Source organism: Salmo salar, chromosome 06 (assembly GCF_965601325.2).
Source record: "Salmo salar chromosome 06, fSalSal1, whole genome shotgun sequence".
Lineage (NCBI taxonomy): Eukaryota > Metazoa > Chordata > Actinopteri > Salmoniformes > Salmonidae > Salmo > Salmo salar.
Window position 1 is genome coordinate 29,180,953 of NC_138296.1, and position 144,179 is coordinate 29,325,131.

The 144,179-nt window shown below is 43.8% G+C and overlaps 7 protein-coding genes across 9 annotated transcripts; 5 read left to right on the forward strand and 2 right to left on the reverse strand.

The window, feature by feature from the left end:
* Positions 1-14,711: 14,711 nt before the first annotated feature.
* Positions 14,712-22,611, forward strand: LOC106596374 (aldehyde dehydrogenase family 3 member B1). 2 transcript variants are annotated; one of them, XM_045720041.2, is made up of 10 exons: positions 14,712-15,061; positions 15,979-16,142; positions 16,623-16,736; positions 16,889-17,009; positions 17,203-17,288; positions 17,451-17,532; positions 17,719-18,111; positions 18,333-18,499; positions 18,690-18,789; positions 18,893-22,611. In XM_045720041.2, the coding sequence occupies exons 2-10, from the start codon at positions 15,981-15,983 to the stop codon at positions 19,090-19,092; spliced, it is 1,425 nt and encodes a 474-aa protein (XP_045575997.1). In that variant the 5' UTR covers positions 14,712-15,061; positions 15,979-15,980; the 3' UTR covers positions 19,093-22,611. The 2 variants fall into 2 exon arrangements, with proteins under 2 accessions (XP_045575997.1, XP_045575998.1); XM_045720042.2 differs by lacking the exon at positions 14,712-15,061 and adding an exon at positions 15,504-15,639.
* Positions 22,612-22,833: 222 nt separating this feature from the next.
* Positions 22,834-29,750, reverse strand: LOC106606781 (ATP-dependent Clp protease proteolytic subunit, mitochondrial). Its single transcript, XM_014203140.3, has 7 exons — positions 29,627-29,750; positions 28,989-29,090; positions 28,714-28,785; positions 27,884-27,980; positions 27,114-27,301; positions 26,744-26,849; positions 22,834-25,421 (listed from the first exon to the last, which is right to left on the reverse strand). Exons 1-7 carry the CDS (start codon positions 29,708-29,710, stop codon positions 25,204-25,206), a joined length of 867 nt encoding a protein of 288 aa, XP_014058615.1. The 5' UTR covers positions 29,711-29,750; the 3' UTR covers positions 22,834-25,203.
* A 659-nt stretch (positions 29,751-30,409) lies between these two features.
* LOC106606784 (guanine nucleotide-binding protein G(I)/G(S)/G(O) subunit gamma-5) lies at positions 30,410-34,196 on the forward strand. Its single transcript, XM_014203141.3, has 3 exons — positions 30,410-30,619; positions 31,952-32,078; positions 32,402-34,196. The coding sequence occupies exons 1-2, from the start codon at positions 30,527-30,529 to the stop codon at positions 32,075-32,077; spliced, it is 219 nt and encodes a 72-aa protein (XP_014058616.1). The 5' UTR covers positions 30,410-30,526; the 3' UTR covers position 32,078; positions 32,402-34,196.
* A 691-nt stretch (positions 34,197-34,887) lies between these two features.
* LOC106592975 (histone-arginine methyltransferase CARM1) lies at positions 34,888-48,135 on the forward strand. Of its 2 annotated transcripts, none has more exons than XM_045720043.2 (16): positions 34,888-35,094; positions 37,539-37,664; positions 38,024-38,130; positions 38,288-38,392; positions 38,559-38,669; positions 40,332-40,509; positions 40,721-40,811; positions 41,014-41,095; positions 41,913-41,998; positions 42,656-42,745; positions 43,120-43,257; positions 44,931-45,020; positions 45,135-45,247; positions 45,692-45,769; positions 45,895-45,963; positions 46,345-48,135. In XM_045720043.2, the coding sequence occupies exons 1-16, from the start codon at positions 34,953-34,955 to the stop codon at positions 46,500-46,502; spliced, it is 1,764 nt and encodes a 587-aa protein (XP_045575999.1). In that variant the 5' UTR covers positions 34,888-34,952; the 3' UTR covers positions 46,503-48,135. The 2 variants fall into 2 exon arrangements, with proteins under 2 accessions (XP_045575999.1, XP_045576000.1); XM_045720044.2 differs by having other exon boundaries at positions 34,905-35,094; positions 37,542-37,664.
* Positions 48,136-48,825: 690 nt separating this feature from the next.
* Positions 48,826-53,045, reverse strand: LOC106601712 (protein YIPF1). Its single transcript, XM_014194058.3, has 9 exons — positions 52,760-53,045; positions 52,361-52,426; positions 52,043-52,191; positions 51,831-51,911; positions 51,588-51,675; positions 51,271-51,387; positions 50,920-51,086; positions 50,479-50,661; positions 48,826-50,144 (listed from the first exon to the last, which is right to left on the reverse strand). The coding sequence occupies exons 2-9, from the start codon at positions 52,389-52,391 to the stop codon at positions 50,079-50,081; spliced, it is 882 nt and encodes a 293-aa protein (XP_014049533.2). The 5' UTR covers positions 52,392-52,426; positions 52,760-53,045; the 3' UTR covers positions 48,826-50,078.
* Positions 52,988-55,763, forward strand: timm29 (translocase of inner mitochondrial membrane 29). The gene is made up of 3 exons (XM_014203137.3): positions 52,988-53,115; positions 53,355-53,538; positions 54,041-55,763. Exons 2-3 carry the CDS (start codon positions 53,430-53,432, stop codon positions 54,862-54,864), a joined length of 933 nt encoding a protein of 310 aa, XP_014058612.1. The 5' UTR covers positions 52,988-53,115; positions 53,355-53,429; the 3' UTR covers positions 54,865-55,763.
* Positions 55,764-102,624: 46,861 nt separating this feature from the next.
* On the forward strand, positions 102,625-139,823 carry LOC106606774 (mitochondrial adenyl nucleotide antiporter SLC25A23). Its single transcript, XM_014203132.3, has 10 exons — positions 102,625-103,646; positions 124,978-125,101; positions 125,855-125,942; positions 126,150-126,261; positions 126,640-126,798; positions 126,986-127,138; positions 127,607-127,720; positions 127,859-128,026; positions 131,726-131,876; positions 135,138-139,823. Exons 1-10 carry the CDS (start codon positions 103,428-103,430, stop codon positions 135,317-135,319), a joined length of 1,470 nt encoding a protein of 489 aa, XP_014058607.2. The 5' UTR covers positions 102,625-103,427; the 3' UTR covers positions 135,320-139,823.
* Positions 139,824-144,179: the final 4,356 nt, after the last annotated feature.

Genomic DNA, 144,179 nt, shown 5'->3' on the forward strand with positions numbered 1-144,179 from the left:
AAGCAGAGATGTTGTTGAAGTTGAAACTAAAACCTGTTGTCAACTTGTTTATTTAATAAACAGTATAAATAAACATACTGTATCCTCACCTGTTAGACTGTCAGTAAGAATATTACTGTGGTAGGAAACATGGTGATCTGTTTAGTTCTCTAAAGGTAGTTGAGACAGTCCTCAGCAGAATTCTCCTTCAACAGAGACTTAAATAAAGATGAAGGACTGGAGCGTTTTGCATGAGCTTCTCCTCACTGGGAGGACCAATCACAAGAGGCTTTGATATATATCCATATATCACCTGGTAGGCCATATTGGTCCCGTGTGGCTCAGTTGGTAGAGCATAGTGTTTGCTACACCAGGGTTGTGGGTTCGATTCCCACGGGGGACCAGTACGGAAGAAAAAAAATGGATGCAATGTAAGTCGCTCTGGATAAGAGCGTCTGCTAAATGACTAAAATGTAAAAATATTGAGATGTTCTGCTATGATACACAATCCTGCTGTTCTGAGGAAAAGTTGTAAAGACAGTTGAGAATTACTTTACTAATTATTCCTCACGACAATAGATTAATATTGCTACAAGATGTTATCATGTTATTATAGTATGATAATGGGCATTGCACTGGGCAAAAACAGGTTGAATCAATGTTGTTTCTACGTCATTTCAACCTCCAAAATACCCCAAAAATACCAGTACCAACTTAACCCAAACCATCTCAATTGGGTTGAGGTCGGGTGATTGTGGAGGCCAGGTCATCTGATGCAGCACTCCATCACTCTCCTTCTTGGTAAAATAGCCCTTACACAGCCTGGAGGTGTGTTGGTTCATTGTCCTGTTGAAAAAAATTATAGCCCCACTAAGCCTAAACCAGATGGGATGGCGTATCGCTGCAGAATGCTGTGGTGGCCATGTTGGTTAAGTGTGCCTTGAATTCCTAATAAATCACTGACAGTTTCACCAGCAAAGCACCCCCACACTATCACACCTCCTCCTCCATGCTTCACTGTGGGAACCACACATGCAGAGATCATCCGTTCACCTACTCTACATTTCACAAAGACAAGGCAGTTGGAGTCATCAGACCAAAGGACAGATTTCCACCAGTCTAATGTCTATTGCTCATGTTTCTTGGCCCAAGAAAGTATATTTTTCTTATTGGTGTCCTTTAGTAGTTTTTTTTTCTTTCAGCAATTTGACCATGAAGGGTAGACAGGTAGCCTAGTGGTTAGAGCGTTGGGCCAGTATCCGGAAGGTTGCTAGATCGAATTCCCGAGCTGAGGTAAAAAAGGTAAAGGTAAAAATCTGTCGTTCTGCCCCTGAACAAGGCAGTTAAACCACTGTTCCTAGGCCGTCATTGTAAATAAGAGTTTGTTCTTTCCTAGTTAAATAAAGGTTAAATAAAAATATACAAATATAAATGAAGGCCTGATTCATGATTTTGAGATGTGTCTGTTACTTGAACTCTGTGAAGCATTTATTTGGGCTGCAATCTGAGGTGCAGTCTAATGAACTTGTTTATTTTTATTTATTTCACCTTTATTTAACCAGGTAGGCCAGTTGAGAACAAGTTCTCATTTACAACTGCGACCTGGCAAAGATAAAGCAAAGCAGTGCAACAAAAACAACAACCCAGAGTTACACATAAACAAACGTAGTCAATAACACAAAATCCTTTGCAGCAGAGAATAAGTTCCTCACGAAAGTCAGTTCATCATAGTGCTTGATGGTTTCTGCGACTGCACTTGAAGAAAATGTTAAAGTTCTTGAAATTTTCTGCAATGACTGATCTTCATGTCTTAAAGTAATGATGGACTTTCGTTTCTCTTTGCTTATTTGAGCTGTTCTTGCCATAATATGGAATTGGTCTTTACCAAATAGGGCTAACTTCTGTATACCACCCCTACCTTGTCACAACACAACTGATTGGCTCAAACGCATTAAGAAGGAAAGAAACACCTGTTAACCTCTCTGGGCTAGGCGGGACGAATTCGTCCCACAAACGCAACAGCCAGTCTAATCCAGTGGCGCGATTTTCAAATACCTTAAAAATCCTATTACTTCAATTTCTCAAACATATGACTATTTTACAGCTATTTAAAGACAAGACTCTCGTTAATCTAACCACACTGTCCGATTTCAAAAAGGCTTTACAACGAAAGCAAAACATTAGATTATGTCAGCAGAGTACCCAGCCAGAAATAATCAGACACCCATTTTTCAAGCTAGCATATAATGTCACAAAAACCCAGAAGACAGCTAAATGCAGCACTAACCTTTGATGATCTTCATCAGATGACAACCCTAGGACATTATGTTATACAATACATGCATGTTTTGTTCAATCAAGTTCATATTTATATCAAAAAACAGCTTTTTACATTAGCATGTGACGTTCAGAACTAGCATACCCCCCGCAAACTTCCGGGGAATTTACTAACAATTTACTAAATTACTCACGATAAACGTTCTAGATACAGAACTCCTCTATGCACTCGATATGTCCAATTTTAAAATAGCTTTTTGGTGAAAGCACATTTTGCAATATTCTAAGTACATAGCCCAGCCATCACGGGCTAGCTATTTAGACACCCGGCAAGTTTAGCCTTCACCAAAATCAGATTTACTATAACAAAAATGTTATTACCTTTGTTGTCTTCGTCAGAATGCACTCCCAGGACTTCTACTTCAATAACAAATGTTGGTTTGGTCCCAAATAATCCATCGTTATATCCAAATAGCGGCGTTTTGTTCATGCGTTCCAGAAACTATCCGAAATGGTAAATCAGGGTTGCGCGCAAGGCGCAATTCGTGACAAAAAAATTCTAAATATTCCATTACCCTCCTTCAAAGCATGTCAACCGCTGTTTAAAATAAATTTTTATGCAATTTATCTCGTAAAAAAGCGATAATATTCTGACCGGGAATCTCCTTTTCGGTAAACAGAGGAAAAAACACAAAGACGGGGGCGGCCAGTGCACGCGCCTAAGCCCACAGTCCCTTGATCGGCCACTTGAGAAAGGCGATAATGTGTTTCAGCCTGGGGCTGGAATGACGACATTCAGGTTTTTTCCGGGCTCTGAGAGCCTATTGGAGCCGTGGGAAGTGTCACGTTACCGCAGAGATCCTTTGTAATGGAATGAGATGTCAAAGAAAGACATTAAATGGTCAGACAGGCCACTTCCTGTAAAGGAATCTCTCAGGTTTTGACCTGCCATTTGAGTTCTGTTATACTCACAGACACCATTCAAACAGTTTTAGAAACTTTGGAGTGTTTTCTATCCAAAGCCAATAATTATATGCATATTCTAGTTACTGGGCAGGAGTAGTAACCAGATTAAATCGGGTACGTTTTTTATCCAGCCGTGTCAATACTGCCCCCTACCCTCAACAGGTTAATTGAAAGCATTCCAGGTGACTACCTCATGAAGCTGGTTGAGAGAATGCCAAGAAAACTGTCATCAAGGCAAAGGGTGGCTACTTTGAAGAATCTAAAATCTAACATATATTTGGATTTGTCTAACACTTTTTTTGGTTAATACATGATTCCATATGTGTTATGCCATAGTTTTGATGGCTTCAATATTGTTCTACAATGTAGAAAATAGTACAAATAAAGAAAAACCCTTGAGTAGGTGTGTCCAAACTTTTGACTGGTACTGTATCTCTTAATTATTCTATAAATACACAATCATTACACTTTAACATACTTATTAAAAGTCTACTTTAAATTCATAGTTTTTTTCAGACACTATCCCTACACTTAAACACACTCATTGTAATTTAGTATATTCATTCAAATACACTTGGAGATACTTTTATGTTGAAGCATTGTTTTTTAGTTTTTTTGATGAAACGCTCGTTGTTAGTGATCAAGTACACTGTAAGTATAGTTTCAGTGCCAATAATGAGTTTGGCAGCCTTTTAACATTGGCTGAAAAAATTCCTTGGTCAATCAAGATAACCTTCACATGGCTAATTACAGTAGCTAATGTTGTCAGTGAGTAGAAGTCTATTTGTAAAAGTTTGCATGAAACACATTGTAAATACACTTTATTTGTAAAGAAAATACAGGAATTCTAATTCAAATAACCTTTTAGCATACTTCTGATTCATGAGAAATATACATAAAATGTATTTCAGGTGTATTCAAAGTATATTTGTTTTGCTCTTTATTTAATATACTAAGAAGTTACTTAAAACCTGTTGGGGCTAGGGGGCAGTATTTGCACGGCCGGATAAAAAACGTACCCGATTTAAACTGGTTACTACTCTTGCCCAGAAACGAGAATATGCATATAATTAGTCGATTTGGATAGAAAACACTCTAAAGTTTCTAAAACTGTTTGAATGGTGTCTGTGAGTATAACAGAACTCATATGGCAGGCCAAAACCTGAGAAGATTCCATACAGGAAGTGCCCTGCCTGACAATTTGTTGTCCTTCTGTTGCATCTCTATCAAAAATACAGCATCTGTGCTGTAACGTGACACTTTTTAAGGCTCCCATTAGCTCTCTAAAGCCGCCAGAAAGTGGAATGGGGTGTCTGCTGTCTCTGGGCAAAGTACAACAGCTCTGTTTGTGAGTGGTCAGCCTGGGGACAGTGAGACTGAGATGCGCATTCACGAGAATTCTAAATTTTTTGAATGAATACAACGTTGCCCGGTTGGAATATTATCTCTATTTTACGAGAAAAACTGCATAAAAATTGATTTTAAACAGCGTTTGACATGCTTCTAAGTACGGTAATGGAATATTTTGAATTTGTTTGTCACGAAATGCGCTCGTGCATGACCCTTCGGATAGTGACCTGAACGCACGAACAAAACAGAGCTATTTGTATATAACTATGGATTATTTGGAACCAAAACAACATTTGTTGTTGAAGTAGAAGTCCTGGGAGTGCATTCTGACGAAGAACAGCAAAGGTAATCCAATTTTTCTAATAGTAATTCTGAGTTTAGGTTGTCCCAAACTTGGTGGGTGTCAAATTAGCTAGCCTGTGATGGCTGAGCTATGTACTCAGAATATTGCAAAATGTGCTTTCGCCGAAAAGCTATTTTAAAATCTGACACCGCGATTGCATAAAGGAGTTCTGTATCTATAATTCTTAAAATAAGTGTTATGTATTTTGTGAACGTTTATCATGAGTAATTTAGTAAATTCACCGGAAGTTTTTGGTGGGTATGCTAGTTCTGAACATCACATGCTAATGTAAAAAGCTGTTTTTTGATATAAATAAGAACTTGATTGAACAAAACATGCATGTATTGTAGAACATAATGTCCTAGGAGTGTCATCTGATGAAGATCATCAAAGGTTAGTGCTGCATTTAGCTGTGGTTTTGGTTTTTGTGACATATGCTTGCTTTGAAAATGGCTGTGTGATTATTTTTGGCAGGGTACTCTCCTGACATAATCTAATGTTTTGCTTTCGCTGTAAAGCCTTTTTGAAATCGGACAATGTGGTTAGATTAATGAGAGTCTTGTCTTTAAAATTGTGTAAAATTGTCATATGTTTGAGAAATTGAAGTTATAGCATTTTTAAGGTATTTGTATTTCGCGCCACGCGATTCCACTGGCTGTTGACTAGGGTGGGACGCAAGCGTCCCACCTAGCCCAGGGAAGTTAAGTACAAAAAAAGTGAACCAATTTAGATCACTTTAAATGTATTTAATAGTCTTAAATGCTAATAAATGCATTAAATGTAACATATATGACCAAAAGTATGTGGACACATTCTGGGAAGGCTTTCCACTAGATGTTGGAACATTGCTGCAGGGACTTGCTTCCATTCAGCAACAAGAGCATTAGTGGGGTTGAGGTCAGGGCTCTGTGCTGGCCAGTCAAGTTCTTCCACACCAATTGTCACGCGGAATGACGCTGGAGAGACGAAGCAGGTACGGAGAGTAACATTTAATAAATGACGGACATATAACGAGACATGCACAGCGTCAGCAAACAGAAACTAAGACAAGAAACAATCATTGCAGCAGCAGGGAACAGAGCAAGTGACCAGCCAAATATAGGGGAGGAAATGAACATGTGATAAGTGAGTCCAGGTGAGTCCAATAACGCTGATGCGAGTGACGAGGGAAGGCAGGTGTGCGTGATGGATGGCAGGAGTGCGTGATGCAGGGTAATCTGGCGCCCTCAAGCGCCAGGGGAAGGTTAGAGCGGGAGCAGACGTGACAGTACCCCTCCCTCTTGGGACGCCACCCGGCCGAGATATGGGAGCTGGGCAAGCTGGTTGGGGCGTGAAAGCCCGACGAACCGGCAGGAGCGTGAGAGCCTGGCGATCAGGCTGAGGCAAGACACCTGTCGATCCCGCAGCAGAAGGGAAGCCCGATGATCCCGTGGAGTGTGACGTGGGATGGGAAGCCGCCGAGCCAGGAAAACCTCTCGAGCCAGCCAGGGCGTGAAAGCCCGACGAGCTGGCTAGGCATCCCCGGTTCCATCGGTGGCGACCCAGAACCGCTGCCACCATTCCAACCGGAACGCCAGTACTCCCCGATGCTTCGTAAGATGGCTGCTGCATTCTGTCATGCGGAATGAAGCTGGAGAGACGAAGCAGGTACAGGGAGTAAACATTTAATAAACAACTGACATAGACGAGACAGGAACAGCGTCAGAAACAAATACAAAGACAAATACAATCAATGCAGCAGCGGGGAACAGAGCTGGGGAACTGACAAATATAGGGGAGGAAATAAACAGGAGATAAGTGAGTCCAGGTGAGTCTGATAATGCTGATGCGAGTGGCGAGGGAGGGCAGGTGTGAGTGATGGATGGCAGGAGCATGTGATGCATGGTAATCTGGCGCCCTCAAGCGCCAGGGGAAGGGAAGAGCGGGAGCAGACATGACACCGATCTAGACAAACCATTTCTGTATGGACCTCGCTTTGTGCACGGGGGCATTGTCATGCTGAAACAGAAAAGGGCCTTTCCCTTTTCCACAAAGGTGGAAGCACAGAATTGTCTAGAATGTCATTGTATGCTGTTGCATTAAGCGTTCCCTTCACTGGAACTAAGGCGCCTTGCTCGAAACATGGAAAACATCTCCAGACCCTTATTAATCCTCCACCAAACTTTACAGTTGGCACTATGCATTCGGGCAGACAGCATTCTCCTGGCATCCGCCAAACTCAGATTAATTAGTTGGACTGCTAGATGGTGAAGCGTGATTCATCACTCCAGAGAACGCGTTTCCTCTGCTCCAGAGTCCAATGACTGCGAGCTTTACACCACTCCAACTGACGCTTGGCATTGCACATAGTGATCTTAGGCTTGTGTGCGGCTGCTTGGCCATGGAAACCCATTTCATGAAGTTCCCAATTAACAATTCTTGTGCTGACGTTCCTTCCAGAGACAGTTTGGAATTCGGTAGTGAGTGTTGCAACCGAGGACTGACGTTTTTTTACACTCACCGGTCCCATTCTGTGAGCTTGTGTGGCCTACCACTTCATGCCTGAACCGGTGTTGCTCCTAGATGTTTCCACTTCACAAGAACAGCTCTTACAGTTGACAGGGGCAGCTCTAGCAGTGCAGAAATTTGACGAACTGACTTCTTGGAAAGGTGGCATCCAATGACGGTGCCAAGTTGAAAGTCACTAAGCTCTTCAGTAAGGCCATTGTACTGTCAATGTTTGTCTATGGAGATTGCATGGCGGTGTGCTCGTTTTATACACTTGTCAGCAACGGGTGTGGCTGAAACAGGCGAATCCCATAATTTGTATGCATTTAGAATTGATGCAATTTAGATAATTTTAAATATACCTAATTGTATTTATCACGGACATACATGAATATATTCAAATATATTTATAAAGTATGATTTAAGTATTTATTCCACTTGGGTTTATCTGTTCTTATCCTACTGTGGACCTATGTTATGACTAGTGACTGATACTACATCTAGTTCATATAGTCATCAGATCATAGTAGGATTTATTTCATGTAAAGGCTAAGATCACCCACCCCTGGTGGGTACATATAACTCCAACCGTTTATTGGGTGGGTGAGTTATTGTACAGGTCTGGTGCTGGTTTGTATCACCGTGACCATGAGCACAATAATACACAGCTGTGTCCTCAGCCTGCAGACTGGTGATGTCTAAGTGCAGTACATTACTACTGTCCCTGGAGATGGTGAATCTGCTCTTAAAAGAGGCTCCAGAGTTGATGGATGCATCACTCCAGATGATCCCAATCCACTCCAGTGTTTTCCCTGGCTGATGTCGTATCCAAGCTGTACCATAGTCTGTCAGGGCATAGCCAGAGACTTGGCAAGATAGTTTCACTGAATCTCCAGGAGGTTTGAGTTGAGCAGGGGAGGAGGTCAAACTAATGCTGTGTATATCTGAATGAGAGAGAGAGAGAGAGAGAGAGAGAGAGAGAGAGAACTTACCTGATAAAAGAGAATACATTACTTTTTCTATGTCTTTTTATGTTTTTTTATTTAAACTCTACAAACTCATGGGCAAAAACAACCTTATTTACTAGATTTACTCTACAATCTTGTTTTGTACCCTGTATTTGAAGATATTAAAATTACCTCACTTACGTGGCAGGAAGGCCAGGAGAGATGTAAGAAACATGTTTCTATGTTGAATGGGAGACAGTGTGGTTGCAGTGATGAAGGTTGTGTCTGTGTGTGTCTGTGTGTGTGGCTGCCCCTCAGAGCTGGTCAGATGGGCTTATTTGCATATTAGACAACAGTCAATATTCTAGGATCCAGAAAATATGCTGTACATATGCTGTACAGCTTACCATGCATACACATGACTACCTCTACAATGCTTGCAGTTGGAAACTACTGTAAATGATCCACATCAGATATTACCTATGCTACAGTGATCATGGAGGATTACTATAGATTTCATGGTCAGATGTTCTAGGTCAGATAGTTAGTTAGCTCAATGTGTCATTCACCACAGAGATTTGGAACAGATTTTGTGCCAGCGGAGAGAGTCTCATTTCATACAAGCACATTTCTGTCCATGTTCCTTCTCCTCGCCGCCGCTCCTCGATTCCCTTTGGCCTTAAAATAAAAAACAAGAATGACCCACTTTGTGTACGTTGTCAAATGTTGCTTTGTTATTAAATAAAATGCATTATTACAATTCACAGGTTGTTGTTTAAACATTGTGAACAAGTTCAATATGTAATGTAACATGCTGGGTGTGCAGGCTTTTACACAAACACATCTGACAACACAGTCAAGGCCCTTATGCAATGTCGCCTCTAGTCTTCTTGGGACCCTAAGCCAAATATGGTGGTCACCCCACCTTGCCATGACTTATGACATGTTTATATGATATCTGTATGATAGTGACTAACAAAATCAATGGGGTCCCCTTGGGGATCAGGTACCCTGTGCGCATGCCCTGTGCACACGATCAGTAATTTGGTTCTGATAGCTGGTTAGATTACCTTACCTAGCAATCAAAACAATTATAACTGTCATGGGCTTATTGAGTTACTGACATAACAAGTGGAAAACTGCTGATGCCCTACCAAATTATTTAAATTGGTATGGCGCCCCCTAGTGGTCGCACAGTCTGTGTATAGGAAAATACGTCTCTGTCCTTATCGTCAGCTTACTTAATTCAGTTGTGTTAGAAAAGGTGTTTTACCAAAATCCTGGTCATTGTGAAATATGACTCCTACACACGATGACCCGTGCATGTTTATTGTCGCATTTTTCTAACCTTCCTCAAAAGAATATCAAGAAAAACTCAAGGCCCTATTCATGAAGCATAGACAGTGTTTCTGATATAAGGACATCTCATATTAACGCATATGGTTGTTTACCCCAGCTGTTTGAAGAGGAGGGTTAGTGAAGTGTGTCAGGGGAGTACAACAGTGTGCACATGTTTCACAGCCTATCTCTATGTCTGAGGAGTTTTTGTATAGCTCCACAACACATTCACATCACTGTGCCCAGCGTGCACAGTAATACACAGCAGAGTCCTCTGCCTTCAGACCAGACAGTTTCAGATGAGTCATGCTCACTGAGCTGTCTTTGGTCAGTTCAATCCGTCCCTCCAGGGTTTTGGCATAGCCTGCTGCTCCAGTATTGGTGTTGATCCAGCCCATCCATTCCAATGGTTTCCCTGTAGGTTGGCGAATCCAGTTCATACCATAGCTTGTAAAGGTATACCCAGTTCCTCTGCACGAGAGGTTGAGAGTTTCTCCTGGCTTTTTCTGGAGTGGACTGGAGGGAATGGATTCCATTGTTTGACCATTTAAACCTGAAGGAGAGAAAGGAAACAGGGGGAGAGGAGAAAGGAGAGAGAGTGGAATATTGAGTGAAAACAATGGAAAATTGTCTTCAGTCTTTCCTCAGAATAAGAACAGTTGATAAGGAGTAAAACCAAGCAGAACTCACAGGGCAGACAGAGAGAAAGCAGCAGAAGGTAGAGTTTTCCTGTCATACTGAGGGTGGAGATATGAACTCAGCTGCTCCACACAAGACAACAAGTCAGCAGCAGAACATAAGTATATATGAACTCTGAGGGATCTGGATTTACATCATGATGTCATGGGGGAGGGGCTGATAACTCTGAGGTCAGGGGTCAAGCTATGATTCATTGGTAGGGCCAGGAGTTTTCGTTGATAACATGACATCTCAAATCACACAGACAAACTCTGTCCCCATGCCATAATCACGGCCTAGAGTTTTTCCTGATCTGGTCAAGGTGTTTGGGAAAACTGCAGGGAATCTAGGAGAATGGTTTTCTGAGTATTTATAGAAATCATTCACCATTGTGGTTAATTTACTGTAAATGTCAGATTAGGGATCAATCTATCAAGGACAGTCACCTTGTTTAACAGGAATGAACACAGCTACAGTATGTAGGCCTTTATCTGATTCCTCTTTATTTTATGTCTCTCTTCTCAGGGAAATATGTACCTTGTGTTGGTGTACAAGTAGTTCTGTTGTTTTGGCTCTTAGGGGAATATTATGCTTCAGTAGATGTTACTCTGTTGTACTGATGCTCTACTGCCCTCTGTTGACTCCGTTGTACTGATGCTCTACTGCTCTCTGTTGACTCTGCTGTACTGATGCTCTTCTGCCCTCTGTTGACTCTGCTGTACTGATGCTCTACTGCCCTCTGTTGACTCTGCTGTACTGATGCTCTACTGCTCTCTGTTGACTCTGCTGTACTGATGCTCTACTGCTCTCTGTTGACTCTGCTGTACTGATGCTCTACTGCCCTCTGACTCTGCTGTACTGATGCTCTACTGCCCTCTGACTCTGCTGTACTGATGCTCTACTGCCCTCTGACTCTGCTGTACTGATGCTCTACTGCCCTCTGACTCTGTTGTACTGATGCTCTACTGCCCTCTGACTCTGCTGTACTGATGCTCTACTGCCCTCTGTTGACTCAGCTGTACTGATGCTCTACTGCCCTCTGTTGACTCTGCTGTACTAAAGGTAAAGCCAGATCCCTTACAGGAGAGGCTGAGAGGTTCTGCAGGCTTTTTCAGTACTGGACTGGAGGGAATGTCCTCCAGACTCTGACCATACACCCTTAATATAGAAACGAGAATGAAGACAATAGATCACTAATATGTTAACTCAATGAATATGAGAATTATCTCTAAATGTAAAATACTTTGTTCCAATAAATTGCTAGTTTATTGAGTACATACTACAGAGGCCCAGCAAGACCAGGAGGAGGTGTAGTTTGCCTGTCATCCTTTCAGGATGGAAGACAATTCACACATGGTAGGAAACATCACAGAAGGACTTGGGAGACTAAACTTACATGACAATCATGGTTGGGTGATAGCCTGTCACATGCATATAAAAGTGTTTTCAAGGCAATCAATTCTAAGACAAAGCCTGACATCATCGATCACTGTCAATCAGCAAACATTTTCTGTAATGTTTATACAGTAAAGTAAGTTGCTGCTCCAGCCACAGCTGTTTTTTCACGCCTCTCATTCAAACGTTTCTTCATGTATTAAGAAGAGTCATTAAATAATTGATATTAAATCATATTACATTTTGATATTTCTCACAACACTACCACAAACACATTCATACAAGTGGCCCCTGTAAGAAATTGCGGTATGTTGTCTTATATGTTTTAGGCATAGTTTTGAATCTGTCCGACTGCCCTTTGACACAACCACTATCTTTCATTACTGTCATCCTCTCTCTCTATCTGTTCAATAAAGTCAGAAAATACCTTAAATGTTTTTTTTAAACAACACACAAAACAAGTTAATAAAAAAAGAATGAACAATTCACATCCTGAAGTACTGTACCCTGAAATGTGTTCCCATTGTTTCAATGTCCAAAGGTCAGCAACTGTCACCAAACCATTACATGGCTAAACGTCACTCAATGACTTTTTCAAATCATAATTTGACATTTTCTCCCACATCTGCAAAGCATCACTGTTGTGTGTTGTTTTTAAACATGTTACTGCACTTTCACAATGATATATTGGTCCTTTTTAGGGTTAATCAAGATGCTATATCAGGGAAATGCCTTTACCAGAGTGCAGGTGCATACTGGGGCAGAAGTCATGCTTGGGTAGCTTTGAACTACTGTGCCCAATTCTCATTTTGATAGATACGCCTGATAAAACACATTCTTAAACTCTCTCCCCTATCAACAAGTTCAGTAAGCAAGACATACTAAAGTATTTAGGGGGAGGTGCCAGGAACAGCTATAAGAAACCACAAAGAGCAATTTGTTATTTTAGTTAATAACTCATTGTTTTATGCAATTCTTGAAAGGTTTGTTATATATATTACCAACACAAACCATGATTATGTGTGATGAGTGGCAGTGAATGACTGACAATATTAAAATATGTAATTACTACTGCTAATTACTACTATAGACAAGGTCTATAATATAAATTAAATAGTGATTCAATTGTCTGATTCTTTGATCATTCTCACCATTTAGTCAAATCAAATTAAAATTGTGTTCATGTGGTTGAAACATTGTATGCTTACCAATACCAGCTGGCTGATGGGAAAGTCAGTTTATCCTCAGCTGAAACAAGGTAGCGAGAATTAGATCATGAAAGTGTATATGAACAGTCCCTGTAGTCCCTGGGCTACTTAACTGCTTTAACTGTCTATCTGAATCATCAGAGATGCTAAACTGGGACCCTGAAACACCCAGGTGACAGACTGGAGTTCACCAAGCGTGGTGCCACACAGCTGTGAGGGTCACAGAGGGGAAGAAAGAGGGGTGGGGTGTGTGAGAGAAACAAACACAACTGAGAAAAGGAGAGCAGGGCCGGTGTGTGTGTGTGTGTTTACTTCAAGATATCTACTACTGAACAAAAATATAAACTCAACATGTAAAGTGTTGGTCCCGTGTTTCATGAGCTGAAATAAAAGATCCCAAAAATGTTCAATACACACAACAAGCTTATTTCTCAAAAATGTTTGTTTGCATCCCTGTTAGTGAGCATTTCTCCTTTGCCAAGATAATCCATCCACCTGACAGGTGTGGCATACCAAGAAGCTAATTGAATAGCATCACCATTACTCAGGTGGACCTTGTGCTGGGGACAGTAAAAGACCACTCTAAAATGGGCAGTTTTGTCACACAACACAATATATCACGGATCTCAAGTTGAGGGAGTGTGCAATTGGCATGCAGTGCAGGAATGTCCAACATAACTGTTGCAAGATATGTTAACTTCTCTACCATACGACACCTCCAACGTAATTTTTTAGAATTTATCAGAACATCCAACCGGCCTGACAACCGCAGACTACGTGTAACCACGCCAGCCCAGGAGCTCCACATCCGGCTTCTTCGCCTGCGGGATCGTCTGAGGAGGGGTAGAGGGGGTGCTGAGGAGTATAACTGTTTGTAATAAAGCCCTTTTGTGGGGAAAAACTCATTCTGATTGGCTGGGCCTGGCTCCCAAGGGGGGGCCTGGCCGCCCGTCGCGGCCGCCCTGAGGCGGGCTGGCCCCGGGGTGGGCCCATGGCCTGCCCAGTCGCGTGAAATCCATAGACTATTACCTTTATTTAACTAGGCAAGTCAGTTAAAGACACATTTTTATTTTCAATGACAGCCTAGGAACAGTGGGTTAACTGCCTTGTTCAGGGGCAGAACAACAGATTTGTACTTTGTCAGCTCGGGGATTTGAACTTGCAACCTTTCGGTTACTAGCCCAACGCTCTAACCACTAGGCTACCCTACCGCCCCGATTAGTGCCTAATGAATTCATTTCAATTAAATTTCCTTCTAGGAACTGTAACTCAGTAAAATCTTTGAAATTGTTACATGTTACATTTATATATTTATACACATCTCCTATTCATACAATTAAATAATGCTGCTTGCAAGAAGACGCTCTATACATAAATATATGCAATGCATTATATTCAGTAGGCTAGTCTATGGCAACTAAGACAGTGCCCACTTGAACTTGAATTTGATTCCTGTTGAACTTGAAATAGAAAAGGCATGCAGTGCAAGTCGCCCAAGCCTAATAGTAGGTATTACAGAGGAAAGACAAGTCAAGCTTTGTGCTGGGGGCTAATACTAGGCTATGATTAGGCTACAGAATATTATTATGGGCAGAAACTGCAAGCATAATTTCACTGCACTATAGGCCTATACCAGGGATATTCAAATATTACCCAATGAGGTCTGGATTAGCCTACTGCTGTTTTTTGTTCTACCTGATAATTAATTTCTCCCACGTGGTGTCCCAGGTCTTAATCATTCCCTGATTAGAGGGGATAGAATGAGAAACAAAGCAGCGGAACTGGCTTCAGGTCCAGGTTTTAATTTGAAGGGCCTTTAGTCTATGGATACCCATGTTTCTCTTCAGCCCCCAGACAGGTTTACAGGCGTGTTTTTCAAGTTCTACCAAAAGTCTATTCTGCTTTCCAGATAAACTAGCTGCGTTGGTAGGAAAACCACTGGCACCCGGAAATGCGCCACTTTCTTCGGGTTCCCATAACAAGTCAAAGCCACCGGCAAGGTGGAATGTGATTTATCTGAGTTCAGAGGCAGGTCTAAGAGTAGCTCGACAGGGCAACATACGACCATTTTGTCTACATTTGGGCAGAATCAGGTGCGTTTTAACTTTAATTTCCTCAAATTCCGATTAACTATTTGTTAGGTTTCAGGGTTGTTTTTTTTTATTCATCAGCAGCATATATTTACGGGACAATTCAGGTAGCACTTCATAACTTAATCCATCCTGAAAAGAGTGCAGTATCCTAACAAATATGGTTTCCGACAAACTGTTTTAATGTGTAACAATTTGATAGTCTCTAGTTTAAAAAGTTAAAGTTGCATCATCCATGCCTGTCACTATTGACATCCCGCCCACGCTTTCACATAATTATGGAAGTTTTTCCGCGTTCATTCAAATTACCCGTAACACACACAGCTGTGAGCAACCAACCGTGAATAACTTGCACCACGGCCTAATTTTCACCTTTTTATAGCCCATATAACGGGCCGTTTATTTTGTCGTCTTACCTTCTTAGCCTGCCTTTTTGCCTTTTCTACACCTGACCTGAGCCAGGTTCTAACGATGAAACCGTGCCCTGGGTGTAGGCCTATTCATTACGCCTATTTTGCAACGAAAACGAGAATTTCTATTGGACACATTCCTCTAGGTCACTCCCGTTCCGTTCTTAAATGGTAAAAGGTTTCTGTTAAAATACTTAATGAATACACCCCTGGATTCATCATGTGTTCTCAATGCGCAACAAACGCATCTTGATTGAAAATATAAAACAATGCTCAAGGCTACTTTATGTGGACGTTTTTAAAAGACCACTGAAGTTTCGTCAGACAATGGCCAAGATTTCACAAACCAGCAGCCAATGATGTCTGGAATTTACAACTCTATATTACTATTGGCCAAGTGAATGTGCAATAGCCAGGCTCTTCTCTCATCACTGGTTATTTTGGTTGTATTTTACCAGGTGACATTATCCGCTAACTCACTTTGTGTGTGTCTGTCTGTTGGGTGGACAGAGATGGCCAGCCAGAGCGAGGTGATTGACAGGTTGAGGGCTACATTCCGGTCAGGCGTGACCTTTCCAGAGCAGTTCCGTATGACCCAGCTCCAGAACCTTCTCTCCCTGGTAGAAGAAAACGAGCAGCTGATACAAGATGCTCTCCACAAGGACCTCCATAAGGTACTAGCATACACTCAGACACGCGTAGACTGCTATACACTCGGGACACGGCGTAGACCGCTATACACTCGGACACGGCGTAGACCGCTATACACTCGGACACGGCGTAGACCGCTATACACTCGGACACGGCGTAGACCGCTATACACTCGGACACGGCGTAGACCGCTATACACTCGGACACGGCGTAGACCGCTATACACTCGGACACGGCGTAGACCGCTATACACTCGGACACGGCGTAGACCGCTATACACTCGGACACGGCGTAGACCGCTATACACTCGGACACGGCGTAGACCGCTATACACTCGGACACGGCGTAGACTGCTATACACTCTGTATGTCCTCTGCCTCCCTCTCTCCACCTCTCGTTATTTCCTCTCTGTCACCGCTCTCTTTCGCCTCGTCCTCTTTCCTTGTCCCTTTTTCTTCACCTTAGATCTCTTGTTGTCCTGTTCCCTCTCTCTCCCCCCTCAGCCCAAGTTTGAGTCGGTCCTGTCAGAGATTCAGATAACCCTGAATGACCTGTACTTCGCCATGGAAAACCTCAGGACCTGGATGCAGCCGGAATACAACATTGGCAAGAATCTGGTACGGATTCCATCAACATTCACTGTCAACTGTTTGACTCTACCACCTTTTACTGTGTCTCAACATGTAAACACACACAATTGGAATATTTTTTTACTGACTTATGTAATAATTGTCCAACCATCTACTTTCCCCTCTACATCCTGTTTTAGGCCACTAGGATGGATGACTGTTTCATACGCAGGGAACCCTTGGGGGTAGTTTTAATCATCGGGGCGTGGAACTACCCTCTCCATCTTATTCTCTTACCTTTGGTTGCTGCAATTGCTGCAGGTACACATCTATCATGCCTTTGTATACCTAGAGGCTTTGTTAATAGTAATGGATTGGATTTATAGCATTTTTACAGTAGCTCAAAGCATTTTACATCCACCACCAATGTTGCCTTATCAGTAGCATTTCATTATTGATTAGGTTTGATTTTGTGACGATGACATAATATTTATTCCATGATGTCGTGAACCAGGAAACTGTGCCATTCTGAAGCCGTCAGAGATCTGTCAGGCCACCGAGCAACTCCTGGCAGAACTCATCCCCAAATACCTGTCTCAGGTAGTACACACACACACCTATATGTGCTTTCATTTCCCCCTGCTTCTGTTACCTGTTGTGGATCATCAATGGAATGCAGGACAACATTGCCATACTTGCTCTATACCTGCCCACTTATTGTTTGTTTTTAATGTTTTGAGTTTTGCCATCTGACTATTGTAGGACTGCTATGCAGTATTATGTGGTGGAGCAGAGGACACCAAGTCATTGCTGAAGAATAAATTTGACCACATCTTCTACACAGGTGAAGCCGAACAGAGAGGACTCCTTAGACCAATAATATGTATTAGCTCAGTATGTTTTGTGTTTTAAAATGTTGTCCTTATGCCCCTTTTATCTCACCTTTGCCATATCACCTCTATCGCACACTCTTGCATACCCTTTCCTTCTCCTCTTCCTTTCCCTTCACCCTTCCCCATCTCCTCCCCAGGTTCCCAGGTGGTGGCCCGCTCCATCCTGCTAGCGGCGGCGCCTCACCTGACTCCCGTCACCCTGGAGCTGGGTGGCAAGAGCCCCTGTTTCATCTACGGCCATATCGACATCCAGAAGGCCGCCAAGCGCCTGTGCTGGTCCAAGTTCTTCAACACTGGCCAGAGCTGTGTGGCACCCGACTACGTCCTCTGCACAGCCCAGACCCGGGACGCCCTGCTGCCCGCTCTCCAGGAGACCTTGCGGACCTTCTATGGGCCGGACCCCGGAGCGAGCCTGGACATGGGGCGCATAGTCACCCCACGCCACTGGAGACGCCTGATGGACATGCTGGAGAAGTCCAAGGGGAAGGTGGTGATCGGAGGGGAGAGCCGCGAGGAGGACAGGTATATTGGTGAGTTTGGGGGGGTACATGAAAGGACGATGAGATGAGGGCAGTGGTGTTGAGTTTGGTTTGTACACTGCTGCCACCTTGTGGGTGTGAATGCAAGTTGAAAGATTATGTTGAAATAGGTTAAGGTGGTAGCCTTGCTGTTAAAGTGGCTTTAATTTCAAATATGAGTAACTAATCAGGCATATAGAAGCAAATTCTTGCTGATCAAGTGGTGTTTCTAGCTCCCACAGTGTTGGTGGACGTGCAGGAGTCTGATGCTCTAATGCAGGAGGAGATCTTTGGCCCCATCCTGCCCATCCTAACCATAGAGTCTCTGGAGGAGGGCATAGACTACATCAACCGCCAAGAGAAACCCCTGGCCCTCTACGTCTTCTCTGACGAGACCTCGGTAAGACCATGACCTACATTACAGCACATAGATGTTTCTTCTCATATCTATTTTCTTATGTTATAGTCATGGTGGCGTCCTCCACAGAGCTATAGTTTAAAGTTGTATATGTAGTTCTATGGCTGCCTCTGCCTTCACTGTGGCTCCACTCTTATGGAATAAATGCACATTCCTCCCCTCTCGCTGTCAGGTGGTGACCACAGTGTTGAACAACACCAGTAGTGGTGGTTTCTGCGGCAATGATGGTATAGTACACATGGCCTTGCCAGGCCTGCCCTTTGGAGGAGTAGGTAAGTGTGTGTCTGACAACGTAAATGAAGTAGTCATTATCAGAAGAAAAGCACTAGACATGGATCTGATCATGGTGCCCTGTCATCTTCCTCTACCCTCCAGGTGCCAGTGGGATGGGTAGCTACCACGGCCGCTGGGGCTTTGAGACATTCAGCCACAGACGGGGCTGTATGAACCGGAGCTGGTTGCTGGAGAGGGTCAACATCCTGCGCTACCCGCCCTACAGCGACTACAACCTGGGCTGGTTGCGCTGGGCCACCACCTTCAAGAAGAACAGCTGGGGAGGCTGCTCAGTCATGTGAGAGTGGCACCCGGTGCGTGCCTGACTGTACTTCCAAAGCTGATGGGCTTTTCTTAAAGGTCCAATGCAGACGTTTTTATCTCAATGTCAAATCCTTTTTGGGTAACAATTAAGTACCTTACTGTGATTGTTTTCAATTAAAATGGCCAACAAGTAATATCTTCTTAGCAAAGAGCAATTTCTCAAGCAAGAATTTTGCTAGGACTGCCTGGGAGTGGTCTGGGTGGGGAGAGGAAAACTAGCTGTTGTTGGCAGAAAGGTTTGGATCTCTTATTGGTCTATTAACTAATTTACCACCTGGAGTTGTCACCAGGCATTCCAAGAGTCCCTTCCCACCTAAACGGGCTGAAATTTCAGGCAGTCTTTTTAAACTGCTCTTACACTAAAAGGGTATTATCATTTTTCACAGTATTATTCCAACATCATATTGTGGGAATGTATAAAACACAGAAATCTATTTTTTTGACTGCACTGGGCCTTTAAAGTATCTGTCCAGTGTTCCAGATTTTTATTAAATAATTTACCTAAAATTCTAAAAATATGTAATTAAGGATGTTAAAAACCAACTTTTCTCTGTGCCCTGCTTGGCCTGATTGGAAACAGTGGTTGGGTGTATACTGGTAATAAAAAAAATAATAAAAAAAACTGACATGCCAGCTCAGCCAATGAGATGCACAAACACTTGGATATTCAAATTAGCTACCAACTCCATGTGGGGCAGTGCTGTACGCACTGCCTAGCACGCTTGCCTTCTTTTTTTGGGGGGCCTTGGCTGTGTATACGTTGCCTGCCCTGTCTGCTAAGAATCCGGATCACGTTTTGCACGTTATTTTACGCACAATACGTAACTGCTGCTCACACTCCCCTTCCTTTACGTTTCTCTCTTTACTCACCCTCTTCTGAACTATGATGGTGCCTATCTCGGCCTTATGTTTCTGAACAGCTGAAATAAAATAAAAACTGCTGCAATTTAATCGAACATTCCCCAAAATATTTATTCAAGGCTATACAACCTTCTCGGTTGTAACAGATATTTTAGTTGCACAAGCAGGACTCATTAAACAACCAGTGTTTTTTGTGATGTAGGCCCACCCATACTCAACTAGTGGACCGGATTGGTCGGGCTTCGATCCCTGGTATCATATAAACACACACGACATGAAAGAATGCATAGAATTGCAGAACATTTGCTTTAAAACAGGAAAAATAATCTGTGCCCCATGCAAAATGTGTAGAATTGCAGGAAATTAGCTATAAACCTGCAACATTTTCAAGATGGGTGTGAACAGATTGGGGTCGCATGGGTTGTGAGGTGGGGGTTAGTTAACCACATCGATAAATTAACATTATCCATCCGGACCACCTCGGAAATGTGTGACTGGACCCCCATGAAATAGTACTTGAGTACCCCTGATTAGGCTAATCTTTATAGTTACTGCCATATTGTAGTAGTATTGTGGGAGAATACAGGATAAGTACAGTAGTAAAGTTCCTGAAAAAATAATGCACCTCCCCACCTTTGTTTTGCATTGGAACTCTGTGTTTTCCACACACATGCCCTACTAACTGCTATTTCGCTTTTCAATTATCATGCAATTACAGCATGAGTAGGCTGTAAGTCGCTCTGGATAAGAGCGTCTGCTAAATGACGTAAATGTAAAAATACCTAGTGGTTCCACCTCTAGGCAGCCCAAGCATGTGAATCCGGACCGGTAACCTGAGTCTGACAATGGGCGAGTTCGTTCTGTGGCGCCCGTGCGCGATTATCTCTTATATCGTTTGTCAACTACTGCCTACTATACTGAACAAAAATATAAACGCAACAATTTAAACGATTTTACTGATTTACAGTTCATATAAAGAAATCCCACCCACTTGGGAGCCAGGCCCAGCCCATCAGAATGAGTTTTTCCACACAAAAGGGCTTTATTATTGACAAATACTCTGCAGTTTATCGGCTGTCCGGTCCTGGGCTGGTTACACGTGCGGTTGTGAGGCCGGTTGGATGTATTGCCAAATTCTCTAAAATGATGTTGGAGGCGGCTTATGGTAAAGAAATTAACATTACATTTCCTGGCAACAGCTCTGGTGGACGTTCCTGCAGTCAGCATGTCAATTGCACGTTCCCTCAACTTGAGACATCTGTGGCAATGTGTTGTGATTACAACTGCACATTTAGAGTGACCTTTTATTGTCCCCAGCACAAGGTACACCTGTGTAATGATCATGCTGTTTAATCAGCTTCTTGATATGCCACACCTGTCAGATGGATTATCTTGGCAAAGGATAAATGTTCACTAACAGGGATGTAAACAAATTTTTGCACAATTTGAGAGCAATAAGCTTTTTGTGCGAATGGAAATATTTGGGGATCATACATTTCATCTCATGAAACATGGGACCAACACTATACATGTTGCGTTTTATATTTTTGTTAATTATATTGGATTATAATTTTCATAGTTATGCTGCCATATTTTAGCAAGAGTTGCTGAAAAAAGAACTAGCCAATGTTTGCAATGATGAGAAAATAATTGCCATTTTGACTGCCTGTATATCTTACGTGATGTACTGTTACAACATACCACAAAGTTTGTACGAACATGTCGATCATGTTTTCTGTGTACAACATGATAGCTGCATGTTAGCCTAACACCCCTCCTGAAAAAAGAACATGAAATTGCACTTGCGGCAATGGAATGCATAGTTTGAACATGCCCACCATATCTTTAGTGTACAACACAACGTTTCCCCCTCCATGTCAAGGAGGAAGTAGGGGCAGCAGAGCATGTTAGCTTACTGCTTCTAAACAGCCAGCAGGCCAACTTACAAACCCCAGATTTTGAAATGGAAGTGACTGAGATAGTTGTTGTTGTATAGGCTTACTCCTTTTTGCTAACACAACCTGTGGATTGCTTGGCTTGTGCGCTGCATTAACTGTTTGTCACAAGTCAGTTTCAGTGAGCCTGTTTGGTTTGGCTGTACTTGGATAGGGCCATTGAGTCAGCAGAAAAGAGGTCCTACCTGTGGTTCTGGTTTAACCAGGTTATTCAAGGGAGGGACACAGGCTGCATCTCAATGGTCTTGATTGGCTTCCTTCCCTTATCTCCTCTCCTTTACCATGAACTGGAAAACTGAAGAAAGGTGAAAGTAATGTGGTAGATACCAATGGCTTTCACCTGTCCTGTTCTTTCAAATATTTGCAGCTGAAGGGAAGGAGAGCCACTATTGCAATCCACCCAGGGTGTGGTTTCAGTTCTGTATGTTCACTGCTGCATCACAATGGTCTAAACCTGCTTCTTCCAGGATCTGGAGAGCTTAAAGGGTTTTTAGCATTGTTGCACAAGACCCCCATTGTTTACCATGGGGTTAGTATAGTTCTTCACAGAACGGTCTTATGTAACAATTTTACTGGGTTTTGTTAGATGCTATGTGACATGTTAGGTGGTGGATGGATGTTTTTTGATTTTATAAGTTTTGTTAAGAAGACATTAACTAATAAAACCTTCCTTTACATTAATATATTTGTTGGCTAATACTTTAAGCGCCAATTGTACTGTTATTGCCCCATTTCTCCCTCATCCCAGCATGTTGCTTTTCTATGCAAGTCATTGCATCATTAGTGCTTCACTCAATTACTTTTTGAATGTAAGGTGACTGACAAACTTTTCAATATCATTGAGACAAAATCCCACTCTTTAAACATTTTCAATTTCCATCATGACTTGATTAAAACTCAAACTCTTACAAGACAGGCTTTATCTCCAAAATCCCCCAAGTCACATCCTAGAATCTGAACTGACAGTGAGGCACTCTAGGCTTACACAAGTTGCATGTACAGTTGAAGTCGGAAGTTTACATACACTTAGGTTGGAGTCATTAAAACTAGTTTTCAACCACTCCACAAATTTCTTAAACTATAGTTTTGGCAAGTCAGTTAGGACATCTAATTTGTGCATGACAAGTCATTTTTCCAAAAAGTTGTTTACAGATTATTTCACTTATTCACTATCACAATTCCAGTGGGTCAGAAGTTTACATACACTAAGTTGACTGGGCCTTTAAACAGCTTGGAAAATTCCAGAAAATGATGTCATGGCTTTAGAAGCTTCTGATAGGCTAATTGACAATTTGAGTCAATTGGAGGTGTACCTGTGGATGTATTTCAAGGCCTACCTTCAAACTCAGTGCCTCTTTGTTTGACAGCATGGAAAAATCTAACAATTGTAGACTTCCACAAGTCTGGTTCATCCTTGGGAGCAATTTCCAAATGGCTGAAGGTACCACGTTCATCTGTACAAACAATAGTACGCAAGTATAAACACCATGGGACCACGCAGCCGTCATAGCGCTCAGGAAGGAGACGCGTTCTGTTTCCTAGAGATGAACGTACTTTGGTGCGAAAAGTGCAAATCAATCCCAGAACAACAGCAAAGGACCTTGTGAAGATGCTGGAGGAAACCGGTACAAAAGTATCTATATCCACAGTAAAACAAGTCCTTTATCAACATAACCTGAAAGGCTGCTCAGCAAGGAAGAACCCACTGCTCCAAAACTGCCATAAAAAAAGCCAGACTAAGGTTTGCAACTGCACATGGGGACAAAGATTGTACTATTTGGAGAAATGTCCTCTGGCCTGATGAAACAAAAATAGAACTATTTGGCCATTATGACCATAGTTATGTTTGGGGGAAGCTTGCAAGCCGAAGAACACCATCCCAACCGTGAAGCACGGGGGTGGCAGTATCATGTGTGGGTGCTTTGCTGCAGGAGGGATTTGTGCGCTTCACAAAATTGATGGCATCATGAGGTAGGAAAAGTATGTGGATATATTGAAGCAACATCTCAAGACATCAGTCAGGAAGTTAAAGCTTAGTCACAAATGTGTCTTCCAAATGGACAATGACCCAAGCATACTTCCAAAGTTGTGGCAAAATGGCTTAAGGACAACAAAGTCAAGGTATTGGAGTGGCCATCACAAAGCCCTGACATCAATCCTATAGAAAATTTGTGGGCAGAACAAACAAACAAAAAAAGCGGGTGCGAGCAAGAAGGCCTACAATCCTGACTCAGTTACACCAGCTCTGTCAGAAGGAATGGGCCAAAATTCACCCAACTTATTGTGGAAAGCTTGTGGAAGGCTACCCAAAATGTTTGACCCAAGTTAAACAATTTAAAGGCAATGCTACCACATACTAATTGAGTGCATGTACACTTTTGACCCACTGGGAATCTGATGAAAGAAATAAAAGCTGAAAGAAATCACTATTATTCTGACATTTCACATTCTTAAAATAAAGTGGTGATCCTAACGGACCTAAAACAGGGAATTTTTACTAGGATTAAATGCCAGGAATTGTGAAAAACTGTTTAAATGTATTTGGCTAAGGTGTATGTAAACTTCCGACTTCGGTATATTGCAAAAGAAAACAGCTCAGTTGATCTCATCACTGAGACAATCAAAACACTTTACTTGTTACAGACTCGAATCACGCGTTGATACAATTATAATCCGTTTTTACATCGGAGCCTGTATTCATAAAGCATTAAGACTAGGAGTGCTGATCTAGAATCAGTTTTGCCTTGTCTGTCATAATGAATAAGATTGCATGGACAGGAGGAACTGATCCTAGATCAACACTCCTACTTAGATGCTTTTTAGTACAGGCCCAGGTTGGGTGTGTGACTCAAATAAAAAATGTCTTATTCCAGTTCATGAAAATCAACGTCACAATTGTGTCATGGCTTGTACAAATGGGGGCTATATTGTTTCCTTCACTCCTTCCTCCTCTCCCAGAGGTTTCTCCAGCACAGAGGTATACAATGCAGGTCCTCTGTTCCAAACCGGCCCCTATCCACCCAGAGCACTTCTGTAGATCAAAGGATTGGACAGGTATAAGCAATATAGTAATAGCTCCACTTTGCCCTCTGGTAGGCTACGCTGTAACATCTCCCATATTAGTATCCACTCCGATACATTTGGATTTACAGGACATCAGCATATTGCTTGCACCTGTCCAATCCATTACGATCTACAGAAGTGCCTATAGGTGGGTAGAAGATAGAGGATGGCTTGTGATTGGGTGTGGGACTGCTTCCTGGTAGTCTGAGGTCAGGGTTCGGGTTTGTATGAGGAGGGGAGGTTGGTCCCAGGGGGGCTCTGCTCGGTGGCGGAGGCTGGCGAGGGGCAGATGGCGGTAGGGGACTCCTTCTGGACCAGCTCTGGGTCGTCCTGGCCCGCCTGGGGAGGATGCACCAACACTCGGTCGATGATCCCAAAGTCCTGTGCCTCAATGGGGCTCATGTAACGATCTCTCTCCATCACACCCTCTGGGAGAAAGAAAACAGAAGGGAATAATTGTATGGTTACGAGTTTTGGTGAAAATGTGCGACACATTGGTGGTGGCTGAGGTGAGTTCACTCTTACAAAGTGCTTTGAGTGAGGAAGGACTCAATCATCAAATCACTTAACCTTGAAATAGTGCTTGAATTTAGTTAGGAGTCACTAATTCATATGGGACTCAGAGGCTATGGTACATTTTCCATCAGACAATATTACTTATGACATTTTAAAGTATTTTTTATTGGAATATTAATGTTGCATATTGGGATGTGTTTGGAAATACTTAAGTACTGGCACGTATTAGAAAACACAAGACAAGTAAAATTTCATGCATTTGAACCCAGGTCTGTGTGGTCCTACGGGTATTTGAAATAAGACTAAACGATTGAATCAAACCGTCCCGCCCCCCTGGACGCCTTTTCCCCAGAGCTAAACAACCGAATCATGTTCTGCGCATGTTGTGTTAGTCTCTGCCTCATCTTTATGAGCAGCTGAAATAAAAACCCTGCAGCGACTTAAGCGAACACGCCCCCCGCAAAAAAAAATATATTGTTGGCTAATTTAGGATGTAGGCTATAACTTTGTCTGTTGTAACTAAGGATATTGAAATGGTACAAACATAAGCACATTGACTCTGTACCGGTACCCCCTGTATATAGCCTCGCTATTGTTATTTCACTGCTGCTGTTTATTTGTTAATTTTATTTTGAAAAATGTACTTTTTTCTTACTTAACTTCTTAAAGCATTGTTGGTTAAGAAAAGAAATACCTGTTGTATTTGGCGCATGGGACAAACAAAATTTGATTTGGAAGCAGGATGCACATTGCATTATGGGGCAAAACAACGTTAGCTTCTTAATGATCATGCAACGCACCACAATTTGATACAGCGCATGATTGAAATTAGCCAGAGTTGCCTGTTCCACCTCTGTGCAGCTGAAAGTTCTGCACATGTAGACAGTAACCAGAGTTTGTAAAGTAGAGAATCCCACACATTCCTAGAAGGTTCGGTTGTTAAGCTATCGAAAAGAGGCGTCCAGAGAATTCGGCCACTCCGTTGATATAAGTATTTGAAATTTGTTTTGGCTATTTATAGGAAGTCATAAGAAAATACTTTCAAATACTTCAAATAGAAGTAGCTGATTTGGCCACATTATTTGAAAATACACAAAAGTATATTAATAACGAATAAATAATGACGCATGCATTTGAACCTAGGTCTGTCTTCATTGTTTGAACTTTTGTATGCTTACTCAAGGCTTTTCCCTCTGAGCCAGACTCTACTGAACTGGATGCCTTAGCTACTTACCTATATGTGTCAACAGCTGGCCAGTGTGTTTAGCGTAGAGTTGATTGATCTGTCTCTTTAGCTTCATGATCTCCTCAGCCTGAATGGCGATGTCTGTAGCCTGACCCTAATAACACACAGGAGAGAGAAGACAGATGTTATGTAAAGGCAACTGACAACTGAGGTGTCCAAATACTTAACTCATATTTACATGCCCAATAGCCTATGGACAATCACAGGTCTGGCTTTTGATTGTAACACAAGCTCAACCAACCAACATCTGTACCAGGTTCTCTAACCCCCCCTTATCCCCTTACCTGCCAGACTTCAACCTGCTCCCCCCAGATATTCCTGCTGCCTCCCTAGTCCCATTACCCCTTTCCATCCTTACCCTGGCTCCTCCGGAGGGCTGGTGCACCATGATGCGGGCGTTGGGCAGGGAGTGCCTCATGCCGGCCGTGCCCGAAGCCAGGAGAAGACTGCCCATGCTGGCCGCCTGGCCCACACACCACGTGGAGATTGGGTTGAGGATGTACTGCATGGTGTCGTAGATGGCTAGGCCTGCCGTCACAACACCGCCTGGGGGGGGGGGGAAAGAGGATAGGAGAGGAACAGCATGGTGAACCAGGATTAATGGTTTGTTGGATTTAGTTAATCGATGTTCCTCTTCTCCCAGAATTGTATCTCTCCGTAAAGTTGGAATCCATAGCGGTGAAACTGCCATGTCCATTTGCAATATTACAACAAAGACGTTACTTCAAACAAACACTTTTTTCCATCTGACATCATTGCACGCACGATAGAACCAAGTATGTACGTTTTTGTTTTTTTTACCACAATGCTGGATGCTCATTTCCTCAAAACAATAACAAATGCGCCTGGGGCTGTTGCGCCTATCATGGATCTCTGCTTTAACATTAACCTAATGAAGTTCATTTGAAGTCAAGGTAAAAAATAGTTTCTGACTGTACCCTTTATCTCCTATTACTGTCATCGGATCCATCTGACACTTGTGTTCTCTCGGTCTCTTTCCCCTCCAAGAAACGTGCTTTTTAATCAAGTAACCATCCCTATCTCGCCAACCATCCCCTGCCACCACCATCTGTTCCTCCACCATTTTTGTGGGAAGTCCCCCTCTATTCTCCTCCCCTATTCTCTTACCAGGACTGTTGATGTACATGTGGATGGGTTTGTTGTTGCTCTCTGACTGCAGAAAGAGTAGTTGAGCAATAACCAGACTGGCCACAGAGTCATCAATCTGACAAAAGGCAAGGGGAGAGGAGAGAGATTAACAAATGAATCTTAACTGCAACAGCAGACTCAGAAATCCAGATGTTTTAATCAGTGTGGGCTTACTTCGATTATGACCATGCGCCGATAAGCAGAGTAAGTTGCATACATTTTACTACCTTTTATTTAACTAGGCAAGTCTTAAGAACAAATTCTTATTTACAATGACGGCCTAGGAACAGTGGGTTAACTGCCTTGTTCAGGGGCAGAACAACAGATTTTTACCTTGTCAGCTCGGGGATTCAATCCAGCAACCTTTACTGCCATAATCAGTTTCATATTGAATTATTAGTGTGCATGTAAACATACCCAAATGTCTCCTTGTGTAGGTTTTGAATCCCAAACTATTACACACACAGACTTAACAGCCCTATCACACACGGACTTAACAGCCCTATTACACAGACAGTGACACACAAATAGACTTACCGGCCCTATTACACAGACAGTGACACACAAATAGACTTACCGGCCCTATTACAGACAGTCACACACAGATTATCTGTGTAATGGGGCCGGTAAGCCTATCTGTGTGTCACTGTCTGTGTAATGGGGCCGGTAAGCCTGTGACACACTGCAAGACTTACTGGCCCCATTACACCGACAGTGACACACAGCTAGAATTACCGGCCACATTAGACAGTGACACACAACTAGACTTACCGGCCCCATTACACACAGTAATACACAGTGAGACTTACCGGCCCCATTACACAGATGATCCTCTCCCTCAGAAGACGAGAGTAGATGTCATACGCCCGTTCTCCTCGACCCTGAGAAAGAAGAAAAAGACAAGGAAAAAGAATGAGTGAAAGAAAGAGGAAGACCTTTGAACATTGGAAAGCAGCTAGACTAGCTAGGACCAGAAACTGGCAAGTGAAAACCACTAACTAAACCGTTCCAAACCAAGAGTGAATCAAGTTGCATAGAAATGTTGCAGTCCTAAATAGAACTCCGTTGGGGTTCCAATTCTTACCGTCTGCTCCACAACGATAGGTATGAGAGGACTCCTCCATTGAGCACTGTGGTGAATGATCCTGTGTGACTTTAAAGCTGTCACTCCACATTGTAACACCCTCTAAGAGAAGGGGATAGAGAGAAAGAGTTAACATTTGTCTCTAAGATCTTAACCTAAGTGTTGGGCAGGTTATTTCAATAATTATATGGAAAAGTTACATTCAGAGATAGCATGGTATTTTTTTCCCCACTCTGGCCCCTTGAAGTGTGTTCAAGACAAAGCTTTCAAATGTATTATGATCTTACGTCAACTCTGAATATTACACACACTAGAAAATGCTAGTTACTCATGATTTCACATTAACAGTTAGGGAAATGTTGAGAGTGGTTTTCCTTAAAAAAAAATTTTTTTATTAAACTTAGCGAGATGGGAATGAGTTAGGTTAGCTACACAATTTGTCAAGTTACACAAGTGTGGCTAGCCAGCTAGCTCACTGGCTATTTAATCGTCCCAGGTGCATGATGCATACTATTCATCTGAGTCGAGAATGCACCGCTGAGACAGCGAATAAACATTTGCTCATTGTAATCTATATAATTTACAACACAAACGATGCATTTCCAAAATATGTTTCACTCTTTATCTCCAATACTTACTCGTATAAGCATTGTGATGTCTTGTAATGTGCAATCCCCTCTGTTTGACCCCAATTTAACCGGAAACAATTCTAATTTGAGCATCGACCTGTTCCTGAAGTCGCTGAGCAATATTCCTCTGTCATGTGACGAGTTTGTGTTTACAGCCTCGAATATGTGGGCGCTAGATGGCAATGGTGCACAATAAAAATCGACTCACATAATACTACACTATTGCTTATCGTTGCCTTGATACTTTTCAGATACAAACTATTTTTTAAATACAAAAGCCTACTTGTTATATAAATAATTATACTATTGAATAATAATGTGATGAATAAAGCTTAACATTAAATGTCATTAAAAGACAGAAATGTGTGTTGAAGAGCCAAAACTCGTGACATTGTAGATGGGGGTCTCTATAAATAAACATTTTAAAAAAGGAGCACATGACGTGACTGTATTTCGCTAATGATATCCTCGTGGTTCTGGGGTTGTTTAGAAAAAGTATCTTTATACAATAGAGAGCCAAGACCATTCTAATAAAATACGTTTCCTTTGATTTACTTCACCATAGCCTACTGTAGGTCTAGAAACCAGTGTTATATTGGCGACACAATATAAAACCCAAAGGAATATTTAATTTCCCGAAAATAGCCAATTCATTTGTTTAACTGACTGATCTATTATTATTATGTTGTTGTTGTTTTTCTTGAATGTACACATAAGTGCCTCTCTTTACTGATAACCATCTTTAATTAGGGGCCATTCTGAAAGCAGTGGGGAGAACGTAGCGCAAAAAAGGCGGTGCGTTTTTTCAGAGGGGGGAGCACTTGAGTAGCAGTGGCCTCATCAGAAAATCTCGTTCTTTCAAGTGATAGCCGGACACTTTCACTTGGCCGTTGGGCAGACCTCGCAGACATGTCGAATAACAGCGCAAACAGCAGCAACTTGGTTATCGCTCAGAAGGTGGTAAAACAACTTCGGCTAGAGGCGAGTGTTCGCAGGATCAAGGTAAAGAAATTACATTCAGAAAGACTGATCAAAAACTGTTCTGCATTGGGTGTGACTGGCTGACTTGTCAACATGGCCCTTTGGTAACTATTGAAAAGCTATATATTATGTAAAGTTTTACTATTTTATAGGAAGCATCGCGTTATTTTGTTACTTCCAGGCCATTTGTTACAAAATGCTGTTCCATTGGAACCATGCCATCTGTTTGCAGAATTGTAACTAACTGCAGCGCTGTCCAGTAGACTAAAGGAGTAGCCTGTAAATTGACGTGCTCAATCGAGCGCCGCCTTTCACCTGTCATGTTACCGAAAGAAAAACGTAAGATTATAATGCGGTTCTAGTTTTTCTGTATGCATATGTGTTATGGCAAGTCTAGGCTACTCCTCAGCTCTTCACTTAGTTTAACGCCGTTTTGAATTGATGTATTTATGATATATTTAGAAGTTAACGATTTGCTGTTAATTGTGCTCTAAGTTAATCATGTGAAATATTAAGATTTCCTGCTGTAGGCTGTGTTGTCCGGAGAAAGCAAACAGCTCGTAGGCTAGTTTCCGCGAATGGTGCAGCACAGTGGTGGCCTTTGTTGATTGTGGCTGTGACAGTAGTGCGATTGTTGGCCAAATTACTCCTTTTAGAGGAGAAAGCCAGATTAGTCCGCAGACCTTAAACCACCCTAGAGCACTCAAGCATGCTGTGCTTTGAAGGGCATATGAGAATGCATGAAAAAATATAGGCTGTCTTTTATCTATAGCCTATGAAATACGTTTATACCATATTATCAACTAACTAGATAAATAATAAACTCAATGCATAGCCCATTTGTGACTTGGTCCTAAAGTGCCATCTTGTGTTAATGGGGACAATGGTATTACAATGTTATGACAACTGTTATAGACTTCACCCATGAAACAGCCCTCTAGTAAAGTACCAGATCATTATGATATTCCTAGGTAGGGACTTTAGGAAAATAGCCGATCATTGCTCAGTTTCTCTCGCAGTGTGAGCTTGGAGCATATTACTGTAGGTTCATTAAACTGAGTATCAGTAGGAGTGTTGTGGCAGAGTGAAAGTGTTGGCCCCTCTATTTATTGATGAGTGGACCAGGTCTCTCTTGAAAAGCTGCGTTAAAGCAAGTAGAAGTTTAGTAGAGCAGGATGGAGCTCAATTTACTTGGAACTTCTTTATAGAAAACGCTGTCACTGTCAATGATGACTCATTCTCATGAATGCCCATGACACTGATATGTCATCTTTACAACAGTCTTATGTAGCCTTTATGACACAGAATTAAAGTATAATGGAACTGACAGTGTTTCTCTGTTTCCACTCTCAGGTGTCCCAGGCAGCAGCGGACCTGAAGACCTTCTGCCTGCAGAACGCCCATAAAGACCCTCTCCTCATGGGGGTGCCCTCCAGCGACAACCCCTTCAGACCCCCCAAGTCCTGCGCCCTCTTCTGAGGTGAGATGACAGTCTGATGTGGTAGAGTAGGCTTCAACTAACTCGCTCTCTATCTCTCTCTTCTCTCTCTTCTGTCTCTTTCTCTCACACACAGACGTGCATGGAAACACACACACACACACTCTCTCTCTCTGTCGCTTTCTGTCCAGCTTTCTTTCTCTACCTTCCTCTCTACCTGTTCCTCACTCTCCTTTTCTTTTTGTTTGCTGACCTTTGACCCTTCTGGCTTTGATTTTTACAAAGAGAACGTAACCAATAGCAGCCATATCTCATCTAACTGCTGTGCCAGTGATCTGATCGGACTCTATGCTTTCTCACTGCAGGCGATGGTGATGATGGAGGCTCGTAAAACACGTCTGAACATTCCCCAAGGATGCCTTTCTTCTCCAAGCCCCTTGGTGTCTCCTACACCCTTCCCCACCACGTCCAGTCACTGAAGACCTCAAGGCCAGAACACAATCACAAGCATTAACCCTATACTGAGTGAGTTTTTACATGTGTTCTGTTCTGGATTTCTACAGCTCAATAAGGATAACATTTGCAGTCTTTGTGTGTTGAGATCATTAGAATGAAAGCACTCCTCAAAGTATAAATATGGCAGTCTCAACCCCAACTCTCCCTGTAGTCTCTACCTTTTGTTACTTTTCTTTTACTCAAAGTGAAATTGAACTGTATTAGGTTTTACACATTGTTGTTGGTGAGTCTTTTAAAGTGGTTGACCCAGTGCCATTACATGAGTATATACTACCGTATCATTGTTGTGAAGCTATGTTCAACACACTACAAGATATTACACACGAGTTTGATCTCAGAGCTTGTTTTTCAAAATGGTGCTCAGTTGGTTGCAAACACAATGTAAGGTTCCACACAAACTCGCCTTAACACTTTCACTGTGATTTTTGTCAGGTGAAATTGTGAAGCATTTCGATAAGTGTAATTTATGATTCTCTGCTAAAAGTGTGGTGACTCCATGAGCGTCTCAAGAGATTTGAGTCTTTTGACAGAAATGTTGCACGCATTCTCATGTGTTACACTCGACTACACTGTTAAGATCCTCAGTTGACAGTTAAACCACTGTGATGCAAAATTTAATTCAAAAGAAAATGGTGTTACTATGTCTTGAAAAGAGTGACTCAGAGAGGATGTTAGAGGTTTCTTATGGGTGTTGGCATATAGAGATCTCAAACTCAGGTCATGCAAAATATCTGTTTCAATGCTGGTTTTGTGGTGTTGCTCAGTCAACATCAGAATAATGATATGAAGGATCATAACAAGAATATTAGGATTACTGTACTGACACTATAGATAAGTATAGTTGCTGTGTATCATCATTATAAATAAGCCTGATCTCAGGACACTCAGTGGAAAGAGACTGCTACTCCATTGGTGCATCTAAGTTAAAGTAAGGACACATTCTAAATGGCTTAAAGCCATTTTTAGGGTTCCCCACCCCTTTTACCCTTTACTCTTTGCGTACTGCTTCAAACTAATGTGCCTTAGTATGTGCCAAACTTCTGGTAATTTAAATGCCCCGATTTACACACGAGACCTGTTAAGGCCTAAATCTGCATTTACTTTCCCACTTGATTAATCAGAAACACTTAAAGAGGACCTGAAGGAGTTGAAAAACAACACCAGAGAATGAGTAATGTTTAGGAACCATACTGTGTTCTTATTACAACATGAAGTGTTGCTAAAAACTGGAGAATAGCCCTTCAACATGTTCCAATACTCAGAAACATGTCCTCTGACATGACCACTGATAGGCGAAAGGACTAGGCCTACATAGATTTTCAAAGTACTATTAGTCTTGCCTACCAAGTCCTTTCAAATCAGTGGCCATGCAGGAAAAGAGATGGAGGAGAGGGTCTGACTTTATAATGAAGTGAAAGAGATAACTTTTGAGAACTACAGTGTCCATAATGCATGGGGAAAGCAGAGCACCTAATTTTACAAATATTAGTCACTGAAATGCTCTGGTGGAAGGATTCATACATGTGGAAAACACTGTCATTCTCTTGTGTCGTAACGTTTTTTTTTTGGTGTGTATTTGTCTTAGAATGGTACCGTGACATGTATTGACTGAATCATTTAATAAATGTATTATTTCACCTTCAACATCTCCTTGAGTCTCATGTTTTATCAAGGAGTTTGTTAAGAGTGGCCCCCTTAAGCTGACTGGCCAGAACACACAAGAGAATCAGTGGTAGGCAACTCCTGTCCTGCAGGGACTTGAGTGTCTGCTGCTTTTCTTTTTCGCCTGGCACTTAATTAATCCACTGATGCCATACCTGGTTTATAAATCAGATGCTGATTTGGAGAGAACAAAAGCCAGCAGACATAAACTCAGGCCCCCGTGGGCCAGACTTGCTCATCCGTCACATAGAATGCTGCTCAAGCAATACCAGTGCATATTTGCCAATAGTCTGCCAGATAAACTGTATTTAGCCACTGCCCAAAGTTGTAGGTTTTGGTACTTGCTGCATGACATGTTACACAGCAGAACCAATATTATTCATCCAGATTTAACAGACCAGGATACGAAACGCAGCCTGGCTGACAGTCTGACATTTTTATTTAATTCAAACGATTATTCAATATCCCCTATTTCTCTCTTTGTCCAACTAACTATACTGTCTATGCTGAAACAGTGTACAGCAGTGACAATAGAAGTCAGTGCAAATGTAACAGTGTAGGTTCCGTCCCTCTCTTCGCTCCAACCTGACTAACTAGCCTACTGTATTTGCACTAAGCAGTTTGCCTCTCGGCCACAGAGTGGCGGTAAAGCTGCGTGTATCCCGTTTCCTGTCGTGACTGCACGTCCAACGCTGGATGTGAGCGCCACAGTGAGCTGTCTCTTCCCACAGATCGAAGATGGCGGTGTCGGTGTTTCCCGGCGTGCGGCTCCTCTCTATCGGAGACGCAAACGGAGAAATACAGCGTCACTCCGAGCAGCAGCCCCTACGACTGGAAGTTAAAGCCACACAGGACGCGGCCCTGATCAACCTCTCCAACAGTGAGTGGACTTGAGACAGCCCTTCCATACCCCGGTTCGGCCTGGGCTCCTGGTTAACTTACGTTACCCTGGCTAACTAGCCAGAGCTAAATGCTAAAAAGCTATCTAGCTAACCGATGCGAGTGCCTGGTCTTGCACGTGTGTGCGGGTGGGGTTTCCGCTTCAAAACCGACTGGTTCCACCTATAGAATCTAACGTAATTGAGACTGTTCTTTTCACTTATCGCTATTAGCTAGTTAGCTAACACAACTTCGTTAGCTAACGTTTCTTCTCCAGCACCACGACAGCGCACACTGTTGGTAGCTTAGCTAACTATAGGTGGTTAGCTTTAGCAAGCTTACTGCGCTCATTTCGTGGCTTGTGGACCACGTTTTTTATTACCTATCTATTTGTCTTGGAATATTCTTTAAAGTATTTATTTAATGCGAAGTAGTCTGTTTTAGCTCACACGAGACGTTTCCTGGACAGCAAGCTAAGTGTGACCAAGCACATTAGATACCGATCTACCCTTGTTTACTAATATCAACTTGCTAACAATTTAGCGCCAGATTGCCTTTCAATGATGCACTATCCTGCCCCGCAGCTGAGCACGCTAGCCAGTTCGCTACACATTGACGCAGATAGCCAAAGCTAATTGACATGTTAACATGCTCTTTCATTTTTCCCCCAATAAGCTATAAGCCATACTACGCAATGGTTTGCCCTTAATGCCACATAGTTCTAACAGTTAAAACCAACTGCGTCATATGAGCATTGCCCTCTTTATTATCTAGTTAGGTAGTTATGATAAAGCAAGATAGCATTTGACCCTTTGAGATGGGTATCTTAAAAGTGTGTTTTGTTCTGGAACGTCGTCGTCTTTGCGCACAGATCAGTGCAAACAAGCAAGCTAACCCCGGTGGCTCCAGTGTGCTACTTTATGGTTATCTAATCTACTGTAGATGCCTAGCTGAGTGAATAAATATCGATACACGAAATCGTTTAAAAAACAGGCTAAATATGAGTCCTTGTGTTTCGTTGAGCTAAACAAGGCTCGTATTAGTTATTCATCTTTGTTCTCCCCTGAACAATAGCCAGCTAGTCCCCCACCTCCCTTCTCCCCTATCGTTCTCTTGTGTGCTTGCGCTGAGCGCTTGCAGCTTTTGTTACACTGTGAGGCACAGATGGGATGTCCCTAGTTTTGATACAGTCAAGCTTGGGCTGTGGGGAAAGTGGAAATGTGTGTGTGTGTGGCAGGGTGTTTTTCAAGGTGTCCTATCAAAGTTGTATGATGTTTTTTATTTATTTTATTTCACCTTTATTTATGTGTGTGATTGCCTGGTCCGGTCCATAGGCCCAACAATCGTTTCCTCTTCCAACATTCCCATGATGACGGAAGATAAACGTTTCCACACCAGGCAGGAATGAACTCCCGATTGAATTGCTACATAGACCAGCACGACTGAGTCTAAAGTAATCTGACCAATTTTATGTTTTCCACTTGGAGAAATAACCTCAGTGTCTTGCCACACAATCATTTTATTTCTGCTTTATTATAGACACAAAAGCACCTCAATCAAAAACAGCACACTAGTAATGTCTGTCTATCCTGCTGGAATGGGTGTATTTACATCTTGTCCATGAGGGGCAATGCCTTGGCCCAGCAAAAATATCAGTTTTGTTCTTCACTTTGACAAGTGTCTATTATGACCTGACATTACCCTGTTAGAACATTGACATGGCTATCATCTGGTTGTTACATATCTGTAACATGTCTATAGTGAGAGTCCTTGTCCCCCATCTGTCATTGTCATTTCCCACAATGTTCAGCTGTAAGCCTTGTAGACAGGCCACGTCTAGTGGAGAGAGACTGTTGTAGCCTACATATTTTAAAGCATGCACTCTATCTCTCAGCCCTTGCATCGAACACACACTTGTTAAGCAACACACACACTCCCGCTCTCATATTTATCGCAGGTTAATCTAGTGTCAGTAGCTAGTTTGGTCTGTTAATAAAACATGCTGCATCTGGCTAATCTAAGTAACAGCGCTAGTCTTAATCCCATCACAACTGCTGGATTAAACCACTGATTATCTCACTGCCATGCGGGCACAGCACTAGACCTACCTTGCCCATATATTGCTTTCAAATATCCAGTCTTTAAAACTATGTGATCTTAATCATCCAGGCGTGTGTGTGAAATAGCTTCAACAGAAGAAATTACTCACTTTCCCTGGCTAAAGGAGGTTAAAAATAGCTCTTTGCTTGCTGCTATGGTTGAGATGCTTTAATGCTAATTGAGTCAATAAAGCGCTGTGTGTGATCGGGCCAGTGCTGTTAGCATGTTGTTCTTCATGTTGTGTGACCTACAGTAAGCCACGTACTCCTGTGCCACGCTTATTCCATGAATGACCTCTTGTAGGCGTGTTGCCGGCCCCTAACTAATGTATGACTCCCCCCACAGCAGAGGAGACATGCGTGTTCAAGTGTTCGGTCTCCCGGGACACAGAGTGCAGTCGCGTGGGGAAACAGTCATTCATCATCACGCTGGGCTGCAACAGCGTCCTGCTACAGTTCACCTCACCTGCAGGTAGCTAACCCCCGGCAACCACCGCCGCTCTTTCTCAGAGAATGCTGTCATTGTCTGTCTGTGTCTGTTTTTTCCGTCTGTCTTTGACTGCCTGCCAGTAGGCTATATCTGTCTCTGTCATTGACCCTCTGTCTCCTATGTGTCTGTGTCTTTGACTCCCTGTCCTAGTGCACATGTTCCTGTCCTCATAAAGAGATTCTTATTGTTTCTCATACTTGTCTTGCCTCTGTCATTCTTGTGAACTATTATATTTGGTTATTACTGTTCATTGGATTTCTCCCCATTATGACTGGCTTAAGACCGTTTATAACTTATGTCTGATTTGTCCTGCTTATAACCTATTATGACTATCTCCTCAGAGTTCTCATCGTTCTATAACCTCCTGAAGAACTGCCGCGGCCACAGTGGAGAGCAGTCGGTCTTCAGCGACAGGACAGAGGAATCATCCGCAGTACAGTACTTCCAGGTGCACACGCAGAATCTGCCATGCATTGCAATAATTAATTTATTCCAACCTTTATTAGCTCAGTGACTGTATTAAAACACCTCATGAAAAATAAGCTGTTCTGTCACTTTATTTTCCTCTCTCTCCCTTGTTCTCTCTCTCTCCTTCGCTCCTCCAGTTCTATGGCTACCTCTCCCAGCAGCAGAACATGATGCAGGACTACGTCAGGACAGGAACCTATCAGAGGGCCATCCTCCAGAACCACACTGACTTCAAGGACAAGGTCCTGATGCACTGTCCTGGGACTTAAATATAGCTTGTTCTGAATTGAGTCCTGCTGTATTTGAAACTAAACTGTTGTTTAATTGGTTTGGGCAGTAGACACTGCTGGATTTCATTGATGTCTTTATCTGGGAAGAATTAGAATCCATTCCCCTTTCTCTCTCTAGGTGGTGTTGGATGTGGGCTGTGGTTCAGGGATTCTGTCGTTCTTTGCTGCTCAGGCTGGGGCCAGGAAGGTCTACGCTGTGGAGGCCAGCACCATGGCCCAGCACGCAGAGGTAACAGACACACTAAACTATGTCGAAATTAAGTGACCTATATATTTTCAATTAACTGCACTTTTTCTGTCCCGCAAATTGATTTTGACAAACTAATCTGTGCAGGCCTCTGTTGAATTTCAAAAGCCCTGATGCTGAAAAGTTTGCCAACCCTGCTCTAACCCTATCCTCTTCTTGGCATGCTATGTAGCCATAAGTCTGGCAGATGTATCAGTCTCACTCTAATACACACACACTAATCCTCTGGTATCCCCTCCACTAGGTCCTGGTGAACACTAACCCTCTGGTGTTCCCTCCACTAGGTCCTGGTGAACACTAACCCTCTGGTGTCCCCTCCACTAGATCCTGGTGAACACTAACCCTCTGGTGTCCCCTCCACTAGGTCCTGGTGAACTCTAACCCTCTGGTGTCCCCTCCACTAGGTCTGGGTGAACTCTAACCCTCTGGTGTCCCCTTCACTAGGTCCTGGTGAACACTAACCCTCTGGTGTTCCCTCCACTAGGTCCGGGTGAACTCTAACCCTCTGGTGTCCCCTCCACTAGGTCCTGGTGAACACTAACCCTCTGGTGTCCACTCCACTAAGTCCGGGTGAACTCTAACCCTCTGGTGTCCCCTCCACTAGGTCCTGGTGAACACTAACCCTCTGGTGTCCCCTCCACTAGGTCCTGGTGAACACTAACCCTCTGGTGTTCCCTCCACTAGGTCCTGGTGAACACTAACCCTCTGGTGTCCCCTCCACTAGGTCCTGGTGAACACTAACCCTCTGGTGTCCCCTCCACTAGGTCCTGGTGAACACTAACCCTCTGGTGTCCCCTCCACTAGGTCCTGGTGAACACTAACCCTCTGGTGTCCCCTCCACTAGGTCCTGGTGAACACTAACCCTCTGGTGTCCCCTCAACTAAGTCCGGGTGAACTCTAACCCTCTGGTGTCCCCTCCACTCGGTCCTGGTGAACACTAACCCTCTGGTGTTCCCTCCACTCGGTCCTGGTGAACACTAACCCTCTGGTGTTCCCTCCAGTAGGTCCTGGTGAACTCTAATCCTCTGGTGTCCCCTCTACTAGGTCCTGGTGAACTCTAACCCTCTGGTGTCCACTCCACTAAGTCCGGGTGAACTCTAACCCTCTGGTGTCCCCTCAACTAAGTCCGGGTGAACACTAACCCTCTGGTGTTCCCTCCAGTAGGTCCTGGTGAACTCTAATCCTCTGGTGTCCCCTCCACTAGGTCCTGGTGAACTCTAATCCTCTGGTGTCCCTTCCACTAGGTCCTGGTGAACACTAACCCTCTGGTGTTCCCTCCAGTAGGTCCTGGTGAACTCTAATCCTCTGGTGTCCCCTCTACTAGGTCCTGGTGAACTCTAATCCTCTGGTGTCCCCTCTACTAGGTCCTGGTGAACTCTAATCCTCTGGTGTCCCCTCTACTAGGTCCTGGTGAACTCTAATCCTCTGGTGTCCCCTCCACTAGGTCCTGGTGAACACTAATCCTCTGGTGTCCCCTCTACTAGGTCCTGGTGAACTCTAATCCTCTGGTGTCCCCTCCACTAGGTCCTGGTGAACTCTAATCCTCTGGTGTCCCCTCCACTAGGTCCTGGTGAACACTAACCCTCTGGTGTCCCCTCTACTAGGTCCTGGTGAACTCTAATCCTCTGGTGTCCCCTCCACTAGGTCCTGGTGAACACAAACCGTCTGGGGGACCGTGTGGTGGTGATCCCTGGTAAAGTAGAGGAGGTTACGCTACCTGAGCAGGTGGACATCATCATCTCAGAGCCCATGGGCTACATGCTCTTCAACGAGAGGATGCTAGAGAGCTACCTCCACGCCAAGAAGTTCCTCAAGCCTAGCGGTGAGACAGAGGGAAGGTTGGAGGGAGAGCATAGAAAGGGGTAGAGTGGGAGGGAAGGAGAAAGGGAGAACATGTCTAAAGGTCTGATGATTATTTTGAATCCCAAGCAGTAAATAATATTAAAGTTTACATTTTAAAACTGAGAGACAGATTCATCATGACTAGCCACTGGTAATTGTACCATCATTAACTGACTTCATGTGTGTCGCAGGTAAAATGTTCCCCACCATCGGTGACGTGCACCTGGCCCCCTTCACAGACGAACAGCTCTACATGGAGCAGTTCACAAAGGCCAACTTCTGGTGAGTAGGAGGGGAGGGGAGGGAGGGGAGAAACAGGGAGAGTAGGAGGAAGGATGGGGTTGGAGGGACGGAGGGGGAAATGGCAAGAGAAGAAGCTCGGAGTGGAAGCAGTGAATGTACGGAGATATCAGTCACTTTTCATTGGGCTGCTGTAGTTGATGGGATTGAGTTGATAATGATTCTCTCTCACTCCCTCATTCAGGTACCAGCCTTCCTTCCATGGTGTGGACCTCTCAGCCCTGCGAGGCGCAGCGGTGGATGAGTACTTTCGCCAGCCCATTGTGGTACGTAGAATTCTCAATTGTATGTCAGCCTCTTGAACACCTATCTTCTGATATTGCCTGCACCTCCCACCATGTCGAATAAAGCGATACCCCCCCCCTGATTGGGGTGTGGGGGTGTTAACTAGCAAATGTATATGGGAGGGGTGTTTAAGGCCTGAAATAGTCAGGGGTTATGTGGGGACGAGCTGTTTGTGGAAAATTGGGTTGCATAGTATGGACTGGCCTGTGTGTTTGTTTATGTCTAAGGGTGGTACATGAGGTGTGTGTGTGTGTGTTTATGGGCAAACACTGATGCAGGATAGAAGATTGACTGTATGGGAGTGTGTGTTTGTGGTAGAAGATACCACCGTCACACTGTGTACATTATGACGGCTGGGATAAATAAGTTGGATGCGGTCTGAGTTTAGGATCCCAATGTTTTCGCCCAGTTCAGCTCCCCCAGTCTAACACCACAGAACCAACAGTGAGGTTTCAACAGTACTATCACTGCTCATAAGGGGTATTCATTGAATTAATCTCAACCCTTTTGTCACACACAGCGACATACCACACACACATCATTTTCTAGCGGTAGTCATCTGGGTAGGCCTCCTCCGTGTCTGTTACTCTGCTGGGAGAGCCAGGCCCGGCCGGAGTGCCTGGTTCTGGGTACAGCCTCTGTTCTAGATCATTAAATTAAGGCATAGACTGTCTCCGTACCCACTCTAGCCAATGCTGCCGTAAAACATTTCTACCTCACTGGGACTTACCTGGATACTCTTGCTTCCCTCTTCCCCGTCTCTCTCATTCCTCCTTTTTCTCTTCCTCCCCCTCTCAGGACACATTTGATATCCGTATCTTGATGGCCAAGTCTGTCAAATACACAGTGAACTTCCTGGAGGCCAAAGAGGAAGATTTGTACAGGTCTGTGTGCACCGTCTGTCTGTCTGTTATTCCCTCATATATGTATTATTGAATTGTTATTCATAGATTGAGTTGAGAATTGAGATGCGTAGATACATGTTACTCAATGTGGGGATGTCCTACTTCTCTAATATGGGGCTACTTCCGATTTTGAATTTCCTACATCAGCAAAAATACTACATAGTTCCTTCTAGTGTGTAAAAATAAACTTAAAGCAGCAATCAGCAGTAGAAACGATAACAAAGCGAATTCCCCACCCTTCTTTATGTAAAAAGCGGAGGGATGGGGCTGGAGAAATGTAACCACTCTCAAATTCATAGACTGAGCTATGGATGCAAGGACTGACCATCCATGATATCAAAATTATAGTTTTAACCATGTTTTGATGATATATATTGTTTACATTTACTTTGTCTACAAACAATGAAGTAAAACAAACGTATATTTTGGGTTCTGATGGGGTACGACAGTTGAACTAAGCTCATGAGGATTTTATAAGTTATATTCTTCATGACTCAATGGGTATATATCATTCATTTATTAGTCCAAAAAAATGGATGTAGCAACAGCTGATTGCCCCTTTAACGAGACTAACACTTATCCCACTCTTTTCTCTCTTTCCCTCTCTCTTCCCTTCTCTCTCGCTCTCTCTTTCAGGATAGAGATTCCCTTTAAGTTCCATATGATGCACTCAGGGCTGGTGCACGGCCTGGCCTTCTGGTTCGACGTAGCGTTCATGGGATCAATGTAAGTCGGCCTGAGCTGCCTTAACCAGGGCTGAAGTGTGTGTGGGGTCAGGAGTAAAATTTGATCACTTGATCCAGGACTCTTGACCCATATGGATGCTGACTGTAGCTACACCGTCAATTTCCTTTTTCTTTCATCACTTGTTTTTTTTCTTCTTTTTTTCTCACAGACATTGTAATAAACACAAAGACAGAAAGCGGGTGCAACTTAAAAGCAATACAATATTGTACAATACATTCACTATAGAAACATTTCACAATAAGTTGTAAATGGCTGTTCCTACTGAATATCTGACCATGCTTGTACTGTAGTAGGATGACGCTGATTGAACCTTAAAGTATCCTGACCTCTAACCCCCCTCCCTCTCTCTGCAGGGTGACAGTGTGGCTCTCTACAGCCCCCACAGAGCCCCTGACCCACTGGTACCAGGTCCGTTGTCTGCTCCAGTCACCCCTCTTCACCAAGGCAGGAGACACACTCTCCGGCACAGCACTGCTCATCGCCAACAAGAGGTGAGGGACTGTAGAGGGATCTACTGGGGGTCTGTTGGGGATGGGAGGGTTTGGTGTTAGTGTGTTGTCATTCACCTCTAGGCCCAGGCTTGTGTTATATTATGACACTTCCAAAAGTGTTGGGACAGCGACAATTATTTGTAAAAAATTGCCTCATACAATGACTATGGGGATAAAGTACAGACTGTCAGCTTTAATTTGAGGGTATTTTCATCCATATCGGGTCAACCATTTAGAAATTGTTTCCAATTATTTTGTGTCTAATTGAAATTAATGGTAAATAATGAATTGTCATTTGCAATGCAAATAATGAATTGTCATTTGCAATGCAAATAGTCTAGGTAGCCATTTGATTAGCTGTTCAGGAGTCTTATGGCTTGGGGTTAGAAGCTGTTTAGAAGCCTCTTGGACCTTGACTTGGCACTCCGATACCGCTTGCCGTGCAGTAGCAGAGAGAACAGTCTGACTTGGGTGGCTGGAGTCTTTGACAATTTTTAGGGCCTTCCTCTGACACCGCCTGGTATAGAGATCCAGGATGGCAGGAAGCTTGGCACCAGTGATGTACTGGGCCGTACGCACTACCCTCTGTAGTGCCTTGCGGTCAGAGGCCAAGCAGTTGCCATACCAGGCAGTGATGCAACCCATCAGGATGCTCTCGATGGTGCAGCTGGCAGCTTGTAGAACCTTTTGAGGATCTGAGGACCCATGACAAATCTTTTCAGCCTCCTGAAGGGGAATAGGTTTTGTCATGCCCTCTTCACGACTGCTTTGGTGTGCTTGGACCATGTTAGTTTATGGTGATGTAGATGCCAAGGAACTTGAAGCTCTCAACCTGCTCCACTACAGCCCCGTCGATGAGAATGGGGGCGTGCTCAGTCCTCTTTTTCCTGTAGTCCACAATCATCTCCTTTGTCTTGATCACATTGAGGGAGAGGTTGTTGTCCTTGCACCGCACGGTCAGGTCTCTGACCTCCTTATAGGCTGTCTCAACGTTGTCGGTGATCAGGCCTTCCGCTGTTGTCATCGGCAAACTTAATGATGGTGTTGGAGTCGTGCATGGCCGTGCAGTCATGAGGGGACTGAGCACGCACCCCTGAGGGGCCCCCATGTTGAGGATCAGCGTGGCGGATGTGTTGTTACCTGCCCTTACCACCTGGGGGCGGCCCGTAAAGAAGTCCAGGATCCAGTTGCAGAGAGTGGTGTTTAGTCCCAGGGTCCTGAGCTTAGTGATGAGCTTTGAGGGTACTTTGGTGTTGAACGCTGAGCTGTAGTCAATGAATAGCATTCTCACATAGGTGTTCCTTTTGTCCAGGTGGGAATGGGCAGTGTGGAGTGCAATAGAGATTGCATCATCTGTGGATCTTTTGGTGCAGTATGCCAAAGGTGCTTCAACAAAGTACTTACTAAAGGATTTGAATACTTATGTCATATTTCAGTTTTTTAAAATACTGTACAAGTTCTACAAACTCTATGTAACAAAATGTGGAAAACGTCAAGGGGTCTGAATACCTTCCGAAAGCACTGTATAACATTCTCACATAGGTGAGAATGTGTATATGTGTGTTACAGATGTGTGCTTGCTGAATCTGTGCTTTTCTGTCTGTCTGTTAATCTATCCACCTCCCTTCTCACCTCCTCCCATACCAATCCCCGGCTCTCTTCCCTCCTCACAGACAAAGCTACGACATCAGTATTGTCGCCCAGGTGGACCAGACAGGCTCCAAGTCCAGCAACCTCCTGGACTTGAAGAACCCTTTTTTCAGGTGAGTTGGTCTGTTCCGCTGCCCTCGGCCTGTGCCATTCAGGATAACGAGGGGGGGGAAGGGGAGCTCCCTCTCATGGCGTGTATGTTGTTGTGTATGTGTGTGTTTTTGTAGGTACACAGGCAGCACCCCCACCCCCCCTCCTGGGTCGCACTACACCTCCCCCTCTGAGACCATGTGGAACACTGGGGGGGCCTACAGCATGAGCCAGGGCATGGCTGTGTCAGGTAAATACACACACATAGAGGACATCGATAGAGGACACACACACAGAGGACATACCCACACACACTGCACGGGGCAGAATGCACACACACACACACACTGCATGAGGCAGAACAATGCTGTGTCAGGTAAACACACAGACAATACACACACAATCTGACCCATGATAGCATCATCAGGCGAAAGGCATCCATACAACATCATGACCAAATGTCTTACTAAACTGTAGGGATATTACTGAATAGATCAGGCTAACAGAGCAGCTGATAGGCGGGGGATGCATGCTCTCTCTGAGGGGAAAACGGTGTGTGAGAGAGAAAGGATGCTTATGCTTCTCCTGTGCTTTTCTCCCATTTCGCTCCCTTTCTCTCCCCATCTCTCTCGTTCTCTCTCCTCCCCATCTCACTCTCTTCCCCGTCTCATCCTTTCATCTCTCTCTCTCTCAGGGATGCCTACAGCCTATGACCTCAGTACGGTCATGGGCAGCGGCTCGACGGTGTCCCACAACAACCTCATCCCCCTCGGTAGGATACTACGGACTGATGGACTGACTGACTGACAGACAAGCACAGACAGTGTGACTGTGTGTTTGCACGTTTGTGTGTGCGTTAATACACAGTCTCACTATTTCCTCTGTTCCCGCCCTCAGTGAACACAGGGATAGTGAATCACACCCACTCCAGGATGGGCTCCATCATGAGCACCGGAATCGTCCAGGGTACGTCTCTTTATACACTATACAAGGGTTTCCCAAACTCTGTCCTGGAGCCCCCCGGGTGCACGTTTTTGCCCTTGCACTACACAGCTGATTTAAAGAATGAACTCATCATCAAGCTTTGATTATTTGAATCAGCCGTGTAGTGCTAGGGCAAAAACCAAAACGTGCACCCGGGGCGCTCCAGGACAGAGTTTGGGAAACCCTGCACTAAACTACATCAAGTCAAGTTTCCTAAACGCCTTTCATTTGTGTAAATGGAGGGGATGGATTCTGAAGTATGTGACATAGTTGGCCCACAACCAATCAAGGGAAGGTGATAACACTCTTTCCCTCTCTCTCCCATTTTCTCCCCCTCACTCTTTCCCCCCCCCATCTCTCCAGGAGCTTCTACTGGCCAATCAGGTCCTAGCAGCAGCAGCAGCTCTAACCAGCAGCAGCAGCATTATCCCGTCACCAACCAGTTCACCATGGGGGGACCCGCCATCTCCATGGCCTCTCCCATGGCCATCCCCAGCAACACCATGCATTATGGGAGTTAAGACCTCATCACCCTTCACCTCCGAACCCCTGCATGACCTCTACTAGCCCCTCCCCCCGACCAACCACAGCCAGAACCAGAATACCAAAACCAGTGCTGTCGTGTTGTCCCTTCAGCACCTTTCTTTCTCCTTTACTGTCCATCTCTCTATCACTGGAGTTATTCTCTCATATCCGTCCCTCCCCGCCGCTCTCTCCGTTTTGAGAGCTGTTCCCCGTCTCCCTCCCTCCCTCTCGTCATCGTGCAGCAGCTGCTATGATATCACCAGTCCAGCCAGAGGGTGGCAGCACCTCTACGTTCAACTGACAGACTGATCAGCACAAAGAATTGGCAGTTTTTCTGAATGGAGAGCTGAACTGAACTTTGTTTGACTGGACCTTTTTATGCTTTACAGACACATGTACACCTACACACACACATTGAACACAGAGACTTTTGTTGCAAAGAATAACTAATTGCACGACTGTACAGCAGGTATCATCTCCTTTATCCGGGTTCCCTCCCTCCCTCTCCTCCCTTTTGGACATTCCACCTCCCCTCGTACCAGTGTGATGCCCCACCCTTCCCCCTCCTCCACCAAACACACACCCAACCCCATCCACTACAGCCAGTCGCTATCCCCCCTCCCCTTATCGCTGGATTGGATGTCCCCCACTACAGATCTGCACTGAAAGGACGGGGCTTTCCTGTACAGTAGAACACTATGAACACCCCTCACTGACGCCATTTTGTTTTCATATCGAGGCACTTCTCCACCTGCCTGTAGAGCCTCTCTCCTTAAACGGCCCCATTCCAGAGAGATAGTTAGCTCCCCCCAAGGTGTTCGTCTTTAGCCCAATAGACCTAGGCTATCTCAAGACACCTTATTCCATATACAGTGCTCTACTTTTGACTAGAGCCACATGAAGTGCACTGTATAGGGACTAGGGTGTCATTTGAGACGTAGCCTAGATGTCAGTGTGTAGGAGAACCCTGTAGAACGTGATCTTGACGAACACCAACTCTGGAACTCTGTTAGAACCTCACCTCCGATTGACTTGAGGTGTGTTGTCCAAAGCCAATGAGCTTCGAGGACACAGCAGCAGACCTGGCCCCCCACTCCCCTTCATAGCCAATCAGGATTGCAGTGAGCCGATGGTATTGGTGGAAGCAGGATGAACCCACAGAAAGACAGACTGGACCAAGGACACTGATGTCGGCCGTTGGAGCAGCTGTATCCTAGTTTACATCCTTCCCCGGATTCCTTTCCTTCATTTTGAGACTGCCGTTCAGACTGAGGTGGGGGAGTTTGGGATAGAGGGAATCACCTTTTTCCCCTCGTCACTACCTATGATATCCAGACTCTAACATATCTAAACCTCTCCTCCCTCCTTTCCCGGGCAAGTCGATTGCCCAACCTTCAGACAAAGACTTAATGGACATGTATGCATTGCTTCCAGTCACAATTTGTGGACTGAGTTTAATTACATTTATTTGATTTAGCAAGTTTTATGAAGAGAAAATGTCTTGCTAGTTTGTAGGGTTAACTTTTCAGTTGTCTTTATTTGTTTTATTTCTTTCACAGAAAAGCAACAAACAAAAAACAAGTATAAAAGGAGTAAATTAAATGTTGGTGGTGAAGTCCCCAAAAAAACCTTTGGATCAGGTCTTACAATTAACTTGAGATATTACAGTTAGAATTTTAACACCAATGTTGTGATAGTTGCAGCTTAGCATTCAAACACTTCCCTGGGACCTCAATTGATGGAAAGTGCATCAGGAAGACTATTGTGCCGTCTCCTGTTCATTGTTTTTATTGCTCGAGGTAAGAAATTGCCACAGATCTAGGATCAGATTTTATAACGTCACCTTGAGGATAAGTCAAATCTTGTGCCTTACTATGAGCCCACGTGGTCAGCAGACATTGACGTACCCAATGAATATAGCTGTATGTCCTCCAAGCGCACACACAAAGCAACTACCTCTGGAGTGCTCGGCTGTCCCATAAATGTCAGGGATCATTGCTGGGCTAGCACCTGAGGCTTCAGGACAAACAAGAATCCATGTTTTCTACGTACAGTAAGCAGAGCACTGACAACTTGAGGGCTGGAATCAATGCTGTATACCTGGGATCTCTCGACTTCCTCATGAAATCAAGATGGTGGATATTTTGCAGCCCTCCATCCCCTAGTTGTGCAGGCCTTTGTCCCAGCCCGGTACCTACCAACTAATTAAACTAATCTTAATTGAATCAAATGTGGTGGTGCTGGAACAAAAGCCTGCCAGGACCGGAGTTCAAGACCCCTGCCCTCGGGCTGTAGTCAACACCAAGACGACGAAGCAAATTCAGACTGTAATGACGGTTTATTCACACAAACCCAGAAGTCATAACAAAGAGGAAATAAAGGCAACACAGGAAAGAATAAATAATTAAATACACTGAAACCCTTTCCTTAATTTAAAAGTCCATCTACAAAGACAAAAAGTTGTGTGGATGCATTAGTCGCCAGCCACATGTTCCAGGACAACCCTTTTCACCCACAGAGGGCTGGCGTGGGTGTAGTAGGCCTTGGTTCCAGCCAAGCTGTAACATACCTGTTGATCTAACTCGTCAAAAGGTTTAATTGTAGACTGATCGGTAGAATCAGGTGTTTTTGCTTGGCTGGAACAAAAGCATGCACAAGGTTGTCCACCCCTGTATTAGTACATTAGTTAAACATTCATACAGCATTTCCCTTCAATAGGTGCATCTCAAGATCAGACTGCAGCTGAGGAGTTCAAGTCTATAAAGAATTCCTTTCCTTGCCCTGCACTGACATGACAGAACTGAGCTGGTTAGAGCAGATCTCATACGCTTCCTCCTTTCCTATGTTTTTTAGTGCAGATAAAAGTCTGACTATTGAGGTGCACCCAACTTCTCCATGATAAATATTGATTTATTGCAATATACAAGTGCGGAATCATTGCAGCATAAGCAAGACCTTTCCCCCCCCCCCCCCCAATACAATCATCAATCCATAATTTGTTTATTCTCATAGGCCTCTATCCTTGTCCCTTCTCTTTGTGATAACATATGTAGTCAATTGCACAGCACTTAATGGGCTGCTGGTCCAGTTAAGTCCATAATGTACTAGAGTAGGGCTCACACACCCAGAACCTCCAACACAACTTTATAGGTACCTTTCTGACCACTCGTCGGTCCTCTGTGTATCCTTATTATTGGTTAGAGCATCAGAGTATGCAGGGCCTACTTTGCTACATCTCCTTCTCTGATCTGAAAGGACTGGATAATGTGTGACCCACTATGAGCTGAAAACTCAAAACAACGTCCACACAGGTGTTGTAAACTGATTTCATCCAACGTTTCCCTCGACTCATATCGTCCTACTCACACAACAACAATGTAGTTAGCAATCTCGCCATTGACTATCATCTGTTTGGCAGTTAGCCAGCTAGCTACTCTTCCAATGCTCAGAGTAGGTAACAAAAGCCTAAACCTTTAATCTAGTCCTTTCAGATTCCCCAGTGGTCTCAAACATTGACTATGAGAAGAGGTCCATAAGTGTTGGGACACCTCCCTCCCTCTGGTTCCTCTTGGTCAGTGGGTCTTGTTGGGTGCGAGTGTAGGAACTGGTGTGTGAGTCGCTGTCTGGAAGAAATACATCTGAAAGATAGCATAGAGGGACAGGTATAAAGGGTTAGAAACTTAACATGATTTAACAAAGAACTGAGGTTTATAGCTAGCCATAGACTATGAAGTAGGGTTTTGGAGATGAGACATGAAACATTTCCCGAGCATTCCCATTTAGATTATGATTAGGGCTGGTTCAAACATTTTTAAAGTCCATCGTTTCCTGGATAAGTGAAATGAGGACTCTACTTTCTATATTCATGTCAGACCATGATTAATGCCATTATTCTTCAAAGTATTTGAACAGGGCCTAGGAGGATGAGGCTCAGTAACTTTTACCCATAGCACTCTTATAGTGGGCTCTTACCTTGCAGCCAATTGATAGCAGCGCATGGAGAACGACGATTGTTGCCACAGTGGCAAAAGCAGTCACCTTGGTGTCATCGCGGACGACGGGCCAGAAGGTGAGCACCAGGACCGACCCAGAGATCACCATGGCGACCATGATGAGGAGCCATCGGAGCCATTCGAATGGTAAGATCCACAACACCTGAGAGGGAGGTGATTGGTTTGTTACTTGAGAACAAAATGTTCTGCATTAATTGGTTCGGATTGGTTCCCAATCAGAAATATACTATGAAGAACAGGGTCATATTCACTAGGCACAAAAACTGAAGAAAACTATGAAACCGTAAAGTAGGTACCATCTGAACTTCATTTTCCATTGCAAAACATTTAGCTAGGGGGATGAATGTTTTGCTAGCTGAATACGACCCAGACATTCACTAGTGTGTGTCTGCTGACTCACTGAGGTGGGGATGTAGATGAAGAGGGAGTAGCCGTAGACACACACCGTCTCCAGGAAGGAGTAACCACTCTGCTGCCTCTCCTCCCTCTGCCTCCAGGTCAGGAAACCCCATACACCCAGGGGCACCAGCCAGGCATACAGGAAGATCACTACTGCAGCTATCGTCACTGAGGGAGTGAGAAAAAGCAAGCAACAGCAACACTGCTATTGCATGTAATATAACATGGTCTTGAAAAAGGCCTCTGTGCTGAAACGTAAAGATAAGTCAACAATCCCCTTTTTGTATGTCTATAGCAAATCTCACATGAAACCATTGACAAGGAGCCAAGCTATAACCCCCAGGTACCATACCTCTGTGGAACTGGGGTCTGTAGTGGTAATGGGTGCTCCCCAGAGAGTTCAGGAAGGTGGACAGGTTTCCACTGATGGCCAGAGAGAACACCAGCGTCACACAGATCCAAAAGGGACCTGGACATACGGGGGACCAGGAGGTAAGGTTAGTCTGGGTAGAGGTGGTTCACATTACAACCTAAGATATGCAGAGTTTGGCAAACTGTCTTCCAGTTTTACGGCAATAAAAGTTGACACTCTAAGGTCCATTCTAATTCAGATCTAACTATCTAGGAACAATTGTATCTAAGCTATAGTGGTGATTTGTGTCCCATTACCGTATAAATCCGGACTCGACTGGAGGGTATTTTTGATGAAGTTCCGCCCTGGTAAAGGCATCACCGACCCCTTGACCCTGTCCAGCACCTGCATCCCATGACAGGAAGTCAGTCAACCAATGGACATTGTACAGCAGCTAACAACACTACATTTACAGTTTCTCTATGGCTGGTGTTAAACAGCAACATATAGGCCAGCGTCATGAGTGCAGATTATACAGTGTTATTTCAAGCATATTGTACCTGCATTGTATCCACATTGAAGAATGACTGGTAGTACTCAAAGGTCCAGAAGCCGCTAGTTTGTTTCTCCCCTCTTAGGAGCTGTAAACAGTAATGCCAATCAGTTATCCCCATATTGCGTGGTTTTTGGCTGTTTGTGCAAACGTCATTACAAAGGAAAAATTACAGATTATCAATGTAGCGATATGATTGGACTCATTCATCGTCCTGACCTCTGAACTCTCCTCCTGTCCCTCATCATCGGACATGTCCAGTTTGATGTCCCCAGTGGCACCGGCCGGGGCCGTACTGCTGAAGCCAGACATACTGAGGGTGGAGGCCCCAGGGTCTGCTAACAGCAGGTCAGTGGCCTCCTCAAACTCTAGAGGAGAAGAAGACAGAGGAGGTTAGAGTGAGGGAATGAGGGAGGGACAGAGAGGGGAGGTGCGGGACAGTGGCAGTGAGAGATGTAGAGACAGGGAGAGAGGGGAAGAGGAGTTGAAAGAGGATAAACAGAGAGAGGAGGATGGGAGCCACTCCATGAGCCTCACCTTGGAACTTAAGATCATCTGGACTCGCCATGGTAACTCTGGAAAGATGACCACCTCATGCAAGACCTGGAAGGAGACGAGAAAATGTACTCTTAACTGTTGTCTGACATATGGCAACAGTGTGTTCTTCTCCCGGATAGGGTAGCCAGTTAGCTTTTACATATGGACAAGATGTTCTCTTTGTTGGCTGCCTTCTATAGTATACGTAACAGCATCATGTGTAGGCATGCGACATCGAATATGCAGGTGCAATTTTTTAATCTGACAAATGACAGATTGTGTTTCTGTTTGGCAGGCTAGCAGTCTGTGTGTCATGTTTATGCCTATAGTTTACTGTAACTCTAGCTAGCTAGCTTCAGATTTATAGTCATACATTGGCCGTCGTGATCCGAGACTTACCTGTTTGTCGCAGGAGGTTCTGATGCAATGCGAGCCAGTCAGCTATGTTAGCAGTGCTGACACGACCACCTCGCTAGCCTGACAGCTGTCGAGCTAGCACTGTTTTCTCGCTTTATATCTCAATATCAACTCACCTATAGTTAAATATAACAACAACAAAAAATGTGTACTGCGTTGGATGTCTGAATAAACTAGCTAGCTAATGGTGTTAATTTCAACTATGGTGCACTAAATTCACATTATCATTCGCCTGTTCCACGTCACCTTATGTACATAACGGATACTGTGTTGGCTCAAGACGGATCATCATGTTCACGTGACCAGGTACAGACGGAAGATAATGCGGTGCGCCAAATGTGAGTGTTTTCTTTGTAATATGGGTGTTATCCCGAATGTAAAAAAAACATTTGTACTTACATGATATTTATTAGTTTATAATGATATTACAGGGATTTTATGACATTATTTTTAAGCAGAACTGGATATTGGATATTTGTTTTTTTACGGGAAAAATAATAATAATACAACTTTTCACTGACATGCCATTTTGTCTCAATAAATTCATTTTTTTCACATTGGAAATTAATGTATCAAGAAGCCCGCTGTGTTTTTCCGGTCCGAGCCAGTCCGAATGTGAACTTCCGGAACGATCGGCTTCTGTCTGACGAACATGGCTGCCTCGTGGGTGCTCAGGAGATGGTGCTCCACCTCTGTAGCAGAAGCAGGAGCAGCACCCGTCAATGGCACCCGATGGGAGAGGTTGAAAAATAGCAAATTGGGTAAGAAATCGATCTATCTCTCGGTTGCCGTGTTAGCCCACCACGCCTTTACGAACCTGAACGAACTCATGATCTTTCTTGCTTAACTGTCTTGCCAAAGTCATCCATGAGGTTATCAGATTATGTGACATTAGCTTCAAACAAACTGTATCACGTTCTGGCTTTTACACTAGTTAGATTTGAAAATGTACTTCATACACCTCTATGTAAAGGCATTGTTAGCTTTTGATCCTTCACAGTTGCCCCTGCTTGCAATCACAGGGTGGAGGAAGGCACGTGACTGAGATAATTGCTGTGACCTCTCTCTGAGACAATCCCTGTCAGCTTGGAGATGCAATACAATACAGTGTTGGCACACAAAACATTATAATTGTGTGCATGCCTATCTACCATGTCTAGGGATATTGTTTCAGTCTGTTTTGCCTTTGTTTTAGTAAACCATCTATCTTATCTCGTGTGAATACTGTCTGTATTTTTCTCACAATTCTCTCCCCTCCATCAGGTGTGTGGTTTAGCGGCATGTCCAGAGACTACAAGGAGGCGTGTCGTGAGATTGTGGTGGGCGCGAGGGAGAGGCCAATCAAAGCTTCCATCTACTTGAGCCTTCTGGGTGGAGCCGGCACCTGCATCTACACAAACCCCGACGACGCCTCCTTCGAGACCACCGTCCTGGATAGAGCCAATCAGCTCGGGCTCCTGACGCCGTGGATACGCAGTGGAACATCGGATGGGCACGTGCAGAAGCTGGCGAAGCTTCGTAACGAGGGAAGGTTACGTCACCTCAGCCTGGGAATGTTCTCACTCACCTACTTCGCCGATTACAATCCGGATGCCAGTCTTTACGAGGCCCAGTGCTCCAACCTCTCTGTCCCCTGGAGGGAGCTCCACACGCGGGTACTGGACGTTGGCTTCGCGGGTCGCTGGTGGATCCTGGACCATAAGATGAAGGACTATGATGTGAACGACGAAGAGTTCAAGCACCTGCCGCCTGCTATGGCCACCACAGTGCCCCCTGGTGTCCAGGGGGTGGAGAATAACGAGAGGCTGCACAAAGAGTCATGGATGCCTCTGAAGACGGAGGAGAATGAGGAGAAGGAAAAGGCATCGGCAGCCGTAGAGGAGGAGGGAGGCATTGTAGAACAGATAAAGATGGGCAGTTTAGATCTTGTAGAAACAATAAAAATAAAGACAGGCATTGTAGCTCAACCACAGGAGCTACCTGACCCAGAACCACAGGAGCTACCTGACCCAGAACCACAGGGGCTACCTGACCCAGAACCACAGGAGCTGACACTGACAGAGACTGAGACGGAGACACAGGAGTAGCAGACACAAGCTCAAGCAAAGACCTAATGTGTCATGGACCAATGGACTCACACTAGCAGGACAATGACTGGTGGACACATAATGAGATGGCTGAACAAGAATCTCTAAAGGGACATATTTATTTAATGTTGACAAGATGGTATGAGAGCTGTGTATAAGAGTACCTTCTGCACTGTGTAACGTGTTATATAGCGCCCAAGCCTATTAACACTCTGGACTATAGCTACACATGACGTGATGATAAAGGGTCTCCTTTATAAAATAAATTACTGTTAACAGTTTACTAATGATTCTTATTTGGTAAATAGTGCTCTATACTGAGATATGATAATTGATTCCATGGTAAGAAACCTGTTTAAAGAGATTCTCTAAACAGCCGCTACAAACTTCCAACTAACTTGATATTCTCTGGCACTTTTGAATTCGTTTTAGCCAGTAGTTCTGAAAGTAGAGCTCACGAGCTAAAAGTGGTCCCTGGAAATTGCGTACTACGTCACATATGTGCACCATGTCATTGCCTTCGCTCTGCTGTGTGTGCATCTTGTTAGCTGTCACTCAAATGGTGAGGGGCTGAAGCTCATTAGCTAGAACTAGAATTGTTAGGGGGCTGCCCATGTGGGGGAAAATTTAGGAAAATGGCAAAGCACAGCTTCCAGAAAAACAGTTGCTTTCAAACTAGAGATTTCGTGGTTAATTGAGGTGAAACAGTAATTCTGCTCATAGATTATGCATGTATGAACTACACATTGACACATCCAGGCCAAAGCGGTAGGTTTAAAAAATACTTAGAAGTCGCCAAAGATCCGGAGCACATCTTTAACAATACAATAAGCCTCCTCTAAATGGTCTGGATTTATCGTTTATGAATTACTGTCAAATTAAAGTACTATTGTAATGAATTTGACTTTTGTGATGATCATTTACTCTGAATACCTCCCCATGATTTGATCTTAGACAAAGCAGAGGCACTATCCAGGGAAGAATATACCAAGATATTCAATTTAAGTAGAACGGGTAGCCATGTTTGCTTCCTCCAGTCCAGACTGTTTTTCAATACTTTCCTCCTCAGGACTATTGTCACAGTAGCATTAATTCTCAATGTCCATAAGAAGTGAGTGTTTGTCTCCCTGACGTAAGTCAATCAGTGTTTTTGCCGCCGCCTCTTCCTGGGATTATAGAAGCTGTGTATTGCTGTGCTGCCCTTCAGGCAGATAGAATGGGCATCCTTTCTTCCTAACGTTTGAGAGTAATTATTCCGTTAATTGTATTGCCTTTGACCAACCTCCCTTATCATTGTGGAGCTTAACTCATTTTGTGGAAAAATCCTCTCCAGATTAATCTCTCTCATACCCTTCTATCTCTCTCTTTCACTCCATCACTCTTCTCTCTCTGTTCATGTCTGTTATTGATCCTGCTGTTGTCTTGACACTGATCCTGCTTTGGCTCCAGTTACTGATCACCATCTGATCTTTAGGACAGGTTCATTCATCCTGATCAGGGGCCATTCACACAAGTACAGGGAGCTATTGAGGTCAGAATACAAGTCAAGGTGGACTAATAGTCTCTCACACAAACAACTAGACTCTCAAACATGCTCAAACAGAACTAGACTCTCAAACATGCTCAAACAGAACTAGACTCTCAAACATGATCAAACAGAACTAGACTCTCAAACATGCTCAAACAGAACACGACTCTCAAACATGCTCAAACAGAACTAGCTTCTCAAACATACTCAAACATGTCTAGACATATACACATAGTCTACATCTCACTCAGCCCATGCCAGATGTGCATGATATCTCTGAACAGCTCAGCAACATTATTGTATCTGGATGATGGCATCTTGCAAATACTCAGAAAAGCATACACACTAACAATGGCAGCAATTATCAGTAAGAGTTTCAAAAGGTGACTGAGGGCCTCTGACTGACTGCCCTGAGGCTGGCCCCCCTTTGGATCTCCACCCCTGAGGTTCAGATTCTTCGTAACCCAACCCCAGGATGGAACCAATGACTAACCTGAAACGGCCCTTATTTTTTATTTATTTAACTAGGCAAGTCAGTTAAGAACAAATTCTTATTTACAATGACGGCCTACCTCGGCCAAACCCAGATGACGCTGTGCCAATTTTGCGCCGCCCTATGGGACTCGCAATCACATCCAGATGTGATCCAACCTGGATTCAAACCAGGGACTGCAGTGACACCTCTAGCATTGAGATGCAGTGCCTTATACCGCTGCGCCACTCCGGAGCCCAAAGGGGTCAAAAGGTGAAACAATTGTCTTTTACAAACCACTGGTGATGACGGTCAGATGTCACCAATGAGAGACAAGTGTTCTGGATCAAAACTGCCTTAGTTGAAGGATTAATATTTTATGGTTCAAAACCCCTTGTCGAACCTAATGCTCATGAATAATACAAATTACTCAAACCAAACAGTCTTGTTTTGGGATGGATGCAGGTACTCATACACTGTTTATGTGTGTCAAGTCCACAGAACTAGAATGAGATTCTATTTCTATGGTCAAGTCAGTATAGGCAGTGATAATACCAGTCTACAATCTCTAAGACATAAACGGGTAAGAACATGAAATGTACTAAAACTGTTTTAATCAGCATGGAATTCCTGTCATCCATCACCACTCTATTTTACATCCTTCTACCCAGCCGTCTCTCAATCCCCTTTCCCCTCCTCTCATCCTTCCCCTATGCCCCCTTTCAACCATGAGTCCCAACCCCATCCCCCTCTCCTCCATTGACTGCTGATGGTCATTCTCTCTACCAGAGGGGTCAGTGTGGTCATTGTCAGTTTGTGGTCTATCAGCAGATGACCACTGCTGGTCAGTCAGGCTGCTCTCATAGACTGGACATAACATAGTAAAGGAAAATCTGGGGCACTCAAATTAGTATGATATGTTACGTTTGGTATGGTTACGTAAGACAAAAGGTAAAATGGCAAAAATGTATGCTCGCTAGCTTAACTTCCTTTCATGGGCAATGTTAGCTAGTTAACATTAACCTTCTACATCTAGCTACATATTGAACTTCCATCCTCTCAGACAAGGTATGAATTAATGGTTGGATCAGAATCGCCATTATAATCATTGGCCAGTACGGAGAATTAAGTAAATCCACAAGTCCAAATCCCTATTTCCATCCATGGCTAATTTAGGAAAGGGACCATTTAGCTAGCTAGCCTCCAGAGGACAACACAACGAGATGTAACAATTTGCGTTGTTTTCTGTCAATGACGTATGCTCTAGACGCGATTTGATAGGAGTGAAGCCAAATCCAAACTGGCTTCCCTTGACACTTTTGTTTTGATGCTCCAGGACCATTCACAGTTGAGCTCACTCAGTTTAGCTCAAAGCTGATAGGCTATTATTTTATCCTTTTTTTAATCAAGGGAAGCCAAATGCTCGCTCCCTTCCCTTGCATTCAATGCTATGGGCGGCAACAATGTCATACTCTTTTGGACCAGACAGCATCCGATAGATGGCCTACACATACAGAGACGCGCTGTTTCGCCTGCTCGGATACTTTCTCCGGTGAGATACATTCAGCCTCTTGCGAATTGAAGGAAATGTATGAAACACAGAAAGATTCATTTGTGTATGTAGAATTCTTTTGATACATTTCTGGGGAAAGCCTGGTTTCCATTGAAATCAAAGAATACTGCATCTACTTACTACTTTTGAGCTACTTTTAAACTACTTAGCATATTACCTAACCTTAACACTAACCCCAAGCCACCTCGCTAACATTTGCCAAAACAATGGTAATTCATAACATATTGTACAAATTGCAATTCATAACATATCATACAAATTGTAATTTGTAACATATACAACACATGCAACATAACTTCACAGATCTCCATTGTAAAGGGTTTAAACACTGTTTCCCATGCTTGTTCAATGAACCATAAACAATTAATGAACATGCACCTGTGGAATGGTCGTTAAGACACTAACAGCTTACAGACGGTAGGCAAAAAATGTAGGACACTAAAGAGGCCTTTCTACTGACTCTGAAAAACACCAAAAGAAAGATGCCCAGGGTCCCTGCTCATCTGCGTGAACGTGCCTTAGGCATGCTGCAAGGAGGCATGAGGACGTGGCCAGGGCAATGAATTGCAATGTCCGTACTGTGAGACGCCTAAAACAGTGCTACAGGGAGACAGGACGGACAGCTGATCGTCCTCGCAGTGGCAGACCACGTGTAACAACACCTGCACAGGATCGGTATATTCGAACATCACACCTGCGGGACAGATACAGGATGGCAACAACAACTGCCCGAGTTACACCGGGAACGCACAATCCCTCCATCAGTGCTCAGACTGTCCGCAATAGGCTGAGAGAGGCTGGACTGAGGGCATGTAGGCCTGTTGTAAGGCAGGTCCTCACCAGACATCACCGGCAACAACGTCGCCTATGGGCACAAACCCACCGTCGCTGGACAACACAGGACTGACAAAAAGTGCTCTTCACTAACGAGTCGCGGTTTTGTCTCTCCAGGGGTGATGGTCGGATTCATCGTAGAAGGAATGAGTGTTACACCGAGGCCTGTACTCTGGAGCGGGATCAATTTGGAGGTGGAGGGTCCGTCATGGTCTGAGGCGGCGTGTCACAGCATCATCGGACTGAGCTTGTTGTCATTGAAGGCAATCTCAAACCTGGGCGATACAGGGAAGACATCCTCCTCCCTCATGTGATACCCTTCCTGCAGGCTTATCTTGACATGACCCTCCAGCATGACAATGCCACCAGCCATACTGCTCGTTCTGTGTGTGATTTCCTGCAAGACAGGAATGTCAGTGTTCTGCCATGGCCAGCGAAGAGCCCGGATCACAATCCCATTGAGCACGTCTGGGACCTGTTGGATCAGAGGGTGAGGACTAAGGCCATTCCCCCCAGAAATGTCCGGGAACTTGCAGGTGCCTTGGTAGAAGAGTGGGGTAACATCTCACAGCAAGAACTGGCAAATCTGATGCAGTCCATGAGGAGGAGATGCACTGCAGTACTTAATGCAGCTGGTGGCCACACCAGAAACTGACTATTACTTTTGATTTTGACCCCCCCCCCTCTTTGTTCAGGGACACATTATTCCATTTCTGTTAGACACATGTCTGTGGAATTTGTTCAGTTTATGTCTCAGTTGTTGAATCTTGTTATGTGCATACAAATATTTACACATGTTAAGTTTGCTGAAAATAAACGCAGTTGACAGTGAGAGGATGTTAATTCAAATCAAATCAAAGTTTATTTGTCATGTGCGCTGAATACAACAGGTGAAATGCTTACAGTGAAATGCTTACTTACAGGCTGTAACCAATAGTGCAAAAAATGTATTAGGTGAACAATCGGTAGGTAAAGAAATAAAACAACAGTAAGAGCCTATATACAGTAGTGAGGCTATAAAAGTAGTGAGGCTACATACAGACAAAGGTTAGTCAGGCTGATTGAGGTAGTATGTACATGTAGATATGATTAAAGTGACTATGCATATATGATGAACAGAGAGTAGCAGTAGCGTAAAAGAGTGGTTGGCGGGTGGTGGGTGGGACACAATGCAGATTGCCCGGTCAGCCACTGTGTGGGGGCACTGGTTGGTTGGCCCAATTGAGGTAATAGGTACATGAATGTATAGTTAAAGTGACTATGCATATATGATAAACAGAGAGTAGCAGCAGCGTAAAAAGAGGGTTTGGGGGGGGGCACACAATGCAAATTGTCCGGGTAGCCATTTGATTACCTGTTCAGGAGTCTTACGGCTTGGGGGTAAAAACTGTTGAGAAGCCTTTTTGTCCTAGACTTGGCACTCCGATACCGCTTGCCATGTGGTAGTAGAGAGAACAATCTATGGCTGGGGTGGCTGGGGTCTTTGACAATTTTTAGGACCTTCCTCTGGTGGAGAGGTCCTGGATGGCAGGCAGCTTAGCCCCAGTGATGTACTGGGCCGTACGCACTACCCTCTGTGGTGCCTTGCGGTCAGAGGCCGAGCAGTTGTCGAACCAGGCAGTGATGCAACCAGTCAGGATGCTCTCGATGTTGCAGCTGTAGAACCTTTTGAGGATCTCAAGACCCATGTCAAATCTTTTTAGTTTCCTGAGGGGGAATAGGCTTTGTCGTGCCCTCTTCACAAATGTCTTGGTGTGTTTGGACCATTCTAGTTTGTTGTTGATGTGGACACCAAGGAACTTGAAGCTCTCAACCTGCTCCACTACAGCCTCGTCGATGAGAATGGGGGCGTGCTCGGTCCTCCTTTTCCTGTAGTCCACAATAATCTCCTTTGTCTTGGTTACGTTGAGGGATATGTTGTTATTCTGGCACCACCCAGACAGGTCTCTGACTTCCTCCCTATAGGCTGTCTCGTCATTGTCGGTGATCAGGCTTACCACTGTTGTGTCGTCTGCAAACTTAATGATGGTGTTGGAGTCGTGCCTGGCCATGCAGTCGTGGGTGAACAGGGAGTACAGGAGGGGACTGAGCACGCACCCCTGGGGAGCTCCAGTGTTGAGCATCAGTGTGGCAGATGTGTTGCTACCTACCCTCACCACCTGGGGGCGGCCCGTCAGGAAGTCCAGGATCCAGTTGCAGAGGGAGGTGTTTAATCCCAGGATCCTTAGCTTAGTGATGAGCTTTGAGGGTACTATGGTGTTGAACGTTGAGCTGTAGTCAATGAATAGCATTCTCACATAAGTGTTCCTTTTGTCCAGGTGGGAAAGGGCAGTGTGGAGTGCAAAAGAGATTGCATCGTCTGTGGATCTGTTTGGGCGGTATGCAAATTGGAGTGGGTCTAGGATTTCTGGGATAATGGTGTTGATGTGAGCCATTACCAACCTTTCAAAGCACTTCATGGCTACAGACGTGAGTGCTACGGGTCTGTAGTCATTTAGGCAGGTTGCCTTTGTGTTCTTTGGCACAGGGACTATGGTGGTCTGCTTGAAACATGTTGGTATTACAGACTTAATCAGGGACATGTTGAAAACGTCAGTGAAGACACCTGCCAGTTGGTCAGCACATGCCCGGAGTACACGTCCTGGTAATCCGTCTGGCCCCGCAGCCTTGTGTATGTTGACCTGTTTAAAGGTCTTATTCACGTCGGCTACGCATGCTTGCCTCAGTGTTGCTTGCCTCGAAGCGACCATAGAAGTTGCTGAGTTTATAATTGTGTTAACCCCTCTACCCCCCCCCCCCCCCCCCTTCCCCTTCGGAGGACAAATATCTTTGTTTTGTTTACAGATTTTTTGCTACATATACATACATGTTACATACACATTTTACATACATGGTACTTTTATTTAAAGCAATCACATAACAATAATACATTACCAAACATAAACTCTTTAATCCCAACCCCCAGCCCATCCCACCTATCACCATAGACCACCCTCATTTGGTTTCCATGTGCCATATATTTTTCAATTGTGCTGTGATGTTTTACAAATTGTTTGAACCTTTGTACTCGTATTTTATCCACAGGTTGTGAGCTTAAGATGAAAATCTTTCCTATGAGTATTATTAAATGATTTATTGACTATGGCTCTCCAAATCGCACAACACTGCTATTTGTAAGGTTCATTTTAATTGGATGTTGTGATTTTTTTTAACCATTCCTGAACCTGTGACCAGAAACAAGCTACATAGAGGCAATACCAGAATACATTAACTATTGATTCTGTCTCTTCACAGCAAAATCTACAGAGCTGAGATTGTTGTATGCCCCATATATATAGCAATCTATTGGTGGCAAGAATTTTATATAATAATTTAAATTGAAAAACTCTAAGTGTTGAATCAAGTGTAGTTTTTTGTACCAGTTCATAAACCCTATGCCATGGAATTGGTACAAAAGTTCCTCCTATTTATGTTGCACCCTGTATGGCGCAGCTGTCAACATTTTTGTCCTCAGATGAAACTGGTATATTATTTTATTTATGCCAGTTCCTTTCAGCCAATTTGTATCTTTAATATATGGCAGGCAAACAAGTTCCCTACCTTCTCCCTTTTCCACAAGCCTCCTCCAGTTTTGTGGTAGTGCTGCAATCAATTGGTTGTAAGTTTGGATTGAATATATGGGAATATGGGAACTCCTCCGTTTCTAGTCATGGAGGATGAAACTGAAATTGTAACCAGCTTTGTATGGCTTGTTTAAGAAAGGGCAATACTTTAAACAAAATTTCATTTTCAATTAGTCGGAAATGAGAAGTTGTAATCTGTATAAAGGCAAAAAGGTAATTTTTGAACAAAGGATGAGCCTTTCTTAATAATCTACTGGAAAACCATTTTGGGTTTGTCATATTCATTTTAATTCATAACATATCATATGAATTGTAATTTGTAACATATCATACAAAATGGATGATGGACATTCACAAATGAAGACATACCATACCTGTCACGTTGGCATAAATGATTTGGGAGACAGGCGCAGGAATGCGTAATAGTTTTTTTTATTAAGCCCAAATTATGGCGTGCCGTGTAAAGGCACGGGGACAAAGACCAAACAAACACGTGACAAAAACACAGGGTAGAAACCCAAACAAAAGAGCGGGGAGAACCTCGAATAAATAACACACGCGCACAATAATTAACACACGGGACAAGACCCGTAATCATCTGCGCAATCCGCAATGGCACGAAAGCCAAACACACAGCACAGGTACTCACACGCACCAATGGACATTGTAACAATAATCGACAGCCCAATGGAAACCAAAGGACACACTTATACAAGTACTAATCAGTGGGAATAGGGGACAGGTGTGCGTAATGAAAGTTCTGGAGGGATCCGTGACAATACCAAACACATTTCATTTACTATGTTACGTCTACCCCTCAGTCCAAGTTGCAGGTCAGTAGGATTAGGACAGGACCAGACATACAGGATATTCAGCCTCATATTCTATACATGGATCGGGAGAGGAAGACCATGATGTCATAGACTAAAGCGATGTTCCTCTGCTGGTCTTTTGGTTTGCCAGATTGTTATCTTATACAGATTTAGTGAACTCTCAAGTGTTTGTTTCAATGTAAGTGGTCCACAAAGAAGGAATAGCAATATCATGTCCCGTCCCGTATGGCCCAAGGTTGAGAGACACTGAAACAAGGAAAAGCTCTTATCCAGTTCCACTCACCAGTACAGGACTAGTCTCTGGAGAATGTTGGCATTATTGTCCCATATCTTTTTCACATAAATTCTATAGCTGATTGCAATTTGCATGACTGGCTTCTGCATGAAGAGGGAGGAAGAGAGAGGGAGGGGGTTGTCTGGCCAACATGTTGGCCTCAATGACCACAGCAGCACCAGCCCCATACACACTAACTAATCAATATGTATCTAAGGAAGGAGAGCAGATGATGAAGAGAGTGGTAGAGAGCAGGAGGAGGAGTAGAGGAACAATGATATTGGAGAAGAGGTTTATCAATAACGCGGGGGAATTGTTCTGTTTTTAGGTTTATCCTACAACAGCAAGCTTATTTTTTATTTGTGTTCGGCTTTGGTTAGTTTTATTTCATGCAAATTACATTCATAAAATTTGAACCAATGCATTCATCCAAACTCTATGGAAGATACAAATCACAAGTAACAGTATTTCTGTTTCACTTGCCATTTTTTTGCACATGGCTAAATATAGATTTGTTTTAGTTTCTTTGTGAAAGTAGTACGACTACAAAAGGAAACATCATAGCTCCAAATATCTCCCAATAAATAATGACATGCCTGTGAGTCTATAGTCTTTCAGTTTACAAAAGACTTGGAATAGAGCAGCATTTACATGATAGTATTATACAAAGGAGGTTAATAAATACAGTGTGTGCGTGTGTGCAAGATAGTGGAATGACAGGGATTAAGGGTGGCATGTGTATAAATATAAATGGAGTGTGAACATTTTTGAAGGTGGGAAAGAGAGTATGCAAGCACATACAAGAGGGAGAGAGAGACAGGGTGGAGGAGGGGCAGAGAGGGGGAGAGGGGGAATAGGGAGAAGCAGAGCGTGCACAATATTCATTCAAACTGACACAGGCTGCATGTCCTGGTTTGCACTTCTCTCTCTCTCTCTCTCTCTCTCTCTCTCTCTCTCTCTCTCTCTCTCTCTCTCTCTCTCTCTCTCTCTCCTCTCTCTCTCACACACACACACAGGCACGGAAACACCAGACAGTCTGCAGTTAAGTTTACAGCAGCAGGAAGAAGACATTGGAGAGGTGAAGAAGGAGAGAAAGAAAGAGAGTGATAGACTGGGGAGGGGAAGGAAGAAAATACAAAACAGGGAGAGGCACTGGGGGGGTGAAGGAGACAGATGAGTGAGAATAGATAAAGAGAAAGAGAGGGCAGAGTTTGCAAATGGGGAGAATGGAGGATGTAAAGGAGAGGGGGGAAAGGAAGGGATAGACAGAGATAGAGGAATGCGGGGCGAGGGAGAGAGAAACGGGGCTTGGCGTACGGAGGGGGCAGAGAGGAGGAGAGAGAGACAGAGTGTCTGGCTGCATGTGTCTGGGCTGGACACAGGAGGAGAGAGGGTAAGTGCATTCTACCTGCAATTTATCTCAAATCAATACAGTTAATTATTATTTTTATATCCTGCTTGTAATGTTGTATATAAAGTATATCTCCATGTTGTAAGGAAGGACATAGCACTTTCATAGATCTGGATATAACATCTGAGTGCATTGTCATCCTATGGAAGAGTTTCTTACAACCATACATAAATATGATGTGACAAATGTGTCAAGGACTGTTTGTGTGCTTGGACATTAATGCATGATGCAGCTACTGGGGGCTATTTAATGGAGGCTTGCATGGCTAGTGTTTTAATTTGCATCTATGTAGTCATGCATGCATGGAGAACATTTTCACAATAGTACGAGTTCCAGCGAGTGCATTTATTTGTGGTGAGTGATTTCCATTCACACCTCAGAGTGTTATATGATAGTATGATAGTAGTGACAGTGCATGTTGTCGTCTTACCCATGTCGGTTTGATAGTACTAATTGAATCCATGCCACTGAATGTGTGTCTGTTTTAGAGCGTTAGGCATAATACATTAACGTGTGTGCCTTTGTGAGGGTTATTGATGAAGATGTCAGAGGTAATGGGAATGGTGATGGACCTTCCCCCTCGTCTGGGTGACTGAGTCTGTGTCTACCTGCCCCAGACTGGATCAATACTTTAATGCAATTGCCATTCACTTCAATTGGGACTGGTGCACACACACACACACACACACACACACACACACACACACACACACACACACACACACACACACACACACACACACACACACACACACACACACACACACACACACACACACACACACTGACAAAACGTAAACACTGTCTTAGTGACTGTGTTGAAAATGACTATGCTAGTATGTAACACACAGAACCTTCATGTGAAACACAGACACACAACCACACACAGTTCACAGTAATGGCGGTGGCTCCCTTGAACTCATTCACCATAGGGTCATGGGTTCAAGTCCCAGGTGGGAGGGGAAGTGGGGACGGGGGTTGGTCATGACCCTATCCTTCCTCTCAGACCCTCCCCCACTCTTCCTCACTTCACACTCCAGCCACCACAATGCTGAGACCTAGACCATCATCAAGGGCTGTAATCTGTCTTCTCATTCACACATACACACACACACATCACACACACACACACACACACACACACACACACACACACACACACACACACACACACACACATTCACTGACCCTGACATGTGTGGACTCGTGTGTACGTAAGTGCATGTGTGTTTGCGTGTGAGGGTGTGTGAGGGTCAATGCTAAATGTTTATTTTGGTTGTTGTTAGCAGAGAGTTGTGCTAACAGTGGAGTGTTAAGTGTCCCCAATCCATCACTGTCTGTGTGGGTACAATTAGCATGCTCTCCCTGTCTGCAATTTGTGTGGTTTGGTTTTCCTATCCTTGTGGGGACCAGAAGTCTGAGACCAGAAGCCCTCACAAGGATAGTTAAACAAGTACAATTCAGACATTTGGCCAGTCCCACAAGAAAAATGCTTTTTTAGGCTTAAGGGTTAGGTTTAGGGTTAAGATTAGGGCTAGAAATAGGGTTAGGGGTTAGGTTTAGAGTTAGGGATTAGGGAAAATAGGATTTTGAATGGGAATCAATTGTTTGGTCCCCACAACGATAGTAAAATGTGTGTTAGATAAATGGCTAAAACATTTTACGTCAAGCCCTGTATATATGTAGCCTACCAATATATGCATGTGTGTTTGTTTATGTGTGCAAATATATAAATAGCCTACATGTTTTGGATATGTGTATATGTTTATGTCTGTGGGTAATTATACATGTATAATGTGGGTTTTAATAAATGTATAGGATACAGCTGTGTGTGTAAGTGGGGGTGTGCATGGGTGTTAGTATCTATTTAGATGTTTGCTGGCGGTATGTCCATGTGATCTTGTTATGTGAGCAGCCACCCCAGCCCCATGCAGGAGGAGTGCGGGAGCAGACAGACAAACACACGCATGACCGAACTAGACAGACACACACAACCTCTCTTTCATAGGAAATGAGACCAGGTGACCTCTGACCATTCAGCCTGTCTGGAAACGCCAAGCCTGGAATCGATCAACACCCCCCTGCCCAGACAGCCTCCCTCCCGCTTTTTCCCTCCCTCCCTCCCTTCCTCCACCTCTACTCTTTCTAACCATTCCTCCTCTCCCCCCCCCCCCCACTTTCTCTCTACCCGGTGACCCCCCTCACCCTTAACTCGCTCTCCCCTCCCCCACAATCAGATGATCAACCCCACAGTGGCTATGCTATACCTCACACAGCAGCACAGCAACCTCCAAACACCGAATCTGACCAAACACTGAACAAGACCTACCGCCCCCTCTCTCTTCTTCTCCTCCTCTTGCTGGGTCTGAACCTCTGACCAAACACTGCACAGGACCCTGCTATATACCCAAAACATAAGGTAAGAGGAGGCAAGTCTAGTGTTTATTTTTTTTAACCTTTCTCTAACTAGGCAAGTCAGTTAAGAACAAATTCTTATTTACAATGACAGCCTATACCGGCCAAACTCGGACATTTGTGCGCCACCCTATGGGACTCCCAATCACGGGTCGGTTGTGATACAGCCTGGATTCGAACCAGGGTGTCTGTAGTGACGCCTCAAGCACTGAGATGCAGTGCCTTAGACCGCTGCGCCACTCGGGAGTGTGTGTGTGAAATAGATGGCAATTTATGAGTTGTCATCTATACATGTCATTCTATATGCAAGTTAGATTTGGGATTTCCCACTGTACTTTGTTCAGTGAAATGTATTTTATAAAGCCATTTTTATATCCGCAGTTGTCACAAAGTGCTATACAGATACCCATCCTAAATCCCCAAAGAGCAAGCAATGTTTTTGATCACTGCTTATGTGTACAGGTGTTTGTAATCCGGATTGTGTTTTGATTGTGTGTTATGATATGTGTTATGTTACATTCTATATTGGGGTCTTATGTGTACAGTTGTATGTAATCCGGATTGTGTGTTATGATGTGTGTTATGTTACATTCTATATTGGGGTCTTATGTGTACAGGTGTATGTAATCCGGATTGTGTGTTATGATGTGTGTTATGTTACATTCTATATTGGGGTCTTTTTTAACCCATTTATTTTTTCCATATTTACTAAGAAGCACCAGGTTACTAGTTTGCACCTATTACACACAGTAAAACAGGTTGTGACACAGTAGGCTGTAGGCAGGTCTGTTAGTCAATCTGTCTCTAGCATTCAAGTCCCAGTGAACATTCAACGCTGTCGGTGAGTTTGTGACTTAGAGAAACCATCGAGTGTTGAGTGTACCCTGTCTCTTGAGTTCACATCTTTGCACACACACTCGCACTAAAACACACACATGCACGCACATACACACACCTCATCTGGATTAGAGTACATACTGTAGCCCTTACCAAGATGGCTGCCAACGAGGTCCTTCAGTGAGCAGTGATGTTGCTATGAAAAGGCCTTATCTCTTCACCCGCTATGATGTCATAAGGAAAACGCCCTATCTCTTCACCCACTATGATGTCATAAGGAAAAGACGCTATCTCTTCACCAACTCTCACAGAGCAGGGTTCCGGTTCACATTCACCGCTGTCGGTGGGTTTCAATGCTTTGACTCACCCGATGATGAATGACAACTGTGGCGAAGACTGACCTAATTTTCCCCTGATGAAACATCCTTCATGTCTGCTGTCTGGATCTATCTGTCTGTCTGCCTGTCTGAAGGGATTAGTTATTACCTGTATAAAAATTGTGATTTTGTCAAAGCGGTGAGATGTATTTTTCAATAAACACCATAAAATGTATAACCTGAGAATTCTCATTTTGTATTTTATGAAATGTCATGATTTCACAGTATTTGCACACAAAAAAAGGCTGGGTAAGGACATCAATGCAACACCTGTTTTTTCATGTGATTACTTTTTTGTGTGATGGTTACTCATAATTCATCCATGTAGTTTAAGTGAAGAGTCATTTTTGCAGTAAAGCCCTGTAAAACAGATAGAGATAAAGAGAAATTGAGATAAGAAGTTGACATAAAAAGGGTAGATAAAGAAAGGGAGAGTCTCCCTCAAATGAGATAAGAAGGAGAGAGGAGAAAGAGGGAGATTAGAGATGACAGAGAGAAGAGGAGACATGTTTCTTCCTCCAGGCAGCTCCAGTATATATACACTATATACACACTCACTCAAACACACCACACTGTCTCTCTTACAAAGACCCCACACATTCACATACACTACATACGCACACAAACACATAACAAACATAAGCATACCGATGCCACACAAACATACAGTACACACACACACACACACACACACACACACACACACACACACACACACACACACACACACACACACACACACACACACACACACACACACACACACACACACACACACACACACACACACACACACACACACACACACACACACACACACACACACACACACACACGCACACTCACATGCTGCTGCTACTCTGTTCTTTTCCTTATTCTTATTATTATCTATCCTGATGCCTAGTCACTTTACCCTGCCTTCATGTACATATCTACCTCAAATACCTTGTTCCTCTGCACAGTGATATGGTACTGGTACTCCTTGAATATAGCTTCATTCTTTGTATTTTATTTCTCTTATGCTACTATTTTTATATAATTGGATTGATTGATTGTCTATATGGCCTCCAGACAGCTCCAGTATGACTGCATGGCCTCCAGGCAGCTCCAGTATGACTGCATGGCCTCCAGGCAGCTCCAGTATGACTGCATGGCACCCAGACAGCTCCAGTATGACTGTATAGCCTCCAGGCAGCTCCAGAATGACTGCATGGCATCCAGGCAGCTCCAGTATGACTATATGGCCTCCAGGCAGCTCCAGCATGACTGCATGGCCTCCAGGCAGCTCCAGTATGACTGCATGGCCTCCAGGCAGCTCCAGTATGATTGTATAGCCTCCAGGCAGCTCCAGAATGACTACATGGCCTCCAGGCAGCTACAGTATAACTGCATGGCCTCCAGGCAACTCCAGTATGACATGCTGAGCACTTGTTGGCTGCTTTTCCTTCACTCTGCGGTCCAAATCATCCCAAACCATCTCAACTGGGTTGAGGTTGGATGATTGTGGAGGCCAGGTCATGTGATGCAGCACTCCATTACTCTCATTCTTGGTCAAATAGCCCTTACACAGTCTGGAGGTGTGTTGGGTCATTGTCCTGTTGAAAAACAAATTATAGTCTCACTAAGCGCATGCCAGATGTGATGGCGTAGCGCTGCAGAATGCTGTGGTAGCCATGCTGGTTAAGTGTGCCTTGAATTCTAAATAAATCAATCACTGACAGTGTCTCCAGCAAAGCACCCCACACCATCACCATCACCTCCATGCTTCACGGTGGGAACCACACATGCGGAGATCATCCCTTCACCTACTCTGCATCTCACAAAGACACGGCAGTTGGAACCAAAAATCTCAAATTTGGACTCAACAGACCATAGGACAGATTTCCACCAGTCCAATGTCCATTGCTCGTGTTTCTTGACCCAAGCAAGTCTCTTCTTCTTATTGGTGTCCTCTAGTAGTATTTTTTTCCCCAGCAATTTGACCATAAAAGCCTGATTCACGGAGTCTCCTCTTAACAGTTGATGTTGAGATGTGTCTATTACTTGAAGCATTTATTTGGGCTGCAATTTCTGAGGCTGATAACTCTAATGAACTTCTCCTCTAGAGCAGAGGTAACTCTGGGTCTTCCTTTCCTTTGGCGGTCCTCATGAGAGCCAGTTTCATCATAGCGCTTGGTGGTTTTTGAAACCGGTTTTCTATGTGTCACTGAACTGCCTCATCGCGCACACCTGGTTCATTTCCACTGATTAGATTGCTATAAGTGTGCCCTTTGGTTCACCATCGGGTTGTCGATTATTTTTCCCATGTCCGTTGGTCGTGCCTGTGCTTTTTTGTTTTGGCTTTTGTGCCGCTTCCTGCGCCTGTCGCCCGATCCTTCACACAACGTGACTCTTCTTGTCAAAAAGTAATGATGGACTTTCGTTTCTCTTTGCTTATTTGAGCTGTTCTTGCCACAATATGGACTTGGTCTTTTACCAAATAGGGCTATCTTCTGTATAACACCTCTACGTTGTGACAACACAACTAATTGGGTCAAACGAATTAAGAAAGAAAGAAATTCGACAAAATAACTTTTAACAAGGCACACCTGTCAATTGAAATGCATTCCAGGTGACTACCTCATGATGCTGGTTGAGAGACTGCCAAGAGGGTGCAAATCAAAATCAAATCTTATTAGTCACATGCGCCGATACAACAGGTGTAGACCTTACAGTGAAATGCTTACTTACGAGCCCCTAACAAACAATGCAGTTTAAAAAAAGAATACAGAAAAGAATAAGAGCTAAAAGTAACAAGTAATTAAAGAGCAGCAGTAAAATAACAATAGCGAGACTATATACAGGGGGGTACCAATAAAGAGTCAATGAATAGACTGACGAGTTTCAGAAGAAAGATCTCTGTTTCTGGTCATTTTGAGCCTGTAATTGAACCCTCTGAAGCTCCAGATACTCAACTAGTCTAAAGAAGGCCAGTTTTATTGATTCTTTAATCAAAACAACAGTTTTCAGCTGTGTTAACATAATTGCAAAAGGGTTTTCTAATGATCAATTAGCCTTTTAAAATGATAAACTTGGATTAGCTAACACAACGTGCCATTGGAACACAGGAGTGATGGTTGCTGATAATGGGCCTCTGTAAGCCTATGCTATAATAGTCATTTAAAACATTAACAATGTCTACACTGTATTTCTGATCAATTTGATGTTATTTTAATGGACAAAAAATGTGATTTTCTTTCAAAAACAAGGACATTTCTAAGTGACCCCAAACTTTTGAACGGTAGTGTATATTGTACACAATAAAGAAAATCAATTACCGGTCAACAGCTGAATATTGCTCCCAGTGTTGATCAAAGCTCAAAACGCTTATATTCTTGATCTGAGTTCTAATCGCGCCTGCCTCTTTGCAAACAAGTGGAGTAATGAACAGTGATTTGTTCGCTATGTTTGCCTGCATTCCCCGGATTTGCCTCCTGGATTTTCCTTTATAACAGCGCATTTACCACTCTCTCAAACGGCCAGCTCCGCCCTCTCGCAGCACAGGCCAAGGTCCTGAGACGTAAAACAAACTACCCTAGCTCACAGCCAGCTCAAGTAGGTGAATAGAGACACTGCTGATGCGAAATGCCGGACAAAAGGCAACTTTAAAAACCGTCTCCCGACTCCTGCCGTGTCTACAGACATCCCCCAAACAAACAAAAACCGACTCTCGGAGAATGACTGAACAAATAGTCGCTTATAGATATGTCAGTCAGTCAGGTGGCTAGCTGCCGGGAGAGACTTCAATTACAGTAACATTGAAGGACTCTGGCTAGTATTACTTAGCCAGCTAGAAGAATGAAGTATGAAGCTAACGTTAAACGGAGTCTACCTCAGCAGGAGCAAAAAATACGCTACTAGGTTCTCATAATAACCTTGCTTTACAAAGAGTAGGATACTGAGACAGACAATGATGTGGTGCTGAGTGGTGAGGCTGAGCCAGGCTGCAATGCATGCAGGAGGAAGCACAGGAGACACAGAGAGAGGAAGGAAGCAGTAAGAGAGGTTGGTACAGTGGTTCCCAAACTAACAGTGGTTCCTAAACTAAACCCTGCTTACGGCCCTGAGTAGGATGTCCAATGTAGTGCACTAGTACAGGTAAATGGCTGTCATCTCTGAGGCAGCACCTGTCAAAAGCTATAGCACAAAACCCTGAGCTGTGGCGGTAAGTGGTGGGGGTGACAGTACTTCAGGTCCCAGGGTAGGTTGATGCAACTGTGGTAATGTCACCTAAAATAGCTGTCATCTGCTTCGGTTACTCCATAGAAGCCTCTCCAAGCCAATGAAACAACAGAGGCAAACATCCCCACCAATCAGAGACACACTTGAGGGGGCTTTGGGTTCTATATGAGCTTCTCCTTCAAACCATAAGCAAAATAATGAGGGGCTGCACCTGAGGAGGCTTCAATGAATAAAGTAACCTGGTCCAGGGCGTATCTCAATAGAATAGTCTGAAGTGGCTTCCTCTCCTTGTCCCCTCTCCTTAATCTGAACTGATCTAAAAGGAGAAGACATCTGAAAACATTATGGTTTAAGCCCACACAACGGACCTTCTCCTTATAAGGTCAATGCATACAAAAGGAGAGAGAGCAACTTCGGACTATTGACAAACATAGCAGTTCCTGCAAAGCTGACTGCCTCCATATGCAGTCTAGTCCTCTTTGACCACCATGACCTATGACCCCTGGTCATTATCTGAAGCATCTTCTGCCACGGGGGCTCAGGAGCAATTAGTGGAGCTGCAGTGATCATACATAACACTATAACTGACTTGGATTGGATCAGTACAGCCCTAAGAGAGAGACAGAGAGAAATGTTATGCCAAGAATTGGATTGAGAGAACGAGAGAGAGACAGAGAGAGAGACGGAGAGAGAGAAATGTCATGCTAAGGATTGGATTGAGAGAAAGAGGCCCCAGACTCCACTGATAAGCAGACATGCTAGCTAATGAGAAAACAGCAGGTCTGTGCCTGTGTGTGTGTCTCTTTACAGTCCCTGCTGTTCAATAAGGTGTATTTTTATCTGTTTTTTAAATCTGATTCTACTGCTTGCATCAGTTACTTGATGTGGAATAGAGTTCCATGTAGCCATGGCTCTATGTAGTACTGTGCACCTCCCATAGTCTGTTCTTGACTTGGGGATTGTGAAGAAACCTCTGGTGGCATGTCTTATGAGGTATGCCTGGATGTCAGCGCTGTGTGCTAGTAGTTTAAACAAACACTCGTTTGCATTCAGCATGTCAACACTTCTTACAAAAACAAGTAGTGATGAAGTCAATCTCTCCTCCACTTCGAGCCATGAGAGACTTACATGCATGTTATTAATGTTAGCTCTCCGTATACATTTAAGAGCCAGCCTGTCAGGATGGTGGGTGTAGCTGGTGTATAAAGTCAGGCGCAGGAGAGCAGAGATGAGTGAAACAACGCACTTTACTCGACAGCACAAAGTAAACAATTTACAAAGTGCAAAAAGAACGGTTGCCACAAAGCATGGGGGATAAACACCACCGGGTACAAACCAGCCGGAACATACCAACCTGAACAAATAACAATCACACACAAAGACATTGGGGAAACAGAGGGTTAAATACATGACCAGTAATTGGGAAATGAAAACCAGGTGTGTGGGAAAACGAGACAAAACAAATGGAAAATGACAAATGGATTGGCGATGGCTAGAAGATCGTTGACCGCCGAACACCACCCGAACAAGGAGAGGCATGAACTTCGGCCGAAGTCGTGATACAGCCGTGCTGCCGTTCTGAGCCAATTTTCCTTAGTCCCTCTTTGTGGCACCTGACTACACAACTGGACAGTAGTCCAGGTGTGACAAAACTAGGGCCTGTAGGACCTGCCTTGTTGACAGTGTTGTTAAGAAGGCAGAGCAGCGCTTTATTATGGACAGACTTCTCCCCATCTTAGCTACTCTTACATTAACATGTTTTGACCATGACAGTTTACAGTCCAGGGTTACTCCAAGCAGTTGTAACCTCAACTTGCTCAATTTCCACGTTATTCATTACAAGATCGAGGTTAGTTGAGGTTTAGGGTTTAATGAATAATTTGACCCAAATACAATGCTTTTAGTTTTTGAAATATTTAGGACTAACTTATTTCTTGCCAACCATTCTGAAACTGACTGCAGATCTTTGTTAAGTGTTGCAGTAATTTCACTCTATCTAGTAGCTGACGTGTAAAATGTTGAGTCATCCACATACATAGACACACTGCCATGTAAAGATTGAAAAAAGTAAGGGACCTACACAGCTGCCCTGGGGAATTCCTGATTCTACCTGGATTATGCTGGAGAGGCTTCCATTAAAGAACACCCTCTGTGTTCTGTTAGACAGGTAACTCTTTATCCACAATATACTGTAGTGGGGGTGTAAAGCCATAACACAAGTTTTTCCAGCAGCAGACTATGATCGATAATGTCAAAAGCCACACTGAATTCTAACAAAACAGCTTCCACAATCTTTTTATCATCAATTTCTCTCCGCTAATCATCAGTCATTTGTGTAAGTGCCGTGCATGTTGAATGTCCTTCCCTATAAGCGTGCCGAAAGTCTGTTGTCAATTTGTTTACTGTAAAATAGCATTGCATCTGGTCAAATCATTTTTTCACAAAGTTGACTAAGGGTTGGTAACATGCTGATTGGTCGGCTATTTGAGCCAGTAAAGGGGGCTTTACTATTCATGGGTAGCGGAATGACTTTTGTTTCCCTTGAGGCCTGAGGGCACACACGTTCTTGTAGGCTTAGATTGAAGATATGGCAAATAGGAGTGGCAATATCGTCTGCTATTATCCTCAGTAATTTTCCATCCAAGTTGTCAGACCCAGGTGGCTTGTCATTGTTGATAAGGTAGTTGGCAATATCAGTGGGTTTTGTGATGAATGAGCCATCTGATTCTATGAATGATGGAGCTGAGTTTGCCTTTTCGGCAGAATTTTTATTTATTAAGGTGCTCCAAAGTTTTTACTATCATTATGGTTAGTGACAGAGACAGGGACTGGCTGGTTGGAAACTTGCTTTTTCATTAGCTTTAAGGCGTGGGTCTGTGGAGTCTAGGGCCTCTCTCTTTTCCCCTCTCTCTCTCTTCCTTTTTCTCTCTCCCATGCACAGGCCTACTCCTGTCCCTCTGCAGTCAGTCGAGTGTAAATCACAGTGAACACACGCTCATAAACCAGTGATATGAGGCCACACCTCACCCTTCTCCTCTACACCAACCCACAGCCTTTCTTCCTCTCTTTCTCTAATAACGCCTTCAATCTCTCTACCATCTCCTTTCTCTCTCTCTCCCTCGCTCTCTCACAACTCCTCATATCCTCTTCACCTTATCCTGTCTCAGTTTGTTATACTTTTTCCACACCTCACTCTCACATCTCCCTCACTCACAGCCTCTGTCACTCTTCTGCCTCACTCCATCTCTTCCACACAACTTTCTCTCTCCTTCTCAGCCGCTCCCACTCTATCTCTCTATGTCTCCCTCTATACCTCTGTCTCTTTTGCTCCCTCCCCATTCTCCCTATCGCTCTCTGCTCTCTCTCTCTCTCTCTCTCTCTCTGTCTCTGTCTCTGTCTCTCTCTTTCTCACAACAATCAGCCTTCCCTTCCTTCCTCTCTCTCTCTTTCCTGCAGTTTTATGATCTTCAGCTGGGAGGTCAGTCACAGTACCAAGAGCACAAGTAGAGGGCAAACACGTCAAAGCAAGGATCAGCTGCTTTGGCTACTTCTAGATTTCCTAATCTTTTAAAGGCTTTCTTTGTTAATAGAATAATAACGGAATGCTTGAGAATTCTGTAAATATGTGTGCATGTTTTTTTATGTAGGCCTACAGTATGTGTGTGCTCTCCACTAAGAGTAGGAGAGGACAACCCCACAGTCAACATCCATGTAAACACTCCTAAACAACACACACCATCAAAGCTGCCACCATCTCCCCTAAGCTAAAACACAAGCCATTCATATCCAACTGAGATGATGGTTGATGGCCTGGGACTATGCCTGTTGTTCCAGTGGTCCCCTGAGGAACCAGTTCAATGGCTTCTGATTTGGAATCGGAAGGTTTGTCAATTCAATCTACTGATCTCCAACTGCCTCCCAACATTGAGGAGGTGAAACTCTTGTGACCTGTTGTCACAAACACACAAAGTACACAGATACAGTGTACTCACAAGAGACAGTAATACGGCATTCCAAATTCAGTCTAAGAGTGTTCACTATGGCAACAAAAAATAAAATACACAAAAAAGGCAAAACAATGACAGCAGAAATGGGAAAGAGAGAGTGTGTATATCTGAGTGTGAGAAAAAGACAATGTGTGTGTGCAGTATAGACAGGTGCGCATGTGTGAGAGAAAGAGAAACACAGGTCTGCAAGAGAGAGGAGTAGACAGGTGAGAGAGAGAGAGAGAGAGGAGAGAGAGAGAGAGACAGAGAGAGAGAGTGAGTGAGGGAGAAAGAGAGCGAGAGAGTGAGAGAGAGAGGGAGGGAGGGAGAAACTGAGATTATGTACAGTGCTTTGGTCATCCCCAGTCTGCACACGCACAGGGGACCTGCATCACAGAGCCAGGAGAGCAAAGTCATAGCTCATCTCACCGCCGGTGTGCTGGGGGGGTTGTCTGGGAGGAAAACAATACATACTGTATGGATGCTGTGAGTGCCACAGTCTGAGACTGGGATGTGACTCTCATACCAAATGTACGTTTTTAGCCTACAGTTAAATGGTCTATTATGAAAACACCCTCTGTTATTCTGAGTGAAGAGACATCGATTCAAAGTCCACCACACCTCTGTTGTTGATACATGCTAGGCCACCACCACATATACAGTGCCTTCTGAAAGTATTCATTACCATTCACTTATTCCACATTTTGTTGTGTTAGCGCATGAATTCACCCATCTACACACAATACCCATTAAAGACAAGGTGAAAACATGTTTTTATAAATTTTTGAAAATGTATCGAAAAGGAAATACAGAAATGTCTAATTTCCCCAAGTATTCACATGCCCGAGTCAATACTTAGTAGAAGCACCTTTGGCAGATATGGTATGTCTATATCAGCTTTGAGTTGTCTTAGATATGTCTATATCAGCTTTGAACATCTGGATTTGGGCATTTTTTCCCATTCTTCCTTGCATATTTTCTCAAGCTCCATTAAGTTAGATGGGGAGCAGCGGTGAACAGCAATCTTCAAGTTTTTCTACAGATTTTCAATGAGATTCAAGACTGGGCTTTGGCTGGGCCACTTAAGGGCTTTCACATTCATGTTCTGAAGCCTTTCCAGCATTACTTTGGCTGTATACTTGGGGTCATTCGCCTGTTGGGACATAAATCTTCGGCCCAGTCTAAGGTCATTTGCACTCTGAAGCATTTGCCTGTATTTGGCTCCATTCATTGTTCCCTTTATCCTCCTTTTATCCTGACCAGTATCCCAGTCCCTGCTGCTGAAAAGCATCCCAAAGCATAATGCTGCCACCACCATGTTTCATGGTAGGGATGGTTGTAGATGGATGATGAGCTGTGCCTGGTTTTCTCCAAACATAGTGCTTTGCATTCAGGCCAAATAGTAAAAATGTTGTCTCATCAGACCACAGAATATTTTGAGTCATTCACGTGCCTTTTTGCAAGCTCCAGGTATGCCGTCATGTGCCTATTTCTCAGGAGTGGCTTCTGTCTGGCTACTCTCCCATAACGCCCAGATTGATTGCTGTAGAGACTGTTCTGGCAGGTTCTCCCATATCAGCCGGGGACCTCTGTAGTTCTGTCAGAGTGGTCATTGGGTTCTTGATCACCTCCCTGACCAAGGTCCTTCTTGCACAATTGCTCGGTGTGGTTGGAGGGCCAGCTCTAGGCAGAGTCTGGGTAGTTCCATTTTTCCATTTCCCAATGACTGTCATGGCTGTCGTACGAAGGAGACCAAGTCGCAACGTGTGTATCATTCCACATTTTATTAAAACTGTGAAACTATGCAAGACATACAAATAAACTACTAAACAAAATAACAAACCGTGACGAAGAGGTGAAACATACACTACCTCAAAATAATCTCCCACAAAACCTAGTGGGAAAAACAACAACTTAAATATGATCTCCAATTAGAGACAATGATGACCAGCTGCCTCTAATTGGAGATCATCCCCCCCAAAAAACTACGTAGAAATACAGAAACTAGAACCCCACATAGAAATACATAAACTAGACAAAAATCCCTAACATAGAAAAAAGAAACTAGAACCAACATAGACATAAATAAACTAGACAAAAACCCCTGTCACGCCCTGACCTACTCAACCATAGAAAATAAAAGCTTTCTATGGTCAGGACGTGACAATGACAGAGACCACTGTGGTCTTGGAAACTTTCAACACTCTAGAAATTGTTTTATACACTTCCCCAGATATATGCCTCATCACAAATCTATTTCGTAGCTCTACGGATAGTTCCCTGGACTTGGTATAGTTTCTTCTCTGACATGCACTGTCAACTGTGGGACCTTATATAGGTGTTAATTTCTAAATCTTGTCCAAACAATTGAATTGGCCACAGGTGGACTCCAATCAAGTTGTAGTGACATCTCAAGGATGATCAAAGGAAATTTAAGCTCCATTTGGAGTTTTATTCCAAAATGGGGGTGAATACTTATGTAAACGAGATATTTCTGTATTTTATTTTCAATATATTTGCAAAAATTTCAAAAAACATGTTTTCGCTTTGTCATTATGGGGTATTGTGTGTAGATGGGTTAGAAAAAAATCACAACACAACAACATGTGGAATAAGTCAAGGGGTGTTAATAGGCCCTGTATTTAATTACATGGCTATAAACAGTTTTGTTTTTGTTTCCATTCATTCATATCATCATGGTGCATGAACATAAGTGAAGGCTCTCTCTAGTCTGTGACAAGAGGTCTGGACCTTTATGGCACACATGAAGTAGTTCGCTGGGCTGGCTAGATGCAGTGGCTGTTCCAGTCTCTGGACTGTTCCTCTAAACATTAGACAGATGCTTTAATCAAGAATTGACAGGCCAGGCCTGTATAGAGATTTTAAAGTATAGAGGCTATAGAATAGCATACATTTGATTGTTAAAATATTCGGTTCAACTCACTTGTTGCAACCAATGTATATATAAATCATCGGCTGCGACCCGCAACATGCAGTCGAGCAACGAGCACAGAGACAAAAGGACGATGTTCACTTCAGAAGTCTCTATGATTGGTTGTTCGTGTTACCATTGGAAACAGTGAGAAGGAGGAAGTAATTTTCCAAATTTTCCTTAACCTTTTCCCTCACCTCGACATGGTAATGTTATGATTTTTTACGGACATGAGAATTTCACATCAAAGTATTCGGTGCAAACAGCTGACAAGAACAGACACATAATGAAGATATCCTAATATAAAGTATTCATGGTGTGTTTGACAAAGGTGAACTACCTGATATAGTCTTACATGGCTAGGTGTGTTAAATTACACATCAAGTAGATTGGGGTTACACTAGCATGAGGCTCAATAGGCGTACCTTTATATTGTGGTCTATAGGGGCCATTTACAATGCAAAACATTTACAGTATGCTGTCTATGAAGGACTCATAAATTGTCAGAAAGAGTTAGAGAGAGAGAGATAGTCATTTGTTTTCCAGAGAAAGTCATTCATTTGCTCCACCATTTCATGAAATGTTTCGAACAACTTTGGGCAGAAGTGTCTGGGAATGAGATTAGGAATAACCAAATATCTGACATCATGTTTTGTTTACAGGCACTGCACATTCTGATCTGACTCTGATTGGTCGACCATGAGTGGCAGCAGGGAGGACCCTCCTCCTCAGACACAGGGTTCTGGAGGAGACAGAAAGGTAAGCTAGGCTAACATGAGTAGGATGATGCTGATAGGCTAACATGAGTAGGATAATGCTGATAGGCTAACATGAGTATGATGATGCTGATAGGCTAACATGAGTAGGATGATGCTGATAGGCTAACATGAGTAGGATGATGCTGATAGGCTAACATAAGTATGAAGATGCTGATAGGCTAACATAAGTATGAAGATGCTGATAGGCTAACATGAGTATGATGATGCTGACAGGCTAACATAAGTATGAAGATGCTGATAGGCTAACATGAGTATGATAATGCTGATAGGCTAACATGAGTATGAAGATGCTGATAGGCTAACATGAGTAGGATGATGCTGATAAGATCAGTTTTGGTGAATTGATACTGGCTATAGTCTGTGTGAAATGAGTTATTAGTTACTGAGTAATTACATGTAATTACCAAAGAGAGAGACAGTCTCAGCAGTTTGTTGCTTCACTCCCCTGGGACTCTGTCTGGTGACTAACACACCATTAATAGTGTATAGACCAATCAGCACACCTTTGTTAACAGTGTCATCATAAGTGCACTTTTCTACCCACCAAATCCAGCTCCTACATTTGTGTACTACACCCCCTCAGATGCATTTACACCAGCTCACCCTATTACACAGCGGCCTCCAGTCTTGGTGTCTGAATACCTTTTTTAGATGGGTCCCCAAATCCCAACTTTAACCCTTAGTGGATGAATGAATAATATTGACCCTGTGATTATGGAACTTTCATGTACTCTAACCCAGCATGGACTCAGCTGTTTGCCCACGGTAGTGCCTCTTTTAATGGGTAAAATGAGTCAGCCTCCATCTGTCATTATAATGGAAATAAGACTGTGTGTAGAGCGAAGAGGCTCTTGTCCAACAGGTGTTTCATACAAGCACAGCCCCCCCCAAACAGTTAGGAGCACTAATGAAAAATCTTTCATAGAATATTCAGTCCTCTGTAATATCACAAATGGGCAAAAGGCGTCTATCCCTCCTTCTCTCTTATCCTTCTCTCCATCCCTTTCTTCTCCAACAGAATCACACCCTTCTCTTCTTCCCCATCCAGCCTTTCTCCTCCTCCATCCATCTCTCAGGTTGACGTGCAGAGGGGGGAGCCTGTAGTCGATGTTGAGGTTCAGACAGCAGGTGAAAGAATGCTGAGGGTGAGGCAGGTGAGACCTAATGACCTAATACTGTTCACAGTATTGAAGAAGTGCTATGAGACTCTCAAATGTCAAATCAGTCAAATGCAGGCCTATGTGATCAAGAAAATGCCATTGAGTATAGGTGGTGTCTCCTCTCAACCTAGGTCCGTGGCTCAACGTGCACTCTAAGGCCACCGTTGTATGACAAGAGTATGAACAGGCCCTGTTGTATATGCAGGATCACAGTGAAGAGGAGGAGGAGGAGGGAGGAGAGGAACTGTGGGATCTAGAAGCAGACACAGAGCTTGTGGTAAGGAACTGTAACTAAGGGTCTGGTGAGACAACCTGGATCAAAAAGAGACACAGCCATAAACCCACTCAGACACAGATGGACAGGCAATGGCTAAACTTAACTTGAGATCTGTGCACATGACATGATTTTTCATGCAAAGCACCCATTGACATTAACATCACATTGCAATCATGTGATCAATTTACCAGGAAGAGTTGAAGAAGATAATGGGGGAGTGGAGTATAGAACCTTGCAAGTTTGACAACCAATCCAATGTGCTCTCATGGCCTCTGTCTCCTATTGGCTCGTCTCCTTTGGAGACCCTCCTCATTGAGATGATTGACATGTATCTTGACACCCTCCTTGATACCTTGGAGGATGGGTTAGGGCAGAGGAGTAGAGAACACAGGTTGTTACCTTGGAGGATGGGTTAGGGCAGAGCAGTAGAGAACATAGGTTGTTACCTTGGAGGATGGGTTAGGGCAGAGGAGTAGAGAACACAGGTTGTTACCTTGGAGGATGGGTTAGGGCAGAGCAGTAGAGAACACAGGTTGTTACCTTGGAGGATGGGTTAGGGCAGAGCAGTAGAGAACACAGGTTGTTACCTTGGAGGATGGGTTAGGGCAGAGCAGTAGAGAACACAGGTTGTTACCTTGGAGGATGGGTTAGGGCAGAGCAGTAGAGAACACAGGTTGTTACCTTGGAGGATGGGTTAGGGCAGAGCAGTAGAGAACACAGGTTGTTACCTTGGAGGATGGGTTAGGGCAGAGCAGTAGAGAACACAGGTTGTTACCTTGGAGGATGGGTTAGGGCAGAGCAGTAGAGAACACAGGTTGTTACCTTGGAGGATGGGTTAGGGCAGAGCAGTAGAGAACACAGGTTGTTACCTTGGAGGATGGGTTAGGGCAGAGCAGTAGAGAACACAGGTTGTTACCTTGGAGGATGGGTTAGGGCAGAGCAGTAGAGAACACAGGTTGTTACCTTGGAGGATGGGTTAGGGCAGAGGAATAGAGAACACAGGTTGTTACCTTGGAGGATGGGTTAGGGCAGAGCAGTAGAGAACACAGGTTGTTACCTTGGAGGATGGGTTAGGGCAGAGCAGTAGAGAACACAGGTTGTTACCTTGGAGGATGGGTTAGGGCAGAGCAGTAGAGAACACAGGTTGTTACCTTGGAGGATGGGTTAGGGCAGAGCAGTAGAGAACACAGGTTGTTACCTTGGAGGATGGGTTAGGGCAGAGCAGTAGAGAACACAGGTTGTTACCTTGGAGGATGGGTTAGGGCAGAGCAGTAGAGAACACAGGTTGTTACCTTGGAGGATGGGTTAGGGCAGAGCAGCAGAGAACACAGGTTGTTACCTTGGAGGATGGGTTAGGGCAGAGGAATAGAGAACACAGGTTGTTACCTTGGAGGATGGGTTAGGGCAGAGCAGTAGAAAACACAGGTTGTTACCTTGGAGGATGGGTTAGGGCAGAGGAGTAGAGAACACAGGTTGTTACCTTGGAGGATGGGTTAGGGCAGAGCAGTAGAGAACACAGGTTGTTACCTTGGAGGATGGGTTAGGGCAGAGCAGTAGAGAACACAGGTTGTTACCTTGGAGGATGGGTTAGGGCAGAGCAGTAGAGAACACAGGTTGTTACCTTGGAGGATGGGTTAGGGCAGAGCAGTAGAGAACACATATTCATAAGAGCGGACAAGGTGAAGAGGGTAGAATGAATAGATAGATACTGTATGTAGATCATCACAAATATGTATGGGCATTGTCATATACTGGCATTTTAAGTTGAGTCTTTCTGAGACAAATGAAAATAATGTAATTAAATTCATATCAGAACTACACACATTACCTCTGAATGGTTGAATCTTGTCGTTTCTTTGTTGCATATTTTATTTTTTTACAAATAAATCAATAAAAACAAATCACATGATGTGAATTGAATGGCCATAATTCAATATAATCCATATAACTGAATTAATATGTTTTTAATATTGTGAATGGTGCACATTGACATTTTTCATTCATTCTTTGTAAACCCTTGAATCTTTTATTGTCTTTTAGACCCTGCGGTCCATGTTGGTGACAGTAAAATGGGACAAATGAATCAATAAGGAGGTAATCCCACCTCATGTAGCCACAGGCCACAGCAACCCTGTCATTCAAGACACAAGTCACTGGTGAGGAGCAAGGTTATCACCCGCCTCCATCTACTACCTCAACCAATGACAATGCATCGCAGGGTGTTGAGTCAACCCCCTCCGACACACCCAGCCAACCAGAGCTCAGTCATTCATGTACAAGAGTGCATATTGTTAACTAATTAAATACTGTGTAGATGACAGAGTGGGACTCGGCCCCCCCACACACACACACACACACACACACACACACACACACACACACACACACACACACACACACACACACACACACACACACACACACACACACACACACAAACCTAACTCTCTGACTCCCGCGCCAGAATTAGACACACACTTGGCACCAGCATCTCTCTGCTCCACCCAACTCCAACCCAAACCTGAGTTGTTACTGCATCTCCAAACCCGACGGTCAGTTCTTTATGATCAATCATATTAAACCGTGGTCTTCTCTTAATGAGATTTATAGGCGTGGCTTTCACAACATGATCTGCCCTCTCAGTCGGCTGTGATTGATCACTGTGTGTGGGTCCCCTTCGTCTCCACAGACTGAGAGTGAATTAGCTATTGATCCCAGCCTGGGCTCACTGTGTGTTATAGGACGGACACTGACTAGAAGTGTGGTTTGTGGGGTGTGAAGACACTCCTACTGCTTAAAGTCATGGAATGATAGTTTCCTCTTAGTGTTAATGAGGAGATGATGAATTATATAATGGAGAAAATATTGGAAGCCACTGTATGTTGGTTGACTGGGGATCAGGGATGGATGCTCTTCCAAATGCTACTACAGTATACAGTGGTGGTGATATGGATGTGTGTGTTCATCCAGATCCTCAGGGCTTGGTCCTGAGCAGACAGAGAGTACAGAGTGGCAGCAGTCCAGGCCAAGCGGGCAGGAGACATGGAGCTAGCCAGACGTTAATATTGGACAGCAAAGGTACCACACACACCACTCATTCACTCTCACCTGACTAAGGTGGGTTACACACCACATGCCCAAACACGACACCCAGCCAAGATGCCACCAGCGTGCTACCAACCAGCTACTTGGCAAACACTGCCCTGCACAGTGGAGCCAAACCGAGATGGGCATCTTCAGTGCCGTCCTTCCCTGTGCCCACCAACCAACCAGGGATCTGGGTCACAGCCGTACAGTATATTCTGCCCGGTCATCGAGGGCAGACGTCCCTCATAACTCTCCTCAGGATAATGTGTGTGTGTGTGTGTATATGCCATTTAGCAGAAGCTTTGTGTGTGTGTGTGTGTGTGTGTGTGTGTGTGTGTGTGTGTGTGTGTGTGTGTGTGTGTGTGTGTGTGTGTGTGTGTGTGTGTGTGTGTGTGTGTGTGTGTGTGTGTGTGTGTGTGTGTGTATGTGTGTGTGAGTACACAACAGTCAGTCTGATATATGGCTCAGCAGCATGCAATATAATAGAGTCAATAATGAGGGTCATAAGTCAAGTTAATGGTTTGTTTGCTTGCTTGTGTGTGTTTGTGTGTTTCTCTCTCTCTCTTCTACCCTCTCTCTTCCTTCCTCTTCCTCCTCCTCCCCTCTCTCCCTCTCTCTCTCTCTCTCTCTCTCTCTCTCTCTTCACCCCTCTCATTCATTCTCTCTCTCCATCCATCTCACCCCACTCCCTTTCTTCTTCTCTCAGAAATTAGAGGTGATGGTTTAAGAGGCATCTGAGAGAGGAGTGAGTGGACATCAGTTCCATACCGCCCCCTCCTGGTGAGTGCTTATCATTACACCACAATGGGAACTGGCAGTAGTGCTGGATCTCAGACTGCTACTCCATCGATTACTGCTCTCTCCCCATTAACACCAATGTCATTATTTTAGTGCATAATACCCCCATATGTAGTTCATATATTCCATTGAAGCTTTAAAGGTAGCTAGTACAGACAGTGGTCTGGTCATTAATAACAGCTTTTTGAGAGAACTTCAAACAAAAAAGGTCAGTCTCCCTCTCCTTTCATTTTTCTTCCCCCGTCATTCTTTATCTGATGGCTTGAGCTCTATAATGGGAGTAGGCTAATGAAGAGGGCTAATGAGGGAGAGAGGAAGTCACTTACTAATTCTCTCTCTCCTGAGGCGGACAGTTTGTTTCCATCTCCTCCTCCCCCAGGCGAACCACTCAAACAACAGACAGAGACAGACGCCATCCTCAGTCACATGACTTGTCCTGCCAGTAAGAAGGAGCCTCCTAGCAGCATGATCCTGGTATTTATCCTCTCCTCTCTAGCCGCTTCAAGTCATTCTCTCTGTTTTCACCTCCACCACTGTGTTGTCATTGTAGGTGTCAAGAACAGAAGACAAGGTACAAGTCCACTCCCAGCCCCTCCCAGTGCCTCCTGGGGCCTCAGACCAGTCCAGCCAGCTGATAGAGGTCCTCACACAGCAACAACAGGTTACTATAACACTTCCTTTATTACACACTGAATTACACTGGTTATCACAGTACTCTAACTGACTCTGTGCCTCTCCTCCCTCCATCAGAAGTGTCTGTGCCAGCAGTTCACCCACATGGGGGAGGTCACTGAGACAACTAGGTCAGTGCTGGCCCTTTTCATTACCTCTTGTGCACTGATAAATAATATAACAGATAGCAGACAGGTGGACATGTGCTGCCTTAGGACAGATCAGACACGCAGAATGACACTGTTGATGTGAGAATGTGTATTGTTGAGACAGGTTGGAAGTGCTGGCAGAGGAGTGTAGGAGACACCTGGAGGTAGTGAAACAGGCACAGAGTAGAGGACACCTGTTACCCCCATACACAGAGGAACGCACCTTCAACACCTACAGGTACACTACCAACACACACCTCACGCACACCTCACGCCCACCTCACGCACACCTCACGCACACCTCACGCAACACACCCAGTCACAAATGACACATAGAGGAACTCACCTTCTACACGTACAGGGGCTTGTAACAAGTGCATTGAGAGACCAGTGCTGTGGCCCTCTAGTGGTGGTGTTGACATATAGCCATTCAGTCCAGTCCTGGGGTTTGTTTCTGCTAGTGCAACGTGAGGTAAGTACAGCCAGACAACCCTATGGCTTTTTCCAGTTCCAGGCATTGAATAAGAATGATTTCCCTGAAACGTTTGTGTGTGCGTGTGAGTGTCCACGGCCAACAGATGGCTGCATTGACTGTCCCTGACAGAGACTGAGGCATAGAGACACTGGCCCAGTCTTTTCATCAATCCTCTTATTGATTAACTGATTTGCTGATCCATGCCAATGCCCACAGGCTGATAGATACACTGGGCCGAGCAGCAAACACACACCCTACATTCCCCCTCTCCTTGTGTTTCTATCCAGTAGGAACATCCCCTCGCTAACAGGTAGTGACATGGTGTTGACCATAGTGAAGGGCATCAAACTCCTGGTCCCTACAGGTATGAATAACTTAATCATACTGTAGGATTATATCCCCCGTTCTCTCAGGAGGAAGCGCAGAGGGACCAAACCCGCTCTGTGAGAAGCACTACCTGTCCAGGTACCTGCTATATATCACTCCTCAAACACTACCTGTCCAGGTACCTGCTCTTTAACACTCCTCAAACACTACCTGTCTAGGTACCTGCTCTATAACACTCATCAAACACTACCTATCCAGGTACCTGCTCTATAACACTCCTCAAACACTACCTGTCCAGGTACCTGCTCTATAACACTCCTCAAACACTACCTGTCCAGGTACCTGCTCTATAACACTCTTTAAACACCACCTGTCTAGGTACCTGCTATATAACACTCCTCAAACACTACCTGTCCAGGTACCTGCTATATATCACTCCTCAAACACCACCTGTCCAGGTACCTGCTCTTAAACACTCCTCAAACACTACCTGTCTAGGTACCTGCTATAAAACACTCCTCAAACACTACCTGTCCAGGTACCTGCTATATATCACTCCTCAAACACTACCTGTCCAGGTACCTGCTCTTTAACACTCCTCAAACACTACCTGTCTAGGTACCTGCTCTATAACACTCATCAAACACTACCTATCCAGGTACCTGCTCTATAACACTCCTCAAACACTACCTGTCCAGGTACCTGCTCTATAACACTCCTCAAACACTACCTGTCCAGGTACCTGCTCTATAACACTCTTTAAACACCACCTGTCTAGGTACCTGCTCTATAACACTCCTCAAACACTACCTGTCCAGGTACCTGCTCTATAACACTCTTCAAACACTACCTGTCCAGATACCTGCTCTATAACACTCCTCAAACACTACCTGTCTAGGTACCTGCTCTATAACACTCCTCAAACACCACCTGTCTAGGTACCTGCTATATATCACTCCTCAAACACTACCTGTCTAGGTACCTGCTCTATAACACTCCTCAAACACTACCTGTGCAGGTACCTGCTCTATAACACACCTCAAACACTACCTGTCCAGGTACCTGCTCTATAACACTCCTCAAACACTACCTGTCTAGGTACCTGCTAAATAACACTCCTCAAACACCACCTGTCTAGGTACCTGCTATATAACACTCCTCAAACACTACCTGTCCAGGTACCTGCTATATATCACTCCTCAAACACTACCTGTCCAGGTACCTGCTCTATAACACTCCTCAAACACCACCTGTCTAGGTACCTGCTATATAACACTCCTCAAACACTACCTGTCCAGGTACCTGCTATATAACACTCCTCAAACACTACCTGTTCAGGTACCTGCTATATAACACTCCTCAAACACCACCTGTCTAGGTACCTGCTCTATAACACTCCTCAAACACTACCTGTCCAGGTACCTGCTATATAACACTCCTCAAACACTACCTGTCCAGGTATCTGCTCTATAACACTCCTCAAACACTACCTGTCTAGGTACCTGCTCTACAACACTCCTCAAACACTACCTGTCCAGGTACCTGCTCTATATCACTCCTCAAACATTACCTGTCCAGGTACCTGCTATATATCACTCCTCAAACACTACCTGTCCAGGTACCTGCTAAATAACACTCCTCAAACACTACCTGTCCAGGTACCTGCTCTATATCACTCCTCAAACACTACCTGTCCAGGTACCTGATCTATATTACTCCTCAAACACTCCAACACACCCTTACGCGCATCGTTGTCCCAATGATGCTAGTCTCCATAAGACAGTTCTGTTTGAGGTTTTTGAATCCTTACTCTTCTATCCATCTGTCATTACTCCTTCCTCACTCATTCTCTCTCTATATCTCTATTTATTCTTATTTTATCCTATATTTTTCTCTATCCCCATCTGTCATTACCTCTTAATTTTGTTGTTTTGCCCCCCCCCCCGGATGGCCGACCGGTCCTATCTTTCTGGCCGACTGCTCCTATCTGACCGGCTGGCCGACTGGTCCTATCTAGCTATTCTTTGTGTTTTGAGGGTGGACTGACTGTATTATTTGGCATTAATAGACTGGTTTTACACTCAACAATTTTCTATCCAAGCTGGGAGAGAGCGTGAGGATGGCTCATGTCATGCAGGTTCGTGTAGCCTATACAAGACAGTTATAAATGATAAAAAAAGATATATATATTGGTAGCTGATTAGTATGCTGTTACATCGAAAATGTATTTTACAATCTGCAACATTTGAATTTCACTAAGAACACATTGAAAATACCTTCCTAAACCCCCCACCCCCACCCCTTTGCCCACAGAACAGCCTCAATTCGTCGGTGCGGGGACTCTACAAGGTGGCGAAATAAGTTCCACAGGGATGCTGGCCCATGTTGACTCCAATGCTTCCCACAGTTGTGTCACGTTGGCTGGATGTCCTTTGGGTGGTGGACCATTCTTGATACACACAGGAAACTGTTGAGCATGAAAAACCCAGCAGCGTGTCAGTTCTTGACACAAACTGGTGCACCTGGCACCAACTACCATAACCTGTTCAAAGGCACTTGCATCTTTTATCTTGCCCATTCACCCTCAGAATGGCATACATACACAATCCATGTCTCAATTGTCTCAAGGCTTAAACATCCTTCTTTAATCTGTTTCCTCCCCTTCATGCACACTGATTGAAGTGGATTTAACAAGTGACATCAATAAGGGATCATAGCTTTCACCTAGATGCACCTGGTCAGTCTATGTCATGTTTTGTCCACTCAGGGTATATCTGTGTGTCGTCCCCCCTCATCCATTCCTCACCTGTCCTATATCCATTGCAGAGGCTGCCTCCTACCAGTGTCTGCAGGGCAGAGCGTCTCAACTGCTATCTACTCAGCCCTCTTCGGCCACCGGGCATGACCCGGCACGGGCATCACATCCACTGCTGGTTCCTCCTGCCTCTGCCTCTCTGCCTAGACCAGCACCCAGAGACCACCACCACCTCACAGCCCGGTCCAACGCAGCCAGGCCGCTGGGGAAATAAGAATAGAGGACAACATCGTCAAAACAACAATAATAAAAACAGGCCACTAGAGAGACAGACAGAGAAGAAGTCAGTAAAGGACAGGATAATGTTCATATGTTACAACGCAAAAAAACACAGTGAAACAGGTCGAATACCATCTGAACTTATACAATATCTAATGCTTGTTTTGGTTTTTTCATTGCAACATATTTTGTTATGGTGTGTGCTCTAATGAACACAACCCGGTTTCAGTAAAGAACATGTTCAAATGAATAGAGGACAGCATCAACAGGGTTGAGTTCAGGTGGATGACAATGTACACGTTTAGTGTTTGTATGTGTGTGAATGAACAGACAAGGAAGGAGCATCCTAGAATGGATGCCTGGCACACACACACAGCCTCTTGATTGAGTGGATACAACACAATGGAGTTAGTGTGATGCACGCAATGGACACCACAAAACAAAGCCAGTTAGCTAGCTAGTCGGCCTATACCTTTATTACTGAAGGAGCAGGGAATTGGATGGAAGGGTGCCACCACAGCCACACTCAGCAAGTTAATGAGAACTGTACAGTGGTAAGCTAGATTGTTTTTCCATTCTTCCATTCTTCCACACTGCTGTTGAGTGAAACTGCAGGCTCTAGTTTTATCTTGTCTTGATTATTGTCCAGACATATGGTCAAGTGCTGCAAAGAAATACCGAGTTAAGCTGCAGCTGGCCCAGAACAGAGTGGCTGGTTTTGCTCTTCATTTTAATCAGAGGGCTGACATGCTGACCACATCGCTCGTGTTACGTGCACGAGAGTTGCAAAATAAATTTACACACCTGTTATTCAATAATTTCATCCAAACTGTTCGCTCGCGTCAACGAGCCCCTACCTGGTCAGGCGCTATTTTAATAGAACTTGGTTCTACTTTGACACTTCACACGCTGCAAGTCCCACCTCTCCTATCTCCTCATTGGATTTTAGTAGCATATACCCACGTGGGTGATTGAAAGCTGAGGTCCACACTCCAGTCCAGTTGATGGTGGAAATGCACCTTAAAGTTAGTTGCCAACTGCCATATAAAGTCCACAGAAGAAGAAGAAGAAGAATATGACTGAAGGAGGATATATTACTAGAAACTAACTAGGTTTACCCTTTTATCTGTGGATTAATTGTCGGAGTAGAGAACACACAATATTGTGACAAAAAATGGGTCAAAATTATACAAAGATCCAGAAAAAGAGGATATTGTGCATTTAAGGTAAAATAACAACCCAATGATTATATCCCAGGACAAATTAGCTAGCAACAATAAGCTAGCAAGCTAAATGGCCATGTATGTTTCATGTGCTTCGACCTGTTCATAGATTAATACAGTTGGTTCAGCGTTTGTTTTGATATTTCAACCTGCGTGTACTGATTGCATCTGTGGATGAACAAAATCAACATGTGTGCCCGGTCTATTCAGCATGTGATCTTAATAATATGCATGCCAGTCTCTCTTGGCTGAGAGTTGAGGTAAGACTGATTGTGTCACTTCTTGTTTTTTAAGAAACATTCATGTGTAGGAAATTCCAAATTGTTTGCGTAGTCAATTTACACACAGCACTGACACACACACTTACCCCACCAGACATACCACCAGGGGTCTTTTCACAGTCCCCAGGTTCAGAACAAATTCAAGGAAAAGTACAGTACTATACAGAGCCATGAGTGCATGGAACTCCCTTCTACCTTATCTAGCACAATTGAACAGAAAACCTGGAGAAAAAAAACTAATAAAGCAACACCTCGCGGCACAACGCCTCTCCCCCGTGTGACTTACTTGTTGTGTGTATGTACTGACATGTGTAACTGATAGATGCACACACACACTACATGTTAATGTTTTTAAATGTATGTAAATTGTAAAGTATGTTTTTGTCTGGAATGTCTTTTTCATTATGTGTCAGACCTCAGTAAGACTAGCTATCACCGATGGCGATCCTAATAAATCAAAAACAAACAAAAAATACATTAAAAACCTAAAACTTATCCATGATCCAGGCTGTAACACAACCGGCCGTGATTGGGAGTCCCATAGGACGGCGCACAGTTGGCCCAGAGTCGTCCAGATTTGGCCGGTGTAGGCTGTCATTGTAAATAAGAATTTGTTCTCAACTGACTTGCCTAGTTAAATATAGGTTAAATAAAAAATAAATAATAATAATAATTACATCAGACACAAGAAACTAGCTGAGTTAGCCCTTGCCAGAAGATATCGACCCTGCCGCTACGCTTGTTTACACTGAGCTGCACTGAGGTTTGAATGCAATCATGGTTACATTAAGACACCGTGGAGCCAGCACGAGATATGGGTCGGAAAACGTGCCTCAATGCAGGGATGGGATATGCCACTGTACTCCAAATTTTACCTTTATCCACACTGCTCCATCTAGAAGATTGAAGTACTGCTAATTTACCTGGAAAACTGATGCTAGCTAACAGTTATCCACAGCAGCCATTTTAGTATGGCACATTGTGTAGAACAACAAAGGAGCTGATTGGCTGACACTGCCATTCCAAAATGACTGCGGTGGCTACATACAACAGTATAACAACATGCTCCACCTGGCTAACATTATGATTAGCTAACATTGATAACAATTTACCACAATTCATTAATATGGACCTGAGGGAATAGCTCAGCCTAGCTAAATCGATGCCAAACGTGTTGCTAGCCATGTGCTATTTTTGGAGCAGTAACTGAGCTATTCCCTTGGAAATCTAGCTAACTAAATCTAGCTAACATTAGCTAACGTTGGTGATGATATGAATCTGAAATAAGAACCTTAAGTGCTTTTTGAGGAGTTTTTCAATGGATAACAGACAGAAAGTTCAATGTAATAGCCTGCAAATTTTTCCCTTGGAAAGCAGCACTTGCATGTGTGTTGTGTCTTTGTGTTCAAAATCAAATCAAATGTTATTTGTCACATGCGCCGAATACAACAGGAGCAGACCTTACCGTGAAATGCTTACTTAAAAGCCCTTAACCAACAATGTTGTGTGTCATCTTGAATGTATTCCAGCTGGTCACTATTTAGGAATGGGTGATGGTGGTTTAGATTGTCTCCCTAGCCTCTTGGGAACGTTTTACAATTTGTGAGCTTGTTTTATCAATCATGAGCACGTTTTAGTAATTTGTGAGCATGTTTTACATTTCATGAGCTTGTTTTATAAATCATGAGCATGTTTTATATCAATTCATGCACACGTTTTAGTAATTAATGTGCATTTTTTATAATTCGTGAGCTCGTTTTATAAATCATGACAGGTTTTATATCAATGGGGTGTGCTCGGTCCTCCTTTTCCTGTAGTCCACAATCATCTCCTTTGTCTTGATCACGTTGAGGGAGAGGTTGTTGTCCTTGTTCCACACGGTCAGGTCTCTGACTTCCTCCCAATAGGCTGTCTTGTCGTTGATCACTGTCGTGTCAACGGCAAACTTAATGATGGTGTTGGAGTCGTGCCTGGTCGTGCAGTCATGAGTGAGCAGGGAGTACAGGAGGGGACTGAGCCCCTGAGGGGCCCCCGTGTTGAGGATCAGCGTAACGGATGTGTTGTTACCAACCCTTACCACCTTGGGGCGGCCCGTCAGGAAGTCCAGGACCCAGTTGCAGAGGGAGGTGTTTAGTCCCAGGGTCCCTAGCTTAGTGATGAGCTTTGAGGGCACTATGGTGATGAACGCTGAGCTGTAGTCAATGAATAGCATTCTCACATAGGTTTTCCTTTTGTCCAGGTGTGAAAGGGCAGTGTGGACTGAAATAGAGATTGCATCATCTGTGGATCTGTTTGGGCAGTATGCAAATTGGAGTGGGTCTGGGGTTTCTGGGATAATGGTGTTGATGTGAGCCATGACCAGCCTTTCAAAGCACTTCATGGCTACAGATGTGAGTGCTACGGGTCGGTAGTCATTTAGGCAGCTTACCTTAGTGTTCTTGGGCACAGGGACTAAGGTGGTCTGCTTGAAACATGTTGGTATGACAGACTCAGACAGGGAGAGGTTGAAAATGTCAGAGAAGACACTTTCCAGTTGGTCAGCACATTCTCGGAGTACACGTCCTGGTAATCCGTCTGGCCCTGCGGCCTTGTGAATGTTGACCTGCTTAAAGGTTTTACTCACATCGGCTGCGGAGAGCGTGATCACACAGTCATCCGGAACAGCGGATGCTCTCTTGCATGTTTCACTGTTACCTGCCTCGAAGCGAGCATAGAAGTTATTTAGCTCATCTGGTAGGCTCGTGTCACTGGGCAGCTCTTGGCTGTGCTTCCCTTTGTAGTCTGTAATAGTTTATAGCCCGAGTCACTGGTGCTTCCTACTTTCATTTTAGCTTGTAAGCAGGAATCAGGAGGAAAGAATTATGGTCAGATTTGCCAAATGGAGGGCGAGGGAGAACTTTGTACACGTCTCTGTGTGTGGAGTAAAGGTGGTCTAGAGTTTTTTTCCCTCTGGTTGCACATTGAAGATGCTGATAGAAATTACGTAAAACTAATTTAAGTTTCCCTGCATTAAAGTCCCCGCCCACTAGGAGTGCCGCCTCTGGATGAGCGTTTTCCTGTTTTCTTATGGCGGTAAACAGCTCATTGAGTGCGGTTTTAGTGCCAGCCTCAGTCTGTGGTGGTATGTAGACAGCTACGAAAAATACAGATGAAAACTCTCTGTGTAGATAGTGTGGTCTACAGGTTATCATGAGATATTCCACTCAAGGCGAGCAAAACCTTGAGACTTCCTTAGATATCGTGCACCAGCTGTTGTTTAGAAATATACATAGGCCGCCGCCCCGTGTCTTACCAGAGGCTGCTGTTCTATCCTGCCGATAGAGTGTATAACCTGCCAGCTGTATATTAATAATGTCATTGTTCAGCCGCGACTCGTGAAACAAGATATTACATATTTTAAATGTCCCGTTGATAGGATATACATACTTTCAGTTCGTCCTATTTATTTTCCAGCGATTGAACGTTGGCTAAGAGTACGGATGGCAAAGGCAGATTAGCCACTCGTCGCCTGATCCTCAGAACGCACCCCAATCTCTTTCCGCAAAATCTCAGTTTCTTTCTCCAACGAATGACGGGCATGAGGGCTTGTTCGGGTATTTGGAGTATATCCTTCCAGTCTGACAACATTAAAAAAAAGTATTTGTCCAATTCAAGGTGAGTAATCGCTGTTCTGATGTCCAGAAGCTCTTTTCAGTCATAAGAGACGGGAGCAGCAACATTATGTACAAAATAAGTTACAAACAATGCAAACAAACTAACAAAATAGCACTGTTGGTTAAGAGCCAATAAAACGGCTGCCATCCTCTCCGGCGCCATCTCATCTCATCTGGTCACCCCTAAAGCCAACTCCTCCTTTGGTCGTCTCTCCTTCCAGTTCTCTGCTGCCAATGACTGGAACGAACTACAAAAATCTCTGAAACTGGAAACACTTATCTCCCTCACTAGCTTTAAGCACCAGCTGTCAGAGCAGCTCACAGATCACTGCACCTGTACATAGCCCATCTATAATTTAGCCCAAACTACTACCTCTTCCCCTACTGTATTTATTTATTTAATTTACTTAATTCATTTTATTTATTTTGCTCCTTTGCACCATATTATTTATATTTTAACTTTGAACTTCCTTCAAACTACAAATCTACCATTCCAGTGTTTTTCTTGCTATACTTTATTTACTTTGCCACCATGGCATTTTTTTGCCTTTACCTCCCTTATCTCACATCATTTGCTCACATTGTATATAGTCTTATTTTTTTATTTTTTTTATTTTATTATTTATTTATTTTTTATTTTTATTTTTTCTACTGCATCATTGATTGTATGTTGTTTTACTCCATGTGTAACTCTGTGTTTTTGTATGTTGTTGAACTGTTTTGCTTTATCTTGGCCAGGTCGCAATTGTAAATGAGAACTTGTTCTCAACTTGCCTACCTGGTTAAATAAAGGTTAAATAAATAAATAAATAAATAAAAAATCTCAGCTAGGGTTATAATTTTCGCAATAGGCTACAAACACACACATTCACTATAATGTCCCATGGACAGGCTCTTAAAAAGGACAGATGACAACTGAATTCACAACAGTGTGACATGCCACGATATGTATACTGAACAAAAATAATAACGCAACACACAACAATTTAATTGATTTAACTGAGTTACAGTTCATATGAGGAAGTCAGTCAAGTGAAATAAATGCATTAGGCCCTAATCTATGGATTTCACATGACTTGGAATACAGATGTGCATCTGTTGGTCACAGATACCTTATTTTTGTGCATTCAAATTTCCAGCGATAAAATGCAATTGTGTTCGTAGTCCATAGTTTATGCCTTCCCATACCATAACCACACTGCCATCATGGGGCACTCTGTTCACAATGTTGACATCAGCAAACCGCCCACCCCCACAACGCCATACAAGTGGTCTGCGGTTGTGAGGTCGGTTGGACGTACTGCCAAATTCTCTAAAACAACGTTGGAGGCAGCTTATGGTAGAGAAATTAAAATGTAATTATCTGGCAACATCTCTGGTGTACACAATTGGATGCTCCCTCAGAACTTGAGACATCTGTGGCATTGTGTTGTGTGACAAAACTTCACATTTTAAAGTGGCCATTTATTGTCCCCAGCACAAGGTGCACCTGTTGGTTTGATTATCCTGTTTGGTAAGCTTCTTGATATGCCATGCCTATCAGGTGGATGGATTATCTTAGCAAAGGAGAAATGCTCACTAACAGGGATGTAAGCAAATTTGTGCACAAAGCTTGAGACAAATAAGCTTTTTGTGCATTTCTGGGATCTTTTATTTCAGCTCATGAATCATGGGTCCAACACTTTACATGTTGCATTTATATTTTTGTTCAGTGTAGGTTATGGTTAAACAACTGTAGCCCATAAGTATGGGGATTTGGTTAAAAATAAATATTAAAATGATGGCGATGTTGATAATTATAATGATAAAAATAATTATAGTGATATTGATGATGACTGCAATAATGTTGGTGGTGATGATTTTGAGTCTGTGTGTCATTGTGTCTGTCTGTTCAGTTGGTAGTAATGTTGATGAATAGCGATTACCCCTAGGAACCCCAAAATCAACACCACTCACCCTCCTGCTGACAGATGGCCAATCATCTAAAGCACCGTGAGATACCTTTATGTGTATGAACAGGAATGTTCTGTGTATTTGTGTGTGTGTCCATCGCCCGTCCACCTGTTTGTCTGTGTATACCGGTATGTTTGAATCTGTATTTGTATATGACCACATGCTAGCTGGCCATTGCTGTATAGCCCAGTGGGATGGCTTTATATACTATGCACCCAGGGGTCATTAGAGTGTGGAGAGGTGTGCTGTGATCACACACTGGCTCACACTCTACATGGAAAGACAGAGAGCCATTCACTTTGTGTCCATGACAGCAAGATAAACAGAGAGAATGAATGAGAGAGGGAGAGTGAAAGAGAGAGAGATGGAAAAAGTAACAGAAAAGGGGGAAATAATAATGGAAGAGACTCAAAAAGAGAAGGCGAGAGCAAGAAAGGGAGAGGAATATAGCGACTAACAATAAAGGGAAGAACGTTATAATGAGTTTATAATAAATAAGTACTGTGAAGAAAGTGGACGGAGCAGTCAGAAGAATGAGAAGAGAATATCAGTTAGGATATTGTAGTCTTATCTGAGCAAGAGGAAGTCCTTAAACACTACTCTGAGTGAATTAGGCTCAATGTAATATAGCTAACTGTATTCATTCCATCATCTGCACACTGTTGGTTCTTGGCAGTTTGTCATACTTTAGGGACCCCAAGAGGATTACAGTTGTAATTGCGCTCACTTTCCAAATCCAATCTCATTCAAATGCGGTAGCAGGCTGGTTACCAAATTTCTTGGAGCCAGGGAACCATGAAATACACTGAACAAATGTGTCTTGCCACAATTTACTCCTTAGCCACGAAGGAACTAGCCATGACCTGCTGTTTGATATGCAGATCCAAAGCACACTCTCTGCACGCCCACCACACAACCTGCGTGTGTGTGTGTGTGTGTGTGTGTGTGTGTGTGTGTGTGTGTGTGTGTGAGAAAAAATGTGTGCGTGCGTGTCTGTGCATTTGACCAAACTCACCCCTGACAGCGTACAACAATCCACCTCAATGGCACCAGGGCAACCGAGAAAGCAATTTACACTGGAGTCCAGTAAACGCCAAATTAAAACACTTCTGTGAAAATAGTTATATCCGCATGCATTGCTGCTCACCGAGGCGTGAGTCTGTTCTTCGGTGCTTCGCTTCAGAGCAGCAGTCCTCAGCAGTCCTCACTCCTCATGGTGTCGTCACGATCGTGGCCAGAGCCTCGGGGTGAAGCTCTATTCAGGTTTAGGATGAATCTCAACAGGCTAAAGTGGCTGCCTTTCCTCATCTCCTCCCTTTCATTTACACTGAATCTATGGACAGGATTGGTGAAAGCTTCTGTATATAATGGATGTCCACCAGGTATTTTCTCGCACCTGTCATGCACTTTCACCACAGTGCCGAGAAATAAGACGAGGAGAGGAAGCCGCTATAGACAATTGAGATGCACAGAGTAGCTAAAGAGAAGTTCAGCAGAAGGAAAGGAGTTGAGGAGAGAAGGCCACTTGAGACTATTGAGATGTACCCTTGACTCTAGAGGGGGAGAAGGCCTTTCTTATGGGACTGGAGAGTTGCCTCAGTGATGATGGAACACAACAAGTCAGTGCCAGTAAGGCCGACTGATTTCCTGCTATCAACACTAGGCTGCTATTCATCACAGTTATCACACTGCTAAAGTATTGCAGTTGGTGAGGTTTCATTTTATCTAATCAAATCCTGTAGCCTACAGACTTACTTACATATTAGCTAGATTGTATCTGGTTTTCCTTGTTTCATCTTTTGCTCAGGTACACCAACTTAATACCAGCTGATCTTACAGCCTACACTCCTTGAAAAAAGGGTTCCAAAAGGGTTCTTTGGCTGTCTCCATAGGATAAACCTTTTTAGTTCCAGGTAGAACCTTTTTTGGTTCCGGCTGGAATCTTTTTGGGTTCCATGTCGAACCCTCTGTGAAAAGGCTTCTATATGGAACCCAAAAAGGTTCTAACTGGAACCAAAAGGGTTGTACCTGGAATCGAAAGGGGTTCTCCAATGAGTTTTCCTATGGGGACAGCCGACGAACCCTTTCAGGTTCTAAATTGCACCTGTGCAATCATAAAGTCTGGGATATTATAATATAGCAATATATGTCCCATACTCTAATACACTACTGTAGGATATAGTGAGACTCCATTTCACAGAGAGGCCCATGGTTTAATGGCTGTTCTGGTAAGGGAAGAGATCAGACAGGACTATGATAGGTGGCAGCTGCAGACAGTCACATCAAGCTGTTCACAAGGTGATACCCTCTGTGCATGTGTGTGGGAGAGAAAGAGAGAGAGAGCGAGAGAGAGAAAAGGAGAGAGAGATGTGGAGAGAGAGCAGGAGGGAGTAAGAGAGAGACGGGGAGAGATGTGGAGAGAGAGCCGGAGGGAGTAAGAGAGACGGGGAGAGAGAGAAAGATGTGGAGAGAGAACAGGAGGGAGTAAGAGAGAGACGGGGAGAGATGTGGAGAGAGAGCCGGAGGGAGTAAGAGAGACGGGGAGAGAGAGATGTGGAGAGAGATGTGAAGAGAGAACAGGAGGGAGTAAGAGAGAGACGGGGAGAGATGTGGAGAGAGAGCCAGAGGGAGTAAGAGAGAGAGAGCAGGAGGGAGTAAGAGAGAGACGGGAGAGAGAGCAGGAGGGAGTAAGAGAGAGACGGGGAGAGAGAGATGTGGAGAGAAAGCAGGAGGGAGTAAGAGAGACGGGGAGAGAGAGATGTGGAGAGAGAGCCGGAGGGAGTAAGAAAGACAGGGAGAGAGAGATGTGGAGAAAGATGTGGAGAGAGAACAGGAGGGAGTAAGAGAGAGACGGGGAGATGTGGAGAGAGAGCCGGAGGGAGTAAGAGAGACGGGGAGAGAGAGATGTGGAGAGAGAACAGGAGGGAGTAAGAGAGAGACGGGGAGATGTGGAGAGAGAGCCGGAGGGAGTAAGAGAGACGGGAGAGAGAGATGTGGAGAGAGATGTGGAGAGAGAGCAGGAGGGAGTAAGAGAGAGACGGGGAGAGATGTGGAGAGAGAGCCCCCTCTGAAATGGTCACCTCTGAAAATATTGATAGTTTCGACGAAGATGCACACCGACAGCAAGACTCATCCATCTCACCAGAGAAAGCATTTCGCTACACCTGCAATAACATCTGCTAAACATGTGTATGTTACCAATAACATTTGATTGTATTTGATTTTGAAACAGCGCCCCTCTATCTTAGTGTGTGTGCCTCATGTATATGATACTGTCTGGACAAAAAGGGTGTGACAGGTCATATTATTTTTGGCCCGACAGCATCAGATACATGGGCTACAGATACTATGACAGAGGAGAGCTGTTTGTCTCGCCCGGATGCTTTCTCTGGTGAAATTGATTCAGCTTCTTGTGAACTGGTGGAAAATTATGAAACACGGATAGACAAGAATGATTAATAATACGTTTTTCCCTTTTTTTATTGTCACATTTTTGGTGGAATCCTGGCCTCAATTGGCATCCATGAATACGTGCCACTTGGTAGGCTGAATTTCATTACACTTATGGTGTTTGTAATAGATGTCCCTTACCATTCAAATGGCGTGTGCACAGTGTACTGGTCGGATGCTGGACTTATTTTGGAGTAGACTAATGTGAGCAGGTGACCTACTTAACCTGCTTTTTTTAAGTGATTTGTTTCACTACATGTACATATTACCTCAGTTACCTCGACTAACCGGTGCCCCCGCACATTGACTCTGTACCGGTACCCCCTGTATATAGCCTAGCATGTTATTTTACTGCTGCTGTTTAATTATTTGTATGCTAATACCCTTATATTTTAATGCAAACACTGCAACAATATTTTTGGAATTGATTTATGATTTATTTGAACAAGGAAATGTGCCTAAGCTGAAGTATTTAATGCGTTGAACCATCATAATTATATTGAAAATATCCACCTTGCATCGATTAAGGTTCAAAATGTTATGGCCCCACTAAACTGGGTCTGTGCCCCATCTTGGCCACCCCATTCAAAATATTCTGGACATGCCACTGGTGGAGAGAGAGAAAGGGAGAGAGAGAATCTTGTAGTCCACTTTGGTTTTATTGAGCTACTACTGGGCCATGTCAACATTTTTAGAACTGTGACATGAGCCTCCCTCCTACTGTCTCTGCATAATCTGTCATATCCCATGCATGCTGACCAGCGGTTTCCGCCAGAGCCGCGTCACGGCGTGCAAACCCCATTATGTATCTATTAATACCCAATAAGAGGCTATCAATGGGTTCAATGGGGATGGGGCAGCCAACAGCACCCTTTACTTTCACTGTGAAAATGGAGATCACATTAATGTTCCTGTATTACAAATTCAGAATTAATTTGAATGAAATGTCAGTCAGGTGTTTAGGCCTAACATGCTGACAAGACCGGACACGTTGCGTGCGCGAGCGTCGCAAAATATATTTAGAAATCCATGTTATTCAATTATTGCACCCACATTGCTCGCGCCAACGAGCGTCTGCGTTGCCAAGGGCTAAAAGGATACTGTGGTAGCCTGTTGTGTGGTAGAGGCTAGATTGCAATTACAGTTTGAGGGATTTGATGCTGGTGTGTGTGTCATATGAGCAGCTGCAATAATGATAGCGGCTATGTAATGGACAGAAGGAAGCATCATAATCTTACGAGAGAGGGGGGGAGAGGATGGACCTGCTGAGGTGAAAGTAGATGATTTTTGTTAGGCTTCTACTACTACAGCTACACCTAACCACTCTGTTCTAACATTCGAACCTTTCAAAGTAAAAGGGAACTCTTTCTCTCAGGAACACTCACACACAAACACCGCATTGAGCACGTTGTCAGAGATGACAGCATAGAAGTTCCACCCGGGTATCCTACATGCGTGCACAAAACTGTAGCTGTGATAAAATATAACGAACACCGGGAGCTTGGTTCGCTTCGTTGCATGGGGGACTCACTGCATATCCAAAAGGCAGAGCCAGTCCCCTGACCAACAGACTAATTCATTTGAATTAGTTCACGGATTTAATCATCGCCGATGTCACGAGATACGTAACGGATACGGGGATTAATATTACAGGCACCGATAGTTTACACCGCGCCCGGTGTACTGACATTCTCGGCAACGACTCGGTATATTAAACCAGTGCCTCGGTAATGAGACAAAGGGAGAACATCAGTTATTTCAGTAAGACTATCGTGTCATTTCGATATACCATAGTTCCGGGATTTGAATAGGTAGGCTATCGTAACGATTAGAACAAAAAGCGCTCCTTCAATTTTTCCACGCCTGCTTCGCTGCAGCAGGTTGGGATAATAGCCACCACCACCAGGATTGCACAAGTCTCCCATTCACATGGGCGAAGGCAGGGCTCGGTTCTGCTTTGGTTGGACCCGGGCTCGCTGTCAAGACCAAGACAAAGGTGTGTCGGACCCTGGGAGGGAACCGGAAACGCGAGAGAGATGGGCCGAACTGTTCGACCAACTGGACCTCAATAAAGACGGTAAAGTCGACATTAACGAGCTGAGGATAGGACTCGCTGCCCGCGGTTTACTTCGCAGTGACGCGGAGGAGGTGAGAGGAATAGTGATGATGGGGGTATTCTCAATAGACGTGTATCCCTTGAATTATAGCCTGCATGGCACATTAATTGTGTGTGTGTGTGTGTGTGTGTGTGTGTGTTTGTTCTTGGCTGAGTAAGGAGTAAAACGATTATGTCCTGTCAAACAACACAAACGGATCATACACTATGTATGACATAGGCCAGGGGTTCCTAAACTTTTATTTTCTGATAGCAAATTCATCAGGGACCCCCTCAAAATCAGAACACAACTCAGACTTTAGAGTGAGGTAAAAAAAAAAAATAGCATACAAGAAGTTTCATGACTGCTGCAGTGCATGCATGGCCAGACTAACCAATACTTCAGCCATGGAAAGTAAAATGTAAACAACAATTGGATGGAATACAATAAGTTTTTAGTTGAGAACTGGATCATTGATGGAGTACTGTGGATCCCTGTGAGCCTCCCAGGCCCTGTTGTGTGTCTATGGGTATATTGTAGATTAATAATATTGTATTGTATTCTATTGCACCAACTTCTTGAACAGACCCCTTGGCCAAATGTGTGTACATTTGTGTAAACTGTTGTTGTGACAACTGTTCTACATTTCTTAACGTTTAAACAACACATTTTTTAAAATGTTTTTCCGTTAAAGGTCCGAACAGTGAACATCATGTTTTTTCATAACCTTTGAGGATATTTGGATGAAACCAGTGAAAAATTACTGTAGCCGGTACATTAACAAAGTTGATCATGAAGTTACTGGTCCCCTCCCCCATATCAAACACTTGAATTCAGGGATTACTTCTGTCTTTATTTAACTAGGCAAGTCAGTTAAGAACATATTCTTATTCACAATGACCGGGGAACAGTGGCTTGTTCAGGAGCAGAACGACAGATGTTTATCTTGTCAGCTCAGGGATTCGATCCAGCAACCTTTCGGTTACTGGCCCAACGCTTTAACCACTAGGCTACCTGCTGCCCCTTTAGGGCCGTAAATGTTATACACCAATGGTAGCGGCTTGTAATCTTAACTAATTTAAATATGTAACGCCTTAAAACCGCCATCACATGTGCGCATCATACGGCTTTGTTTACAAACCATAATAGCTCAAGTAGAACGTGGCATAACGATACTGGTAACTAAACTTTTCATCTGTGTTGTAACTTATAGCTAGCAAGCTACTTACCATCCTGTCGGAAAAAACACACTGTGTTGTGACTGGATGCCATAGGGATAATTTAACATTACACTATTTTCTGAAGAACGAAGACATCCAAAACAGGATCATAACACTGGTGTGCAGTGCACAGTTCGAGCGAAGTTGATTTATTAATTGGGGAGAACATTTGATGTCTTGCCAGGAAGCTAATCCTGAAGATGGATGCTGAACCATCATTGACAGTGGATCAGTTTGTCTTGCATACACTGACCATAATGTAAGTATGAGTCTGACATGGTGGCTGTAACTGTGGCTACTTTGACGGTATATTTTCTGCAACACAGCTGATAGTCACTATATGGTTTTGTTCTTCCATCTCTAAGCCCCCTACATTGAGTCTGAGGACTGACAGCACACAGCTGATATGAAGGAATGTTGTCCACAAAAGGAGTTCTGGTGTGCATAGTATTTGTAATTTACCCCTGAAAATTATATTCTGCCATTCAATTATGTGGGTTGTTGTCTTATATTTGCTGAAGCTTGTGTTATTGGGGTTCTAATGATATACATTTTAGAAAATTCAACATCTACTCGGTTTGCACATCTTCCAGGCAACCACGGCAGCAGGAATGCCATGATACAAAATCAGCTTTCCCAAGGCAAAGGGGGGATATGCTGAAAAGCCTGTGAAGACAGAAAAAAGAAGGGGGATATGCTGTGAAGCCTGTGAAGAGAGATCGAGTGAAGACAGAAAAAAGAAGGGGGGATATGCTGTGAAGCCTGTGAAGACAGTTCAAGTGAAGACAGAAAAAAGAAGGGGGGATATGCTGTGAAGCCTGTGAAGACAGATCAAGTGAAGACAGAAAAAAGAAGGGGGATATGCTGTGAAGCCTGTGAAGACAGACCCAACAATACTGTAATAATAATATTTATTGTTTACATAATTATTCACTTCAAATCAATTGAGCATTTCAGGCACACACAAATTCCAATTACAAACATTGAAAAGTTCACTAAATATTGCATATTTCAAAATGAGTACTTCAAAAACACCAGAAAACACATTGTAGAATGAGTAGATCACTACATCAACAAAATTATAACGTCATAACTCAGAACAGTGAATAAAATGAAATTAATTTCACTACCCATTTAACAAACATTTCTCTTTTCAATACCCTTACAGGCTACGTAGACAGGCTCCTGGATCTCCTCTTCAACAAGGTCACCCTTGATCCAGTGCCGTATATGGGGAAGATGTGCGAGCTGTCCATCCCAGAACCCCTGTCTGCCCAGTGTGAGAGGCCTGACAAGGAGGAGGCCATACCTGGATTTGTCACCAGCTTCAATCTTCGGGGTGACTGAAGCCAAGTGGGTGACTGAAGCCAGTTTGATTGAAGTGGGGTACATGGGTCCCCTTCCTCTCCCGATCCCGTCCCATCAATCTCTGTAGTTGGTTGCATTTCCCAAAGCCTAAGTCATTTACTTTTACATGATATGATATCACATTTTCTTTTATATAGTTTTTCTAACATTTGGACGGGAGATGAGAGTTAAAAATTGTAAGAATCAATGGGGTCCTGTACACTGTAGGGCAGCCGGGTGCCTACACTGCCCTACCCTGTGCTTTGACCTCTTTCTCCCCTCTCTCTCCAGATGAAATCTCGCGTCTTGTGACGGCCGGCCGCCCAACAACCTGCCCACTTGACCCTATCCCCTCCTCTCTTCTCCAGACCATTTCCGGAGACCTTCTCCCCTTCCTCACCTCGCTCATCAACTCATCCTTGACCGCTGGCTACGTCCCTTCCGTCTTCAAGAGAGCGAGAGTTGCACCCCTTCTGAAAAAACCTACACTCGATCCCTCCGATGTCAACAACTACAGACCAGTATCCCTTCTTTCTTTTCTCTCCAAAACTCTTGAACGTGCCGTCCTTGGCCAGCTCTCCTGCTATCTCTCTCAGAATGACCTTCTTGATCCTAATCAGTCAGGTTTCAAGACTGGGCATTCAACTGAGACTGCTCTTCTCTGTGTCACGGAGGCTCTCCGCACTGCTAAAGCTAACTCTCTCTCCTCTGCTCTCATCCTTCTAGACCTATCTGCTGCCTTTGATACTGTGAACCATCAGATCCTCCTCTCCACCCTCTCCGAGTTGGGCATCTCCGGCGCGGCCCACGCTTGGATTGCGTCCTACCTGACAGGTCGCTCCTACCAGGTGGCGTGGTGAGAATCTGTCTCCGCACCATGCGCTCTCACCACTGGTGTCCCCCAGGGCTCTGTTCTAGGCCCTCTCCTATTCTCGCTATACACCAAGTCACTTGGCTCTGTCATATCCTCACATGGTCTCTCCTATCATTGCTATGCAGACGACACACAATTAATCTTCTCCTTTCCCCCTTCTGATAACCAGGCGGCGAATCGCATCTCTGCATGTCTGTCAGACATATCAGTGTGGATGACGGATCACCAGCTCAAGCTGAACCTCGGCAAGACGGAGCTGCTCTTCCTCCCGGGGAAGGACTGCCCGTTCCATGATCTCGCCATCACGGTTGACAACTCCCTTGTGTCCTCCTCCCAGAGTGCTAAGAACCTTGGCGTGATCCTGGACAACACCCTGTCGTTCTCCACTAACATCAAGGCGGTGACCCGATCCTGTAGGTTCATGCTCTACAACATTCGCAGAGTACGACCCTGCCTCACACAGGAAGCGGCGCAGGTCCTAATCCAGGCACTTGTCATCTCCCGTCTGGATTACTGCAACTCGCTGTTGGCTGGGCTCCCTGCCTGTGCCATTAAACCCCTACAACTCATCCAGAACGCCGCAGCCCGTCTGGTGTTCAACCTTCCCAAGTTCTCTCACGTCACCCCGCTCCTCCGCTCTCTCCACTGGCTTCCAGTTGAAGCTCGCATCCGCTACAAGACCATGGTGATTGCCTACGGAGCTGTGAAGGGAACGGCACCTCCATACCTTCAGGCTCTGATCAGGCCCTACACCCAAACAAGGGCACTGCGTTCATCCACCACTGGCCTGCTGGCCCCCCTACCTCTGAGGAAGCACAGTTCCCGCTCAGCCCAGTCAAAACTGTTCGCTGCTCTGGCACCCCAATGGTGGAACAAGCTCCCTCACGACGCCAGGACAGCGGAGTCAATCACCACCTTCCGGAGACACCTGAAACCCCACCTCTTTAAGGAATACCTAGGATAGGATAAAGTAATCCTTCTAACCCCCCCCCCCCCCCTTAAAAGATTTAGATGCACTATTGTAAAGTGGTTGTTCCACTGGATATCATAAGGTGAATGCACCATTTTGTAAGTCGCTCTGGATAAGAGCGTCTGCTAAATGACTTAAATGTAATGTATATGGTGGTCCTATAGATCCGGTAAAGAGGTCAATCGAACTTGAACAAAACAATAGAATTGCCATGGAAACGCGTGGGGGAAAGGGCACCTCATTGCCCCCAGTTAAATTAGCCTACATTTAGGCTATCTTTTGCATGTGTATTTCGCACTATGTTGGGGTAAAAATCGTATAATACTTGTATAGATGTCAACCCCAACATGATGCTAAATTGTAATTATTTCGCCTCTATGGCCTATTTATTGCCTTACCTCCCTAATCGTACTACATTTGCACACACTGTACATAGATTTTTGTATTGTGTTATTGACTGTACGTTTGTTCATTCCATGTCTAACTCTGTTGTTTGTGTCGCACTGCTTTGTTTTATCTTGGCCAGGTCGCAGTTGTAAATGAGAACTTGTTCTCAGCTGGCCTGCCTGGTTAAATAAAGGTTCAATTAAAAAATGTATAATAATAAAGTGCTAATACGTCATCAAGTTGGAAAAATGGCAGAGAAAGGCAAGCGACATCCGCGAACAAAGCTACACAGTGTTTATCAGTGCCGTTCCCAACATCCTTAGCTAGCTAGCTAACATTCAATCCCTGTGTTTGTCAGTGACGCTAGCGACCAGCAAGCAGGCTACAAGCTAAATCAGCTGATGAAATCACTAGCGACGATATACTTCCACATATTTTGTGCAGGAGTAGAGAGGTGTTTTGTTTGTACAATTTTTTCACTATCAGCGCATGCATCTGTCCCAGTGCCCATGTTTCATAGCGAGTGAGTCATGCACAAGACAGGTTGTGTGAGACAATGCTTGCGAATGGATTTAGAATTTTGGAATATTGATAAAATGTCAGTTGAGATTTCAAATGCGCATCGTCTTCAATGCTCATTTTGGCCAAGACACTTGCAGACTCGATTGAGGTATATCGAACACAACAGCAAGTGGCCACTCGATAAAGGGTTTAGGGGCCAAGTGTTCTGTTTGAGATTAAACCTATGACTGCGGTAGATAGAACGTCATTGCCCCCTAGCGGTCATACGCAATAGATGCGGTAAAGGAGTCAATGGAACGCAGACGTTCCATTTTTTTAAATTTCACCTTTATTTAACTAGGCAAGTCAGTTAATTAAGAACAAATTCTTATTTACAATGATGGCCTACCCCGGCCAAACCCGGACAATGCTGGGCCAATTGTGCGCCGCCCTATGGGACTCCCAATCACGGGCCGGATGTGATACAGCCTGGATTCGAAACAAGGACTGTAGTAACGCCTCTTGCACTGAAATGCAATGCCTTAGACGCTTTGCCACTCCGTGATAAATCATTTGAAAGATGTATATCTCTTACTAACATTACAGAATTGTTGCGTTAGGTACAGTATTTTAACAAAATACATTTTTCCCTTTATGATGACGATCGGGACCTGTTAGTGGTAGTTTTGTAATAACAGCACTGTGATAAAAAATATATATATAAAATACATTGTTTTTCAGTTAGGGATTTAAAAAAAGATTTATTAAAAAATGATGTCAAAAAATTGTTGATCTTGTCGCGGACCCCTTCAGTACCTAGTGGACTCCAGTTTGAGAAGTACTGACATAGGCAACTGTGTAGTTCCTGTGTTTACTATAAACAAGTATATTTGTTTATAGCCTACTAGTACAATGAACAGGAACTAACCTGCTTCACTTATTCCGAGTGTATAGGCCTCTCATATCAAGTCTTCAACTGCCTGAGCTATGAGCTATGGTCCAGTCTAGCAGGTGTCTCGGTGCTCTATTTTGGCCCTGTGATGTCACAGGAGAAGCAGGCAGAGTGTTCTACAGGCAGTGAGAGGCATTTTACTACAGATATTAAAAGAGTTCCTTGAAAGAGAGTGCTCATTCAAATGTATTTATAAAGCCATTTTAACATCAGCAGTTGTCACAAAGTGCTTATACAGAAACCCATAGATGACCAGCAGGGTCAAATAATAATCACAGTGGTTATAGAGGGTGCAACAGGTCAGCACCTCAGGCATAAATGTCAGTTGGCTTTTCATAGCAGAGCATTTAGAGGTTGAGAGAGAGAGGTCGAGGGGGGCGGGGGAGGGAGACGAATCAGCAGGTCCGGGACAAGGTTGCACGTCCAGTGAATAGGTCAGGGTTCCATAGCCACAGGCGGAACAGCAGAGATTGGATCAGCAGCACTGGATCAGTGCTCCATTACCCAGACATCTGAGACCTATTTCAAAACTCCACTGCTCTCTCTAACTCAAAACAACACAACATTAACCAGTGCTATTTTCACACATCCCTCCAACTCAAGTTGCCTGTCACCAGTGCTATCTGAAAACTCTATCGCTTCAACACAATACTGATGCATGCTTTTCTGATCTGCTTGTCCCAGTACATGACAGGAAAGCAACACTTTCCTGGATGAATATTTTAAAGGTACGACTAATGTAACAGTGTAGGTTCCGTCCCTCTCTTCGCCCCAACCTGGGCTCGAACCAGGGACCCTTGCACACATCAACAACTGACACCCCACGAAGCATCGTTACCCATCGCGCCACAAAAGCCGCGGCCCTTGCAACGCAAGGGGCAACCCTACTTCAAGTCTCAGAGCGAGTGACGTCACCGATTGAAACGCTATTAGCGCGCACCACCGCTAACTAACTAGCCATTTCACATCGGTTACACTCACCCCCCCTTTGACCTCCTCCTTTTTTTCCCCGCAGCAACCAACGATCCGGGTCAACAGCATCAATGTAACAGTGTAGGTTCCGTCCCTCTCTTCGCCCCAACCCGGGCTCGAACCAGGGACCCTTGCACACATCAACAACTGACACCCCACGAAGCATCGTTACCCATCGCGCCACAAAAGCCGCGGCCCTTGCAACGCAAGGGGCAACCCTACTTCAAGTCTCAGAGCGGGTGACGTCACCGATTGAAACGCTATTAGCGCGCACCACCGCTAACTAACTAGCCATTTCACATCGGTTACACTAACACAAACCTGGTGCAGCCTTGACCCCGCCTGACCTTAATATCAGTGTCTGGCACATACACACACACACACCACACACACACCACACCACACACACATCTTAACCTCAGTCTTCAATTCAAATTTTATTTGTAAAATGCTTTGTAAACAACAGGTGTAGACTAACTGTGAAATGCTTAGTTATAGGTCCTTTTCCAACAATGCAGAGAGAAAAAAGTAGTAATAAATACACAATGAGTAACGATAACTTGGCCATGTACACAGGGTACCAGTAGAGAGTCGATGTGCAGGGGTACGAGGTAATTGAGGTAGATGTGTACATATACTATAACTAGGAATAAAGTGACAGATAATAAACAGTAGCAGCAACGTATGTGATGTGTCAAAAAAGTTAGTGCAAAAAGGGTCAATGCAGATAGTTAAATAGTTAATCAAATAGCTACCCGGACTAACTAGTTATGGCTTGTGGGTAGAAGCTGTTCAGGGTCCTGTTGGTTCCAGACTTGGTGCATCGGTACCACTTTCCATTCGGTAGCAGAGAGAACAGTCTATGACGGTTGGCTGGAGTCTTTCTTTTACAGCCCTCCTCTGACACCGCCGGGTATAGAGGTCCTGGATGGCAGGGAGCTCGGCCCCAGTGATGTACTGGGCCGTTCGCACTACCTTCTTTAGCGTCTTGTGGTCAGTTGCTGAGCAGTTGCCATACCAAGCGGTGATACAGCCAGTCAAGATGCTCTAAGTGGGGCAGCTGTAGAACCTTTTGAGGATCTGACTGCCCATGCCAAATCTTTTCAGCGTCCTGAGGGGGAAGAGGTGTAGTCGTGCCCTCTTCACGACTGTGTTGGTGTGTGTGGACCATGATCCTTAGTGACGTGGACACTGAGGAACTTGCAGCTTTCGACTCGCTCCACTACAGCCCTGTCGATGTGAACTGGGCGTGCTCGGCCCTCTGTTTCCTGTAGCCCACGATCAGCTCCTTTATCTTGCTGACATTGAGGGAGAGGTTGTTGTCCTGGCACCACACTCCCAGGTCTCTGACCTCCTCCCTATAGACTGTCTCATCGTCATTGGTGATCAGGCGATCGTTGGGGATCAGGCGTTGGGGATCACCGTCATGTCGTCGGGAAACTTAATGACGGTGTGGGAGTCATGAGTGGACATGCAGTCGTGGGTGAACAGGGAGTGGTGGATGTGTTGTTGCCTACCCTCACCACCTGGGGACGGCCCTTCAGGAAGTCCAGGATCCAGTTGCAGAGACAGGTGTTCATTGCCAGAGTCCTTAGCTTAGTGATGAGCTTGGAGTGCACTATGGTGTTGAAGGCTGAGCTGTAGTCAGTTTATAGCATTCTCACATAGGTGTTCTTCTTGTCCAGGTGGGAAAGGGCAGTGTGGAGTGCAATAGAGACAGCCTGAGCTGTGGATCTGTTGGGGTGGTATACGGATTGGAGTGGGCCCAAGGTGTCTGGGATGATGGTGTTGATGTGAGACATGACCAGCCTTTCAAAGCATTTTATGGCTACAGATGTGAGTGCTACGGAGCAATAGTAATTTAGACAGGTTACAATGGCGTTCCTGGGCACAGGGACTATGGGGTCCACTTGAAACATGTAGGTATTACAGACTGGGTCAGGGAGAGGTTGAAAATGTCAGTGGAGACACTTGCCAGCTGGTCAGCCCATGCTCTGAGTACGTGTCCTGGTAATCCGTCTGGCCCTGCGGCCTTGTGAATGTTAACCTGTTTAAAGGTCTTACTCACATCGTCTACAGAGAGTGTAATCACACTGTCGTCCAGAACAGCTGGTACACTCATGCATAGTTCAGTGTTGCTTGCCTCGAAGCGAGCATAGTTAGCTAGTCTGGTAGGCTTGCGTCACTGGGTTTCGTACTAGGATTCGAACTTATCCCGACCAGAAGCCATGGATTACAGTCAACATCTGCACTGAGCTAAAGGCTAGAGCTGCCGCTTTCAAGGAGCGGGACACTAATCATGATGCCCTCCGATGAACCATCAAACAGGCAAGGCGTCAAAACAGGACTATGTACTTTCGGTCACTGTGGGGAAAATGTTGTCGATGCACTCATTAATGAAGCCGGTGACTGATGTGGTAAACTCCTCAATGCCATCAAATGAATCTGAGGACATAATTCAGTCTGTGCTAGCGAAACAGTCCTCTAGTTTAAACTGTCATCACCAGGGATTTGGGATACTACTGTGTCACTGCGCGTCTGCACAATGTCATGAGTTCAACTCAGCCTGGCTGGCAGAATGGCTGGATTTCTGACTACTAAAGTCATCTCTTTTGCAGGACATTTTCCATTCAGTCCAGATAATATGGTTATGATAGTAGTTGATGATTGGGGATTTCTCTTCACTTAAAATTCTATACACCTTGCATCTGTGGTGTGCATAAACCGATTAGAAAAGTCCCCACAGAGGCCAGTAGAGCCACATAGCCCAGTAGAGCCACAGAGCCCAGTAGAACCACAGAGCCCAGTAGAGCCACAGAGCCCAGTAGAGCCACAGAGCCCAGTAGAGCCACATAGCCCAGTAGAGCCACATAGCCCAGTAGAGCCACATAGCCCAGTAGAGCCGTAGAGCCACAGAGGCCAGTAGAGCCACATAGCCCAGTAGGGCTACATAGCCCAGTAGAGCCACATAGCCCAGTAGAGCCGTAGAGCCACAGAGGCCAGTAGAGGCACATAGCCCAGTAGGGCCACATAGCCCAGTAGAGCCACATAGCCCAGTAGAGCCAGAGAGCCTCGCCGGATTCAAGGGACTCAAAATACATACTACCGTGCTCTGAGAACGTAAACTGGAACACAGGAGGGTCGGCGTATGAGTCCAAATCAATGTATGCGAAACGAAGCACAGAGGTCACTTCTCGAATACATACTCTGTTGTGCATCATTTGAAGTATGCATTGATGCAAGCTTCAATGCCAAGTATGCACAGAAATATGATGCAACCACGTAAAAAATTATGCAACATTTCTTGAAATCAATGGCGGCCGTTATTTGAGCAAAAGAGAGAGAAAATAAACGTGAACATTTTGTAATTATGTCATGGTATAAATCCATGACATAATTAGCTAAATATGCAGGTTTAAAAATATATACTTCTGTGTATTGATTTTAAGAAAGGCATTGATGTTTATGGTTAGGTACAGTCGTGCAACGATTGTGCTTTTTTCACAAATGTGCTTTTGTTAAATCATCCCCTGTTTGGCGAAGTTGGCTGTCTTTGTTAGGAAGAAATAGTTGAAACACTGTTCGCAACGAGCCAGGCTGCCCAAACTGCTGCATATACCCTGACTCTGTTGCAAGAGGTGACACATTTTCCCTATAACTTTTTAAGGTATAGGGGGCAGTATTTTCGATTTCGGATGAAAAGCGTGCCAAGAGTAAACTGCCTAATACTCGGGCCGAGAGTCAAATATTTGCAGATTATTAGTAGATTTGGATAGAAAACACCCTGAAGTTTCTAAAACTGTTTGAATGGTGTCTGTGAGTATTACAGAACTCATATGGCAGGCAAAAACCTGAGAAAAATCCAACCAGGAAGTGGGAAATCTGATGCTTGTAGTCTTTTCAAGTCATTGCCTATCTAACACACTGTGACTTAGGGTTCATTTTGCACTTCCTAAGGCTTCCACTAGATGTCAACAGTCTTTAGAACCTTGTTTCAGGCTTTTGCAGTGAACAGAGAGCGAACAAGAAGGCCGGGAAGTTGGTGACTCAGAAAATGACATGAGTTCAGTGGCGCGCATTCACGTGATGAGGTAGCTGTGTTCCATAACGTTTTTCAAGACATTGGAATCGTCCGGTTGGAATATTATTGAAGTTTTATGTTAAAAAGGCCCTAAAGACTGATGCTATACAACATTTGACATGTTTCTAAGAACGTAAAGAAAACTTTTTTTGACTTTTCGTCGTGAAATTTTCAGCGTGCTTCCTACATTTGGAGTAGCTTACTGAACGCGCAAACAACAAGGAGGTATTTGGACATAAATTATGGCCTTTCGAACAAAACAACATTTATTGTGGACCTGGGATTCCTGGAAGTGCCTTCTGATGAAGATCATCAAAGGTAAGTGAATATTTATAATGCTATTTATGATTTTAGATGACTCCAAAATGGCGGGTATCTGTATTGCCTGATGTATTTTTCTGAGCGCCGTACTCAGATTATTGCAAAGTGTGCTTTCCCCGTGAAGCTTTTTTGAAATCTGTCACAGCGGTTGCATTAAGAAGATGTTTATCTATAATTCTTTGAATGACAGTTTAATATTTTATCAACGTTTATGATGAGTATTTTTGTAAATTGTTGTGCTGATTCACCGGAAGTTTTGGAGGCAAAATGTTTTCTGAACATCACGCGCCAATGTAAAATGGTTTTTTTGGATATAAATATGAACTTTATCGAACAAAACATACATGTATTGTGTAACATTGAGTCCTAGGAGTGTCATCTGATGAAGTTCGTCAAAGGTTAGTGCTTAATTTTAGCTGTATTTCTGTTTTTTGTGACCCCTCTCCTGCTTGGAAAATGTCTGTGTGGTTTTTCTTGTGTTAGCACTGTCCTAACATAATCTAACTTTATGCTTTCACCGTAAAGCCTTTTTGAAATTGGACAATGTGGTTGGATTAAGGAGAGGTGTATCTTTAAAATGGTGTAAAATAGTTGTATGTTTGAGAAAACTGAATTATGACATTTTGTTGTTTTGAATTTGCCGCCCTGATATTTCACTGGCTGTTGAATAGTGTGAACCGTGGGTGGGACGGTAGCGTTCCACGTAGCCTTGAGAAGTTAAAAGAAATTCATGTTAGCAGGCAATATTAACTAAATATGCAGGTTTAAAAATATATACTTTTGTATTGATTTTAAGAAAGACATTGATGTTTATGGTTAGGTACACGTTGGAGCAATGACAGTCATTTTTCGCGAATGCGCACCGCATCGATTATAATGAACGCAGGACAGTCTAGATAAACTAGTAATATCATCAACCATGTGTAGTTAACAAGTGATTATGATCGATTGATTGCTTTTTATAAGAGAAGTTTAATGCTAGCTAGCAACTTACCTTGGCTTCTTACTGCATTCGCGTAACAGGCAGGCTCCTCGTGGAGTGCAATGTAAAGCAGGTGGTTAGAGCATTGGACTAGTTAACCGTAAGGTTGCAAGATTGAATCCCTGAGCTGACAAGGTAAAAATCTGTCGTTCTGCCCCTGAACAAGGCAGTTAACCCACCGTTCCTAGGCCGTCATTGAAAATAAGAATGTGTTCTTAACTGACTTGTCTAGTTAAATAAAGGTGTACATCTTTTTTTTAAATAAAGAAAAAAAATCGGCAGATCGGTGTCCAAAAATACAGATTACCGATTGTTATGAAAACTAGAAAACGGCCCCAATTAATCGGCCATTCCGATTAATCGGTCGACCTCTTGCACATACAGTGCCTTCAGAAAGTATTCACAATCCTTGACTTTTTCTGCATTTTGTTGTGTTACAGCCTGAATTTAAAATGGATGAAATTGAGATTTAGTGTCACTGGCCTACACACAATACCCCATAATGTCAAAGTGGAATCATGTTCTTTGAAATTTTAACCAATTACTTAAAAATGAAAAGCTGAAATGTCTTGAGTCAATAAGTATTTAACCCCTTTGTTATGGCACGCTTAAATATGTTCAGGAGTAAAAATCTGCTTAACAAGTCACATAATAAGTTGCATGGACTTAGTCTGTATGCAAAAATAGTGTTTAACATGATTTTTGAATGATTACCTCATCTCTATACCCCACACACACAATTATCTCTAAGGTCCCTCAGTCGAGTAGTGAATTTCAAACATTGATTCAACCACAAGACCAGGGAGGTTTTACAATGCCTCACAAAGAAGGGCACCTATTGGTAGATGGGTAAAAAAAAGCAGACATTGAATAACCCTTTGAGCATGGCGAAGTTATTAATTACACTTTGGATGGTGTATCAATACACACAGTCACTACATAGATACAGGCGTCCTTCCTAACTTAGTTGCTGAGAGGAAGGAAACCGCTCAGGGATTTCACCATGAGGCAAATGGTGATTTAAAAAAAGTTACAGTTTAATGGCTGTGACAGGTGTAAACTGAGGATGGATCAACAACATTGTAGTTACTCTACATTACTAACCTAAATGACAGAGTGAAAAGAAGGAAGCCTGTAACAGAATAAAAATACAACAAAACATGCATCCTTTTAGAAATAAGGCACTAAAGTAAAACTGCAAAGAAATTGGCAAAGAAATCAACTTTATGCCCTGAATACAAAGCATTAGGTTTGGGACAAATCCAACACAACACATAACTGAGTAGCACTCTTCACATTTTCAAGCATGGTGGTGGCTGCATTATGTTATGGGAATGCTTGTCATCGGCAAGGACTAGGGAGTTCTGAAACGGAATAGAGCTCACACAAATACACATCGACTGGGATATTCTGTAATGATGTCAGTGATCACTGTGCAATTGCTTGTGTTAGAAAACAAAAATGACCAAAGCCAAACCCCGTTATATTTTTAAAAGACATTTTAGACAGTTTGATGAGCAAGCGATCTTATATGATCTGTACCATAATATTGACAGAGTAAGTCTGATTCCCGATGTTGACACTGCCTGGGACTATTTTTAACTGAAATTTGTGTCGATTTGTGATAAGCATGCCCCTGTGAAGAAGTTTAGAATCAGTGGAAGGGACAGTCCCTGGTTTTCAGATAACTTGGCAGAATTAATTAGAAAGAGAAACATCTCTTGGGCTTAAGCTAGACATACAAATACTCCTGTTGACTGGGCCTCCTTCAGAGCGCTAAGAAACAAATGCACAGGATTGATCAGGAAGTCCAAATCAGATGACTATTTAAATGCAGTCACAGAGAACCTAAACAACCCTGCCAAGTTCTGGAAACTATTTAAATCAGTGTCAGGTTCTAATGTATCCTCTGGCCTTCCTGACCATTTAATGATGGATTCTAATGAAGTGAAGGATAAAGCCCATGTTGTAGGGGCTTTTAACAGGCACTTACATTTACATTTACATTTACATTTAAGTCATTTAGCAGACGCTCTTATCCAGAGCGACTTACAAAATGGTGCATTCACCTTATGGGGGGGGGGGGGGTTAGAAGGATTACTTTATCCTATCCTAGGTATTCCTTAAAGAGGTGGGGTTTCAGGTGTCTCCGGAAGGTGGTGATTGACTCCGCTGTCCTGGCGTCGTGAGGGAGCTTGTTCCACCATTGGGGTGCCAGAGCAGCGAACAGTTTTGACTGGGCTGAGCGGGAACTGTGCTTCCTCAGAGGTAGGGGGGCCAGCAGGCCAGTGGTGGATGAACGCAGTGCCCTTGTTTGGGTGTAGGGCCTGATCAGAGCCTGAAGGTATGGAGGTGCCGTTCCCTTCACAGCTCCGTAGGCAATCACCATGGTCTTGTAGCGGATGCGAGCTTCAACTGGAAGCCAGTGGAGAGAGCGGAGGAGCGGGGTGACGTGAGAGAACTTGGGAAGGTTGAACACCAGACGGGCTGCGGCGTTCTGGATGAGTTGTAGGGGTTTAATGGCACAGGCAGGGGGCCCAGCCAACAGCGAGTTGCAGTAATCCAGACGGGAGATGACAAGTGCCTGGATTAGGACCTGCGCCGCTTCCTGTGTGAGGCAGGGTTGTACTCTGCGAATGTTGTAGAGCATGAACCTACAGGATCGGGTCACCGCCTTGATGTTAGTGGAGAACGACAGGGTGTTGTCCAGGATCACGCCAAGGTTCTTAGCACTCTGGGAGGAGGACACAAGGGAGTTGTCAACCGTGATGGCGAGATCATGGAACGGGCAGTCCTTCCCCGGGAGGAAGAGCAGCTCCGTCTTGCCGAGGTTCAGCTTGAGCTGGTGATCCGTCATCCACACTGATATGTCTGACAGACATGCAGAGATGCGATTCGCCGCCTGGTTATCAGAAGGGGGAAAGGAGAAGATTAGTTGTGTGTCGTCTGCATAGCAATGATAGGAGAGACCATGTGAGGATATGACAGAGCCAAGTGACTTGGTGTATAGCGAGAATAGGAGAGGGCCTAGAACAGAGCCCTGGGGGACACCAGTGGTGAGAGCGCATGGTGCGGAGACAGATTCTCGCCACGCCACCTGGTAGGAGCGACCTGTCAGGTAGGACGCAATCCAAGCGTGGGCCGCGCCGGAGATGCCCAACTCGGAGAGGGTGGAGAGGAGGATCTGATGGTTCACAGTATCAAAGGCAGCAGATAGGTCTAGAAGGATGAGAGCAGAGGAGAGAGAGTTAGCTTTAGCAGTGCGGAGAGCCTCCGTGACACAGAGAAGAGCAGTCTCAGTGGAATGCCCAGTCTTGAAACCTGACTGATTAGGATCAAGAAGGTCATTCTGAGAGAGATAGCAGGAGAGCTGGCCAAGGACGGCACGTTCAAGAGTTTTGGAGAGAAAAGAAAGAAGGGATACTGGTCTGTAGTTGTTGACATCGGAGGGATCGAGTGTAGGTTTTTTCAGAAGGGGTGCAACTCTCGCTCTCTTGAAGACGGAAGGGACGTAGCCAGCGGTCAAGGATGAGTTGATGAGCGAGGTGAGGAAGGGGAGAAGGTCTCCGGAAATGGTCTGGAGAAGAGAGGAGGGGATAGGGTCAAGTGGGCAGGTTGTTGGGCGGCCGGCCGTCACAAGACGCGAGATTTCATCTGGAGAGAGAGGGGAGAAAGAGGTCAAAGCACAGGGTAGGGCAGTGTGAGCAGGACCAGCGGTGTCGTTTGACTTAGCAAACGAGGATCGGATGTCGTCAACCTTCTTTTCAAAATGTTTGACGAAGTCATCCGCAGAGAGGGAGGAGGGGGGGAGGGGGAGGAGGATTCAGGAGGGAGGAGAAGGTAGCAAAGAGCTTCCTAGGGTTAGAGGCAGATGCTTGGAATTTAGAGTGGTAGAAAGTGGCTTTAGCAGCAGAGACAGAAGAGGAGAATGTAGAGAGGAGTGAGTGAAAGGATGCCAGGTCCACAGGGAGGAGAGTTTTCCTCCATTTCCGCTCGGCTGCCCGGAGCCCTGTTCTGTGAGCTCGTAGTGAGTCGTCGAGCCACGGAGCAGGAGGGGAGGACCGAGCCGGCCTGGAGGATAGGGGACAGAGAAAATCAAAGGATGCAGAAAGGGAGGAGAGGAGGTTGGATAAGGTTTGAGCAGAGGGAAGAGATGATAGGATGGAAGAGGAGAGAGTAGCGGGAGAGAGAGAGCGAAGGTTGGGACGGCGCAATACCATCCGAGTAGGGGCAGAGTGAGAAGTGTTGGATGAGAGCAAGAGGGAAAAGGATACAAGGTAGTGGTCGGAGATTTGGAGGGGAGTTGCAATGAGATTAGTGGAAGAACAGCATCTAGTAAAGATGAGGTCAAGCGTATTGCCTGCCTTGTGAGTAGGGGGGGAAGGTGAGAGGGTGAGGTCAAAAGAGGAGAGGAGTGGAAAGAAGGAGGCAGAGAGGAATGAGTCAAAGGTAGACGTGGGGAGGTTAAAGTCACCCAGAACTGTGAGAGGTGAGCCATCCTCAGGAAAGGAACTTATCAAGGCGTCAAGCTCATTGATGAACTCTCCAAGGGAACCTGGAGGGCGATAAATGATAAGGATGTTAAGCTTGAAAGGGCTGGTAACTGTGACAGCATGGAATTCAAATGAGGAGATAGACAGATGGGTCAGGGGAGAAAGAGAGAATGTCCACTTGGGAGAGATGAGGATTCCAGTGCCACCACCCCGCTGGCTCGATGCTCTAGGGGTATGCGAGAACACGTGGGCAGACGAAGAGAGAGCAGTAGGAGTAGCAGTGTTATCTGTGGTAATCCATGTTTCCGTCAGCGCCAGGAAGTCTAGGGACTGGAGGGTAGCATAGGCTGAGATGAACTCAGCCTTGTTGGCTGCAGACCGGCAGTTCCAGAGGCTGCCGGAGACCTGGAACTCCACGTGGGTCGTGCGCGCTGGGACCACCAGGTTAGAGTGGCAGTGGCCACGCGGTGTGAAGCGTTTGTATGGCCTGTGCAGAGAGGAGAGAACAGGGATAGACAGACACATAGTTGACAAGCTACAGAAGTGTTGTTTCTTGTATTATTGTCTCCTGTGTCTTTAGAGAACTGTTTCACTTTGATATCCTTTTTCTTCTGTCCTGATTTTCTCTTTCTTTTCTTCTGTTAACTAGATATTCTTTGTTGTTCTTCGTATCTTCACTTCATATCTGCTGGTTCAGTTTTGATAATGGTGGGGCCCAGGCCTCTAATGTAAGCTCTGTTATAGTCAACTATGATATAGGCCCTCATGTGATCCATTTTAACTTTGAGCCTGTCTTATACTGAGGTCTATAAAGCACTAAAGGCAATAGACACGACAAAGTCTGCAGGTCCAGACAACCTGGACCCCCAACTCTTTAAGATAGCAGCTGGTATTATTACTGAGTCTGTGGCTCACATTTTCAACTTTAATCTCTTGACCAATTACATACCCAGCATTTGGAAATCAGCTTATGTCATCCCACTGCTAACGGGTGGAGATCCTTCAGATGCTAATAACTATCGTCCTATCTCTAAACTCCCTATCCTGGCCAAAGTCTATGAATCCCTAGTGAACTCACAGTTAAAAAAACTTCTTAATTGAAAATAACATACTGAGCGGGGTTCAGACTGGCTTTAGATCGGGGCACAACACCACAACTGCAGTTATGGCAGTGGCAAATTACATCATTAATGGACTTGATAAAAAGCAACATTGTGGTGCTCTGTTTGTGGATTTATCAAAGGCCTTTGATTCAGTTGACCATGAATTGTTGCTAGCTAGACTCAGAAACATTGGTCTCAGTGAAGGGGCAGTAAATTGGTTTAGGAACTATCTTTCTGACAGAACACAATGTGTATATACTGACAATCACAAGTCTAGCTTTCTTGAGATTAATAGAGATGTGCCCCAGGGTTCCATTTTAGCTCCTGTGTTGTTCTCAATTTGTATTAATGATTTGGGAAATTAGATGCAACCAGCAAAGTTACATCTATATGTAGATGTTACAGTTATATATTAATGTGCTCCTTCTCTGGTTCAGGCTGTTGAAGAGCTCCAGACTGCTTTTCAGTCACTGCAGGCCTCCCTTTATGGTCTCAAACTGGTCTTGAATATACAAAAAACTAAATTCATGACCTTTACCAGAGCTAGAACTCTGCCAGAGAACATGAGCATTGTCACATCTGGTGGCTTATCCATTGAAAAAGTGTCATCCTACAAATACCTAGGTATTTGGTTGGATGACAAGTTGTCCTTTAAAGTTCATGTGGATAATCTTGTGACAAAGCTTAAATTGAAATTGTGTTTTTATTTTGGTAAAAGCTTGCTTCCCGCTTATGGCTAGAAAGAAGCTTGTTCACGCCACTTTTCTCTCTGTAATTGATTATGGTGACTTGTTGTATATGCATGCAACCTCCTCCGTCTTACAGAGACTGGACTCTGTTTATCATGCATCCTTGCGCTTTATTACAAATGCCAAGTCACTCATCCACCATTGCACAATGTACCATTGCACAATGGTAGGTTGGACCTCACTTTATATGCGCAGAAAGATACATTTGTATGTGTTCATCTACAAAACCCTTTCGGGTAAACTCCCTCTTTACCTCTGTAGTCTGGTCTCCTTCACCACCAGCAGTTACCATACCCAGTCTGCTAGGTGGTTGCTACTTAAAGTCCCCAGGACATTCACGGTATTAGGCAAGACTGCCTTCTCTTCTTGTGCACCAGATGCATGGAATAATCTACAATCCATGCTTCATCTAGATATGTTAGTGCCACTGAATGAATTTAAAATATTGATGGGATGTTACGGAGGAGTGTAAATGCTTTTATTAGGCTGGATCATGTTGTTGTATTGTTGTATGTTTTAATTCTGTAATGTATTGATTGTTTCTGCCTTCTTGGCCAAGTCTCCCTTGAAAAAGAGACTCTGGGTCTCAGTGTGCTTTTCCTGGTTAAATAAAGGTTAAATAAAATTGAAAAAAGAGCTAAGCACAGGCAGAATCCTAAAGGAAAATCTGGTTCAGTCTACTTTCCAACAGACACTGGGAGACAAATTCACCTTTCAGCGGGAAAATAACCTAAAACACAAAGCCAAATATACACTGGAGTTGCTTATTAAGACAACATTGAATGTTTGTGAGTGGCTTAGTTACAGTTTTGACTTAAATCGGCTTGAAAATCTATAGAAAATATTGTACAATCCAGGTGTGTTAAGCTCTTAGATACTTACCCAGAAAGACACTCAGCTATAATCGCTGCCAAAGGTGATTCAAATATGAATGATTCAGGGGTGTGTTTTTACTTTGTCATTATGGGGTATTGTATGTAGATATGTGATAGAAAACAATCAATTTAATCAATTTTGAATTCAGGCTGTAACACAACAAAATAAATCAAGGGGTATGAATACTTTCTGAAGGCACTGTAGGTGATAGTGCACTTGCTTTAAGTAACACTCACACAGAAGCACACAGATAGCACTCCTCAGGTTACATTTAATCAGTAATTTAGGTTAGCATAAAGGAAATTAGTTTAGGAGATCACTCCACCACACTCAGTAGTTTAGTTTAGCATCACTCCTTTCACATAGCATCATCCCTCCCCAGCCATGCAGCAGATTAGTTTAGCATTATCTCCACACTCAAATAGTAGGCTAGTTTAGCTAAGCGTCATCACCCACAGCTGTGCTTGTCCTTCAAATCTCCTCTGGGAGTTTTCAGACACCACAGGCAATATCACTCTAGACCAGAATGTATTTGTTTGGGAATGCTTAAATAAACTTTGCTCTGATTATATTTGTGTCATGGAGGGAGGGGGCCAATTCAAAGGCATACATAAAGTTATACTTGTCATGTGTTATACAGACAGCTTCCATCAGCTACACTTAGAGGTTACAATTCAAGCATTTATACCTGACAGAAAATTGAAATGGTGAGGATAAGTGGAAGGATAAGTAGGATAATCTCATTTGAATTTCATAAGAATATGCAAATCCTCCCTGCTATCTCATTAACAATGTCAAGGATTTTGTGGATTCTTGAACTGCTTATTCATCGTGGATGTATTCATAAAAAATACAAGACGGACAGACTCAGAAAGAACCCCTTGATAGGCTTAGACAAGATTCTGAAAACGTTGCTGCCAAGATTGAGCAAAATCTCTCCTTTCCGTGTGTGTGTGTGTGTGTGTGTGTGTTGGTCAAGTGCATTGGTTCAGGTCAGATTCCAGTAGCATGTGACTGTTACTGAAGATTAACTGGACACTGGGCACAGGAGTGAAGCGGATTATGACGAGGTCAGAGTAGGGGTTCTCTCACTCTCGCTCTCTTGCTCTCTCTCTATACTATTCTCTCGCTCTTCCTTTCTCACTCTTGTTCTCTCTCTATTCTTTCTTTCTCTCTCTCTCTCTTCCTTTCTTCCTCTCCTTGTTTGAGGAAGCACTAGAGAGGATGAATATAGAACAGTTCTGCTGATTGTTTTATGTTTGCAGGTTATGATCTTGTAAAACTGACCTTTAAAAGGTAATAACAATAGGCTTTGTTGTCATTTCTCACGCACTCCTTCCTGCTTCTTCCCTTCACTCCATTTACCTCTCACCCCCCTCAAACTATCACCTTACCCTAAGTCTCACCCCTGGCCCCAACCCACCCCACACTTTTTCACCTTGTCACATCCCCCTCAACCTCTCTCTCACCCCCTGTCCCCTACACTGTTTGACCCTTCACCCCCTCCCTATCTGCTATTTTTACCCCTCCTCTCACCCCAATCCTACTCCTGCAGATAGTGCGTGAGAGTGACACCAACCATGATGGCTTGCTGGACTTTGAGGAGTTCTCTCAGTACCTGTGGGCCCACGAAAAGGAACTGCGGCTCATGTTCCACACACTGGACCGCAACCACGACGGTCGGCATGGCCACCTCACTCACACACGCACATGCATACACATTTACATTTTACATTTTAGTCATTTAGCAGACATTCTTATCCAGAGTGACATACAGTTAATGCATTCACACACACAGAAAATAAGTATTTAAATAACATTATAAACTGGGTGGTTCGAGGCCTGAATGCTGATTGGCTGACAGCCGTGGTGTATCAGACAGTATACCACGGGTATGACAAAACATATATTTTTACTGCTCTAATTAAGTTGGTAACCAGTTTAAAATAGCAGTAAGGCACCTCTGGGGTTTGTGGTATATGGCCAATATACCACGGCTAAGGGCTGTATCCAGGCACTCCGCGTTGTGTCGTGCGTAAGAACAGCCCTTAGCCGTGGTATGTTGGCCATATACCACACCCCCCCGGGCCTTATTACTTAAATAATCATGCATTTGAACCCAAGTCTGATCTAAACACACATAAGTAGACATATGTAGGAGGGCCACTTGGATACAATGTCCTTTCACTCACAAAACACTGTTTAAATTGTTCATACATGCACAGAGCATTCTATGTCACATTGCACTGGTATGGTAATTTATCCGAATGTGTGGTATGACTGCATGAATGGTATTTAGTATCATACCACATTAATGCATGTAGTTCACAAAGTAGCCACACACACACACATCACTGTGCTCTAACTGTACTATATGCCTGTATGTACATATTACATATTGTGGGCACTGATGGGATTCACTGTTTATGCAGGGCGCATTGATGTCGGGGAGATTCAACAATCGCTGCACAACCTGGGACTGGAGGTGTCCACAGAACACGCCATCAAAATACTACAGAGGTGTGTGTTTGTGTGTGTGTGTGTGTGTGTGTGTGTGTGTGTGTGTGGTGTGTGTGTGTGTGTGTGTGTGTGTGTGTGTGTGTGTGTGTGTGTGTGTGTGTGTGTGTGTGTGTGTGTGTGTTTATAAGCTTGTCTGTGTGTCTTTATGTCTATGTGTGTGTGTGTGCGTGCGTGTGTGTGTTGACACTGCTCTGTGTGTTCTCTCAGTATGGACAGGGACGGCACCATGACTATCAACTGGAATGAGTGGCGAGATCACTTTCTGTTTAACCCTCTTCACAACATGGAGGGCATCGCCCGCTACTGGAAACATTCTCTGGTCAGTCAGTACTGCCTAACTATGACTTCTATCTCTACACTCTCTGGTCAGTCAGTACTGCCTATCTATGCCTTCTATCTCTACACTGGTTTAGATCTTTGCTTGACATGAAGTAGCACAGATATCATTACATGGAATTTTCAATTATTTATGTAATAAAATGTAATTACAGAGTAGCTATAGAAACTAATAATTACAACTGTGGCCATTTTCTCGATCTATGTTATATAGTTTACATTGTTTCTGATGCTTTATCCAGGAATTTTAGTTTGGTAACCTTAGAGAAGGGATCATGTAATATACATTTGGTGAATACAGATAGTTCTGGATGTCAATCAAGTTTATTTCACTTACCAGTGTTTCTCTGTGATTTCTCAGATGTTTGACATCGGAGAGCACATGACAGTGCCGCCAGAGTTTTCCCAACAAGAGCGCCAGTCGGGGGTAGTGTGGAGGCAGCTGGTTGCCGGGGCGATGGCAGGGGCGGTGTCACGTACAGGAACCGCACCCCTCGACCGTCTCAAGGTCTTCCTACAGGTGAAGGGTTACTGTTGTGTTTACTACAGACTCAGAGGTTAGAGGTCAGTGCAGTGCTGATTAGTAGAATTAGGTGTGCTAGAGCAGGGCTGGAACAAAAGCCTGCACATCCAGTAGCTCTCCAGGAGGAGGGTTAGTCCTGATGTACAGAATGTTATTAGAGTTACTGACCCTGCTGTCTCTCTAGGTGCATGGCTCCAGCTCTAGGGGGATCAACCTGTGGACAGGGCTGAGGGGGATGGTCCAGGAGGGGGGTGTACGAGCCCTCTGGAGGGGCAACGGCATCAACGTCCTCAAAATAGCCCCAGAGTCTGCCATCAAGTTCATGGCCTACGAACAGGTGAGGGAAGAGGACTGTACACACCTGTATACAAATGTGGGTGTAAGAGGCACCAGAGGTTGATTTGGATTTATTACGGACCAATGTAAGGAGAACACTGATACACACATCTGTAAACAAGTTCTGGTGTATGGGGTAGTCATTAGTGAAGCATAGGAATGAAGGAGTCACACACCCACACTGAGGTGTGAAATGTTGCTCACACACACTCTGTTTCTCACCCTGTCAGACACACCCTGTGTCTCTACGTGTTGTGTCTCTGACTCTCCTCCTCCACCCCAGTGTGACTCACGTATTCCCTCCCCATCCCCATCTCCCCAATCTACACCTCCCCCTCACTTTATATCCCTGCCTCTCCCACCTCCCACAATCTATCCCCCTCACCCCTTAATCCCTGTATATCCCTGCCTCTCTTCCACCTGCCTGTCTCTCCTCTCCCCCCTGTCTCCCCTGACTCCTCCATCTTAGATCAAGTGGTTGATCCGGGGCAGAAATGAAGCGGGTACTCTGCGGGTGCAGGAGAGGTTCATCGCTGGCTCTCTGGCTGGAGCCACCGCACAGACCATCATCTACCCTATGGAGGTGAGCGAGGGGAGACAGACCGACAGAAAGATAGACAGACTTTTTATTGAAAAAAGAAACAGGATTTTCTCTAATTTTGCTTCTCTTCCTTGCACACCCTCTCTCTTTCCCCTTTCTCCTCCCTTTCTCCCTCCCCAGGTGCTGAAAACTCGTCTGACCCTGAGGAAGACTGGCCAGTACTCTGGCATTGTAGACTGTGCCCGTCAGATCCTGAGGAAGGAGGGGGTGCGAGCCTTCTACAGGGGCTACGTGCCCAACACACTTGGCATCATACCGTATGCTGGCATAGACCTGGCCGTCTACGAGGTGTGTGTAAGAAAGTGTGTGTGTGTGTGAGAGAGAGAGAGAGAGAGAGTAGGAGAGAGACCGTCATCAAAATTTTTAAACGTATATATTTTTCACACCTTTATATGTTTTAATAAAATCAACTATATGCACTGAGCTTGTCTGATGCTTTAAGCACACTGCTTGATGAAATAATTAAGACACACAAATGACTCAAGAGGCAGCCAGAGATCAAGATAACCAGAATTTAAAAAATCTGTTCTCGACCCTCCTCCTCCCGCTGCTGCTAGCCTTCGTAGATTCTGCTCGGAACGCTCCTGAAGTTGCCGGTAATAGGATAGAATGATGGACTGTGCCATGGCCTCTGCAATGTTTTAGTCCACTGAGACAGGCACGAGTCAGACAAGTGTCTCGTCGACAAACAGCCTATCGACCAAGCAATCGACCAGTCAACTAAATGGGGTCAGCCCTGTGTGTGTGTCTGCCTGCCAGCTGTGTTTGATGTTTTCTGGGAAAGCTAAACCTCATCACTGGCCCTGTCCCTTGTACTCAGGGGAATGCCAGTCAGTATGTATGCTGTTGTTACTGTTGCCCAGCTCTCTCGTAAAAATGACTTTTATGTGTTTAAGTGAACTTTGAGTTTTACTTTTACTAGCAGTCAATGAGCCGTGGTTCTCTTTACTACGTCCTCATTTTTTTTAATGCAATAAAGTATCTGTCAAATAAAAAATGTAGCCTATCTATCCCTTCTCTTATTCCTCTCTCGTTTCTACTCAAATCAAATTTTATTTGTCAAATACACATGGTTAGCAGATGTTAATGCGAGTGTAGCGAAATGCTTGTGCTTCTAGTTCCGACCATGCAGTAATATCTAACAAGTAATCTAACCTAACAATTTCACAACAACTACCTTATATACACAAGTGTAAAGGAATGAATAAGAATATGTACATAAAAATATATGAATGAGTGATGGCCGAACGGCATAGGCAAGATGCAGTAGATGGTATAGAGTACAGTATATACATATGAGATGAGTAATGTAGGGTATGTAAACATTAGTGGCATTGTTTAAAGTGGCTAGTGATACATAACATCAAGATGGCAAGATGCAGTAGATGGTATAGAGTACAGTATATACATATGAGATGAGTAATGTAGGGTATGTAAACATTATATGAAGTGGCATTGTTTAAAGGGGCTAGTGATACATTTATTACATACATTTTTCCATTATTAAAGTGGCTGGAGTTGAGTCAGTATGTTGGCAGCAGCCACTCAATGTTAGTGAGGGCTGTTTATCAGTCTGATGGCCTTGAGATAGAAGCTGTTTTTCAGTCTCTCGGTCCCCGCTTTGATGCACCTGTACTGACCTCGCCTTCTGGATGATAGCGGGGTGAACAGGCAGTGGCTCGGGTGGTTGTTGTCCTTGATGATCTTTTTGGCCTTCCTGTGACATCGGGTGGTGTAGGTGTCCTGGAGGGCAGGTAGTTTGCCCCCGGTGATGCGTTGTGCAGACCTCACTACCCTCTGGAGAGCCTTACGGTTATGGGCGGAGCAGTTGCCGTACCAGGCGGTGATACAGCCCGACAGGATGCTCTCGATTGTGCATCTGTAAAAGTTTGTGAGTGTTTTTGGTGACAAGCTGAATTTCTTCAGCCTCCTGAGGTTGAAGAGGCGCTGCTACGCCTTCTTCACCATGCTGTCTATGTGGGTGGACCATTTCAGTTTTCCGTGATGTGTACGCCGAGGAACTTAAAACTTTCCACCCTCTCCACTACTGTCCCGTCAATGTGGATAGGAGGCTTCTCCCTCTTCTGTTTCCTGAAGTCCACAATCACCTCCTTTGTTTTGTTGACATTGAGTGTGAGGTTATTTTCCTGACACCACACTCCGAGGGCCCTCACCTCCTCCCTGTAGGCCGTCTCGTCGTTGTTGGTAATCAAGCCTACCACTGTAGTGTCGTCTGCAAACTTGATGATTGAGTTGGAGGCGTGCATGGCCACACAGTCGTGGGTGAACAGGGAGTACAGGAGAGGGCTGAGAACACACCCTTGTGGGGCCCCAGTGTTGAGGATCAGCGGGGTGGAGATGTTGTTACCTACCCTCACCACCTGGGGGCGACCCGTCAGGAAGTCCAGGACCCAGTTGCATAGGGCGGGGTCGAGACCCAGGGTCTCGAGCTTAATGACGAGTTTGGAGGGTACTATGGTGTTAAATGCTGAGCTGTAACCGATGAACAGCATTCTTACATAGGTATTCCTCTTGTCCAGATGGGTTAGGGCAGTGTGCAGTGTGATTGTGATTGCGTCGTCTGTGGACCTATTGGGGCGGTAAGCAAATTTGAGTGGGTCGAGGGTGTCAGGTAGGGTGGAGGTGATATGGTCCTTGACTAGTCTCTCAAAGCACTTCATGATGACAGAAGTGAGTGCTATGGGGCGGTAGTCATTTAGCTCAGTTACCTTAGCTTTCTTGGGAACAGGAACAATGGTGGCCCTCTTGAAGCATGTGGGAACAGCAGACTGGGATAAGGATTGATTGAATATGTCCGTAAACTCACCAGCCAGCTGGTCTGCGCATGCTCTGAGGACGTGGCCGGGGATGCCGTCTGGGCCTGCAGCCTTGCGAGGGTTAACACGTTTAAATGTTTTTCTCACATTGGCTGCAGTGAAGGAGAGCCTGCAGGTTTTGGTAGCGGGCCGTGTCAGTGGCACTGTATTGTCCTCAAAGTGAGCAAAGAAGTTGTTTAGTCTGTCTGGGAGCAAGGCATCGTGATCCGCGACGGGGCTGGTTTTTCTTTTGTAGTCCGTGATTGACTGTAGACCCTGCCACATACCTCTCGTGTCTGAGCCGTTGAATTGCGACTCCACTTTGTCTCTATACTGATGCTTAGCTTGTTTGATTGCCTTGCGGCGGGAACAGCTACACTGTTTGTATTCGGTCATGTTTCCGGTCACCTTGCCCTGATTAAAAGCAGTGGTTCGCACTTTCAGTTTTGCACGAATGCTGCCATCAATCCACGGTTTCTGGTCGGGGAATGTTTTAATAGACGCTGTGGGTACAACATCACCGATGCACTTGCTAATAAACTCGCTCTCCGTGTCAGCGTATTCATTAATGTTGTTGTTCAACATTATGCGGAACATATCCCAGTCCACGTGATCGAAGCAATCTTGAAGCATGGAATCCGATTGGTTGGACCAGCATTGAACAGACCTGTGCGCGGGTGCTTCCTGTTTTAGTTTCTGTCTATAGGCTGGGAGCATCAAAATGGAGTCGTGGTCAGCTTTTCCGAAAGGAGGGCGGGGGAGTGCCTTATATGCGTCGTGGAAGTTAGAATAACAATGATCCAGGGTTTTGCCAGCCCGGGTCGCACAATCGATATGCTGATAGAATTTAGGGAGCCTTGTTTTCAGATTAGCCTTGTTAAAATCCCCAGCTACAATAAATGCAGCCTCAGGATATGTGGTTTCCAGTTTACCTCGAGTCGAATGAAGTTCTTTCAGGGCCGTCGATGTGTCTGCTTGGGGGGGAATATACACAACTGTGATTTTGATCGAAGATAATTCTCTTGGTAGATAATACGGTTGGCATTTGATTGTGAGGAACTCTCACCCCTCTACCCCTCCTCTTTCTCCTCTCTCTTTTCACTCTGTTTACTTTTTCCTTCTCTTTTCTTTCATCTCCTCTTCTCTCTTCCCCTCCCCCTTTCCATCTCAGACTCTGAAGAATGCCTGGCTCCAGCAGTACAGTAAGGGCTCTGCTGACCCAGGGGTGTTGGTACTGCTGGGCTGTGGTACTGTGTCTAGTACCTGTGGACAACTGGCCTCCTACCCCCTGGCTCTCATTAGAACACGTATGCAGGCCCAGGGTGAGACTGGTGTTCAACTGAACTGCAATTATACCTTCTACCTTACTACATAACATAGATGATATTACATAGATAATATAGATTCTATTATATTGTATAACATAATCTATAACAAATGAATTACTACCTACTATGTCAACCTATTACCCTATATCTACAGTGCCTTCGGAAGTATTCAGACCCCTTGACTTTATCCACATTTTGTTACATTACAGCCTTATTCTAAATTATCTTCAGCAATCTACACACAGTACCCCATAATGACAAAGCAAAAACAGGTTGTTAGACATTTTAGCACATTTATTAAAAATAAAAAAACAGAAATACTTTATTTACAGAAGTATTCAGACCCTTTGCTATGAGACTCGATGTTGAGCTCAGGGGCATTGTAGCTCTCTTCACGACAACAGACACAGGTTGGTTCTTTGAAACGGGCGTTTATTGCATTGCACGTCTTTTTCTCCGATGCATCCACGTCACGCCATGAGAACTATATGTTTGAATGAACACAGTAACGTTGATAAATTATACAGTACTGAAACAAAGAAATACAAATGGCGCTCGGCGCAACAATACAAATGGCGCTTGGCGCTACAATACAAATGGAACTTGGCGCGACTATAAACAAAGTTCTATAGGTTGAACAAAATACCTCGTTGGCTGCTTGTCCTGAAAAGAGGTTCTTGAATTCTTAAAGTCCCTTGAAAGTCCCTTTACTGTCTTTCTTAGCCTCTGCCATCAACAATTATGACTCAGACTAAGATCTGCTTAAGTTAGATTGCACACAGTCAATTAACAAATTCCGTAGCAGTAACACAACAGAGAACGTTAGTTCCGGGATGGAACATAAAAACACAATCAATGGCCTAACGTTAATTTACCTGTTACATCACATTTAAATTCTTATCTATACATCAATAAATTATTTTTTTATTTACTACATCAAATAAACCTTGAATTATGTATTAATCATGCATAGTGAACACAGCATCTATGTAACAACACTTACAGGCATCATGTTTCCATTGATCATCCTTGAGATGTTTCTACAACGTGATTGGTCCACCTGTGGTAAATTCAATTGATTGGACATGATTTGGAAAGGAACACACCTGTCTATATAAGATCCCACAGTTGACAGTGCATGTCAGAGCAAAAACCAAGCCATGAGGTCGAAGGAATTGTCTGTAGAGCTTCAAGACAGGATTGCTTCGAGGCACAGATCTGGGGAAGGGTACTTAAACATTCCTGCAGCATTGAAGGTCCCCAAGAATACGGTGGCCTTCATCATTCTTAAATGGAAGAACTTTGGAACCACCAAGACTGTTCCTAGAGCTGGCCGCCCGGCCAAACTGAGCAATCGGGGGAGAAGGGCCTTGGTCAGGGAGGTGACCAAGAACCCGATAGTCACTATGACAGAGCTCCAGAGTTCCTCTGTGACGATGGGAGACCCTTCCAGAAGGACAACCATCTCTACAGCACTCCACCAATCAGGCCTTTATGGTAGATTGGCCAGATGGAAGCCACTCCTCAGTAAAAGGCACATGACAGCCCGCTTGGAGTTTGCCAAAAGGCACCTAAAGACTCTCAGACCATGAGAAACAAGATTCTCTAGTCTGATGAAACCAAGATTGAACTCTTTGGCCTGAATGCCAAGTGTCATGTCTGGAGGAAACCTGACACCATCCCTACGGTGAAGCATGGTGGTGGCAGCATCATGCTGTGGGGATGTTTTTCAGCTGCAGGGAGTGGGAGACTAGTCAGGATCGAGGCAAAGATTAACAGAACCACATACCGAGAGATCCTTGATGAAAACCTGTTTCAGAACGCTCAGGACCTCAGACTGGGGTGAAGGTTTACCTTCTAACGACAACGACCCTAAGCACACAGCCAAGACAATGCAAGTCTCTGAATGTCCTTGAGTGGCCCAGCCAGAGCCCGGACTTGAACCCGATCTAACATCTCTGGAGATACCTGAAAATAGCTGTTTAGCAAAGCTCCCCATCCAACTTGACAGAGCTTGAGAGCATCTGCAGAGAAGAATGGGAGAAACTCCCCAAATACAGGTTTACCAAGCTTGTAGCGTCATACCCAAGAAGACACTATACTGGAATCGCTGCCAAAGGTGCTTCAACAAAGTATCAAATCAAATGTATTTATATAGCCCTTCTTACATCAGCTGATATCTCAAAGTGCTGTACAGAAACCCAGCTTAAAACCCCAAACAGCAAGCAATGCAGGTGTAGAAGCACGGTGGCTAGGAAAAACTCCCTAGAAAGGCCAAAACCTAGGAAGAAACCTAGAGAGGAACCAGGCTATGAGGGGTGGCCAGTCCTCTTCTGGCTGTGCCGGGTGGAGATTATAACAGAACATGGCCAAGATGTTCAAATGTTCATAAATGACCAGCATGGTCAAATAATAATAATCATAGTAGTTGTCGAGGGTGCAACAAGTCAGCAACTCAAGAGTAAGTGTCAGTTGGCTTTTTCATAGCCGATCTTTGAGAGTATCTCTACCGCTCCTGCTGTCTCTAGAGAGTTGAAAACAGCAGGTCTGGGACAGGTAGCACGTCCGGTGAACAGGTCAGGGTTCCATAGCTGCAGGCAGAACAGTTGAAACTGGAGCAGCAGCACGGCCAGGTGGACTGGGGACAGCAAGGAGTCATCATGCCAGGTAGTCCTGAGGCATGGTCCTAGGGCTCAGGTCCTCCGAGAGAGTGAAAGAAAGAAAGAGAGAAAGAGAGAATTAGAGAGAGCATATTTAAATTCACACAGGACACCGAATAAGACAAGAGAAATACTCCAGATGTAACAGACTGACCCTAGCCCCCCGACACATAAACTACTGCAGCATAAATACTGGAGGCTGAGACAGGAGGGGTCAGGAGACACTGAGTAAAGGGTCTGAATACTTATGTAAATGTGATATTTCCTTTTTTTATTTGTATAAATTAGCAACAATTTCTAAAAACCTGTTTTTGCTTTGTCATTATGGGGTATTGTGTGTAGATTGATGAGGGAAAAAACAAATGAATCAATTTGAGAATACGGCTGTAACGTAACAAAATGTGGAAAAAGTCAAGGGGTCTGAATACTTTCCGAAGGCACTGTATTACTGTTCGGGCTATCCAAACAGAGTTGAATGCATTCAGTTGTACAACTGACTAGGTATCCCCCTTTCCCCTATCTATTAATAGCTATCTAACGGATATAACTGAACTGAACAACAGATGTTTTCGCCCTCTTTCCCTCTTTCCACCAGCCTCTACTGAGGGTGGGCCCAAGCTGTCCATGGTTGGTCAGTTCAAGCACATCATATCACATGACGGGGTACCTGGGCTCTACCGCGGCATCGCCCCCAACTTCCTGAAGGTCATTCCTGCTGTCAGCATCTCGTACGTGGTATACGAACACATGAAGAAGGCTCTGGGTGTGCAATCGTAGTGAGAGGAAGTGAGAAACAGAAGAAAGAGAGGGATATAGAGTGCAGCTCTTGGATTTCAAGATGGAGAGGAAGACAGCAGAGGTTTGAGGGATAGAAGACAGATAGTCCACCCTTTTCATACACATTCAGTAAGCTTCCCGTTTACACCTAGCTAGACAGATATACTCACTGTTCAAATCTCTCAGCCCCTCATAACACTGTACCGTCATTAAGACAGAGGGAAGAGTCTGCTATCAGGCTGAGCTGAAGTCTAAGAAACGGCTGTGTCCGAGACAGATTAGGAGGAGGAGCTGTGAGGGGAAGGAATGAGAGCGAGAGAGAGAGGGTGGAAGAGAGAGAGAGAGAGAGTGTGTGCGTGTGTGTCTCGGCAGAATCTGGGCCATTCTTCCTCTTTGTTTATGAGCTGTAACCCCCATTATAGTCACATCTCCACAATAAGTCTGTGGGTTGCCCTCCAACCAAACACAGTGAAGCACACAGTACAGTTTGTATACCTATATGTAGCCACTTATCTAAGGTCAGTTTCATGTTTCGTGAATATAAAGTGATCTTCCTCCAATGACCTTGACATGTACTGTATATCCGCTCTTTACTACACAACAGAATATGTAGGGTTGTTCCACAGTGTGCTGTTGCTAGAACACTACCAAGCCAAAGTACCCCACTCTTTATTTCAATATCTCAAAGGAGATTAGAATTGGATTACATGCAAGAACGTACATTCTAATGGGGGAGTTTCTAAAGTTCTTTAACGAGGAAACTTTTTTGACGTTTACATGATGTACTGTATATTGATACAGTATGTATTTTGTAAGGGAAAGATTCTGAACACATTTGCAAGAGATACTTATACAGGGTCTTATACAGGGTTGTATACAGAGCTGTTCCTCTGACCTAGTCAATGAATGGCTTTGCACTTTTTAGAAAGGGAATGTTTCTCCCCTATTTCAAGTGGCTCTTATATACATAGAGTCAGGTCCAAAATTATTGGCACCCTTGATAAAGATGAGCAAAAAATACTAAATAATACACATTTTGAGCTATATTGTCTGCTCCAATAAAATGGAACATTATATAATTTTATACTAAGACAATTACTGAGAGAAAGAGATTTTGTTTAAAGCTAGAATCCAATCCAATAACAAAGCGGTCAACCAAAATGTAACCACTCTCAAACTCATAGACAGAGCTACGGATGCAAGGACTGACCATCAATGAGATGAAAATGATTGTTTTAACCATGTTTTGAGGCTCTACATTTACATTGTTTACAAACATTGGAGTAAAACAAGCTTATATTTTGGATTCTGATGCGGTATGACAGTAGGACTAAGCTCGTGAGGCATTTATAGGTTATATTCTTCAATAATCAATGGGTTTATATCATTAATTTATAAGTCCAAAAAATGGATGTAGCAACTAAGGATTCTTGCTTTAACAAGTAAAAAAAAACATTAAAAAAGGGGTCAAATTTACTGCCAGCCCTGTTTCCATTACCTTTCAATACCAAACCTTGCGAGGATAACGGCACTGAGCCTTTTTCTCAAATGTTTTATGAGATTGGAGAACACATTGGGAGGGATCTTAGACCATTCCTCCATACCACTGGTTTTCAATGGGGTTCATGTCTGGAGACTGAGATGGCCATTGCAAAATGTTGATTTTGTGGTCAATTAACCATTTCTTTGTGGGTTTTGATGTGTGCTTGGGGTTATCGTCTTGCTGGAAGATCCACTTGCAGCTAGGTTTCAGCCTCCTGGCAGAGGCAACCACGTTTTTGGCTAAAATGTCCTGTACTGGGTAGAATTCATGATGTCGTTGACCTTAACAAGGGCCCCAGGACCATTGATAGCAACATTGCCCCATAACATGAAATATCCACCACCATATTTTACAGTAGGTATGGGGTTATTTTCTGCATATGCATTCTTTCTTTCGAAGCAAAATCCAGCACTGGTGTGCATGGCTAAAGAGTTATATTTTCATGTCGTGGAGTGCATGCTTAGTCCATGTTCTGTGTGTAATGGCTCCTGCATCATGTGAGGTAGTTAGATAAAGATCAGACCTGAAAGAATGGGCTCAGTTTGAGGCTTGGCCAACCCATTTTGTTGTGGATATTAAGAGAGTATGTTTGTCCTCCATGACACCATTGTGTTGTGTATTTATTTAGTAGGTTTTGCACTACAATACAGTTTGTTTCCTAGCTAACTAACTCCTCACTATAGTGTGGACCTCATAATAGCGTATACTGAAAGCAGTAGGATGAAACGTCCAGGAGGTATCTGACAGTGCCGCAAACCTTTCCATGACACCCTAATGCAAACATTGGGGAAACCAATTACTGTATAGGCTGGATGAATGCTCCACAGAGATCTTAATCGGTTCTAGAATTATATGAATAGTAACCAATTTTATGAGATTTTACATGTAATTCTATGAAATGCACATCATTATAATTTCATAGCGCAGGCACAATTAACTTTGACTGTAGTTTAATTTAGGTTTAGAATGAGAAAGTAATTACCTTTAATTCTATGATAAGTTATGTGATTAATATATTTTTTTTTTACCCATACTCTGCCCTCGTTGTATTGGGATACAGTAATGGCCTCTATGATGGATGTCAATAGGTTTAAATTAGAGCAGGAAATTGAATAAGCTGCTTAAGTGTTGTTACATACTGATGAGCAAAGACCATAACATAGATTCTATCAGACATTGCTGCTGACATAGATTCATATTAATTCATATGTCACACGTGTTATTTATCATTTGGAAGCCAATGACTTGCTTTCCCTGATGAGATTTCCACCATCATGTCCATCATGACTATTGAAAGCCATCTATTTGCCTAACTAACTGGTGATTCATTTTGAAATATCTTGTCTAAGCCTTTATATCTTTGCTGGCTCTTTGGCCAGACTTGTATCACTTTTTAACAGGATGGGAAATACGTGAAAGGGAGGAGTTTTAGATAGTAGTTCCTTGAAATGAAATAGGAAGGGAATGAAAAGGGTAGATGAGAGAGAAGTTATTAAGAGGTAACTGTAGACAGATGAGTGATGCATTTACTTGAAAAATACTGAAAGCAACTCCTGTATTTTGGATAAGAAATGAATTGAGCATAACCTCCATAGTAAACAAATGTAATATTGTAAAAAAAATGATATATTGTTAACATCGCAAGCTATGCTTGTGAATGTTTGCTTCATGGAGTATTGAAAGATCATATTTTCTTTCAAAATACTTTGAATGCTTGCTTGAATGCTTCTTAGTGTTGGAATGCCTTGAATTTGCAGAATGTCATCGTAGAGCATGATTAGTTCATGCTAGTATATTTAAAAAAACAGACTAAAACTGTATTTTATGTCTTTAGACTGCTCTGTCTATCATAATAATAATTATAGACATATTATACTTATTAACACCCTTTATAAAACTGTGCGGTCTAACCCTCTTCTTTATAATATGATATATGCCATTTATAAAGGCTACTGGTAGAAACCCCTTTCCGTTCAATGACTCGTCAACAGTCATTCCTGTTCAATAACATCCATTTGTTCTCTCTCTGCACTTTATGAACAGCCATTAAGTAAAATTAGCCTTCACTCTGTTTTTATTGCATGAGTTGTAATTGCTTAATGACAGATAGTCTGTCATTGTTAATGTTCTCTGGAGCTCTTGCAGTGAATAAGGCTGCTGCTCTGTTCACAAGTCTTGTGTTTACTTATCTTCCTAAATCTATGTTATATTTACTTCATCTACAAACATATAATATATTTGCTGGATATATGTTTTGAATATAGCTGCTACCACCCCCTACCTACCTTTTCAGTCTAAGTAATAATATTCACTATCTAATCGTCGTCTTCATAACAGACATCGATGCGGGCGTAGATTGTATCAAGAAGTAAAAAATGGGAGACTAGCAAATGCACTTTTTTTTTTTTTCATTGCTTGATATTTTGAGGGCTACTGTATTGTATAGAATTCGGGAGGTTGTTGGTTCTGTCTGGTATGAAACCAGCAACTCCCATGCTGGGCATGTACACTACTGTAGCTGCAGTGCCAATAGGACTAGCCCTCTTGGCAGTGGTCGTAGTATGTGTATCACAGGGTTGCTACAATATGTTTATTGAACTCTGCATTACATATACTCTGCAAGTATTATGATCAGTATTTTTTCTAAAATGATCTATTGTGTATGTGTAGAAAATGATTCAGAACTGTAGTTATTGTCTATAGAAATGCATTGCCATGGCATGGTTGCTCGTATGGCACTTTTATTTTCAAGAAAATTGCTATTTACCTTGTCTGGTGAATGTGGTGGATTGGGTTGGCCCGAAATGGTATATCTACAAATAAATACATCATTTCAGGATTTTATTGCATGAGGTGATGCCTGTGCATCTCTGACTGTATATCTGCATTATATGTCAATAAGATGTACATACTCATAGGTACAGATACTGTAATTCTGAAATTGCGACAAATAAAGCTATTTTCAAGTCATTTTTCTTTGCAGTTGTTTTCATTTTCCATTCACTGTCTGTCAAACCTTTCCCACTTATAGGCCTGCTGTATGTGCTCACCCACTGGGCAAACCACTTAATTTTTTAATTTTTTTTTTATTTCATCTTTATTTAACCAGGTAGGCTAGTTGAACAAGTTCTCATTTACAACTGCGACCTGGCCAAGATAAAGCAATGCAGTGCAACACAAACAACAACACAGAAATGTAATGTGATATCACTGTGCTTCATCTAATAGCACAACCAAATGACCTGAATTGTAGTTGAGATTACATTAAAAGTACATAATGCAAGTGATCAATGCTGTTGGGAGATTCTGTGCAGATATTTATATTGTGGAGATCTCCACCTCTGACCTTTGCCTGCCATCTTGAAATTCTATGAATACATAATAAGACTTTTATAGTTAAAGTACCCTCAAAATGTGGCCATGGATGAGTTACTCATTTTAAGGTTGAATTAAAACTGTTACATTAGTCTGTATTACAAAAGTCATATCGAATTGTGTTAGGTTGAAAACGCAACCAAATATCAACATATAAAGGAGATGTATCTAATGCTTGGACAGTTACATATGTGCCACTGCCTTAATTATATTCTTTAACTTACAGTTTTTGTTAAGTTGGAGACGTGAATCCAACATAATTTGTTAACTTATTGAGAAGTTAATAGGCTATTGACTGTATTGAAAAAGTTATATTGTGTTTGGTTATTAACACAACCAAATATCAACATTTGAAGAAGAGGTATATTTTGTGCCACTGTCTTAGTCTGACTTTAATTCCAGTTTGTCTAAAACTTTGTAATTGATATGTTGGATTCACGTCTCCATCTCAACCAAAAATCTAAGTCAAAAATAGGACTAAATCAAATCAAACTTTAAATGTCCTATTCTTTAACTTAGATATTTGGTTGAAATGGAGACGTGAATCCAACATATTCATTATTAATTTGAAGATTAAATTTGACATCAACCAAAGCATGAAACACATGTATTGTCTATTTTTTGTTATAACCCTATATGTAACCCTGGTTTGAATTGAAACAACAGCTGTTGATGACGTCACAAATTCTATATAGTTGAGGCTTGAATCCCGTTAGCGGGATCGATATGATGACAGCCAGTGAAAGTGCAGGGCGGCAAATTCAAAACAACAAAAATCTCAAAATTAAAATTTCTTAAACATACAAGTATTATACACCATTTTAAAGATTCTCCTTAATCCAACCACGGTGTCCGATTTCAAAAAGGCTTTACGGCGAAAGCATAACATTAGATTATGTTAGGACATTACCTTGACAAGAAAAACCACACAGCCATTTTCCAAGCAAGGAGAGGTGTCACAAAAACCAGAAATACAGCTAAAATTAATCACTAACCTTTGATGATCTTCATCAGATGACACTCCCAGGACTCAATGTTACAAAATACATGTATGTTTTGTTCGATAAAGTTCATATTTATATCCATAAACCCCATTTTACATTGGCGCGTGATGTTCAGAAAATGTATTCCCACCAAAACATCCGGTGAATGAGCACATCAATTTACAAAAATACTCATCATAAACGTTGATAAAATTTACAACAGTTATTGAAAGAATTATAGATACACTCTCCTTAATGCAACCGCTGTGTCAGATTTTAAAATAGCTTTACGGCGAAAGCACATTTTTCAATATTCTGAGTACAGAGCTCAGCCATCAAGCAAGCTATACAGTTACCCGCCAAGTTCTGGAGTCAACTAAACTCAGAATTAGTATTATAAATCTTCCATTACCTTTGCTGATCTTCGTCGGAATGCACTCCCAGGACTCCCACTTCCACAAGAAATGTTATTTTTGTTCAAAAAACTCCATATTTCTGTCCAAATACCTCCGTTTTGTTCGCGCGTTCAGATCACTAATCCAAAGGCATAACGCGTGAGCGTAAAACCAGAGACAAAATGTCAAATAGTTACATTACCGCTCGTAGAAACATGTCAAATGATGTTTACAATCAATCCTTAGGGTCTTTTTAACATAAAACTTTGATAATATTCCAACCGGATAATAGTGTATGCATTACAGAGGAAAAAGAAGGAGCGGTGCGCCTTCGTGAGCGCACAGTAAACAACTCACTGGCCCCAGGCAGTCCACTGATTGACTGAGCTCCTATTAACAGTAACAGTAGAAGGATGAAACGCGTTTCTAAAGGCTGTTGACAGCCAATGGAAGCCTTAGGAAGTGCAAAAGGACCCCACAGACACTGTAGTTTGAATAGGGATTAGATAGAAAAACTACAAGTCACTTCCTGGTTGGATTTTTTTCTCAGGTTTCTGCCTGCCATATGAGTTCTGTTATACTCACAGACATCATTCAAACAGTTTTAGAAACTTCAGAGTGGTTTCTATCCAAATCTACTAATAATATGCATATCTTACTTTCTGGGAGTGAGTAGCAGGCAGTTTACTCTGGGTACGTCAGTCATCCTAGCTACTCAATACTGCCACCATCCATAAGAAGATTATTGACAAGTTACAGTTTTTCTCGATTGTTTACACACATTTTCTGAAAGCATGCCTCATATTCTCAGACCTCTACACACAAATCAAAAAACACACACACAATGGGCAAAACCCCTCAATTCCCCAGCAAAATGAAACTTTACATTCAAAACAATGTTATTTCTTATCAAAATGGTATTTTGTTTTCAAATGACACACACAAACCATCATATGAATAGACATTTATAAGAACCAGTTGAACACTGATGTGCTCAATGTAAAACACTATGATGAATGGAAAACACTTCTTCTCCATTCATCATAATGACTTAGGCCTTTTTTTGGTTCAGTGTTGCCATTACTACAGACAGTACATACATAAGTGTGTTGTAAAATATTTGAGAATATTGTTTTTATACTCAAAACACACAAATACACGGTAACAAATATATTTTATTTTTCCCACAAAAACAATGTACACAGTGTACATCCCATTCCCAACCAACACAAAGTTGCACATACAGTGGTCTACATACAAAACAGAAGAATTTAATCTATACAGTTAAAGTAAAAAAATATATATATATATGTTTAAAAAACTATGCTGCATCCTCTCTTCTGTTGCGGTCTGGCCACAGCACCTCATCCACATCACAAGCAATGTTTTCCCTGGCCAAGCAGCGGGGGAAATATCGCCTAGCATAGCGATTCCAGCCATGAAAAGCATCAGCTGCTATATCTCCACATGCGTCTTCCATAACTTGGAGAAGAGGTATACGCGTTTGTGGATTTCGGTCATACACTTTCCATCTCCAGGCAGAAAAAAATTCCTCAATAGGATTGAGGAATGGAGAATATGGAGGGAGATAAACAACTAAAAAGCGTGGGTGGGCAGTGAACCAGTTTACGAACCAGAGCAGCTCTGTGGAAACTTACGTTGTCCCAAATGACAACGTACCTGAGCTGCTCTGGGCCATCTACCTGATCTGGTGGAATGAGTGTGTTGTGTAGGGTGTCCAGGAATGTGATCAGATGGGCGGTGTTGTAGGGGCCAAGGGTAGCATGGTGATGGATGACGCTGTGGTGGGTAATCGCTGCACACACTGTGATGTTCCCTCCGCGCTGGCCAGGGACTTGAACAATGGCACGCTGGCCGATGATATTCCTTCCCCTCTTTCGTCTTTTTGTGAGATTGAATCCAACCTCATCAATGAAGATGAACTGGTGCTCCACTGCAGCCACCTCTAGCTCAAGGACTCTCTGAAACTGTAACGGCCGTCGTCAAAATGAGACCAAGGTGCAGAGGAGGATGTGTTCATCTTGAAAGATTTGAATGGACCGAATGAACACTTACAAAATAAACCAAAAACGACCAGCAACAGTTCTGTCAGGTTACAAAAAACTAAACAGAAAACATTCACCCACAAAACCCAAAGGAATAACAGGCTGCCTAAGTATGACTCCCAATCAGCAACAACGATGTACAGCTGTTCCTGATTGGGAGCCATACCCGGCCGAAACAAAGCAATCCCCAACAGAAATACAGACATAGAATGCCCACCCAAATCACACCCTGACCAAACCTAAATAGAGACATAAAAAGGCTCTCTCAGGTCAGGGTGTGACAGAAACACACATGACAATATCAGAAATAGACATGGAGTGGTCACTATTGTGAAGCACAATCATTATGATTACAATACTGAAATATGTATAATTTATACAGTGTTGAGAGTATGCATCAATTGTGGGATTGTATAGGACTCACTTGCACATAGTTATATCGCAATTCTTTGACTCTTTCTGAATTGCGTTCAAATGGCACCCTGTAGACCTGCTTCA

Excerpts from the sequence above, each read along its gene's own strand:
- LOC106596374 (XM_045720041.2), top strand. The coding sequence starts at position 15,981 with ATGGCCAGCCAGAGCGAGGTGATTGACAGGTTGAGGGCTACATTCCGG. Across the intron at positions 17,010-17,202 it reads GGTTGCTGCAATTGCTGCAG|GAAACTGTGCCATTCTGAAG; the intron begins GTACACATCTAT and ends GTCGTGAACCAG. Across the intron at positions 17,533-17,718 it reads TGACCACATCTTCTACACAG|GTTCCCAGGTGGTGGCCCGC; the intron begins GTGAAGCCGAAC and ends TCTCCTCCCCAG.
- LOC106606781 (XM_014203140.3), bottom strand. The coding sequence starts at position 29,710 with ATGCTCAAATTAGAATTGTTTCCGGTTAAATTGGGGTCAAACAGAGGG. Across the intron at positions 28,786-28,988 it reads CTATCGTTGTGGAGCAGACG|GGTCGAGGAGAACGGGCGTA; the intron begins GTAAGAATTGGA and ends CTTCTTTCTCAG. Across the intron at positions 26,850-27,113 it reads AGCCCTCCGGAGGAGCCAGG|GGTCAGGCTACAGACATCGC; the intron begins GTAAGGATGGAA and ends GTGTGTTATTAG.
- LOC106606784 (XM_014203141.3), top strand. The coding sequence starts at position 30,527 with ATGTCGAATAACAGCGCAAACAGCAGCAACTTGGTTATCGCTCAGAAG. Across the intron at positions 30,620-31,951 it reads CGAGTGTTCGCAGGATCAAG|GTGTCCCAGGCAGCAGCGGA; the intron begins GTAAAGAAATTA and ends TTCCACTCTCAG.
- LOC106592975 (XM_045720043.2), top strand. The coding sequence starts at position 34,953 with ATGGCGGTGTCGGTGTTTCCCGGCGTGCGGCTCCTCTCTATCGGAGAC. Across the intron at positions 38,670-40,331 it reads CCATGGCCCAGCACGCAGAG|GTCCTGGTGAACACAAACCG; the intron begins GTAACAGACACA and ends CCCCTCCACTAG. Across the intron at positions 40,812-41,013 it reads TTCACAAAGGCCAACTTCTG|GTACCAGCCTTCCTTCCATG; the intron begins GTGAGTAGGAGG and ends TCCCTCATTCAG.
- LOC106601712 (XM_014194058.3), bottom strand. The coding sequence starts at position 52,391 with ATGGCGAGTCCAGATGATCTTAAGTTCCAAG. Across the intron at positions 51,676-51,830 it reads TCAATGTGGATACAATGCAG|GTGCTGGACAGGGTCAAGGG; the intron begins GTACAATATGCT and ends CATGGGATGCAG. Across the intron at positions 51,087-51,270 it reads CAGACCCCAGTTCCACAGAG|TGACGATAGCTGCAGTAGTG; the intron begins GTATGGTACCTG and ends TCACTCCCTCAG.
- timm29 (XM_014203137.3), top strand. The coding sequence starts at position 53,430 with ATGGCTGCCTCGTGGGTGCTCAGGAGATGGTGCTCCACCTCTGTAGCA. Across the intron at positions 53,539-54,040 it reads GTTGAAAAATAGCAAATTGG|GTGTGTGGTTTAGCGGCATG; the intron begins GTAAGAAATCGA and ends CCCCTCCATCAG.
- LOC106606774 (XM_014203132.3), top strand. The coding sequence starts at position 103,428 with ATGGGCGAAGGCAGGGCTCGGTTCTGCTTTGGTTGGACCCGGGCTCGC. Across the intron at positions 126,262-126,639 it reads GCTACTGGAAACATTCTCTG|ATGTTTGACATCGGAGAGCA; the intron begins GTCAGTCAGTAC and ends GTGATTTCTCAG. Across the intron at positions 126,799-126,985 it reads GTCTCAAGGTCTTCCTACAG|GTGCATGGCTCCAGCTCTAG; the intron begins GTGAAGGGTTAC and ends CTGTCTCTCTAG.